Genomic DNA, 101393 nt, shown 5'->3' on the forward strand with positions numbered 1-101393 from the left:
AATCATCGCTGGGTACAATCAAAAAAGTTTGCGAATTAATCTTATTGTAGTCCCGGTACCTTAAATACCGATATTTTGAGCTGAAATTGTGGCTCCTTTGATCGGGTTTCACATACAACAAAAAAAAACGGGCGGTTATTGTTAAAAAACCAAACACCGCCCGTTCGTCACTGCGGCACAGTCGCGACTGTCTGCGTGTCGAGCGCCTGCCGACATCGAGTTGCGTAGGTATAGCTTGCGTTTCGCCCATTTGTATGAAGTTGGAATACTGTAGACATAATATTACCGTGACGTCGGGACTCATGCAACTCACTCGAAATATCGACAGTTAAGGTGGATGCGACGGGTCTGCCCGCGATATTTAAATTTTATTTGGTTTTTCGGAATTTGTAAACTAATACGACAAAGTAGGCTTATGGCATTCTATTTGCGACAATAACAGTATCCTCCCCACCTATTTATATAAAAATCTTTACTTGAAAGGGTCCAGTTTAAGAAATTAGCTCTAGTATCGATTGTAACTCACAAATTAGTCGATACTAGGCTAATTTCTTAAACTGGACCTTATGTCTATGTAAGCCTACGTGCTAATCCAGGACATTATCTATCTTCATTCCGAATTCCAGCCAAACCATCCAGTGGTTTTTGCGTGAAGGAGTAACAAACATACACACACATACACACAAACTTTCACCTTTATAATATTAGTGCTACCAGCTAGATAACAGCTTTGCAGCAGATTGAGGCCTGACACGTTCCCTGATATTGTAAGGATTAGGTTAATCCATTCAAGCCCGAAATCCGTTAAACGAAATTAATGACAGGATATTCTAATCCGTAAACAACATCTTACGAGATCTTCCAGGGTTATTGATGCTTATAATTAACTGCTACATATTTGAGAACCTTGATAGCCTAGTGGTTAGGACGTCCGCCTCCTATTTAGGAGGTTGGGGGTTCGATTCATGTACCTCTCAATCGACGCGACGTAGAGAGACCAATAAGACTTCGTCTGCTTCGTGCGGTGCTTTTTTGTAGTGTTTTTTTTTTTGTGAGAAGTGGCCGGTTTTTGTGTTCTGCTGGTGTTTATTGATGGTGGAACTGACAGGGGAGCGCTCTACAGGGGCGCTGCGTGTATGTCGGTGGGCGCCGGCACAGACGAAGTCCATACTTATACATATAGTTTCCATAACTTGTAAATAACTACAAACTCGATATTGGTTAATCAGTGTAAAGCCAGACGAGAGAAAAAAAAAGAGACCAAAAGTTTGACTGAAGATGTGCGTCATTCCACGCGACACATAATAGCGTAACACAATCAAATCAAGGTAGTAGCTGTCAAACAAAAAGACCATTTATCCATGTCCAAGCTAAATGACTCGACAATGCAAGGCCCTGAACTTGTATTAGCAAAGAGCGGTGCATTTTGCGCCGGGAAGCGCATGATTGGTCTCTGGCCATATAAATGATTGGCTTTCACTGCAAGCAAAACTATCACTGACCATGATCGACCCATCACCGAATCACTACTGTAGATCGATTCAGAAAAACCTGCATCAATCATTTTTTTTTAAATTTTGAATTGATTGATTGGGGAATTTATGCTATTCTTGTTGCAACGATAGATTGTAGCCAATAGTGAGCGAGCGTCAACCAATCAGAGGTGATTGCGATTGTGACGTAGCTGTCATTTTGCGATTGAGCTCCTCAGTTCGGGTCTCCTCTTGAAATGAGAAGGGTTCGACCATAGTCTACCATGCTGGCTAAGAGCAGATAAGCCGACTTCACACACCTTTGAGAACATTTATGTCGGTTACGCAGTATTTAATATTATTTAGAGAAGTGTAGAAATCACTATCATAAAAATTATAAAAAGGGGCAAGCTCTCAATTTCGTGTGTTATTTATTTATTTTAAGTAATTTTCATCAAAATCTTACCGGCCAGCAATAATGAATAGTTGAACTCGTATCATTGTTTTCTTTTAAATTATAATTTTTTAATTGTACATAAAGTCGAAATTAACGCTCGAGTTCGTTTTGGTTGTATTGGAAAACCATCCTAAAGTTGAAAGACGTACACAGTAGCTGACCAAATGCATACATTGTTACATAGGCAGGTACGTAGATAAGTTTGAATATAATATGCATTTCACATTTTAGAGTCAAAAAATTATCAAAAAGACTGATTTCCAAAATTACTGCAAAGTAAAAAAATATTTTTTGTTTGTACACGTGTATGTGTGCTGAAGTTTGGCGTGAAGTGTAGTTTTTCATTAATTTATTTATGCTCGTCCGACTTCATACATATTATATACACGCGTGTAAACAAAAATTGTTTTTTACTTCAACAACAAAAAAATGCCAACGGGACCCTTCACGCTATTACTAAGCCTCCGCTGTCCATCCTTCCGTCCGTCCGTCCGTCGCACCGTCCACCTGTCCGTCCGTCTGTCTGTCAGCGGGCTGTATCTCGTGAGCCATAATAGGTAGAGGAGAGGCTGCTTTGTTGGTCCGCCCCTTGAATAACTCCATGTTGTAATTTAGGGGGTACACCGTCGATGGGAGTTGATTCCACAGATTGCATGTGCGTGGAAAAAAGGATGTGGCACCAAGGAAAAGTGAGAGTGAAATTGTTTGCGGTGGCGTGTGGTGTGGTTGTAGAAAAAGGAGGGTGGAATGAGGTCAAACAGCTCTTCTTTGCCGTAGTCGCAAAAGGGTGGTTGCGGATAGTTGAAAGCGATAAAATTATGGTATCAAATGTTATATAAACAAGGCTGGTGAATGTTGCCAAGATGGCATGCTTGATGCCGGTGGCGATCGATCCGTACCAAGGACGCAGCGCATTGAAGTCATTGATAATGTCTGAAACTGAACAGGTGTGGTAACCCTTACTGAATTGTACCTATTAGGCGCTTTGCAGATGGAGCAACTTCAGTTGCAGAAACTTCCTGCCTTTCATGATCTTAGGTCAACGGAAAGTACACTTATAGGTTTTAAATCCCTTGACGATAGACAGACAGATTCCTTTTTATACAAGGAACCAAAAGCTTAATTTGCTAATAATCCGCTAAACCAGACAAATCTGTATGGGCGATCTTCTTCTTCTCTCTGGGCTGGTTTCCGCACTTAAACGTTTCCGTCTGTTGTGCGTCTGTATGGGCGATATGCACCGCCTGCCTTCCTACTGCTAAACATGCAGGAAAAGCCACAGGAGGTCTACATCTCCTGAGAATGCTCGTGTCGGGGCGAAACGTGCGTTGAGTGTTTTTGGGATTTGTGTGGTACTGCGTGGAGGTGGTGCGAATTGCTTGCTTTGTGGCTGGCTTTTCCTGCATGTTAAGCAGTGGGAGGGCGGGCGGTGCATAATGCATGCTGCACGTTGCACCATACAGATTTGTCTCATTTAGCGGATTATCGCAAATTAAGCTTTTACGTCTTTGTATATCATGGACTTCCGCAAAGTAAATGCCTGCTTCTATACAACAGATTCCTTTTTCTCTGGAGAAACGGAACCCTAAAAAATTAACACTTCAGTTTAATTTTTCAGTGTGTTTGTTGTCTGCAAATCTTCTGTAAATAATTTAATCTTTGCTCTAACCTTGGTGTACCGTGTTTACAGTGTAACTTTGTGATTGGCACTTGAATTCGCATGAAAATACCAAACAGTAAAATAATAAACTGATTCGTTCTTGATTTCTTTTAAAGTTCAAGGCAGCTGTCTGATTGAATGCTAATGCAGTTTTTCAAATTTTGTGCACGTATTCTATTCTGCAGCTACCTAAGCTTCCAGTACCTCCCACGTACCTAATACTAAGGGCTAAGCAAGCGCCATTTTCAAATGTGAAAAATTTCACTTTTCAGTCCATTTTTGGCAGCACAGTCATGTTTTTTAATTTTTTTAAATTACGATTTGTTGATAACGGCATTGGGTTAAGAGTCTCGATAGCTCAACGGTTGAGGAACGGACTGAATTCCGGAAGGTCGGCGGATCAAACCCCACCCGTACCCACTCCTAGCACAAGCATTACGTTTGATTGGAGGGGAAAGGGGAGTATTAGTCATGATAAACCATGCTAATAATTTTTTCTTAAAAAAAACAGGGTTTTAGTGTAATCCACGCTGAATACCACAACTAAAGGTAACTCCATAAATCAGGGGTTTTCAGGATGTGTCCCTTCACCGTTGAGGCGAATAATTTATTAATGCACTTAAGTATTTCCAAATAGTTAGAGGTGCGTGACCGGGATCTGACCTTGGACCTCTAAACGTAGACTATACATAAAATATCAAAATACTAAATTTTTTCATCAACACTATTACTGTTTATCGTATCTATGTTACTCAGTATCACAACTCGTTATACAGCGGTAAAGTTTATTGAAACTTTACAACCAGTACCCACTAGATTGTCCTGAAACATGAAACTATACCAATGGACTAAGAGCCAGCGCGTGCCGGAGCATCGTTATTGTATAAAAGCTGAAAGTTTCTCTGCGTATTGTCCCCCACACAGGGAAGAACGATCAGTGACTATGAGGTTTGGATCATGGCGGCTTAGGGAGATAACAGGTAATAACAGGTAACAGGGACAATACGCAGAAAAACTTTTTAATTATTTATTAATTATTTGTATAAGAAAGTTGTAATAATCAAGAGAAAAGAAAGAAAAAGTGGACAGGAAAGCACTTAACTCTATAAGAGATCTCTACCAGTGACCTTTGGCAGGCCGAAAGTTGTAAAGGGAGTAGAGTAGGTACAACAAAGATAGAAAGTACCTACTTACTTATACAAGAAGAAAAAAAACTTTCAGCTTTTATAAAATAACGAAGGTCTGGCACGCGCTGGCTCTTTGCCTATAACAGAGCATCAACCTCGACAAACAGGACTAGATAAAATGTTAAAGGCCACGTACCTCCTCGTGCCTTATAATTAAGTATTCTGAAAGAGGATTCTTATGAGGATTTCTTTACAAAAAGCTCAAATAACGTGCTATATTTACATGGGTATTCAATTACAGAAAAATGTATGAAGGCCCTAGCAACACGTCCTTTCATAGGTAACCTAGGTACCTATGCTCTTAATGACAACCGTGCCCTTTGAGTCAATTTTTAGGGTTCCGTACTTCGAAAGGAAAAAAGGAACCTTTATAGGATCACTTTGTTGTCTTTCTGTCCGGTCGTGTGTGTCAAGAAACCTGTAGGCTGCCTCTTATTGACCTAAACTCATGAAATTTAGCAGATCTATTAGTACAAGTGAAGGGAGGATTCCATGAATTAGTAGTTACATCACAAAAAAAAATTAAATGTGTTCACAAGAAAATTAATTTTCTAAATCACATAACATAGTGGCGCAGTCCGTCAATAACTTAGTACCTATAATAAAAGTCGGTATAGTAAAGTGTTAGGTATATCAAGATGTACCTTATATCGTACAAGTATGATGGTACGGAACCATCCGTGTGCAAGTCGAACTCGCACATGACCGATTTTCTTTCTTTTTCTATAAAAAGACATCTTGACTGAGTGACTGGTCTATCAAAGCGCAGCCTAATTCTGTTTGGCACGCAGTTAGCTATTATGTCGTAGGAGGAAGGATTTTGGCAAATTCAATCCCAAAGGGTGTAAAATAGGAATTTGATATTTAAGTAGTCCACGTGGATGAAGTCGCTTGCATAAGTCAGTGTTTGTACAAAAGTACGACCCATTGCCGGCCCACTACTGATCACGGGTCTCTTCTCAGAGTGAGAAGGGTGTAGGACATAGTCTGCCACGTCGTTGGCCCAATGCGGATTGGCAGACTTCACACACCTTTGAGAACATGGAGAACTCTCAGGCATGCAGGTTTCCTCATGATGTTTTCCTTTACCGTTAAAGCAAGTGATATTTAACTACTTAAAACGTATAAAACTGAAAATTTAGAGGTGCGCGCTCGGGATCGAACCCCTGACTTCCGATTAGGAGCCGGACGTCCTAACTACTAGGCTATCACACATGGGACAAGTGTAAATTAAAAATTTATAACACCCCCGACAAGTGAAGTTTACAGTAACTAGAAAAGAACTGATAACTTTCAAACGGCTGAACTGATTTTCTTGGATTATAGACACTCTCGATCAAGCCACCTTTCAAACAAAAAAACTTAATTAAAATCGGTTCATTAGTTTAGGAGCTACGATGCCACAGACAGATATACAGATACACACGTCAAACTTATACACCCCTCTTTTTGGGTCAAGGGTTAAAATTCGGTTTATAAAGTATCTCGTTAAAAGTGACGAATGCCGTCAGTGGATTTCAACATAATTAAGTACCTATTTGTTATCAGTACCCTCGTGAGTCGTGTATGCTCGTGACACTAGCAAAACAAATTAAACTACATTTTAAATACTGTGGAATTACAGAGTTAATTCCAACATTGTAAAATTAAAATAGATTATATTATTAAGTACCTGGCAAGATTCGAAATTAGTTTGTTTTTGCAAAACCCGTAATAAAAAATGTATACCTGTAGGGTTGCCAGATGGAAAAACCGGCCAAGTGCGAGTCAGGCTCGCGCACTAAGGGTTCCGTACTCGGGTATTTTTTCCAACATTTTGCACGATAAATCAAAAAATACATAAAATACCTACATAAAAATAAATAAAAATAAGTTTTAGAATGAACAGGTAAAGCCCTTTCATATGATACCCCACTTGGTATAGTTATCGTACTTTGAAAATTAAAACACATTTTAATTTTTTTTAATATTTTCAGATTTATTCCTGTACTTGTGCTATAAAACCTACCTACCTGCCATATTTCATGATTCTAGGTCAACGGGAAGTACCCTATAGGTTTCTTGACAGATAGACAGACAGACAGACAACAAAGTAATCCTATAAGGGTTCCGTTTTTCCTTTTGAGGTACGGAACCCTAAAAATGTGTACCTGCAGGGCTACCAGACGGAAAAACGGATCAAGTGCAAGTCGATCTCGGACACGAAGGGTTACGTAGGTATCACCGTAGAAGAAAAACATATTTTCAAGCAATATGATATGATAATATGAAATTCCCTTTACTTGTGTTGTGCTATAAGATATTGTGCTATATCTTCCAAATTTTATCATTCTAGGTCATCAGGAAGTACCATGTAGGTTTTGATTCCCTTGATGTATCTTGACCGACAGATAACGAAGTGATCATTAAAAGATTAATCTATACATATATTAAAATTGTAGAAAAGTGGTGTCTGTACAATGGAAAAAGTAGCAGGGGTTGTTATTATATCGATGCCGAACCCGAAATTGTAATTAATTTTTTTTTGTCTGTTTGTCTGTTTGTCTGTGTTTGTGCACGCTAATATCAGAAACGGCTTATTCGATTTAGATACGGTTTTCATTAATATATTGTAATAAGCTTCAATTAACATTTAGTGTTTATTTCATGTGAATCGGTTCATAAATAAAAAAGTTATGTCAATTTAAAGAATCACGGCAAACATTTTTAACGTACAGAGTATATGCTGCTCGAAAAGTGACTATTCCACGCGAACGAAGTCGCGGGCACAGCTAGTGTAATAAATAAATCTTTATAAGGTAAAATTTAAGTTTATACTCATACACTAAGTAAATCATGGTAATGACAAGCAAAGTTCCTGGCCCCCAAACTAGGATTTCCTGTGCTATGGAAAGCCAGTTTCCTCTTGAGCTGGGCGGAGTGGAGCGGAGCGGCCCGAGAATTCGAAACCCAACCACAGTACTCGAAATCTCCACCTTTTCTTTTTTTATTTCTTAGGAACCCTAAAAATGGAAAACGAAGCGGATTAGTACTTCGCAAAAAAGGACGATTTCAGAAATAAATCTCCATACTAAATGGCAGATTTACATAGGGTTAACCTGAAAAGTTTATTTATTTATTTATTTATTTATTAGGACACCAGAAAGTTATAATATTAATACATTCTTAAATCTATACATACACACACACATAATTAAATATCTAACTTATTAATTAGGTGTCACAACTTGTGCCAAAAGAAATAAAAAATAATTATTATTAAACAATAAAAAAGTTTACAATGTACAAAATTTATGCCTTAAAATAAAGTAAAATAAAAATACTAACTAGTTATTAATGAACAATTATTAATGGTGAAAATTGACTACAAGTATTAAGTAATGTGTAATAATAGTATGTAATATGAACCGATTTATGACCTTAACAATTCTATTATTTGTTTCTTGAATTTTGGTAGTGTGTTTTGGAAGATATCAACCTCTTTACTGATTGTGTTGTACGTTTTAGTTATTCTGGATATGGCGGAAAATTGTTTGAGGTTAGTTCTGGCTATGGGTTGGTGTAAAAGGCCGGTTGCGTGTCGGGGAATTCTGCGTGGGACTTTTAACTGGAAGGTTTGTAAAAGTGGTGGGCAATCAATTATACTTCTTAGAGTCTTATAAAGAAATGTCATGTCGAGGAGTTTTCTGCGGGTCACTAGGTTAGTCATTTTAAAATATTTCAGTTTGTCATTATAGTTAGGAAGTCGTTTGTGTAGTTTGCACGAATATGCTAGGTGTCTCAGAAATCTTTTTTGAACGCGTTCCATCCTCAACTGGTGAGTATTATAGTTAGGTGACCATACCACACTACAATATTCCAGAATGCTTCGGATATAAGTATTGTAAATTTTTATCTTTGTGCTTGGCTTGAATATCTTACTATTCCGAATTAAAAATCCCAACATTTTTGACGCTTTAGTGACGACATTCTCAATTTGCGGAATAAATGTTAGTTTGCTATCAAATATTATACCAAGATCTCTTAATTCTGATAATTCATTAAGGACTGTGCCGTTAATTTGATATTGAGATTGAATAATGTTTCGGTTTCGTGTAAATATTATAGAATTACATTTTTTAGCGTTTAAAGCCATGTTATTAATAATGCACCAATTTGTAACAGCATTTAAATCATCTTGGAGTAAAGTGCTATCTGTTAAGCTTCTAACAGTTTTAGCCAATTTAAGATCGTCTGCAAAAAGATAGGCACTACTATGGTTAATGCAAGCTATGATGTCATTAATAAATAAATTAAATAACCAGGGCCCAAGATGTGATCCTTGGGGAACTCCAGAAGTTGCTGTGTAACTGTCAGAATTAAATCCTTTTACTACTACATATTGAGTTCTGTCTTGTAAATATGACCTAAACCAATCTAGGATGGAGCCGCTTATCCCATAGACAGCTAATTTCTTAAGAAGTACCGTGTGACATACTTTGTCAAATGCTTTTGCAAAATCCATGTAAACAGCATCAACTTGGTTACCAGCGTCTACAGCATTGACTAGTTCGTTATGGTAAGTGACTAAATTTGTACTAGTGGATCTTGAGGTAATGAAGCCGTGTTGTTGCTCGATGAAGATATGTTTTGTATGATATTTTAAAACAGGGTAAATCATAGCCTCAAATATTTTAGCAAAAACCGACAAAATAGAAATTGGTCTGTAATTACTTATATCTTCAATGTTGCCACTTTTATATATAGGTATTACTTTAGCGGTCTTCCAAGCTGTGGGAAATATTCCACTAGATAATGATTTGTTAATTATAAGGAATAACGGTAGACTCAAGGATGATGAGCACTTTGAAACGAAATATGGTGGAATTCCATCTGGCCCCGGACCTTTACTAATATCAAGCTTTTTTAAATGCTTAAGAACAGTATTCTGTGAGATGTGAATATCAGATAAGATGTTTGTGTAATCAATGTCAGATGTATGGTAATCGTTTGATGTGGAATAAGAGAAGGTCGAAGAGAAAAATGACGCGAATAAATTACATATATCTGATCCATCAGATGCGTTTGTGCCATTTAAGGACATTATTTGAGGAAACTGAACAGTTTTTGAACGTTTGTTTTTCAGATAAGCCCAGAAATATTTTGGATTGTTGCTGATATTTATTTCAATTTTTCTAATATAGTTATGGTAGCAATTGGAAGTTAATGTTTTGCATCTTTTATTTAGTATTCGTAAGGATATTTCGTCTAATGGATTTTTATAAATTCTATATCTATGAAGGATTTTATTTTTCTCTTTTATCATTTTAATTAAAGATCTGTTAAACCATGGAGGATATTTTCCTTTATTCACTTTAGTTTTGGGTACATGTGTGCTAATAACATTATTTAATATGTCATGGAAAACCGTAACTGAGTCATTTACAGTATCGCATTTATTTAGTTTACTAAACCAATTTATACTATCTAAATCCGCAGTGATAACATTATAATCTGCTTTGTAAAAGTTATGCCTTATAGCTTCATTATTAATTTTAAGGGATTTTTTTCCAGTGAAAGTTAATGATATATCTATAGGTATATGTAAGGGATCGGCACTGACGAATTCATTTGTGGCTGCTGTTACACTAGTATTTGTTATATTAGTTAAAACCAAGTCCAAAACTTTGTTTTTGTTGTTAGATACATTATTATACTGATTGAAAAGAAAAGTTACTCAAGAGACGCTGTTTTTGTCGGCTTATTCCGTTTATCCACCCTAAAACAGCCACCCTAGGTTGTACACTCGAAAACTGTGTCCTTCACCCCGGATGACGAAATTTTAAATCATTTTTACTCAGGGGTGGACGAAGTTGCGGTCATCATCTACTTGGTACGGAAATAGCTTGCACCCTGGAAACGAATATAGATAGTTTTCTATCCCGGAAAATTACCATGCCATTTGAAAAAAACCTAATTAAAAAAATTGATTAGGTAGCTTAACTTTAACTTTTAGGTAGGTTAACTTTTTTGTTTCTATAGATAATATTATATTTATACGACCAGATCAGAGTCAGAGTATACCGACTAAGAATTTTTTTCTGTCATACTGACTCTTGTTATAATAATCGTTCCATATAGGTAGATAATGCTGCAGTGCCACACCAGTACATAAAATAATCCTTTCTTTGTTTTAGGCACTATAGTCAGGCAAAAATATTTCCCAAATCATTATTTGTTTCGACATTTTGACAGACGGACGAAGAAAGTTGCACCATAAGGGTTCCATTTTTACCTTGGTACGGAACCCCAAAGAAAGTCGTTTTCTGGAAATCTTGCGACAGGGACTTGGCTGTGTTTATCGCAAGGACGCAAAATTGTGGTCTCTTGATGTTTATAATGTTGAGGAAAACTTCTTATAAAAGCTTGTCGGTTTAACAACGAGAAAGTTTGCTTGAAACGATGACATTATTATATTTTCAGCGTATTTGACTTTATTAAAATGTTTTAATTGGCTCTTTATTCTCGACATTAAAATGAGTAAACTCAATCCACCTACAGAATATACTTGATAAGTGATGTACCTACCTACTAATTATATCAACGCAATTACTCTACGTCTATTCCATGACTAAGAACTTACCTACGAAATTAAAATCCAACTCCTTTTTTATGTATGAGAGCAAACCTGAAAAATGTTTTATTGACATCAACCAACGAGTTTCGAATTTTTTTTACAAAATTATAATAATAATTTAATTGAATTTCCAATTCAATATTCGGTTTTTAACCCCCGACTCAAAAAGAGGGGTGTTATAAGTTTGACGTGTGTATCTGTGCGTCTGTCAGTGGCATCGTAGCTCCTAAACTAATGAACCGATTTTAGTTTAGTTTTTTTTTTGTTTGAAAGGTGGATTGATCGAGAGTGTTCTTAGCTGTAATCCAAGAAAATCGATTCAGCCGTTTGATAGTTATCAGCTCTTTTCTAGTTTGTAACCTTCATTTGTCAGGGGTGTTATAAATTTTTAATTTACGCATGTGGTTCAATGTTTTACACCAAATACTAAAACTTCAGGTTTGTAACTCATTTTGTCTACGAGTTAGAGAATAGTAACTCGCAAACAGACAGACAGCAGAGTGACATTAATAGGGCTCCGTTTTTATTAGTCTTTGGGTACGGAATTCTAACAACTAAGAGTATCTGAAAAAGAAAATGTTTGTCGAAAGTCCACATATTGTTTCCATCCTCTTTCTAGTAACACACTATTTGAAACCTAATTCCGACTGATTTCTCTTGATCCTATTAAGCTTGAGCAACATACTGAGATATTAAGAAATGATTAACGGGAAATGAGTAGGATTTTCCTTTTCTATTTTTCTTAATAAATATCACGGGTGGGCCTTGGGTGGGCTTAATCGACCAAATACTATTTGGTGAAAGATTGTTTCGTATTTCTTTTCAGTAACTTGTATTTACTATTGAGGTCGTTGTTTTCTCAACCAAGGGGTGATACACTAAGGCCTCATTCGCACGAGAGCTTTTTTAACGTCCGTTAAGCGTTAAATAGAACAAATGCATTCTCAAGTATTTGTTCAACGTCAACGTTCTTTAACGCGCACTTTGTATTATCAACGCAACTCTGGAGTTTAAAGCAACACTTTTTAACACTCGTGCGATTTAGGGCTAGCTCAGTGATTTATAATGAGTGATAGTTACTGAGGGGTTCCAAAAGTTCTGTATAATGCGTAAAAAATGAGTTCTCGCGCACAATCTTAACTTTATGGGTCAAATTTCATGTCAAAAGTACGATTTTAATCCTTACTTTAAAGGTGAACCGTACTTTGACATTACAGTTGACCCATAGAGTTAAAATGGCGCGTGACAAGTCATTTTGCACGGACTATAATGCAAGTTCGTAATCTTTCAAGTCATGTTCAATATCAATGAAAACTGGATTTTCAGCTTCTGAAGCAGAAAGAACCACAGAGCATACCGGGTATAAAAATTGACTTTGTGTGAAAATGTCTTCGTGTTCACACTAGGTGGGCAAATGTCTCATCACAAACATTTAGTTTCGAATACGCTCATCGAATATACGCTTAGGTACACCACCTTACACGACACCCACTACTGCTACCATCGCCAAAATGTCAAAAATCAAAATGCTTCAAAAACAGCTCGGCAATCGTACGTCCAGCGTGTATTAATAGAGGTCAGAGCGTTGTGCCTAAAGAAGTTTTACTTCGAAAACATAGGTTAATAATAGACCATCACCCTAACCTTGCTAGACAATGTAATGCGTATTAACGGATACAACAAAAAAACATTCATCAATGTCCACTCGCAACCCCCTTCCACGTCGGAATTAATATAAGTAAACACCATGGGTGCCACATCCCAAGGTCGTCGGTCAATGTCGCCTCCGTCCGGCACGTAACCGAGCCGCTAGCGAGTGCCGCAGTCGAATGTCATATTAGTGAACCAACGTAACGCAAGCGTAGGCAACATTTGGTTCACTGGTTACGACCGCTGTTTACAGAGTCCTCCATAATCCATATGAACTAGAATGAGGAAAATCGGTTTTATCCTGAAATCGATGTCTGTCAAATACTAAGCTAGATGTGACATGAAATCCAATTAGATACCTAGTCGTTTCATAGCCTACCTGGCGTCAAATGTGGGTAACATTTGACATCTGCAAGTGTAGGTGAAGCGTCGACGCTTTGTTACAAGTTTCTTATCTGTCATCATTCAACTATGACGCCGGTCAATGTCGCCTCCGTCCGGCACGTAACCGAGCCGCTAGCGAGTGCCGCAGTCAAATGTCATATTAGTGAACCAACGTAACGCAAGCGTCGGCAACATTTGGTTCAGTGGTTATGACTTCTGTTTACAGCATTGTTTAAGGTTAATAGCTAGGGTTAAGGTTAAGGTTTAAGTTAAGGCTTAGACTACGTTCAGACTTTACATACATTTAAGAACTTTATCTCAGAAAAGCAGATATCCTCGCGATGTTTTCGGAATTAATATAAGTAAACACCATGGCTGCCACATCCCAAGGTCGCCGCTCAATGTCGCCTCCATCCGTCATGTAACCGAGTCGCTAGCGAGTGCCGCAGTCGAGTAATATTAGTGAACCAACGTAACGCAAGCGTTGACATTTGGTTCAGAGGTTAAAACGAAATGATATTAGCAACTTAGTATGAGTTTGGTCGTCAAGCGACAAATCAGCGGGCAAACATTATCATCATCGTCATCACAGCCAATCGTCGGTTTTCGAATAAGAAGGGTTTAAGTTTGGTTACGCTGGGCAAGTGCAGATTGGCGGACTTCACACACCTTTGAAAACATTACGAAGAACTCTATGGCAAGCAGGTATCCTCGCGATGTTTTCGGAATTAATATAAGTAAACATTTGTTTCAGTGGTTTTGGATATTGTTTTACATAAGGCGTCGTCCAAAATATACCTACTTAATGACATATGTAGCGAAAACTCAAAAACTGACATCAAGCTTCGTCTACAAATTAAAAGTCACTCGACCGAGTCATGTTGGGTAGGTACCTATCTCTCCCAGGGATAAAATCCGGAACGAGCAAATTCTGTTTGACCTTTTAGTAATAATTAAAATATAACGTAAAGGCTAAATATTTGAGCTTCTTTACCTGCTAATTACGGAAATATTTGGCTAAAACTAAATAATCCTTATGCCCGTATCTTGTTTAGGAAATAACAAAAATAATTGCTTCCTTCAATGAAAACATAATTTCTGTAAAAGGTTATTAATATTATTTCAATTTATTATCTTAAATTAAATTTCAGTTCGTAAATAACAAACATACTTAGATGGAAATATCTTTCGTCACCAAAACTCTTTAAAAAAATCAAAGTCGGGTAAAAATAAAAATAAACCACGTGGATCAATGTGAATTCACTGTTATCGATGTTATTTTTTCAGCCTAAATGTTTTTCACCACTGGCAAGGCGGCTGATGGGAGTCTACAAAGTGACATGCAAATCAAGTTCTGCCATGACTTTTCAGTCAAGACTACCCATAACACACGAGTGCTGTAAAACAAAATATCACATGAACATAAGTTCGTCTACGGAACACCGTTAATTTTTCAAAATATGGTAAAATAAAATAAAAACCAACTGGATTAATGTGAACCGGCAGTTACTGATATTAATTTTTTCAGCCTGAAATGTTGTGAACCACTGGCAAGGCGGCCGGTGGGTGTCTACAAACTGACACGCAAACCAAGTTCTGCAACGACTTTTCAGTTAAAATTACCGCGCAACCCGTCCTGGCCACCCATAACTCACAAGTGCCGTAAAATAAATAATAATATATAAACAAAAGTTATTAAATAAACTTTAATTATATGAACAAACTTATTAAAATTACCTACTGGGATAAAGAGTGTCGTGAAGTGAAGTGTTAATATGGACATGTTACTGACATGATTTGAAGGTAAGTTATGAAAAATCATAATAATGCATACTAATTATAGTAAATTACTACTATTATGATAAATTCGAAAGCGTGCCTGTCTGTTTTCTATGTTTTAACGGCCCATCTGTTTAAATGATTTCAACCAAAAGTAAAGAGATGACCACCTATCCTTGGGAGGGACATATTTTCTACTTTTTATCCCGGAAAATCAATGTTTCCACGAGATTTTAAAAAAACCTAAACGCATGCAGATGAAGTCGTGGATATCAACTATTTTGTATGTGAGTAAGTATGTTATACTCGTATTTCTTATCCATACTTCCATACTAATATTATAAATGCAAAAGTGTGTCTGTCTGTCTATGTCTGTCTGTCTGCTAGCTTTTCAGGGCCCAATAGTTTAACCGATTTTGATGAAATATGATACAGGGTTAGTTTACATCCCGGGGACGGACATAGGCTACTTTTATATACTTACTTACCGGAAAATCGAAGAGTTCTCACGGGATTTTAAAAAACCTATACCCATCTGTTTAACCGATTTATATGAATTTGATACAGAGGTAGCTTGCGTCCCAGAAATTGGTATAGCCAACTTCTTGGAAAGCAGAGTTCCCACTGGATTTTTAAAAACCTAAATTCTTGCGGACATTGTCGTGGGTATCATCTAGTATAGTAGCATATTTACTAGCTTGTACCTCGGGCCAATAAAAGATATCAGTCGCTAGGTATATTAATTATTTATCATTCTACTCGATTCACACTGTACAAATGTTTCTACTTAGTAATATTCCTTTCTTTTCTTCTTCACTTCAGGTTAATGACTCTTTGATCCGTTGCTTACCTAAATTGGAAACTTTGATATTCAGCTTGAAACCTATAAAGACCTTCGTTAGCCAAATCAATTTAAGGATTATAATATTTAAAGAAGACTTGAAAATATCAATAATATCTTTGAAGCTTATGATTTAATTACGATTCAAGTTCGACGAAGTATAAAGTGTCTTATTAGAAATATTTAATAAAAATAAAAAATGGAAATACTTATAACTAAATACTTGGTAATAAAATAAAATTGAAAATTCTCACTATAACTCTTACCTACTTCTTTTTTTAACCCCAAACCCAAAAAGAGGGGTGTTATAAGTTTGAGGTGTGTGTCTGTGGCATCGTAGCTCCTAAACTAATGAACCGATTTTAATTTAGTTTGTTTTTGTTTGAAAGGTGGCTTGATCGAGTGTTCTTAGCTATAATCCAAGAACATCGGTTCAGCCGTTTGGAAGTTATCAGCTATTTTCTAGTTACTGTAACCTTCACTTGTCGGGGGTGTTATAAATTTTTAATTTACTCTTGTATTATTTTGATAGCAGATGTAAGTTGTACATTATATCTACTCAAAAAGTATTCTTTTCAACAAATGCAAACAAGGTTTGCAATTGTTTTAAAAAATACTCTTCAAACTCGGCGTCCAGAGTGGATAGATGCACACGCTTTTCTTAGTATACTCGATAGGATGGCCATTTTAGGATGGATAAGTAGAATAAGCCGATTTGAAAATTATTTATCGGCCGGGCGTTTAAAAAAACGTTGGATATCTTGTACCGGGCCACAAACAAGGCACCGGGTTCAAAAATATTTAAATATTCAGCAGTCGGTCTTTCCCAAATAATAATTAATTAGTGGTGCCTAAATTACAATTTTAGTCTCCTGTTCTTTATTACGACATTGAATATTTTAAAGTAATTTTTGAGGGAATCAATTTTCTTAATTACAAATCGATTTTTGCCTAAAGGCAAGGCCCAGGGTTTTAAAAGCTTTAATTTTCTAATTAGTAATTTAAAACGTAATCTTACTAAATGTTTACAAAGTTTTGTAAATAGGCAATTTATAGTAAAATGTACTAATAAAATACCTCCTTAATTCTGAACGAAATTGTTGTGAAATTCTGTACCTAGTCTCAATTTCTGTCTGGGCACCCTGCCTCGTTACAGTGATTTGGATGACATTTTAGTTATATAATTTTTATATTTGCTATTTTTAAGCTGTGATAGCCTAGTGGTTAGAACGTCCGCCTCCTAACCGGAGGTCGGGGGTTCGATCCTGGGCACGCACCACTAACTTTTCAGTTATGTGCGTTTTAAGCAATTAAATATCACTTGCTTTAACGGTGAAGGAAAACATCGTGAGGAAACCTGCATGCCTGAGAGTTCTCCATGTTCTCAAAGGTGTGTGAAGTCTGCCAATCCGCATTGGGCCAGCGTGGCAGACTATGGCCTAAACCCTTCTCATTCTGAGAGGAGACCCGTACTCAGTAGTGGGGCGGAAATGGGTTGATCATGATGAATTTTTATATTTAAGTATTTATAGTATTTGTAAATATTGTTAATTATTATTATTTCATCGTTAAACAAGTGTAAATTAAAAAATAACACCCCCGACAAGTGAAGGTTACAGTAACTAGAAAAGAGCTGATAACTTTCAAACGGCTGAACCGATTTTCTTGGATTATAGCTAAGAACACTCTCGATCAAGTCACCTTTCAAACAAAAAAAAAGTAAATTAAAATCGGTTCATTAGTTTAGGAGCTACGGTGGCACAGATACACACGTCAAACTTAAAACACCCCTCTTTTTGGGTCGGGGGTTAAAAAAGTCTGTCTTTCCTTTACGTATCTTAAGATTTTAATCCGGCGTATTGTGAAGTAATCAATACATCTTTCAATTAAAGGCATGTACAGTGTTAGACCTAGACATCTAGTCTCCAGTTCAAATAACTTTTCAAGTTGTTCTTAACAACAATAGGCGATAACAAGATAAAGAAAAACATTACGTCTAGTCCGTAAACTAATTATTTATTTATTACTAAGTGGGTACTATTATCTACAGCTAAGTAATAATTTCTATTGCTAAATTAAATATTAGTTAGTTACCTAATAAATTATACATAAATAATAATAATTAGGGGGTGCTACGTGGATTCGGATCTTTTGTTTTTATGTTTAGACTATTTAGAGTTACAACTAGTTTTGTGTGCCTTTATTCAATAAAATAAAATATATACAATTCACACAAATAATGGAATGATAATAATCAAGTTATGGTCTAATGTAAACATACGGATTCAGGAACTGCTAGTGGTGAAATCACATTTTAGCCGAGCATAGACTTTAAATTATTTGGTGTTAAAATCTGACGAAGGTCACAGCTTCACACCTGTTCACGGACATCCCAATGAGCTGGTAGGTAAAGTGCCCAATTACAAAACATGAGTTATAGCCTAATGGACCATTACTCCTCTCGCGAACTTCCTCGTACGTGGGTGTCAATTGTCGGATCATGCTAAGGATATGGTGTGACCTCCGTGAACTAGGCGAGACGGTTACGAATTGATTGTACAAAATTGGTCCTACTATCGTCGAATAATCATTGATTTAGAATTAACTGTAAACCTGAAACTGTAATGCCTCGAAAGCCTTGATAGCTCAGCGGTTGAGGAGCGGACTGGATTCCGAAAGGTCGGCGGTTCAAATCCCACCCGTTGCACTATTGTCGTACCTACTCCTAGCACAAGCTTTACGCTTAATTGGAGGGGAAAGAAGAATATTAGTCATACTAATGGCTAATATGCTTTATAGAAAAATCTCTACAAAGTAAAGTATGTACCTATGTACTTAAAACATCGTCGCTTCCCGCCGTGTGCCCGTATGTACGCTTAGATCTTTTAAACTACACAACGGATTTTAACGCAGTTTTCATCAATAGATTCAAGAATAAAGTTTGTGCTTGCAGTTTATTTAATATTGTTTTGTGTTAATTTGTTGAAATATGACCGCTGTCTGTCCGTCCGTCCGTCTGCTGAAATTTTCACAGAATGTGCCGAATCTGTTGCCGCTATAACAAAAAATAATAAAAATATCAAAATGGCTGCCATGAAATTCAAAAAATAATTAATAAGTCCATCCGCTTAACCGATTTCGATAAGATAGCTTACACCCCGGGATCGGCAAATCACAGACTTTTGGGAACATATTATGCAAAACTTTCAGACATTCATTTCTGTCCCTTCAATTTGTGAAAACAGTAAAATGGAAACGATCCTTCAATTTGCATACAGATCTACGGTGCAGATTTTTTTATTATTCATTTAAATATATTGCGTATCTTCTATTCCATTAAATGAAATAAAATAAAGTCGCAATCTGCTTTATTCTGTGTATTCGCTTGCAGATAATTTCTAAACTTCATAACACACGAGTAGATATAGGAACTCGTGTGTTTCATAATACCAATGTTCTTGCAGTTTATATCCTCAATATTATGTAGAATATTTAGCAAACAAAGCTTAAAAGAGAGATGTTCATTTGAGTAAGGCTGAGCGAGTCAGTGAGAACTATAAAGTTCGAAAGCTTGTCAATTGAGTAGATCGACTGAAGTTATAATACACGTGGCTTTAAGTTTCCTGAAATCCCGTGCGAACTCTTTGAGTTTCCGGCACCAAAAGTAGTTTAAGCGGAATTTACATTACGATGTTAGTGGCACGAAATTAGTGAACGACGTACACTCGTTACGTTTGACGTTTCCACTTGCAATTGATAGTGAGTGACTCGTGACACTAATTTCATGCCAGTAACGTCGTAATGTAAATTCCGCTTTATGTCCTTCCCCGGGATGCAAGCTATCTGCACCGAATGCCAAATCGGTTGAACAAACAGACAGACAGACAGACAGACGTAATATTTTCGCATTGATGTCATTAGCAGCACAGTTTTATTGACATTAGTATGGACTAAATAAACTACTACAATGCAACACCCCCTCCTCGTCTCTTTGGTCCAAAGTCCGTTGCGCGTGCGGTGCGGCGCAACGCATCGTGTGGCATGGTACAGTGATTTCTACGTAGGATGACGCAGCGGCACCGCCAACGCAACTCTTCGTGTGGCTTCACTCTTAATCAATTCATCATTTTCGAAGCACAATAATATAATTTTCCTTTAACTTTAATCACCTATTACTTTTAATAATTAATCCAAACTAATCACTCCAGTCAGATTGAAAGACAAGTAAATAATTTACTAGGCTTTTAAGAAAGCCAATCACCAAGCACTTAAGTTTTGTGACTCAGTTTTCGTTGAAATTAGCCATTACATTTTAATGGACTAGACAAGTGCGAAATACACTCAAGTACCTAGGTACCTAGTTGTTACAAAGCTGAAGTGGCGATGTGCCCATCGCCACTTCAGCACACATAGTTCGAATAACCGATTAACGTAGGACTCCTATACTTACCTAATGGATGGACCTCCTAAAGATGGAATAGGTCTTAGTAATAGGGCTCGGTTGGCACCCTAAAAACTTCTATCATCATAATAATTCATAAATGGGCAGGTACCAGCGATAAAGTATAATAATATAATCTGTAAGGAGGAAATGGAAGGTGTCACGTTTCTACAATAAAAACGGAGAATGTACGAAGTAAGCAGTGAAGTTAAAATTGCATTTATATTTCGTGTCAAGTGCGGTCTTCGAGAGAAATATTACGACACAACTCTTACTCTCAGAAAGTAAATATGATACGTTCTCAAATGAGCTCCTTTGGGAGAGAGCTTCACATCAAATCTAATTTAATATCAGTTTGTAAGTAATGCTTACGACTTTTATCATGTTACTGGCAACTCGCCCCGGGTTCGTACGGGTGCCGTGTAGATTCACGCTATAATGTCAAAGCTAAGAGGGGTCTATCCGTCACTCGCTCCATACAAACGTAGCCCGTCTCGCATTTGAATACTAACCAATCATACTCAATCGAATTTTGTAGAAACGTTCCGGTAACTAATGTCTATGCCTATGATTTTCCAGATTTCCGTTAAAATATTCGGTTTCAAAGTTACGCGGTCTTAAAAATTCACATACAAATCTTTGAGTCCCTGTAATTTTAAAATATAGCCTAATATTTGACACATCGTCGATTCAGAATTAAACCGAGAGTTCCCTCACTCTAGTTCACTCTGCTAACGTCAGAGTGGTTATTTTGTTATATTTAAAAAGGTTAAGACAGCATTTACTTTATATTTACTTAATTAATTCTTGTTTTTTTTCTTTAGTATCTAACTATATTGTATCACTCACTCAGACAAATTATTACTATTATTATTTTCGAGAAAATCTGTAATTAGCCATATTTATCTATGTAATTAGCATTAAAGACTCTTATTATTATGACTTTGAGGTAGATTTTCCTTCTATAAATAAAATAAAATAAATAAATAAAAACGATGAAAGCTCTCAGTCAGCTTGATTTCTTCCGACATCTGGTTGCGTTCGTTGTTTAAAAGATCTTTCTTTGTACAGAGGAACAGATGGTGGGAAGCGACTTTGCTTTATACTTACTTCGCTTTATACTTAACATAGGTAGGGAAGTAGAGACCAAATATCAACTGAAGATGTCGCGAAAAAATAAAGAATATGCGGCCAAGGCTATACCAATTCTAATAAATTATTATTAGAGTTAAATGCCTGGTGAGATATCGATTTTGTCAATACAGGCGATACACCCGGTTAGTAGGACGAACGCTCTCTTTGATATCGATCTCGTTATATCGATTCTTGCATGAATTATTCAGAATCGACTCCGTTACGTTACTGGATATTGCGAATCAGTTTCTACTGTAGTTCGGTGCATAGGTAAGGGTTTCCAATATAGGTAATCCCTTATTAATTTCCTATGTGGGACGTTAATCAAATATCTACCCATAATTATAATTAATGAGAAAGTTTGTTTGTCTGTTGATTTGTCCTTCAATCACGACGCAACGGAGCAACGAATCGATATAATTTTTACTCGACTATGGCAAAACCAAAAGGCAGGGTTTTTGATTTGCAGTCTATGTACTTATGTATGTTTTGTAAGGATACAGCTACTAAGAACCTGGAATGTGACTTATACTACTTTATATCCCAGGACATCAAAGAGTTCCCATGGGATTTTTAAAATTTGTTCTCTCAAAACTACGATTTAAAGGCAAGGAAGAATTTATAAACCCCTGGCTTTGAGCATTATTAAAAGAGCGGATGAAAAAATACCAAAACCAGGTCAATAAAACTGAAGGAAACTGTATAAAGCAGATAATATTATTATTCAAGCAAGCTCGCTCAAATGTTCAATGCTTCGGAAACTAAATCGAAGCGCAAAATCCGTTCAAATCCTCTTCCAATCGGATAAAAGATAAATACTAGAAAAGAAATAAAACACCCGTCTCGTACACGAGGGTTCCCGTACTGTCGTACAATATTATGCACTTTTTTTAATTTAGGTACCTACATGGTAGCCATTTTGAAATTTTTATTATATTTTGTTGTTATTGCGGCAATAAAAATACATATTCTGTGGTTAATTCTCTACGTATTAGTGGTTATGGTTCATGAGATACGGTCGGACGGACGGACAGCGGGGGTTTAGTAATAGGGTCCCGTTGACACCCTTCCAGTACGGAACCCTAAAAAGAGCCGGTTGATTCAAACCATTGGTTTTTAGAAAAAAAAAAAACCGTGTCTGTAGATTTACTAGCGTTGCTTCATTGTACAAAAATTGTTTTTATCATCTCGAATAATCGAGTTACCTGTTTCCCTGAAAAGTATTCAATGCATAAAAGGAAAACCTGACTGACTGACTGATCTATCAACGCACAGCTCAAACTACTGGACGGATCGAGCTGTTTGTCATAGCTATCATAACGTAGACATTCGCTTAGAAAGCATTTTTGTAAATTCAACCCCTAAGTGGATAAAATAGGGGTTTGAAGTTTGTATTGTCCACGTGGATGAAGTCGCGGGAATAAACTAGTCACACTATCACACTAATATAAATAACACACTATCACACTAATATAAATATCACACTATCACACTATTATAAAGGCGAAAGTTTGTGTGTATGTATGTATGTGTGTGTGTTGGTTTGTTATCCTTTCACGCAAAAACTACTCAACGGATTTGGCTGAAATTCGGACCGAAGATAGATTATACCTTGGGTTAATACATAGGCTACTTTGTATGCTGGAAAATTAAAAAAACTAAATCCACGCGGACGAACTTTTTGAATGGAAGCATGTAGCGAAAGTTTTTGGACTTTTGATACTCATTAAAAAAATTTCGTTGGAAATTGATATTTTACAGGAAAAATTAATGTTTCAACGAAGAACTCAAACGACTGGGTCTAGAAACTTGAAATTCGCGTGTAGTTTCTCTCTTTTACGTAGAACTACAAATGACTTTTGCTAACAAACTACACATAAAGGATACACAAAAAAACCAAACAAACAAATACTCAGGATGCACATAAAAAAAAGTTGAAAACTAAAACCCGACTGCGATCATTTTAATAAACGCTGAAATATTAGGGTACAAGTGTAAATTAAAAATTTGTAACACCCCCGACAAGTGAAGGTTACATACAGTAACTAGAAAAGAGCTGATAACTTTCAAACGGCTGAACCGATTTTCTTGGATTATGGCTAAGAACACTCTCGATCCGGCCACCTTTCAAACAAAAAAAACTAAATTGAAATCGGTTCATTAGTTTAGGAGCTACGATGCCACGAGAGATACACAGATACACACGTCAAACTTATAACACCCCTATTTTTGGGTCGGAGGTAAAAAATTGTGTTTTGTCGCTTGGTATATTTTAATGTTATTATTGTACATTTACATACATGAGATCAAATTGTTTGATTTGACATCCCACGCGATACAATAGCAAAAAAAAAAACGGAGACCTCCACTTTTTTTAATGTAACATCCGTTAGGTCATTTTTTTCGTATAAAATGCAGCCCATGTCACCCGGACCTTTACGACGAATCAATTGACACCTCATTCATCAAAATCGGCCCAGTAGTTTAGGCGCTACGGTGGAACACACAGAATCTGGATACAAACATACATACATACATACATACATACATACATACATACATACATAGACTGCTAAAATCATAACCCTTCCTTTTGGCTTTGCCGCAGTCGGGTAAAAGCACAGGGCGACCTTACCACTACAGTGAATTCCAGGAAACCCATGTGTTTTATTATGTGAAATGGTCCATCTATAGTTTAAACATTTTCCTCTTTTCCAGTATCCATCGGCGCTGGAATGAGCTGCTACGACTCGTTCCACAGTTTGCCGCCGTAGAAAATGATTCCTTGCATCTGGCCAGCTACATTTTTCTTTTTAATATGGTAAGTTTAAGCTATAGGCATACTTAATTAATTTTTAACCGACTTAAAAAAAAGAGGAGGTTCTCAAATGGTCGGAATCTATTTTTAAAATATTTTGTGTATGTTCCCCGATTACTCAAAGACGCTTCGATCGATTTGGATTTTTTTTTTTTTTTTGTTTGAAAGGGTCCCATATAAATTTGAAGAAGATCTGATGAATATCTTCGGAGATGTAGAACAGAACTCTTCAATGGATAAGAGTAAATTGCTCGCGATCAGTGTAATAGCTTAGTAAACAATAGGGTTTTAACTGGGCATAGCATATTATAAGTACAGTGGGGCCACTAAAAATTGTAAAATAAAAAAAAATCAAAAGAAAAATAAAACCGACTTCAAAAACCACAAGCACTAAAAAATTTTTTTCTACACCTGTAATGTATGTATGAAATCGAGCGAGCATAATAAAAGAAACTAGAAATCCAAGTGTGAAGCTCTGCGCAATATGTGGATGCTCCAATGTCAAATAGGTACCCTTTACAGTCTATTCCTGTTGCATAATTTCAAAGTCCATCAGTCTGGGGGTCAGGTCTAGATGTGAACAGTACAATAGATAGTTATCGCCGGTCATTTATTAACCCACAAGCCACAACGTCAGTAGGTAATCGCTAAATAAGATGGGAGGTCCGATAGTGTGACCTTGAACCTCTACTACCTACCAGCAATGTAAACGGCAGGTCGTTCAGTGCCACATATGGAAAACGAAACACGATGAGAATTTCCATCGTCATTCCAACCTACATGTTGACATGAATATTTCAGCGGTCCGTAGGGAAATAGCCAGCCAAGTGCGAGTCGGATTCGCTTGCCGAGGGTTTCGTACCTTTTAATATCACGATCAATCCATCACAGGGTTTTGCCATAGTGTAACCACGCTGACTAAGTGCGGATTGGCAGACTTTACACACGGCCAAGAACATTATGGAGAACTATGAAACAAGTATATTACCTTACGATGTTTTCCTTCACCGTTAAAGAAAATCTCCCGACTAGACTCCCCGACTAGGAGGACGTCTGAACCGCTAGGCTATCACCGGTCTATTGATACCCCATAAGATCCAAAAATATAATGTAAAATAAATAATATGGTGGAATAAAGAAACTCACATAGATACATACATACATGCATACATACATACATACATACATACATAAATACATAGGTATACTAACTCCGAAAACATTACACTCTATTTTTGGCCAGTCGTATAAGTAGCCGTCCTTTTGTCATTTGTAACAATTTTTACGTTGTGTCTTTATACAAATCTTATCTAGGCCCAAAAATGCTTAACATAAGCTGCTTATCGTCAAAGACTTAGTATTTTTCTTTTCCAGTTAAAAGCTGAAAGCTCTATAATCTATTCGTTGACCTTAAGGTGTTATCTAAGCTTACCGCTTTGACTCATTGGTATTCGTTCACCTTAACCTTAGCTGTCACTGCTGTTCAGATTACTGTTCGGCTTGGAAGTTTACCTGCATTGAAAATAAAGGTTTTATATTTTGACCTTTACACTTCAGAGGCCAACTTGGAAAACTTGTATTACGTAAATCTGCCAAGTAGAGGTGTCAGCAGTGGGGTCTTCTCCGTTTGGCCTAGGCCAAGATGGGAGTACGGGCCTTGGGGCATAGGCTCCTTGTCCGGATGTGGCGCGGCCCGCGGGAAAGAACGCTTCCCCGGTACTGAATTTTATCTAAGCCTTGTGTCGGCTAAAGCGTGCCTCCGTTGCTGTGATGATGACTTACGAAATACCAAAATACCAAACATCTGCAATTTATCCATACTTATAATATTATAAATGCGAAAGTGTGTCTGTCTGTCTGCTACGTTTTCACGGCCCCACCGCTGAACCGATTTTAATGAAATATGGTCCAGACTTGTGATACACAGCCCGGAGAAGGACATATAGGCTACTTTACTTCTTTATCCCGGAAAATCAAAGAGTTCCTAAGGGATTTTGAAAAAACCGAAATCCGCGCGGGCGAAGCCGCGGGCATTCTCCAATAGCCAATAAATTTAATTTGTCATAATATAATCCACCAAACCAAATACTTATACCTAGGTATATTAATGCCCATGACTTCGTCCGCGCGGATTTCGGATTTTTGAAATCCCTTGTGTGAGTGAGTGGGAACTCTTTAATTTTCCGGGACAAAAGTCAAAGTCAAAATTATTTGTTCAAATTGTGTACTATTTATTCTGTGTAATTTCTGATTTTCAAACAATGATGTAGTGGTGATAATTAATTACGGTAACTTAAAAAGTAAGTAGCCTATGTCCGTCCCCGGGATGCAAGCTATCTCTGAAACTACCAAACTTGAGAACTGGTTAAACGGATAGGCTGTAAAAAGTTAGCAGACTTAAAAACCAGATATTGAGATATTCGTAATGTGACCAAGAGTGTACACCAATGAGCCCTAATTCACACGAGCGTTAAAAAAGCGTTCTTGCGCTGGAAATACAACATTGCGCGATAAAAAAGCGTTGTCGTGTGAACAGATATTTGGGAATGCATTTGTTCTATTTGAACGCTTTTTTAACGGATATTAAAAAAGCTCTCGTACGAATGAGGCTTAAAGGAACGTTGCATCGCATAAGTAATTTATTTGGACTAGTCTTTAACTCAATTTCATAGCAAAAAACACTTCCAAAGAATGAATAAATACCCTTCTGAAAAAAACAAATAGTACCTACCTATAGAAAAAAATATGTGAAATCTAAATATAGTATTGCGTGCTAGTAATATAGCAAATCGATGACGTTGCCTTGGCCGGGTTAAAGCTCTAACGTCATTTGTAATAATGCAATGTAGCTTTAAATAAATAAAAGTTAAAGTAGGTCTTCGTGAATTGGGACAGCTGCGCTTACTAGGTGAATCCTACGTCATTTTATAGGCTTTTGTAACGTAAGGGAGGTTTCAGTAGCGAAGCAGTCGCAAAAAATCGATCAAGTTGGAGTCGGATTCGCTCATGAAGGGTTCCGTATCATTGTACAAGAAATAGCGCTTTTTTAAACTCTAAATTTCGAAAGGTTTGATACATAACGTACCGACAAATGTGTATAACCTGTACCTAAAAGAACAAATATGTTTGCGAAAGCATGTTAGAATGATAATATAAATATGGTTGCTGGCTGTTTATTTTAAGAATAGTTAAAATTTGTGAATAATTTATTCATTGTTTATGCTAATTGTGAATATAAATAATTTATTGCACAGAACGAAAGCAGACAGCTGCTCTATGACAAGGGAAACTAGTGCTTTGTAAACACGCTATAGTTTAAAAGTTATAGCTATTGTAGGGTAACCAAGAATTTTATTTCACTAAGGATCATTCCCACGGCTAGCGGTGGCGGTAAAATTATAATTACCCAACTACAGCAAAGCCAAAAGGGATTATGATTTTAGCAGTATATGTATGTATATGTATACGTATAATATGTAGGTTGCATTTATGTGTGTTCCACCGTATCGCCTAAACTACTGAATCGATTTTGATAAATGAGGTGTCAATCGATTTGTTATTACGGTCATTCACTCGACGGATGTTACATCCAAAAAAGTAGGGGTCTCCAAAAAACTAGCGCTGCAGTCGACTCAGCGGCCCTTTCAACCAAAATAGATTAAGCTAGTTTTAAAGACTGGGTGCCTGGGTCTTGAGGAACCAGGGATCATAAACATCGGCACAAGCAACGGTCGGCTTCTCGGTTCCCAGGGGACAATGGTACCCTATCTGTTTACAATAATTATCATATTATTTTATCTGTCAACTTTTGGCTAAATAAAACGAATGTGCACCCTCAAAATAAGTACACGCTATGTTGGCGAAATAACAAATTTGTTGACGTCACAGCACAGTATAAGCTGCCAACTATTGTATAGTTGTACTAGTTGAGACCACGCCGTGCCGGGCTTTAAAACTCTCTAAGTACTTTAAGTACCTGACTACTGAGTTTGCATAGTGCATTTCATTACTATTTACTCGTACTTAATTAATAAACCTCCCTTATGACGCCCTCCTAGCGCAGTGGTAGGTAAGCGCTGTGGTCTTATTAGAGGGAGGTCCCGAGTTCGATTTCCGTCCGGCAACGCATTGATGGTTCCTCTGGTACTGCAAATGCTCATGGGCGGCGGTAATCACTTAACATCAGGTGACCCACCAGTTCGTTTGCTCGCTATTTTTACCCACCCGTAAATAATGATCAACTGAATTTGCATCATTATTAATATACTAAATAAATAATTATTATTCACATGCTGTATACTGCAACAAGTGATAAATAACTTTTCATAATATTTGCAAGTTCTAAATACAATTAACAATACGTTTAATTAAGCGTTTCATTAATTAATTAAACCTATCTTTACTTACAGGCTATGCAATGACGTCACATCTAAGAGGAATCACACGCTGAAACCAAGAGTTGTTTTGCCGGAAAATTATGTCAAAGGTATTAAACAGATTGTTTTCAACTTATATTACAGTTGTAATACCCGCCATAGACTTTCAATAAAAGTGTTGTTTTAGTTAAAGCCTTCCCATATTTTAGAGACTATATTGTCTACAATTCCAATTCTATCCTATATTAAGACAATTATGAAGGAAAATATACGAAAACCCAGCTACGATAAAGTCGTCGGAAAATCAACTTTAAACTATGATGTTAAGGATCGAAATCGTATGAACTGTGTAATTGTGCATCCGCGTGTATCCGTTTCTTAATGGAATCTCATTTAGTATCGTTTAGCTCGAATAGTTTGCCATGTTGAACCGAGAGCCGGTGGGAAATTTTAAACACGTGCTTGGAAAACCAAAGTCATAGATTTTTAGAGAAACACCAGACGACATTATCATTATTCTAAATAACCTCTCAAGTCCTTACCATCGTACAAGATGAAATAACACTTTAATATTATATATATCTATTTTTTTAATTTGCATGGCCGCCATTTTGAAATATTTTTTATGGCGGCACTAGAAATATATATCTACTCTATGAAAATTTCAGCCCTCTATGTATTACATTTCATATGATACAGCCCGCCAACAGCGGAAGCTTAGTATTAGGATCCCACTGGTACCCTTTGGGTAGGTACAGGGTACGGAACCCCAAAAACAGACGTATTTGCGCAGTGCTACAGATTAATTATTTACATTGCTCTAAGAAGTTTATTCTTTTGATTATATTTGTTCGAGTCGGCAAAAAAACAGTCAGAAACGACGACCGAATTCGCAGTCCCGATATTCAAGACGAAACGGACCATTTCTGTTACTTATACCGTTTTAAATGCAAGAAAGTGTATACGTTTGTCTAACTTCAATCGCACCACAACGGAGCAATGGATCAACGTATTTGCATGGATACAGAGAACTAGAAAGTATTTATTACTTTTTAATCACTAAACTTTTTTTATAAATTATCTACTTAGTTCTAAAACTTTCATAATTCAGGAACGTACACCGGTACCACTGATAGTCTGGTACATCTAAATTGCTAAACTCAATGAAGGTACAGTTACTTTACCAACGATCCCTTTGAATTATTTTATACTCATTAAAACTATTCGCTCCTATTTAAGCACCCTTTATAAATCCCAGTGGGCTCTTGAAACATGCACACAGACTAATCAAACGTCTAATATACCGTACACAGTAGCATGCGAGTCAACAGCTAAACTAATATTTCCTCTGTTCTAGATGGTTCTAGTTTGGTTCTAGTATATCCCTAATATTATATTAAGTTTGCCTTTAGCTTCATAATGATGTAATATATTTTAACCTGAGTTTGCTAAATAGAAGCAGTTAGCTTACATTATATCCTTGGGTTATCATCATCATCATCATCACTATCAACTCAACCTATCGCCGCGCTGCGTGCCAGCCGAATAAAGGAATTAGAGCCTCAATAGCTCAACCGGTAAAGGAGTGGACTGAAAACCGAAAGGTCGACGGTTCAAACCCCGCCCGTTGCACTATTGTCGTACCTACTCCCTAGCACAAGCCTATGACGCTTAGTTGGAGAGGAAAGGGGAATATTAGTCATTTAACATGGCTAATATTCTTTTTTATAAAAAAAAAGGTCATAGCCCACTTACACGACACCGCTGCAACACAGCTCCTGCACAACACCACCTGTACAGCTAGTAGACAACTCCCTGACCCTACGCATAAATCTAGCAGCTCTCTGCCAGTGCCTCTGCAGTGGGTGGGTGGCGGCGGCCATCCTCCCTCCACCCGCGCACATGCGCGACCGTTAGCACGCTTCAAGCGAGCAGACACCGTGCTCACAACGTGCGGGCCGCTCTCTTGATGCGTGGAAATCGCTACAAGAGACCTATGTCCAGTAGCGGACGTCTACCGGTTGATGCTGGTGATGATGATGAAAGCACAAACTACCAAGAAAAATTTCTTTGCTTTTAATGTGAATCGAGCCTAACAGCCAGTGGCGTGCAGGCCATAGAGGCATAAAAGTACTGCTTACCTTAGGAGAACTAATTCAACGTTCATTGTTTATTAATTCGTCAAGAAATAGGAACCTACCTAAATAATGCTTACCCTGGCTTCAAACTTGTGCACGCCACTGAGTAACAGCTGTTTACCGGAAGGGCTCTCCACTCGCCTCTATCAGACACGTGGATGAAATTTGTCACTCGCGAACTGATTGGATGTCTACCACATCGGAATAGCATCGCTTATTGCTCCTCGGATATCCGGAGCTGGCAATCAATCAGCTGCGATCGGGTGTATTTTACGTAGCGAACACCTCGCTCTGCAAACTGCTTCGTTGGTCTAATGTACCGTAACGACGACCCCCATGGCGCAGTGGTGAGCACTGTGGCCTTATAAGTAGGAGGTCCCAGGTTCGATTCCCGGCAGTTTGAAAATAAATATTTTCTAAATGGTCTCTGGTCTGTCTGGTCTGGTGAGCGTGGAAGTCTTTGATTTTTTCAGGATAAGAAGTAGCCTATAATTCGTATGCATTCCCAGCGAAATCGTTCAGTAGTTTTGGTGTGAAAGAGTAACAAACATACACACTGAAAATTCCCAAGACACGTATGAAGCGATTTGCTTCCTCGTTTCTAATTCGAACCACTAGGATATGGCACGCCCTTCCGGCATCAGTTTTCTCTTCCACTTTAAATATGGGTACCTTCAAGTCAAGAGTGAATAGGCAACTTCTAGGCAAGCGCGCTCGCATCACTTGCTAGCAAGTCTGATTGCAGCCAAGCGCTAGTCTGTAAATTTAAAAAAAACACACGCACACACACACACAAACTTTCGCCTAAATAATAATGTAATGTAATATTATGTAACACGTGTAAAATCACTACAATACACGTGCTAGTCATATCCGATTCCTACTCCAAGCACGTTTCAATCTAGCGAAGGAGTGTTCTCAAGAGATATTATGCCAATATTCCCTTGAAGAGTTTATTAGGTTCCAGTTTTTGAATAAATCATATGAGTAGGTAAAACTAGTTGTTATCTTTTCTTATCTATAATTTTTATTTTGCATATTGAAAATACATAGTCCTAAAATGGAACCGATTATTATTTGATCAGCCTTAACATAACAGTCCTTGTTACAACATCAACAGTCATATCCATTTAACTTGTTTTTGGGCCCCATATTATAATCATATTGTTTGAACCAGCATTGCTCCATAAAGCAACCGAATTTTCGATCACTTTCATATAATTTGCAAGGATAAAGATAGTAGGCACTTAATTATTTTTTTAACCACGTTTTGTATCATTTTAATTTTTGCATAATCTTTGAAAGGGCATAGCTCCAAAATGAAGCCGGAATATATGTATATACATCTGTCTTTGTATAATTCGCATGAGTACAACTAGTATGGACCTAGGTACTCTATAATGAGAGAGCCAGCGATTGCCAGACCTTCGTTATTTTATAAAAGCTGAAAGTTTCTCTGCGTATTGTCCCCAACACAGGAAAGAACGATCAGATACTATATTTGGATCAATTCATGATGCCTTTGGGAGATAACAGGTAACCAAGGTGTAAAAAATCTTACGTCAAAGTATAAAGTGTAATTTTTTTATGTTTTATTTAGAACTAGAGATTTAGTTTTTTTAAGATCCCGTGGGAACTGTTTAATTTTCCGGGATAAAAAGTTGCCTATGTCAATTACAGGGACGCAAGCTACCTCGGTACTTTTCATACAAATCGGTTAAGCGGAAACGTTTTTGGGAATCCCGTCGGAACTCTTTGATTTTCCGGGATAAAAAGTAGCCTATGTCCGTCCCCGGGATATAAGCTAACCCTGTACCAAATTTCGTCAGAATCGGTAAGACTGTTGGGCCGTGAAAAGGTAGCAGACAGACAGACAGACACACTTTCGCATTTATAATATTAATATGGATATTAGAAGTCACATCCTCATAACTTATTGTGTGTTTACCGTTAATTTTATCTGTTCCAGAAATGCGGCCACCTTCCCGCAAAGGACAGCCGGTGGTTGTGGAATTCAGCATCTACGTGGTGGACGTAAATTCCATTAACGTTGAAGACATGGATTTCAGGTGTTGACATGTTAATCTAAATATTTCAGAACTCATTTCGTACTTATTTAGGTATTAGTCTGTCTGAAATAAGTTTGTTTAAACAAGTGTAAATTAAAATTTATAAACACCCCCGACAAGTGAAGGTTACAGTAACTAGAAAAGAGCTGATTCGATTTTCTTGGATTATAGCTAAGAACACTCTCGATCAAGCCACCTTTCAAAAAAATCTAAATTACAATCGGTTCATTAGTTTAGGAGCTACGATGCCACAGACCGATACACAGACACTCACGTCAAACTTATAACACCCCTCGTTTTGGGTCGGGGGTTAGTAAGGAATGAAATTCTCACCTTGAGCATCACGCATAAAGACATGGAATGCTTTTACTACTAACCGATTCTTTCGCTTTTTTTTCCTTGTTTACAGTACCACAACAGGGTTACAGTACAGTTAGACCGTTGGTACGAAGTCTGTCGCCCAATAGATATAGAAATAGATTTTCGATATTATCATAACTTCATATTAGCACATCAATCTTGCCCTCCCTTCCTCTAAGATAAACATTGTCTACTTTATTTCAGAGTGGACATGTTCATCAGGCAAACGTGGGTTGAAAGCAGACTGCAACTTCCCGAGGATATTTTCGAGGAAGGTGACGACCACGTGACGTTGCCGCCTGAATTTTTCGACAATCTGTGGCATCCTGATCCTTACTTCCTTAATTCTAAAGTAACAGGTATGTTCCAGATAAATTACATTAAAAATCCGCTTTCTTCAGCGACTTTTTCCGCTTGGATTGAGGCTTTTTACCCTAAAACTCAATAGAAACTCCTAGTAAAACAATTGAAATTGAAATTAGCCTAGATCACCAGACCTTTTGTATAATTCGCAACCGTCCTGCAAATGTGGAAGTTCCAGCTACGTCTCAATTTTATACACACTGAAATTTTAACGGTCGTTTTCCCGAAGCGAAATGATTTCATCAAGGTGTACTGCAATCAATTTATAAATATAACAAAATATTAAAATCTAAAATGGCAAATTTTCAATCGAAAACAATAAAACTCGAAAGAGACCTCGAACCAATACCGAATGCGTGCAGACTAGCTTATGCCATGTCACTACGCGCGAGGGCTTATTTTGCTCTAAACATTTTCACTTTATCGGCAGCACGGTTCGAGTGGATGTACCTACCTTCTAAACTTACGTTATGTCTCGTGAATTACTACTGTTTCTCGCGCTTTCTAGTTGATGATTATGTTTTCAATTACTTATTTCTGAACAAAAACAATTTATTTACTCTATGTTTCGATAGTAGGTACTACTGAGGTCAAATCGTTCTGCTACGGGAAGACAGCAATTAAAATTTCAGCGTGTATTTGTGATCAGTCTCCCTACAAGTTGTTCAACTAAGCTGAGATAGCAAAATAGGTGATAATCTAAAGCTACGAGGGTTCCAAACGCACCCTGGTCTGAGATGAGGCTCAGAACAAACGGACAGCTTGCAATCCCCATAAAGACCATCTACGTAGACCCTGGAGTTCTAATTAAATTTTCAATTTTAGGAGGAGCGTGCCATTTCTGTCATCAATCTGCTGGTACGATAGAGCTCCTATATAAATATTTTATTCAATCACTATTTATATTTGAAGAAGCACCTTTACAAACAACTTAGCTTTCACCATTTACCGTTCTAGGTTTATTTTTGTTTTTTTTTCTATATGTATACCTACTTGAAAATATATTTGTCGACGAAAGTGTGATATCTTTTATTGGATCTTGACAATAACAATAAATAGGAGTTAGAAGATTCTTTGTGATGTTGAGAGCACGAGCCGGCCTCGGTTTTTATATTAATATTATTACATAATAATATTTTCATAGCTATCTTTTTTGCTTGATTTTGACGGCTCGTTGCGTAGATATGAGAGATTTTAGGGCAACGTTGGAATTCCTTGATTCTAACAGTCCCCCGCAAACAAAGTTCCAGAAAATATTTTGAAAATGATATAACAATAAAACCTATCCGTTTTATAAAAATAAAATACTTACTTTTTCACAACCACGTTTTGCGCACCAACTAGGTACAATAATATTTTCGCTTCACAAATACAACAATCGTTCTATTTTTAACCCCCGACCCAAAAAGAGGGGTGTTATAAGTTTGACGTGTGTATCTGTGTATCTGTCAGTGGCATCGTAGCTCCTAAACTAATGAACCGATTTTAATTTAGTTTTTTTGCTTGAAAGGCTTGATCGAGATTGTTCTTAGCTATAATCGAAGAAAATCGGTTCAGCGGTTTGAAAGTTATCAGCTCTTTTCTAGTTACTGTAACCTTCACTTATCGAGGGTGTTATAAATTTTTAATTTTTACTTGTTACTTGTCATTTATAAAAAAAAAAATTCACATGAAATCAATTTATTCACAACTTTTTCAATTCACTCAGCTTGGATGAACAATTTTTGTACTTATTCACTTGAAAAGCACATAAAGTAAGCTTGCACAGCATTTTCTAAGCAATTAATTGTAAGGTAAATTAAAGTAAGTAAGGTAGTAACTTATTGTGACTCGGCAAAAAGTTCTCTCTGAAATGGACAGTAGGTACGCTGGAAGAGTTGTGCCACGCAAAATGATAAATTATAATTGACAGTTTATAAATAATAAGAATAATATAGAATATATAAATAAAAAGAAATTATAATTGACAGTTTGTGTCAAAATATGATCCCCATGTTGACACGATGTCTTATCACTAACATTTAGTTCCCAGTACGCTCGCATGACGCTATCAGCGCCAAAATGGCAAAATTCTAATTGCTTCAAAAACAGGTCGGCAATCGAACCTCCAGCGTGCTTATATTAGTAGAGGTCAGTGAAAGTGAAATTTTTCTTTACTTGTGAGACCTACTTACATGCAAAATTTCATGATTCTAGGTCATCGGGAAGTACCTGCCCTATAGATTTTCTGACAGATGATCAGACCGACAGACAGACAGACAACAAAGTGATTCTATAAGGGTTCCGTTTTTCCTTTTGAGGTATGGAACTTTAAAAATAATGAAATACGTGTTTCAGGATTTTTAAACATTGTACCCCCTAAGGAAATCAAATATGGCGTGACAGTTTGGATTATACTTAGTCATTTTTCAAGATATATTATATGCATAAAGATCGTAAACCTCTACCATTATGTAATCAATGGTCACGACCTTCAGCAATGAGGAATACGACACAAAGAGAGATAATTCACAAAGTGAAACTGTCTAACTTATGAATATAATTTCCAGAGATCGCGGAGCTGACTCACAAGTTTTCTTCAGTGACATTGTACCGGAACCAGACTGTGCGGTACGCGGCACGGATGCACGCCATCATCGCTTGCCAGATGGAATTTCAACTCTATCCCATGGACATACAGTCGTGTCCCATTTATATCGAGAGCTGTAAGTTAGCGTTATCACAGTGTAAGAAAACTCATACAGTTGACCCACTATGTTTGTATTTGCGGAGGAGTCGATATTAATATCGTAGCACTTAGGGTTGTCAGTAAAAAAATTCATAATAATTGAAATATCGGCCCGTAATTAATCATTTTTTAATTAAGTACTAGTTGATACCCGCGATTTCGTTCGCTTTTTTAAAATCCCGTGGGAAATCTTTGTTTTTCAAGCATGAAAAGTAGCTTGTGTCATGTCAACCATACAAAAAATCACGTCAATCCGTTGCTCCGTTATGACGTGATTGAAGAACGAACCAATAAACCAACAAGGTTTTCTAAAGTAAGATAAATCAAAACAAAGGTTTTTGTTTTTTTTCAGTTTCCTACAGCAATCAAAAAGTGAGGTTTCGCTGGAGCGAAGCCGGCGTCACCATAAACCCTGAACTGAAGTTACTGCAATATCACATTGGAGAACCATTGCGGTTAGAAGAGACGAATGGCTATATGATTGACAAAGATGGTGATTATGGAATCTAATATTTAAAAAAAAAAATGGCTAGCAAACGAGCAGGCGGGCCACCTGATGTTAAGTGATCAGCGCTGTCCATGAACATTTGCAGCAGAGGAACCGCCGATGTGTTGTCGGCCTTTCAGGAATTTGTTGGTCCGCCCCTTTACTATCGGTAGCTGCCGACAGGTATCTAACCTTGGGAATAGAGAATAAAAAAAAAAAAAAAATCGACGATATAGTAGAAAAAACTGGTGTACTGGTGGTGGTGTCTTGATTAAACTAAAATGATCAAAGGGTCCCACTGGAGAACTTTCAATTATTTAATTTAGAGATTGTGTGCAATACAAGCAGCCACAATGTCTTCTATTTTCTTTTGAATCTAACTTAAAAACTTCATAAGAGAATAGTTTTGAAGTGTACGACTCCGATACGACTTCTTTCTATTTTTTACCTAACTTCAACAAATTTCTAATGGTATCTACGAAAAATACTTTCAAAGTGAGACCGAACCCAGAACATCTAAGTGAAAGCTTTTTATTTTTTATAAAAGGTCTATTTTCTTGTACCTTTTCTAACTTAGTACATAACTCTACAAAAGCATCTCTTTATTACAGTGATATGGGAGCTGGTACAATTTATAAGGTCTTATATAAAAATATCGTTAATATCGTTCTGAGAATAGCAAAAAACTCTCAAGTTTTGCTTAACTACCTGGTTCTCATAAAAAGTTAAAGTTAATCATAAATAAATCTACTTTTCTTAGGTCTTTTTATAGAACTTTTGATTTTATTACGAAATTTTCAAGATTTCTTGTAAAAAATATTCTTTTAGTATCAATATGGCGAATCAACCCGCCTGGAGGTCTTATCACCGTGCTTACGATTTGCGACATAAATAAAAAAAACCGGCCAAGTGCGAATCAGACTCGCGCACTGAGGGTTCCCCGTACTTGGGTATATTTTCCAACATTTTGCACGATAAATCAAAAACTATGACACATAAAAATAAATAAAAATCTGTTTTAGAATGTACAGGTAAAGTAAATTCTAAATTGAAACACATTCAAAATTGAAACACATTTTAATTTTTTTTAAATGATATAACCACAAATTCGCGGTTTTCAGATTAGATGCCGACGACTTAACCAATATGCAATTTTTTGCTAAGCACCTTTGAATATTTTATTTGGAAACACCCAATTTCCAGGTAACTTCTCAAGGTTGGTGGTCTACTTCAGATTTGAGCGTCAAATCGGTCACCATCTGATACAAACCTTCGCACCATCCTCCTTAGTGGTCATGCTATCCTGGTTCAGTTTTTGGCTGGATTTGGATGCGATCCCTGGTCGAGTGACTCTCCTGGTCACTTGTATGTTGACCCTGGTCACCATGTTCACGGGACTGAGAGCTGATATACCACCGGTCGCTTATGTTAAGGTATTATTCTGTGTTTATTGCGTGAAATTAGTCACCATCTGATACAAACCTTTGCGCTATCCTCCTTAGTCATGCTATTCTGGTTCAGTTTTTGGCTGTACCTGGAATCGATTTCTGGTCGAGTGACTCTCCTGGTCACTTGCATGATGACCCCTGGTCACCATGTTCGTGGGATTGAGAACTGATATTCTTTTTCGGTCCGGTCTATTTCTCAACTACTGGTGCGCTACTGGATCTCCCCTCAGAATGAGAAGAGCTTAGGCCAAAGTCCACCACGGTAACCAAGTGCGGATCAGCAGATTTCACACACCTACGAAAACATTATGGAGAACTCTTAGGCATGCCGGTTTCCTTACGGTGTTTTTCTCGTTTAAAACGCACATAACTCCGAAAAGTTAAAGTTGCGAATTGCAGCTAGGTATAAACTTTATAAAATAGTGGTATAAGGACTAAGGTAATGATAGTAATAAGGACATTCTCAAATTTTAGGCCCTAGATCTCTGGATGGCTGGATGCATGATGTTCGTCTTCGCAGCCCTCGGAGAATTCGTAGTAGTAAAAGTCCTAGACAAACAATACCAGATGAACAAATCCAAAACTCAAGAGTCTTTACCGAGAATCATACCAGTGGTAAGAATCAAGATGAATTTATTATAAAATACTACATTCCGCCCGCGTGGATAAGTGTTTTTTGAAAATCCCGTAGAAAGACTTTTGAAAAGTAGCCTATGACTAACTGATGCCCGCGACTTCGTTCGCGTGGATGTAGGTTTTTTATAAATCCCGTAGGAACCTTTAATTTTCCGGGATAAAAAGTAACCTATGTGCTAATCCAGGGTATAATCTATCTCCAATCTTAATTTCAGCCCAATCTGTGCAGTAGTTTTTGCGTGAAGGAGTAACAAACATACACACACACATACATACACACATATACACAGACTTTCCCCTTTATATTAGTGTGATACTGTCCAGCTGGTCTTTACGTATATCCTCGCGAAAAATCACGTCAATCCGTTTGCCCGTTGCTGCGTGATTGTAGGAACAAGTACAACGTGCGAAAAATGTTTTTTTTCTTCTTTAAATCTGGCTTTACTCTGATTAGCCAATGTCAAGTTTGTGATATTTTCAAGTTATTGAATTTATACAAGTATGGACGTCTGCGCCGGCGCCCGCCGACATACGCGCGGCGCCCCTTTAGGGCGCTTCCCAGTCAGTTCCACCACCAAAAAATACCAACTAACACAAAAACCAGCCACTCTTAACAAAAAAAACACTCCAAACAAGCACAGCACGCGCGCCAGCAAACGCCATCACAGACAAAGTCCGCGAAAAATGTTTTCCCAAGATAAAGTTTTTTTTCAGATCTAAACCATGAGAAAAATCACTTCAATTCGTTGCTACGTTGCGACGTGATTAATGAGGGCAAGCCAACTAACTTTTGCATTCATAATAATATTTAGAAGGGATTCATAACAAAGGATATTCAATTAAAAACAATTTGTGGTTTTGACGCTTATATTTTAATGGGATTGCTCGTGACATGAGTTAATTGTAGGCACATTATTCAAGGATCATTGTTGCAGTATTATTAATTAACTTCATTAAGTAATTGTGGTAATAGTTACAGCTTGTCATTAATGTTATCTAATTTAATTAACGGCTGAAATTAATCTATCTATAATCTATCAGTCTATAAATCAGTCTATCTATAATCTGTCGTTGTTACTTAGCAACGTTGTTATTGACGACAGATTACAGCTATAGTACGCGACAGGTCGAGAAGGCAATCGGGGTGGGGATTCTCTGCACACCCGCACAGCCCCCGTGCTAACCCGGTGCGGGATAGCGCGGGTGACATGCGGGTGTGCGGGGCGTCCCCCCGCCTCATACCCCGATTGCCATCTCGACATCGATATATCTCGAGTCTCGACCTGTCGCGTATTTCAATACAGCCAGGCTAGCATGGGCAGTAGATAAAAATTATATCCCCGATTATATCCACCGATGTCATAGAAATCAGTGGATATAATCGGGGATATAATTTTTATCTACTGCCCATGCTAGCCGGGCAGGTAGATTATTAATTTTGGTCATTATAGAACAGTCAAAGCTTGGGCGCACAAAGCTTTATAAAGATAATGTGGGTACCAGGGGCTCTACTACCACCGCTTAAAGTAATAATGTTTTAATATTGTTTTGAGAGTTTCATATAAGTTTTATATGAAAATGTCAAAACAATAGTAAGACATTACTACTTTAAGAGGGCTCTCTCTGTCACTCGTTTCATACAATCGCAGTTCCAATTTTATTTGAATATTAAGCAACCAAAGTCCATGTTTTGCAGACATATTCTAGAAACTAATATATATGTCTGTGGTTTTCCAGATTTCTGTTAAAATATTCGGTTTCAAAGTTACGCGGTCTTAAAAATTTTCATACAAATCTTTGAGCCCCTGTAATTTTAAAACTGCATATTTTTAGAAAAATCTAAAACACCACAGACACAGATATTAGTTTCTAGAATATGTCTGCAAAATTGCATGGACTTTGGTTGCTTAATATTCAAATGAAATTGGAACTACGATTGTATGAAAAGAGTGACGGAGAGAGCCCTGTTAAGCGATGGTAGTAAGGCCCCAGACCAGAAACACGAACATAGGACGTCAGTGTGAGAAGTCCCATGAAACCAATTCTATAGAAGTAATTCAACTATTATTATACTACCTACCTACTACCTCTGTTTCGACACGATTACCTTCGCAGAATTAAATGCGATAGTAAAGCTAAATATACATTTTAAAAACAGCAGAGGAAGACTTAGGTGTAACGCACACCGACAGAGTAGAGTGGAGTCTAGGAACGACTTTTTTACTAACGGCATTTCAAACTAAAGTCTGCAATAATAAGTGAACTTGCAGGAATTAGCTGTAATTCTCAAATCAATATACATTTTTGCAAGATTCAGCAATTCAACTTCCAAAAACTGACTTGCTGCGAGTTTTATACAGTGCGAGTAATGTATAGTAAGTAAGTGACTTGCAGGTGCACTACTACCAGTTTTATCTTGGCAGCTTTATTTACTTAGGCAAAATATCGGCGGTGCGCGGACCGGCACAACGCGTCCAAGGGCGCCTCGCCTCCTTGTTTTTCTCAGAATAACCATATACTTATACATATTATTTTGTCAGAGTTATATAAAACTGAGTTGAGTTTAAGTTATAATCAAAAAGATTTGCGTCCACTCCACTCCCCCTGTGTGCACCAGCCCTTAGAAAGCCACTTAACCTTATAACGTTAAGCTTGTGAAGCTTGAAAGGCTGTCATATTGAATTTCTTAAACTGTTGCGAAACTCGAAATGCCGTTAAAAATGTTGGAACTTTTAAAAGGATCTTCAAAGTCTAACAAGATTCCTCGTTTTTGACAATCTCCCCAGCGCAGTACTGAGCGCTGTGGTTTGGTTCTGGGTTCGATTCCCGACCGGGGAAATGAGATAATAATATTTGAATTGACTCAGTTCTGATCTGGTGGGAGACTTTAGCCTTGGCTATCACCTGTACAACCGATTACGGTACAAATTTTAAAAACTAATAACATTAGCACGTCGCTTGTACGCGACTTTTAAAGTTTTTAGCCATCCTAAAAACGCCTAACGCGCTCTCAAAACAATGTCACATCGATAAGAGTCATATTGAAGTTTTTGAATGAATAGTTTCCAGACTGAAACTAATAAAATGTTAATAATACTTAATAAAAAAAAAATAGCTTTTTGCTTATTATAACTTGAAGCTTTTATAATAAGTCAAGACTACCACCGGTTTTGAAAGGAAATTTTATTGCGAAGAACTGGCAAGAAACTTAGCCGTTACTCTTTTCGAAACGCAGTATTTATCAATTTTGCAAAACTGTGAAATTGCTAAACAGTTGAATGCTAAACTGATTGCAGCCATGCATTTTGGTCAAGAAGGAGTTCATCAACAATTCATCATTTGACATCATCTTTCCTGAAGTTACCCCTTCCTTTTGTAGCGTCTAAACGGCGAAAAAGGTTCCTGTGGCACAGTAGCCGCCTGGGAGGGAAGTGGGGTACGGTGTAGAAAAGTTGACCTCACCTCGCCCACGTCTCCCCCTGCGACGACGCCTGTGGTCCATCCGGCCCCAGGAGCCCCTCCGTCACACATGGTCGGTGTTGAGAGGCGACAGAGCATATTACAGGTAAGGATTTTATCAAGTGATGCCTTCTAATTCTCTAATAGCATGAACAATTAAAAAGTGGGTAGGTATCACTTCGTTTGCGCCTGTCCCTGGACCAACGTTGAAGATTCATCCAGCCTCAGGTATCCCTTCGTCAAATATCGTTGATGAGAGGCGACAGAGTATATATTACAATTTTATTAAACACTCTGTTCTGATTGTCCATCCATTGTATGCTCTTAGGGCAGATCGTTCATGTTGGACTATTGATTAAACCAAGTCAGTAAAATGGTTATCTTGTTTTATTATTAAAACTAGCTGTGCCCGCGACTTCGTTCGCGTGGAATAGTGACTTTTCGCGCTTTATATAGCCACGGACGCTCAGGCGCGAGGCGCCGTGATTCTTTAAATTGACATAACTTTTTTATTTATGAACCGATTGACATGAAATAAACACTAAATCCTAAGTGAAGCTTACTACAATATATTAGTGAAAACCGTATCTAAATCGAATAAGCCGTTTCTGAGATTAGCGTGCACAAACACACAGACAAACAGACAAACAGACAAAAAAAATAATAATTACAATTTCGGGTTCGGCATCGATATAATAACAACCCCTGCTACTTTTTTTTTATATATTTCCATTGTACAGACACCACTTTTCTACAATTTTATTATATGTATAGATTAATCACACTTAATCACACTTAATATTATAAAGGCGAAAGTTTGTATGTGTGTGTGTGTGTATGTTTGTTACTCCTACACGCAAAAACTATTGAACGGATTTGGCTGAAATTTGGAATTGAGATAGATAATATCCTGGATTAGCACATAGGCTACTTTTTATCCCGGAAAATCAAAGAGTTCCCACGGGATTTCAAAAAACCTAAATCTACGCGGGCGAAGTCGCGGGCATCGGCTAGTCTAATATATTATGGCGCAGCCGGTAGGATTTTTGAAGGTGAGAGCATTAGAGTAGCTACTAAAATATAACAGGAAGTTATACGTAATTGAAATCGAGTGCTACTTCAATTTGTATGACAGTGAAGTGTGTAGAATAGAATTGTATTAAGTACCTTGTTCGTTTTGAAACACGTGTTTGCCCTTAGGTATCCGATTTAACATCTCGTAAGCTTTAATTTAATTATCTCATACTACAATCTCTCCCTTGGCTGAGACACATGCTAGCTAAAAGTATTCTAATTTGAAAACAATGTTATTGTTCCTAGAATGTTCCTGGAGTTCTTAAGTTCTGTTAACTATGTTTATCTACGTTGAAAGAAGAGAGAAAGTAAAATATTTTTGTAATCTAAGCACACATCTAAATAATGCTTATTTGTTACTTAATCAGTCCATTTTGTAGCGTGTAAAAATAGACTACTTAAGTCACGAATAAGTGTTACGCTGCTAGTTTAGGTCACACGAGCTTTTAAATATTATGTTATATGATACACGTGAATAGAGCAAGCCTAAGTCTATAATTACTATAGAACTAAGCGCCCCAAGCTTGCACTTATTCGTGACTTAACTGCGGGTTTAAGTCACATAAACTGTACAAAGTGTAACCAGAACGCTGGCAAAAACGAAAATAGGTGATAGTACCGATGAGAAAAAACGCGATAATAATAATAAAAAAAGTATTTTTAAAAGTTCACAACATATTGCGAATAAAACATCTGACTGACGCTAGAGGTCAACGAACGTTACGTAAATAAATAGGCCACTCGGGGTCAATGCCACGTTGTAGGCGGGGCATTGACCCGAGTTTTGCACGCTATACATTGCGGGTTTGAAAAATACTAAATCACTAAAACTATAAAATACGACAAATGGTTATTGGCATTGGATTGTGTTTAGGCAGCATATAATCGTAAGTTTTTGCTAGCTTTCACCTAGCATAAATGCTCTCTTCTCAGAATTTATATTTTACAACTGGATTTTTTGTTCATTTTAGGTAGCTTGGGTCGATGCGGACACCGGGCAAGAGAGAGTGCTATGGCGGGAAATCGATAAATTATCCAGGGTGGTATTCCCTGCACTTTTTCTTCTCTTCGTCACCATGTACTGGCCTGTACTGTTGTTGAAGACAAAAGCGTCTTCATAACAATGCGTAGCATCAGCCTATTAATGCCCCAATACTAGGCAAAGGCCATTATTGACATAGAAGAGGAATATGAAACTTTAAATTACTATTCTACTCCAGTGTAGGGACGTGGATAATAAAATCGCGAGGATACACGGAGAATAAGGGTGTAAATGGCTGATGGACTTCTACTTCTCTAGAGAGAGGATTATAAAGCATAGATCAATAATAATGGTGGTGGTCCAGAATTTACTGAAGTATTTTACGAGGATACATCGGAAAATTTGAGGATATAGTTATAAAATATGAGTAATGGAGGTTGGGCAATAACATCCTCTCTCTTTAGGGAAAGACCTAGCTATTTTGATGCAGTGTGGGTTGCGGGACAGCAAAGAATGTCACAAGGAAACAGAAGTTTGATGATACATTAAAATAATCTGGCTGTTGGGTAAAAGTCATATCTCTTAGAAAAGAGAGATATAGATCTTAAACCAGGCATTTTTTTACAGTGCGGGTTGATAACAAAGTGGTTCACGAGGATACAAGGCTAATTTTGAGGATATAGCTATAAATAATGAGTGAGTGATGTACAAACTGGTAAAAGACGGTTAGATATTATTTTAGAATAAATTACAGAAGAAGAGTGTAGAGACTATTTTCAACATTAATTGAATAGCTATGAAGTAATATTATGTAGTTAGATCGATGATAAATATTCTGGTAAAAAGAAGAGAAGGCTTAGAAGATATAACTAATGACTTAATAAATAATAATAATGTTATGTTTTTAAATGAGGATTAGATGAAATAGATTGATGCAATAGTGGGTAACAGATGAAATTATTAATTATATATTCAAAGATTATTATTTCAAAACTTAAATTATTTGTAAATAAGTTTAATTAATAATAATTAATAGAATTTATAAAACAACAAATTGATAACGCATTCATTAAAAATTTGCGTTTTTTAAACTTCGAAATGAATTAGCAAAAACGAAGCAAAGCGAATTAGCGAGCGATATGATGTACATAACGATCGAATTCGAAGTTAGATGTTAAAAGTTAGAAGAATAATTTTATATTTAACATTTAACAATTTATATATTTTTTTCTTTTCCTGAAAATTATTTTAAACGAGAACGCTCAACATACAAAAATAAGGATTAGAGCTACCGCAGACGTCGTTTTTTAACCCCCGACCCAAAAAGAGGGGTGTTATAAGTTTGACGTGTGTATCTTGTGTATCTGTTTGTGGCATCGTAGTGCCTAAACGAATGAACCGATATTTAATTAGTTTTTTTTTTTTATTGAAAGGTGGCTTGATCGAGAGTGTTCTTAGCTATAATGCAAAAAATTGGTTCAGCCGTTTAAAAGTTATCATATCACAAATGGATCTTAATAATTAATCTGTTAAAGCGAAACGGCGGGACTAATTATGACCTACAGCGTTTGCAATTGATGGACGTTTCAATTTTTGGATAAAAATACTTATTGTGTTATTAAAATTTTATTAACAGTGTTATGGTTTTATTGCATTTGCATTATCGGGACTATTTCAATTAAATGCAAAATACAATATTGCTGTTGCTGAAATGCATTAAAATTTTTGTCATTTATACGCGCGGTGAGTATATTTCTATAATAATAATGCCGAAAAAGATCTTTACTTTTTAAGTACTGAGTCAGAAGCTACCTTTTATAGTGTATATCTACTCGTACATATTCTATATTTCTTTCAAATATAGAACTTAAGAGACTGGTGAGTGTTGACCAAGCTTCACTCCGATTTTTATTGACCAATGTTTTTTTGGGGCGTCTGTGTTGTTTCAAGTAATTTAGTTATTGTGTTCTGTTTTCGCTAACTTTTATTACCGACTAATTTTGAGGTCGAGGTGATGGTCGAGATAGACAGAATTTGGTTTAAGTTTACTTAAACCAAACTTTTACGGGCTTTTTAGTTATAGTTTTAGTTATAGAATTAGTTGTTAAGCTAGAAATAAGTACCTACTAACATAGTTTAAGTGATTTGTCATACTAACAAAATTATGGGTCTAATGGCCTGAAATAAAAGTTTATTTATTTATTTATTTTTATTTACTTAATAAGTGGAGTTTTTTTTGTTTTATTAAAATATTACAATAAAATTTAAAGCTAGCCTTATTTAATTACTATACAAATTATGCCCGCATGGAATGGTGCCAAGAATACTGGCTGCATTTCCGCGCTAGACAGCCAGGCTGATTCGTTGCGCAAAAAATGAGCCAGCCCTTCTGTCACCCGTTGAGTCTATTAAACGCGGAGAAATGTCTCATAAATTTTTTTTAGCACTAAGACTCCATGGCCATAAATGGAGTTGATTACGATAAAGTGACGTTTAGAAACTATTTTGCATTGCAACGATCACAATGATTCCTGATTGGTCAACACTCTCTCACTATTGGATAAAAAGCATTGCTGCAGCAAAAATGCCAATGATACAGCAATCATAAAAGAATTATTGACACAGCTTTTCTATATTCGACCAGACTGTTTCACAAGAAGTTTTTCAGAAAATTTTTATTTGCGGACTTTAATTAAATTGCCATAATAAGTAAGAAGGTATCTAATAACTAAGTAACGTGATATATGATAAAGAGATAATCCTGTTAGAGCTCTTGCAGTTAATTAATAGTTCATTTTATGTCTTATTTTGTTAGCAAACTAGTAAAATATGATTAGGGTATGAATAAGACCTAAATTAACGTCGTACATTATGTTAATACTTAGGTACTTTGATGTAATACCTTATTTTCATTTTGTCAATTTGTTTGGCTAGACATAAACCATAATATTAGGCAATTACACAGCCTGTTTAGTATATTAATGAGAAGATAAAAAGTATAATTGTGGTTCTTCTATGACCTGTAATTTTTTTTCATTTGTACATTTTGTGTTTTTTTTTTTTGCTTTATTGCATTCTCAAAATAATGCTTTGCAGTGGCTGCAACGTAACGCGCTGTTCTTAGTTTCACGTACTTTTTTTAGATTGCGTTGATATTTGCACGTCAATGTCAATTCATTTATTCGAATTGATTGTCAGTTGTTGAATTTGTGAGATAGGTTGGGAGTTTCGTGATAATTAAGTTAATCTAAAACGAAAGCTACGAGGGTTCCAAATGCGCTCAGGTCTGAGAAGAGCCCACAACAAACTTAGCTGAGTATTTTTTTACTATCACCACTTTATAAATTCATTTAAACTTATTCATGACTATTTGTCATCAGAAGTATTTCTTCTCCATCCATAATGATTGAGGTAACTGACTGACGAAAAACCCATCGTCTAGTAGACGCCATAGAATCCATCTTGAAAGGACAAAGGAAGGTTAACTTTACGGAGGTAAAATGAATTTTCCACTTCTAAGAATCAGCCCTCAGGGTAGATTACGCCATATTATATTCATAAAGCGTTCAAAGGTTCCCCTTTTTGTATAAATTCTATGTAAGTTTAAGCGAAATAATGATATAATATAATGAGTTTTATACAAAAAGGTGAACCAAAACGGCTTAATTGTTTGTTAGTGCCGTGCGTAAAATACTAGTAAGTATATAAGTGGCTTTTAGCAGCTTTAAGCTGAAAATGTTTGTAATTTTGTATGTTACCGTCAATGTGAGCATAAGCGCCCATGCAAAAGCATAATATATGTACATTTAAATATCAACTATGTCCAATTCTAAAAGAGTTGTTATTTGTATATCTATAATATAAGGCAATGTGATTGATGCCTAAAGTACATGGTGTATATTTAAAAGGTTATTAATTTATGGTTGAATAATACGTAAGTTATTTAGGACGGCTAATATTTATGAGCAAAAAAATAGGGCAAAATTTGTTTACTTTTTATTTGACTTAGTATCTAATGTATTTATAAATAATTTCATTAAAAAAATTATTTTCACACAATAATAATTAATTATTTATTAAAAATAAGTAAAACAATATAATTTAATAATGCGGAAAAACAATGTTAATTTTATTGTTATTAAGAACGGTTTATTTTTATGAGCAAAAAATAGCACACAATTTGTTTAGCTAATGACTTAGTATATTTATAAATAATTTAGTAAAAAATGTTATTTGCACACAATAATATTAATTATTTAAAACTAAGGATTACTTAAATATTATCATTATACTACCCAGAAAAGAAATTTAATTTAGCATTATAATATTATTTATCTACTTAAAAATGTATCATGCACAAAACAACGTGCTTAGTATGAGATTTACATCTCACCAACGTTGGCAGAATTCGATAATCGAAATACTTTTTTTTTTCTCTCGTCTGGCTTTTACAATGATTAGCCAATGTCAAGTTTGTAGTTATTTGTAACAAGTTAGCTAAACTATACAAGTGTGGACCCCGTCTGTACCGGCGCTCGCCGATATACGCACGGCACCCCCTTAGAGCGCTTTCCAGTCAGTTTTAACAAAAAAAACACTCCAAAAAGTCACAACACGCGCGCCAGCAAACGCCACCACAGACGAAGTCCATCGAAATACTTTAGAGTTAAAGTAAAATGGATCATAATATTCTTGCTTTAAAGCTCAAGTTCACCCATACGTCTACAGCCAGCGCTCCAAGCGGAAACCTTGCGAAATTAAAATAAGTGGTAAAGAATTGTTTGCTTTCAATCAAGGACATTAAGGCCCATTTTACTCTGACGTTATCTTTTTCGACACTCGAATTCTTACAACGATGGAAGAGATTTTTAATCGATGAGTTCTTGCTGGTTCTCGGTGGGAAAGGCATTCCGAACCATTGGTAGATGCTTTTGACGATTCAAAAGTACTTGTAAAAGTTTAATTGAATAAAACATATTTTTTTCATTTTATTTTATTTATAATCTCATTCTAAGCACACAGAATAATATAATAATAAGGAAGCCACATTACGTGACTGAAATTCTGAAATAACGATCGGTGGTATTCGACGCACAATTTAAATGACGTACTTTATTTAGTAACGTCAAAATGGTGCAGAATTATTTTAGTGGTGCACGCAATATCATCTGTATTTTTTTTACAAGTTGTTATTTAAAAATTAAAAAAAAACGACTGTTTATCCAGAAAACGCCATACAGACTTTTCTTTAAAAATATATATACATACTTAATATTATAGTGTCATTCGGGATGATGTAGGTAAGGATTCTCAATAGACCATACATCCCAATCTATTAAGGCATTTAGAAGTTATGGTGGAGTAAAGAAATTTACGTACTACATGAACCCTGAAAACATTACACTCCTTTTTTTGGGCAGTCGTGTAATAAGTGTCGAGCTTTAGAAAGAGATGACCAGCTACTTCAGATTCGTAGAGCGTCATCTCTGACACTGATATCTACTTAAGTATATCAAGTTTTGTCGCTGTTTTGTCTCAACAACAGAGTCGACGCTCTAAAAACTACCGATTATCTCTTTTAAAATTTCAGTGTGTCTTATTTGCTGGCAGGTAAGGTACGTAAAATTGGACTTCATAATGATATTATTATAATCTCCGTACTAAATGAGGACTAACAGCTTCATAGGACACGAATTTTGTTTGACATAAGCCTATATGTACTAATTTAGTTCAATGGCCTCTAGGGTCTTCTATTTCAATTAATCAAGCTTTGCGTACAACCTCACGGCATTAACTTACATAAATAATTAATTATTATCAAACTTTGCGGAAAGTTATTAGCGCTAAGCCATTTTGTCATGTTCCGGAACTATCCATTTAAAGTCTAACAATACAATTTAGAAATACAGAAGCTTCTATGGCATATTAATTACAAAAGTTTTTATCATTTGAATAAATAAGGGTTTATTGGTACCCTGCTCTAAACAAACGTATGTATGTGTGTAGGTATGTATGTATATACTTTATTGCACTACAAAACAAATTACAGGTTACAAAAACATACCTAGCTAGTTTCGTTATTTGAATACTAACCAATCCGTTTTTAAACTGAAGAACCAACTCCCCGACGATCACTTTCTGATGGATTAATGTGTGCTGTTACATTTATACGTGAGCTTTATTGCCATCTCTTTCTCGGTATACAACAGTAAATTATATTACCTATTTTTACATTTTTGCGAATAATCAATTTGGTTGATACTGGAAATACGTTACTTCTTGTTATTAAAAGTCAAATCACGCTCCAAAAACTGACAGAGAAAATCTAAATGAAACATTCATGAAATGTTTATTAAAATAAAAATACGAAGTCAAAGAAAATTTGATGAAATATCAATGAAATAACTGCGGAATTTTGATGGAATGATTATGGAATTTAAATAAAGCTTGGAGTTAGGTAGGTGTGCGTTTGAAGACATTGAACTAAATTAGTATCTATTTGATAGAGAGAGAGCCAGTGCGTGCCAAAACTTTGTTATTTTATAAAAGCTGAAAGTTTCTCTGCATATTGTCCCCAGCACAGGGAAGAACGATCAGCGACTACGAAGTTTGGATCATGGTGTCTTTGGAAGATAACAGGTAATAAAGGTGTAACAAATCTTAAGTCAAAGTATAAAGTCGATTTTTTAAATATTTCTTTCGGAATAGTATTAGAAATAACGTCACGTAAAGTTTAACAATAAATTAAAGTTTAAGGGTGTTACGACACAGTGTCTATCTGGTAAATCTATCACATAATTTCTAACACTATTTCAAAGAAAATTTAAAAAAATTGAGTTTATTCTTTAACGTAAGATTTTAAATGTCTTTGTTACCAATTTGCCAAAGCCACCATGATCCAAATTTCATAGTCGCTCCTCTTTCTCTCTGTGTTGGGGACAATACGCAGAGAAACTTTCAGTTTTTATAAAATAATGAAGGTCTGACCCTCGCGGACTCTACGACTCTCATAAGTCCAGTAGTTTTAGTGATTTAGTATTTCTTGAACCCGCAATGTATAGCGTGCAAAACTCAGGGTCAATACCCCGCCTACGTCGCAGCATTGACCACGCAGTACCTATTTACGCAACATTAGTTGGCCTCTAACGTCAGTCAGATGTTTTATTTGTTGTTTTATATTACATTATTACAAACTTTAAAAAATACAGATTTTAAATTTTTCGTGGTAAGTATACCATTATTAATCATTAGTACTATCGCCTGTTTTCGTTTTTGCTAGCGCCCTATTTACACCCTGTATATGGCATTATTTCAAGGCATTCAGCTTTAATTGATTGTGATAGTTTATTCGTAGCTTATAATATAATATTGTATATTTGTATAGTATTGTTATAATATATTTGTAATAAATTATTTACTTAATTGTTATTTTGTCCTAGGTAAATAGGAAAAAAAATGTTTGTAATTCCGATAAACAGTATAGAGTTTTTTTTTGTATTATGGAATGTAAAAAAAATTAATAAAAAATTATATAAATATTTTGTTGAGTAGATAGAGCATCATTGTTAAATAAAAATTAGATTAAAATTGGTCCATAAATTATGTTATATTATTCTGTATTTTATAAAATATGTTTAGAAGATAAAATTAAATAAAAAATTGTTAAAATTTCCGTCCTGCCAGGGATAATAAATTGATAGATAATAATAATATGTATTAATATTTTTGTTAAAGCAAAGAATGTGTATAATAATAATAATGTTAAATATAATAACATTGCTTTTATAAAAATAAAGATAATAATTTATTATAACCTTTGTTCATTTGTAAATAAAAAAATTACGAAATGATCATTCGAATTTCGAACCAAAATTTGTTTTTTTAAGTTGTTCGTTTTTCAAATATTGTTTTCTACAGTTATTTATAATAGACTTAATTTAAATATATATTTTTTAATTAAAATTGTTATAATATAAAAATAAAATTCAATGATAAAATTAGAAAAATAAAAATTAAATAATAGGTACCTAGTTGTATTATTTTCATTTTTATTTTTAACTATCTAATGCCCACTAATTGCGACTCGCGTGCCTCCTCTTATGCGCGTATGACGATGGTAGGACCTACGATATCAAAAACTTTCCCGGAAGTCTCAACAACAACTTTAACAAAGTTTTAATTCAATCGAATAAACTATGCTAGAACAAAAAAAGAAAAGACAGAAATATTTTCTACCAGATGTAAAGACATACTTAATTTGAGAAAGGAATACTAAGCCACTCTAGCTTCTACACGGTATCGTACCGGAACGCTGAACCACTTGGCAGCACGACTTTGTCGGGCTTTGTAGGGTGGTAACCAGCCACGGCCGAAGCCTCCCACCGGACCAGATCAGAAATTTACAAATTATAAAATTCCAAACCTTTCGTCGACTTTTCAAACATAGCAATGTAAGTAAACAAGTGTAAATTAAAAATTTTAAACACCCCCGACAAGTGAAGGTTACAGTAATTAGAAATGAGCTGATAACTTTCAAACGGCTGAACCGATTTTCTTGGATTATAGCTAAGAACACTCTCGATCAAGCCACCTTTCAAACAAAAAAAACTAAATTAAAATCGGTTCATTAGTTTAGGCGCTACGGTGCCACAGACAGATACACAGACACACAGACACACAGATACACAGATACACACGTCAAACTTATAACACCCCTCTTTTTGGGTCGGGGGTTAAAAATGAATAAAAATAGAAATAAAAACATTATTGTCCTCCGCAGACAATAAGGTAATACGTCATCTGCGCAGGTCGTAAGTATTCGGTGCCTCTAGAGTACTTATATAGGTAAGTACCTACAAACGTACAAACTGCTTCAATTTTCCGCTACATGGACAATCACATAGCATTAAGTGTGTCACGGCTGCTTGACACAATACCTCCACGGTTCGCACTCGAATAACTCTGTACCCTTAGTATGAGTTTTTCTTCTCACCAATTTTGATAGTATTCAAGAGTCGAAACAAAATAACCTCAAAGTAAAATGGACCTAAACAGCCTTTATTTAAAGACAAAAATTCAATACCATTGATTTTAATTTCGCAATGTTTCCGTTTGGAGCGCTGGCTGTAAATATATCTACAAACTTGAGCATTAAAACAAGGCTGTTGAGGGGCATTTTACTTTAACGCTAAAGTGTTTCGACTCTCAAATACTATCAGCGTTACGTTGGTGACAAATAAAATCTTGTACTGAGGGTACTGTATTCGATGTGACTATATTTTTAAGCAAATAAATTACTTATCTGCAACAAAATAAAGTTAATTTTTCTATCCACTACTGAATTGCATCTGTTATGATCTCAAGTGTTCATAATATGCAGTGGTCTTCGTAATGGACGAACCAATTTTGACGGCAATTTCACGCGTATTACTACTTAGTGCAGAACTTTGTCACTTTTACCGAAGTTTTGCTATATTTTTTATACTTTGTAGAGTTCCGTACCTCAAAAGGAAAAACAGAACCCTTATAGTATCACTTTGTTCTCTGTCTGTCTGTCCGTCTGTCCGTCTGTCCATCTGTCCGTCTGTCGTGTCTGATAGGGTACTTCCCGTTGACCTAGAATCGAGAAAATTGGGAGGTAGGTCGGAGGTCTTATAGCACAAGTAGAGAAAAAATCGGAAAACTGTGAATTTATAATTACGTCACAAAAAATATTATAATTTTTTGTGACGTAATTATAAAATATATAATATTAAATATAAATATAATATAATGTTTTATGAAAAAAATAATTTTTTAAGTACATCTTATGTGCTACATAAAAGAATTAGATAGGCATACCTTATACGACGGTACGGAACCCTTCGTATGCGAGTCCGACTCGCACTTGACAGTCTGTTCTTGTTCTGGGCTCACTATAAATATTTGTTTGGGCTATGTCAGTGACCTTGGTCCTCCAGCAGAAAATAAGTCAATAGAATAGAACTTAGTATTCCATCGGGAATGCGGTCGTGATCACACGCTGCAGTAACGGGCACTGCCATAACAATTGTTAGCCCATAAACCGTGACCTGGATTGACACTGCCAGAGAATCTATAGGTATAAATAAAACTAACTAATGCCGCGACTTTACCCGCGTGGACGGTGGGTCCCACCCCGAAGGGTGCCAACGATACCCTATTAATAAGCCTCCAACTGCCCGTCCGTCCATCTGTTTATCAGCAAGTTGTATCTCATGAACCGAAGTCAAAATTTTCACAGAATGTGTATTTTTAGTCCGTTCGTCCGTCCGTCCGAGATGGAAGCATATTATTAATCTTGAAGTGGTGGCAATTTTATTATATTATATTTTTAGGCAGCATGGGACGGCTATTTTCCACCCTTACAGCTTTGTCAGTAGGGTGGTCTTTTTATTCAGATACATTAACCCTTGACTGCAATCTCACCTGGTGGTAGTCATGATGCAGTCTATGGAAGCGGGCTAACCTGGACGAGGTATGGCAGTTTATATTAAACCCATACGCCTTTGGTTTCTATACGACATCGTACTGGAACGCTATAAAATGCTTGGCGGCACGGATTTGCCGGTAGGGTGGTAACTTTTTATTAATATCCAAAGTAACAAAAAAAAACTTATGAATTTGGTAGTGATTCTCTCAAAATGTTGTAGTTTTAGGTTTAACTAGTTTAATTTTAATGTGCCTAGTTTAATGTAGGTTCGCATAATAGGGCACCTATAAAAGCCCCAAAAATATTAGAATTAAAAACCCCTTACAATCGTTGCTAGCCACGGCCGAAGCCTCCCACCCATAGACGTATACACCAGACAAAAACAGTGGTACATAGTCGCAGCCGAATTCCCCTACCAGACCAGACTTAAACCAAACTACTCAACTAGGTCACATTACTCAAACTCTAGTGTCGTTGAACTCTCTGAGACATCACTCAAGAAGGTAAAGAAATACTAGAGATAATCTACCACAAACAAATCAAGACCAGATACGTTGAACTGCCACCTCCTCAGTCCTAAGGCTACTGTAAATTCTAACCTACTAAGTGCTATAATTATAGACTAAAACCGGCCTAGTGCGAGTCAGACTCGCGCGCCGAGGGTTCCGCACCCGGGTATTTTTTTTCGACATTTTGCAGGATAAACCAAAAACTATTATCTATAAAAAAAACTGTTTTAGAATATGCAGGCTCAGAATAATAATATAATAGTACTATGCAGGTAAAGCCCTTTTCTTAATAATTATGATACCCCACTTGATATATTATGTAGTTATCTTACTTTGAAAATTGAAAATACTAATTATTTATTCATGAACACATTTTAATTTTTGTTTTGTGATGTAACCGCAAATTCTCGGTTTTCGGATTTTTTCCTTTACTTGTGCTATAAACGTAACTACCTGCCCATGATTCTAGGTCAATGGGAAGTAGGTACCCTATAGGTTTTCTTGACAGACAGGACAGATGGACAGATGGACAGACAAACAGACAACAACGTAATCCTATAAGGGTTCTATTTTGCCTTATGAGGTACGGACCCCCAAATAATGTTGGTTATTGAGTTTTCCACGACAAGCGACGAAACTAACTGTTGGCTCAGTTTGGGGGTCTGTTATGAATGGTTTATTACAAGGTCCTGCGTATGCGCAATTTTGCTAACCGGTGCAGTGCGCCGATACCTATCGCGTCGGTAGCACGTCGTTACGCGATACTATCGAGATATCGATACATCGAGGGTTGTATCGTAAGTGATGTGCGAGTGGCTTTATTTGGACTATCGATTTTGAAATTTAAGGTAAGTGTTATATTCACATACTAGCTGATGCCCGCGACATATGTTTTTAAATATCCCATGGGAGCTCTTCGATTTTCTGGGATAAAAGTAGCCTATGTCACTCTCCAGGTATTTAACTATGCCCATGCAAAAAATCCGTTGCTCCGTTGCGACGTGATTGAAAGACAAACCAATAAACCAACAGACAAACACACTTTCGCATTAAGAAAAGAATGACATTGACTTTAAAAAAACTAGACCTGTGCAGGTTTTTTTATTGTAGGTACACTTAGCTTATAGTAATAATAAACTACTTAAAAAAGCTAACAAAAATCAAAACTTCTTTAAGTAAACTGTTATTTCAGGGTTTGGCTTCTAAAGCTTTAAAGCTCAAAAGAATAGTTGTAGAAATTTATTACCGCTACAATAAATATAAGAGTGACCTTAAAATATATAAAGAAATAAGTTTTTTCAGAGTTGCTCCCGAACATGAAAACTGAAAAGTCGAAAATCGTTTAATAAAGAATCAAGGCTAATATCTCGAGACACGTTTCCCTGTCACCAACTCCTCTTTAAAGAACGTTGGCACATACTTGCCTACGTCCTTAGTAAATAATAAGAAGGAAAATGATTGCGATTTTCGAAGGTTATTAACTTCTTAGATACCTATAATACTGAGACCACTATAGAACTCGTCCGCAAAAATAAGTTTGGTCATAATACTTCTTTCTTCTTGTCCACGCTATGTGGGGTCGGCACAACATGTCTTTTTTAACCCCCGACCCAAAAAGAGGGGTGTTATAAGTTTGACGTGTGTATCTGACATCTGTGTATCTGTGTGTCTGTCTGTGGTATCGCAGCTCCTAAACTAATGAACCGATTTTAATTTACTTATTTTTTTTTTGTTTAAAAGGTGGCTTGATCAAGAGTGTTCTTAGCTATAATCCAAGAAAATCGGTTCAGCCGTTTGAAAGTCATCAGCTCTTTTCTAGTTACTGTAACCTTCACTCGTCGGGGGTGTTATAAATTTTTAATTTACAGTTGTATTCCACTCACCTCTGTCATACGTTAACGCATTTTCAACCCCATTTACATACATATCCTTTTCTTTGGTCTTCTTCTCCTCTTTTCTCCTTTCACGTGCATATTTTAACATTCTTCTAGTGACATCATTTTCTTCCCTCCACAGATGCCCATACCATGCCAATATAGGTACCTATTACACCTGAGTTTGTTTATAATTATAAAAAATCTATAATTATAAACAAACTTACATTAAGTTTATTTATAAATATTTAAATTTATGGTAAGGACCTTCTTTTCTTACGGAAAACTTGTAATAAACAACTCCCAATTGTCGGATTCAATTCAGTTTATTTAATAAAGAATCATCTATTTACTACTTTGAATTCAATATCGATAGCTGTATCGTTTTTAAATGACCCATTGTTCAGTGATTTGATCATAAAATATGTATGATAAAATATGTAAAAAAAATATTATTTATGATCAAATCCCTATCATAAAATAGTATTTAGTTTTTATCATCATCATCATCATCATCATCATCATCATCAGCCTGTGGACGTCCACTGTTGGACATAGGCCTTCCCTATAGAGCGCCACCACACCCGGTCCTCAGCCTTCCTCATCCAGCCACTTCCCGCCCGCCGCTTTATATCGTCGGTCCATCGTGCTGGAGGGCGTCCCACACTACGTTTGCTTAAACGCGGTCTCCACTCAAGGACTTTCCGGCTCCAACGGCCATCGCCTCTACGACAGGCATGGCCTGCCCACTGCCACTTCAGCTTGCTAATAGTTTGGGCTATGTCAGTGACCTTGGTTCTCCTGCGGATCTCCTCATTTCGGATCTTATCCCTCAGGGAAACTCCTAACATAGCCCTCTCCATAGCTCGCTGAGCAACTTTGAATTTGTGAACAAGGCCATTTGTCAGTGTCCACGTTTCAGCACCATAGGTGAGGACGGGAAGGACACACTGGTTGAAGACTTTTGTTTTCAGGCATTGAGGAATTGACGATGAGAAGACTTGACTTAACTTTCCAAAAGCTGCCCAGCCTAGCCGAATTCTTCTGTTGGCTTCCTCATCGAAATTGCTTCTGCCTAGTTGAATTATTTGGCCAAGGTAGTTGTATTGTGAAACAATTTCGATGCCAACATTTTCGACGCGAACCGGTGTCGGGACAACGTGCTGATTGAGCATTATCTTTGTTTTGTCCATGTTTATCCCGAGACCGACACGTCTGGAAGAGCGGCTTAGGCATCGATCAGCATCTCCTCGAGATCTTGCGGAGATTCTGCTAAGATAACCACGTCGTCAGCGAACCGTAGGTGTGAGATGTACTCGCCATTTATGTTTAGTCCTCGTCCTTTCCAGTCCAGCGTTTTGAAGAGGTCTTCCAGTGCACTGTTAAACAGTTTTGGAGATATTACGTCCCCCTGTCTAACACCCCTTCGCAAGCTGATAGGTTTTGTCTGCTGAGACTGTATTTGGACGGTCATTGACGCAGAATCGTAAATACATCGCAGCACCTCGATATACCGCCAATCGACCTGGCATCTTTGCAAAGATTCCAAAACAGCCCAAGTTTCGATAGAGTCGAAGGCTTTCTCGTAGTCCACAAAGGCAAGACAGAGTGGGAGATTATATTCTTCTGTCTTCTGTATAATCTGCCTTAAGGTGTGTATGTGGTCTACGGTACTATAGCCTTTTCGAAACCCAGCCTGTTCTGGAGGTTGGAACTCGTCAAGTCTTCGGGCGAGGCGATTTGTAAGAACCCTCGAAAACAACTTATAAACATGGCTCAGGAGGGAAATCGGCCGGTAGTTCTTCAACAGCTCCTTGTCTCCTTTTTTAAAGAAGAGGATTACTACACTCCTGCTCCATGCTTTCGGCGTTGTTCCATTCATGATGACGTCATTAAATAACTCCTTAAGCTCTGTGAGTACAGGGGTACCTCCTGCACGTAGGAGTTCTGATGTGATGCCGTCATCACCCGGCGCCTTGTTGTTATTGAGTTGTTTGAGGGCTATTCGCATCTCACCAATGTCAATTTCTGGTATGTCAGTTTTTATCATAATACTAGCTAATGCCTGCGACTAGGTCTGCGTTTATTTAGGTTTATGAAAACCCCGTGGGAACTCTATGATTTTCCGGTATAAAAGTAGCCTATGTCATTCTTCAGAACTTTAACTATATCTACCCATGCAATAAAACACGTTCGATACGTTGCTTTGTTGCGGCGAGATTGGAGAACAAATCAACAAACAAAAACACGTTCGCATCACTACTCATAAAAACTACGAAAGGGTCTGTTTGTTGGTTTGATGGTTTGCCCTTCAATTACGTCGCAATAGAGCAAGGGATTTTGCATGGGTATAGAGACCTGGAGAATGAAATAGGCTGCTTTATCTCGGAAAATCAAGAAGTCCCCACGGGATTTTTAAAAACCTAAATCCACGCGGACGAAGTCGCGGCATCAGCTAATTTATAATATTATGTGTAGGTAGTGATTAAAAACAAATTATTGTGTTTCTTAAACGATCTGTGGTTTTCTATCGTATTTCGAGGAAAATTTTAATTATTTACCTAGTAATAAATTGGTTGGAAGGCCGTGGCGTGTTACCACTCTACCGGCAAAGCCAGGCCGCCAAGTGATTTAGCCTCTCCGTATGATGTCTTCAGACATGGGCGCGTTTGGAACCCTCGTAGCTTTAGTTTTAAGTTACGTAATTAATTATCACCACTATATCGTACAAATTTAACAATTTCGACCATCAAAAAGAGTACAATTGTACCTACTTTGAATAAATGATTTTGACTTTGACTTTGCCGCCTAGAAACCAATAAAGAGTATGAGTTTGATAAAACTGCTATACTCCTTCCGAATATGCTTTCATCTTAGACTGCATCAACACTTACCATCAGGCGAGATTGCAGTCAAGGCTAACTGGTAATGAATAAAACGGACAGACAGACAACGAAGTGATCCGATTAAGGCTCCTTTTTTCCTTTTGAGGTACGGAACCCTAAACAATGGTCTATAGTAAGTATTTACTGTTATATCTATCAAGAAACCAGGAAATTCATCGGAAAACTTGCTTACTTATCTTGCTTATTAGTTTTTACAAAGGATTCTTTGTCTTAGATTTTTTAAGCCCGCTCTACACTCGCGCTGTGAAACAATACTGTTGATGGTTTTATGGCTTTGCGTTTGCTTTCTAACAAGAGAGTAACTTAATATGAACTTATTGATTAAAAATGATATTTTATGTACTTATTGAAAATGTATGTAAAGATAGTAAATTTTGCACGCCATGTCATGGCAGATTGTGATACGTACCTACTTAAAATTTATGTAACATCTTTTTTACTTACAATCTTGCAATAAATGAAATACTAATACTAAAGAAACTCTCTTTCTTTGAGTCTTTCTAAGTGTTGACGCGGTAGAAGGAGAGGTGTTTCATCAAACAGTTCGCAGCGCAATACGAGCTGAATTGCACTAAATTAGTCGTAACAAAACACCTCGAACAATATTTTTTAAACGTCTGCAGTCTGATTCTTTTGGACCTGGAAGGTTCTATTAAATATTTTGTAGTATATTATTGGCGTCACTCAGAAAAGCAGGTATTATTTTTATGGAATTATTGGAATGTCCTCCCATAACCAACACAAAAAACACAAGTTCAGTGTGTAGAGGTTATCCGAGAGTTTTAATCTAAACAAACTAATGCCAAAATAAATAATTTAATTAGAGCGTGATTGCTATCACAACATCTAATTATTCAGTTCACAATCCAAATACCGAAAATATGCGATATCGCTCCGAATCTCAGAAGGAGACTAAACTAAAACGTTCAAAACACCCGTATTTATGCAAGTTCAATCTTGTCGGCCTCCTAGTAACAGATTGTATGACATCGAATGAGCCAAATATCGATTTTATCAAACTACCTTCATCAGATAAATTAATAATTTTATATAATTTTTGACAACTCGAATCAATTTTTAAAAATAACCTTACAGTTGGGATATCATCTTCAATCACGGCCGTGGTAACATATAGGCACAGTTTTACGATATACTATATCGTAAATCTGTGATATAGCCACGTGTGCAGAGTGGGCATAACAGGAATGTCTGATGCCTTTCACAATCATTTCAAGGCCGACTAGGCTAAATAATCAAAATATTTTTTTTTAAACTACAATAATATGGTGAATGACAATAAAAAATCGATCAAGTGCAAGTCGGAATCACATACGAAGGGTTCCGTAGCATCGTAGATACAAGAAATAACACTTTCATGGAGGCCATTTTGAAAGTTTTTATTGTTCACTGTTATCGCGGCACACATTCTGTGAAAATTTCAACTCTCTTCAACGAGAATCATGAGATACATACCGCTGACAAACAGACGGATGGACGGACAGACGAACAGCGGAGGCTGAGTAATAGAATCGCGTTTGGCAGCCTTCGTATGGTACGGAAAAATAAGAATGAGAACAATTTTAATTGATCATTCATTTATTGGTGGATAAAGCCAATAGTAATTAGTTCAATTAGATAAATAAATTATTATTATTGATATAGGTAAGTAGGTACCATGTAGTTCGATGAAGATAATATTTAATAAACTTTTAAAAGGTAGCGTACCTAAATATTTTTTCTCAAAGACGTGTTTTTAACCCCTGACCCAAAAAGAAGGGTGTTATAAGTTTGACGTGTGTATCTGTGTATCTATCTGTGGCATCGTTGCTCCTAAACTAATGAACCGATTTTAATTTAGTTTTCTTTTGTTTGAAAGGTGAGATCGATCTCAGTCATCGAGTGTTCTTATCTATAAATCCAAGAAAATCTGTTCAGCCGTTTGAAAATTATCAGCTCTTTTCAAGTCACTGTAACCTTCACTTGTCGGAGGTGTTATAAATTTTTAATTTACACTTGTAAAAGGTAGCGTACCTAAATATTTTTTCTTAGAGACGTGTTTTAACTATGTACCTACCTTATCAAGGTAGGTACACTAAACTTGGAAAGTAAAACATTATTAAAAACAAAATTTTTATTCACGAGGATTTCTATCTATCTCCCTCGAGGATCTATTATAATTATTATGAAGATCTTTGATTTGCATTTAAGAGGATCATTGTCAACGATCCCCCGTCGATTTCCTACGTATGATATTATTGTTCTCATCTCTATCTGCCCTGGTTCGTGTATTCTCGGTTCCTAGATCGGTGCATTTGTGATAACCAATTCTAATTGCTGTGATTGGCTGAATTTACCATGTTCTTGCTGCGACAGTGAGTTTGAGCCACTAGCGGAACAATGTTAGCCGGTCAGAAATGATTGCAATTAGTCAACCTGTATGACGTCCGTGTTCTGTTTTTGATTACAAAAAAGAAAAAATTGTTGTTGCAATCATCAATTTTAGCAAATAGTGAAAGAGAGTCGACCAATCAGAGGTCACAACTACCGTCACACTTTCTGTGAAACTATGGCAGTAGGCTTACCGAGTAATGAAAACAATTTTTCATTCTGTAATGTCATGTGGCAAGTAGGGTTGCCACCTGCCTCTTTTTGATTTACAGGCTACCACCATCAAAAATACGGGGTTTAGATTTGAAGAAATTTAAAAATTTGAAGTATTTGAAGAAATAGGCGGTGGTTCTCTCTGAAATGCATGGAAAGCCTATTTAGATATTTCAGTTTATTTGTAAGTTTTGTATTTTTTCTCTGTATGTTGCCGTGTCTTGATTGGTGAACTGTGTTTGCAATGTGATTTTAAATAAAAGATTTATTTATTTAAATAGCTTTTAAAAACTCTAGTTTTGTAAAGCAAAATGTTATACATTTCATGCATACAATCTTTGCATTTTAACTTAAATTTACATTTAACTTGTAATTCCACCTTCACAGTATCAATACTATGGCCGTAGCCAGGAATCGATTTCGGGAGAGGTTTTATCAGGGCCGGAACTGAATCCTGTCATGAGGAAAATAACATTCGCTCAACTTTATGGGCTAATTACCTGGTTAGTGGAATTTCGCCTTTCAATTTGACAGTGAGATAAAATACAACAATAAAAAAGCGCGAGCGCAGTGAGCGTAAGTGTTTTTGGTTCAATTACAGAAAGAATTAAAGTGAAAGGGAAACGAGTTTAGCCATAGCAAGATTTTATTTTTAAAGCTCCCTATCCATACTAATATTACAAATACGACAGTATATCTATTTGCCTATCTATTTGTTACCCTTTCACGGCCCATCTTCTTTACCAAAATTTTGGTACTTACTATTCAGAGGTAACTTGCATCCCAGACATAAACTTTTTAGCCCGGAAAATCCCCCACGGAATTTTTAAAACTCTAAATTCATGCAAACGAAATTGCGGGGCTTACACCAAGTAATACAAATTCAAAGCGCGAGTGAAGTGAGCGCGAAATGTTTGATATATTTCCAAAAAAAAATTGGTAAGCAAATGCAAGAAATAGTGTAAGTATTATTTTAGGCTTAGGTTTTTGACGGCTTCCCAGGCGCAGTCGCCATTTCTAAATTTCTGGTCTGGTGGGAGGCTTCGGTTATGGCTAGTTATATGGTTAGTATGGCCCTAACGGCCAAGAAATTAGACTGCATCATCACTTACCACTAGAAAAGATTAAAGTCACGGGCTAACTTGTATAAAAAAAGGCTAACATCCTCAAACCAAGCCCCGCCGCCTTGGCTACGACCATGATCAATATCGAGTGGGTTTCGGCTACGCATTGCCGCAAAAGGAAAATATTCTTTCTACTGGACATAACGTCAGTGTTCGGTTTCGCCAGCCAAGTGCGAGTCAGACTCACGCACCGAGGGTTCCGATTCGGGTATTTTTTTCGACATTTTACACGAGAAATCAAAAACTGTTATGCATTAAAAAAAATATGCATAAAAATAAATAAAAATCTGTTTTAGAATGAACAGGTAAAGCCCTTTCATATGATAACCCACTTGATATATGTAGTTATCTTACTTTGAAAATTGAAAATACTAATATTTGTTCATGAACACATGACAGACGGATAGAAGGACAGATGGACAGACGGACAGACGGAAAGACAGACAGACTGATAGACAACGAAGTGATCCTATAAGAGTTCTTTTTGCTTTTGAGTTACGGAACCCTAAAAATATTTAGTTTTATTTGCCCCGTATTTTATTTTCATAATTACCGGTTTCTCTATCCTGACATACGGGGTAACCAGTAAAATACGGGGCCTCTGGCAACCCTATTCGGAAAACACTGTCACATTCAAGTTAATGTCAAATATTTTGTTTTCAATTACAGATAGCTGCATCAATCATTATTACAATATTTTCTTTGTTGTGATTGGCTGAATTTTTGAGTTTCAGCCAATAAACAGACTGTTTGCCAATTAAACGTCATAACAATATAAATGCCAGAAAGTTTAACCAAATAAAACAAACTTAATGAGAACCTAGTGAGAATGCAAACGGCACACAATTTATAATACATATTATGTTAGTCGTATATAATAGATATTATAGTAGTCGTTCACTTTGGTAATAGTCAGATTGTCATCAGTAAAATTGATATTGGTCGATGTATCGTAAATTATTGTTTCGGTGACAAATATTTTTATTATCTATTTATCTTTGAACAGAATGGAATAGAATGAAATGGAATGGAATACAATGATAAATTTTTATTCCTGTAAACTTTTAGGTAAACTTCAAAGTGTTTTTGGATGGTCAGAAAAATTTACCACTGGTTCGGAATGCCGTTCCTACGTTTTCTAGGGTTTCGTACCTCAAAATGAAAAACGGAACTCTTATAGGATCACTTTGTTGTCTATCTCTCCGTCTGTCGTGTGTGTCAAGAAAACCTCTAGGGTACTTCCCGTTGACTCAAAACCATGAAATTTGGCAGGGTAACCTAACTGCGTAATTTTGGGTAGTTTTTTTAATCGATAAAGAAAGTTTGCGACATTGTTCAGTAAAAAATTTGGATTCCAACTCCTCAATCCTGATGTTGCAGGGGACCTGACTACTAAAGCTAATGGGATTTAAAAAGTGTCGATTATTAATTGATATTGAAGGTATCTATACCAAGTAAACACTTTGTCGTTGACCTCAACCCTGATGCTGTAAGAAATTGCATTCCTAAATCCTGGTGATCCCTCGGGATTTGAAAAGGATAATCCGTTTAAATATTCTTACGTGATACAGAAACAAGTTGCATCCCGGGGACGGGCTATTACGGAGAGGCAACTTTTGTTCTGGGAAATGAAAGGATCGGGATTTTTTAAAAACCTAAATCCACGCGAGCGAAGCTGCGGGCATTAGCTAGTTGTAAATATATTTAGAAGCTACTATAAGATAATAGATAAGGTACTTATTTCCTTATATTTTTATTGTATGGCAGCGCGCGGTTTTAAATTATAAATTGCACGTCCTGTCCTTTTCTGTAATACATTTTTTTCTCAATATCTACCGCTTTATCTCATAGCAAGAGTCCGTAAGACATAATACAGTGAAAATAGGCAAAATATACAATTTTTGCAGTTTCCACGTCAGTACCTGTCGAATTTTTCTAACAGTGTAAGCAGCAGAGCTGAGTTTACCATCAAGTGTTGATATGTGGGTGTTCCATAGAAGCTTTGCATCTAACATTATACCGAGAAACACGGGGTTCTCCTTTATTTTCAACATATGATTATTTATTGTTGTAAAAGAATGCAACCCTATGTCTGTATTTCATTATCTGTATGAAATGTCAAACGTCAATGTCTATTATAGCATCTATGTTTCCGCCCTCTTGGTTAAAAAATTACGTGTCCAATTAATTTGTCTCAAAAACAATCTTTGTACTAAATTAGTAAAATTAGTCTCAATAATATTCAGTTTGTGAAGTTAATGTGTTTTATTACTCCAACCACGACCACGTTAAAATCTTTCATGGTAGCAGAGCGTGGTTGGTTGAGTTGCGGAAAAGTAATAGACACATCGGAACTTTGAGGTTACATGTACTTACAACGTGGCCGGCACGACACCGAAAATGAATAGTTACAGCAATAATAATATGTTCAACATACAGAAATTGACGGGGCGCGACAATTTTGCCACGTGGAAGTTTAGTGTCCGCACATACCTCGAGCACGAAGACTTATGGCACTGTATTGACGCGACGAAACCGTTCGATGCCGACAAAGATATCAAAGCCAGAGCAAAATTGATATTGCTACTAGATCCTCAGAACTATATACATGTGCAAGATTGTAAGACAGCGAGGGAAGTGTGGCTAAGCTTAGAAAAGGCCTTTGATGACAATGGTTTGACACGGAGAGTGGGCCTCTTAAGGGATTTAATTAATACAAATCTGGAATCAAGCAGTAGTGTAGAAGATTATGTAAGTAAAATAATGACTACAGCGCATAAGCTCAGAAACATTGGATTTGAAGTCAACGATGAATGGCTGGGTACCTTAATGTTAGCCGGCCTGCCTGAAATGTATAAACCAATGATTATGGGACTGGAAAATTCAGGTGCTATCATTAGTGCTGACCTTGTTAAAACCAAGCTTATGCAAGAGATAAAGTCATCCGAGCCCAACGGCAACACTAATGCTTTTTATTCAAATTCAAAGACTTACAAGCCTCCGTTGAAGACAAAGGGACCCAGGTGTTATAATTGTAATAAACAGGGCCATCTAGCCAGATTTTGTACAGCCCCTAAGAAGCAGCATAAACAGCAGAAGAAAGAAGATAATTCAGGTTTTATTGCAGCTTTTTCAGCAACCATCGGTGAGAATAGCAGCAAGTGGTACATAGACTCTGGTGCATCCATGCATATGACGAACAGGAAGGATTGGTTGTACAACGTCACCGAACCACCTATGGACAGCATAACAGCAGCCAACAAGAAGCCGATGGCAGTCAAAGCTATGGGAGATGTAAACATTAGTTTACCCGGTAATAAAAACATTCAGGTGAGAAATGTTCTGTATGTACCTGGTCTGGCAGCTAATTTACTCTCAGTGAGCACTATTGTTAACAATGGGTTTAAAATAACCTTTAATAAAAAAGGCTGTGAAATATATGACTGCAGCGGGAAGTATATATGTTCAGCGACACTTTCAAACAATTTATACAGTCTAAATGTAGAAGAACTCTCTGTCCACCTAACCTCCACAGATGAAGCCGCTAATGATAATTGTATTCTATGGCATACTCGAATGGGTCATCTTAATTTTCCAGATGTAAATAAGTTGCCCGATTGCACCGAAGGTGTGACTCTGGCTCAGAAGAAAAGCAATGTCACTACCATCTGCCCCAGTTGCCTGGAAGGAAAACAGACAAGACAGCCCTTTAGCAATGTTGGTACTAGAGCATCGAAGCCATTAGAACTGATACATTCTGATCTGTGCGGCCCAATGGAGAATCTCTCTTATGGAGGTATGAAATACTTTATAACTTTTATTGATGACTTCACACGAAAGGTGTATGTATACTTCATGAAGGATAAGATGAGTGTGCTTGAGATTTTTAAAGATTTTAAAATGAAGGTGGAAAATGAGATAAACTATAAGATAAAAATAATTCGGACCGATAATGGCAAAGAATACTGTAACAGTTCATTACAAAAGTATTTGTCCAACTGTGGGATAACTCATCAAACAAGTACTCCTTACACTCCTCAGCAAAACGGCCTGGCTGAAAGGATGAACCGTACATTGGTAGAAAGAGCGAGAAGTATGCTCTTCTATGCAAATTTGGATAAACGGTATTGGGCCGAGAGTGTTGCCACAGCTGCATATATTGTGAACCGTTCACCAACACGGTCATTAGGTGATAAAACACCATATGAAATGTGGAGTGGTAAAAAGCCGAACCTGTCTCATGTAAGAATATTTGGTTGTGAGGCCATGGTCCATGTCCCTAAGGAAAGGCGCCTCAAGTGGGACAGCAAGTCACATAAAATGATATTTGTAGGCTATTGTGAGAATTCGAAGGGTTACCGCTTAATGGACCCTAAGACACATAAAGTAATTAAAAGTAGAGATGTTGTATTTTTAGAAAAATTAAATGAATGTCACACTATGCCTCTGTGTGAAAGGGTTAAGTCTGGGAATAATGAGAAGAGCACATGTAGCACAGGTAATGTGTTACAGGATAATCTGTCAGAGAAATCCATAGAGAAACAGGTTCCTAATATTTCAGACTCACCAACTACATCAGTAGAAAAGGATGGTCCAGACTCGAGTGAGTATGAAACAGACACAGGTGACCACGATGAAACGTTTTACCCTTCATCTTCTGTTGGATCAGAGTCCTACAGAAATATCACTTTAAGGCCAAGAAATAGGCCTAACAATGAAAAAGATAAAACTAGCCTTTTGTGTCTTATGACAAACCTGACTGATCCGCAGACTGTCGAAGAGGCCTTATCTTCAGTGAATGCGTCCAAGTGGAAAAAGGCCATGGATGAAGAGTATGAATCGTTGATAGAGAATAATACATGGAGCTTGGCAGATCTTCCAGACAATAAGAAAGCATTACCATGTAAGTGGGTGTTTAAATCAAAAACTGATCAACAAGGCAATATTATAAAATTTAAAGCTAGACTTGTAATTAAAGGCTATGCTCAAAAATCAGGAATAGATTATGGAGAAATATATTCTCCAGTTGTGAAATATTCTTCAGTACGTTACCTATTCGCTTTAGCAGTTAAACTCAATCTTCATATTGATCAAATGGATGCCGTCTCAGCATTTTTGCAGGGAGAGATTGATGCTGAGATCTACATGACACAGCCACAGCTGTATGAAGAGGGCTCACAGGTATGCCTCTTACATAAGTCGCTATATGGGCTCAAACAGGCCAGCAGGCTGTGGAACATTAAATTGGATAAATCTCTAAAGGATATAGGATTGCAACGTTCACAGACTGATCCCTGCATTTACTATGATTGTGTTAAAAGGATATACATTGCTGTTTATGTGGACGATTTGATTTTGTTCACATCTCAAAAAGAAGACAAAGACATGATAAAAGAAAAATTAAAATTACATTTCAAAATGAAAGATCTCGGTGAAGTGAGTCAATGTATTGGGCTTAATGTTACTAGAGCTGATGGCAAAATAATGTTAGACCAACAAAAATATATAAAAGAAACATTAAATAAGTTTGGGATGTTAGAGTGTAAACCTGTCAGAACACCTATAGAAGTGTCTGCAAAATTTGAAACAATTTCTGAAGGTGAAACCGAAACAGATTTTCCCTATCAGCAAGCTATTGGCTGTCTACTTTACATTGCTCAAGGAACTCGTCCAGATATATCATATGCAGTGAATACACTGAGTAGATTTAATAAAAATCCCAAATTAGAGCACTGGGTGGCAGTAAAAAGGGTGCTAAGATACTTACAAGGTACCAAGGATTTAAAGCTGACATATTCTAGAGATTGCGAAAACAGAATCTCCGGCTACTGTGATGCTGACTGGGCCAGCGACATCCATGACAGGAAGTCGTGCACTGGCTATGTTTTTATGTTACAGGGAGGTGCTATTTCATGGTGCTCACGGAAACAGCAAACTGTAGCCTTGTCCACCGCCGAGGCTGAATATATGGCCATGGCTTCGGCTGCACAGGAGGCCCTATGGCTGAGGCAGCTACAGAAAGAACTGGGCCAGGCGCAAGAAGGTGCTCTACCAATCTACAGTGATAACCAGAGTGCTATAAGACTAACTACCAGTGATTGTTATTTGCCTCGGACAAAACATATAGATATAAGATTTCATTTTTTGAAGAACCATGTTAATGATAATGCTATAACGTTTTGCTATGTTAAAGGAACCCTAATGATTGCTGATATACTAACAAAAGGGACTTTATGTAATAAACATTTGTTTTGTACTGAAGGTATGGGCTTGCATTCAGGGCGGGTGTTGTAAAAGAATGCAACCCTATGTCTGTATTTCATTATCTGTATGAAATGTCAAACGTCAATGTCTATTATAGCATCTATGTTTCCGCCCTCTTGGTTAAAAAATTACGTGTCCAATTAATTTGTCTCAAAAACAATCTTTGTACTAAATTAGTAAAATTAGTCTCAATAATATTCAGTTTGTGAAGTTAATGTGTTTTATTACTCCAACCACGACCACGTTAAAATCTTTCATTTATCAATGAATTTATGTCATTTAAGGTCCTGGTATTGGGCAGTGTGAATTCAACACACTTAGATTTCTTTGCATTTGGAAGTAAATTGTTAGCAATAAATCAGAGAGTGACCTGTGATATGGCATTACATATAGTATACATTGTCAAAAATTATAATATTAAAGCTGTGCGTATTGCGTGAGGAATAGGTTGCAAGAGAGTTGCAACTTGCAGGGTTTGATGCATGCGCTATTGCCAGCAAACATGAGACATATTTTTATCTACAGGCAACGTCTGAGTAGGTAACGCATACGTCTAACGCAAGTTGAAATGTATTTAGTTAGACCTATCGACAAGTTTGGAGTCGGGTGCAGTCTAAATGTGGCCCGTGTGTTTAGACTGTCCGTTTCTGTCAGTTTCACGTGTCGTCCCCCGCACTTCACCACCCCGCTTGCACAAATCGAGACAGCACGAAATTTTCAAGATTTCTGGGTGTAATTTCTGGTTTTCGTAGTTCCCACATAATTATAACAATATAAAATATATAACGATAATTTTTTTACTACATAATATTCATTAAATTTTCTAGGTCTGTGGTTTTTCCAAATTTCATTAAATTGCTTCGTTGTCTAGAAAAACGAGCACAAAGTTGGGCCTTTTTTTAAAGAAAAATACAAATCTTTGAGCCCCTGTAATTTTAAAACTACATATTTTTAGAAAAATCTAAAACACCACAGACACAGATATTAGTTTCTAGACTATGTCTGCAAAATTTCATGGACTTTGGTTGCTTAATATTCAAATGAAATGGGAACTACGATTGTATGGAGTAAGTGACGGAGAGAGCTCTGTTAAATATGAATATTTACTACCTACTTAGAATACAAATACCCAAAATCATAGCGTGACAAATGTTATTTACCACACAGAATGTTATTCATACTAAAAGATTCGATTGTTGTGCAAATGGCAAATAAAACGGTATAATCGCGCATAACGTTTTACAGGAGGACCAAAAAACTGAATGAAAGCTGTTAATAGGGGTCTCTCCGTCACTCGCTTCATACAAACGTAGTTCCAATTTCATTTGGATATTAAGCAACCAAAGTCCATGAAATTTTGCAGACATATTCTAGAAACTAATATCTGTGCCTGTGGTGTTTTAGATTTTTCTAAAAATATGTAGTTTTAAAATTACAGGGGCTCAAAGATTTGTATGTAAATTTTTAAGACCGCGTAACTTTGAAATTGAATATTTTAACAGAAATCTGGAATACCACAAACATAGATATTAGTTTCTAGAATATGTCTGCAAAATTTCATGGACTTTAGTTGCTTAATATTCAAATGAAATTGGAACTACGTTTGTATGAAGCGAGTGACGGAGAGACCCCTCTTAAAATTAAAACTTTACTTACTCTATTTTTGTAAATTTCCTTTAATCACTAAAAAAATCTTTATCATTAATGTTAACGTCGTAATTGACCTGAGGCAATTAAGCTAATAACTCTTTAGTAGTTTTAATGGTTCGCCTCTCGATACCTATTCCAAATTGAGCTAAAATCACTAGCTATGACCATTTTCATTAGTGCACCTTGATCTAAATTCTAAATAAACCTACCTACAACAGTTTACTCATTTGAATATAGCTTACTAGAGGATGCCCGCGACTTCGTCCGTATGGGTTTAGGTTTTTCAAAAAACACCGTGGGAACTCTGCTTTTCCGGCATGAAAAGTTGCCAATGTCAATTTACGCGACGCGACGCAAGCTATCTCTGTACCTTTCATATAAGTAAATCGGTTAAACGGATGGGCCTATAAGAATCTCGTGGAAACTCTTTAATTTTCCGGGATAAAAAGCCTAGCCTAGGGATAGATATATAATAGGGATAGATAGCCTATGACCGTCCCCGGGATGTAAGCTAACTGTGTAGGTACCAATTTTCATCAGAATTGGTTAAATTGGTGGGTAGTGAAAAAGCTAGCAGACAGACGGACAGACAGACAGACATAAACACTTTCGCATTTATAGTAAGTAGTATGGATGGTTTTATTTTTCTTTTGAAACTTTTTCATCAGTACTAAAAGCGACCGGTAATTCTTTTCATCTCAGACTTGCTGCCTTTATAAATATTTACTATTTCTCTGGTTCATCGGTGATCTGTACCTTTGACATATGCAAAAGGTATCAGATGCAAAAGAGAATCTATTCGCTTTCTTTTACTATTACGTTGAAACTGCATATTTTTGCAGAAATCTGACAAACTATAAGTACAGATTATATAATGCATACAGTAAATGCACATACTACTTAGCATTTTAAGCAAATAAATATCTCACTCTTTAACGGTCAAGGAGACCCGTGGTCCAGTGAGCCAGAGACCAGCAATGGGCTAAGATTCGTAAACAATTATGTAAAATGTATTATGTAAATAATAATAAATTATTATGATTAATATTGTATTTATGTATTACTTATTGTACTGTAATGATAGCCTCGAATAAAGATTTTTCTTTCTTTATATTATAGGTATAATGCAATCGTTATTAGACCACAATACTGTCTTATGTAAGGAAACAAAAAGACTTTTCCTTTTATTGAGTAGGTACCAACTACCTAACCTAATGGTCGTAAATGTGGCCACATTGCCCATTTCGAAATAGCCTTGGTTAAACAAGTGAAAGTAAATCATTCCAAGAACGTGGAAGTACACGCTTTGTAATACTAGTGCATGCATACCTAAGTCCACTCATCGTCTAATGGCCAGCTACGTCCTAAAATACCGGCCAAGTGCGAGTCAGGCTCGCGCACTGAGGGTTCCGTACTCGGGTCATATTTCCGACATTTTGCACGATAAATCATAAACTATTAGGCCTAAAAATAAATAAAAATCTGTTTTAGAATATACAGATAAAGCCCTTTCATATGATACCCCACTTGGTTTAGTTATCTTACTTTGAAAATTGAAACACATTTTAATTTTTATTTTAACGATGTAATCGCAAATTCACGGTTTTCAGATTTATTCCTTTACTTGTGCTATAAGATTATTTGATCTCTAACTAACAGGCAACCACATTATGATAAAAAAAAGAAACAGAGAAAATGAGAACATTAGGTTATTATGTTATGAAGGAAACCTACAAGCAAAATCTCAAGTTTCTGAACCGTTTCAAATAGTTCTTCATTTTATAATCTGAATAATATAATAATAATTAATAATGATATAGTAGATTATCAATTAAACATGTGTACAATACAGGTCACTGAGTTATATTAATAAGTACCTAATGATAAAGATCCAAAAGGTGTTAGCTTTGTTCTTTCTCTGCAAAACGATGACTTACCTATCTATAATACAAGTGTACCTAATTTAAAAATTTATAACACCCCCGACAAATAAAGGTTACAGTAACTAGAAAAGAGCTGATAACTTTCAAACGGCTGCACCGATTTTCTTGGATTATAGCTAAGAACACTCTCGATGAAGCCACCTTTCAAACAAAAAAAAACTAAATCGGTTCATTAGATTAGGAGCTACGATGCCACAGACAGATACACAGATACACACGTCAAACTTATAACACCCCTCTTTTTGGGTCGGGGGTTAAAAATAACTATAAGCCAACAAAATACTGTAAGAATTTGTCAGAAAATTAAGGGGAAAAAATACCTAGTGTTCTTAAACACATAAAAAAGTTTATTTGTCTTAAAAATGTGAAGGTTGCATAGTGAACACTTGAATCAGCGGTTATTGCGTCATGAAACGCCGGATGTGGGTGCTGCGAGAGGATAACTGTCAAGGCAGAGTGAACTCATAGATTAAGGAACTATGTGCAACTGAACTAGAGGTAGTTAGCTGTTCGGTTTGATCCTGACTCAACATCAGCTGTCAAATATTAAGTAATTGAGCACCAAATATTAGGTATTTGAGCACCAAATATTAGGTATTTAAGCACCAAATATTAGGTATTTGAGCACCAAATATTAGGTATTTGAGCACTAGGGGAGACATTTGAGCCCTAGGGGTTTATATAATCGACATGAAATCGTCAACTATATAAGCGTCAACGTATCAACGTCAAATATTTAAAAACATTATTACACTAGTATTATAATGGCAAAAAGTTCTCTTCAAAAAGGCCTCTCTAGTGCACAGAGATCGTTGATCCAAGCCTACGTCCATGTTTATCATTAATTAGTCCATTTGTATGGATGCCATTTGACCATCCAAATATCGACATCTCCTAAAACAAACTACGATGACGCGTTTACAATGCTTTGATGACATCTATACATGTAGGCTTTCACTATAACTAAGTCTACAAAAATTTTTTTGTCTGATTTGAGACTTCCGCCGTGGTTAGTTGCCATCCTTACAGCCCGTTCCCACTTGTCGGCTTTTTGACACAAAATCAGTTTCATATAAGTATGAATAGTTCCATATAAAATGTTCTGCCACGGGAACATCCGATTAAAATCCGGGTCCGACAGACTACGAGTGGGAACTGGCTCTATCGGCAAAACGGTGTCGCCTAACGATTTAGCGTTCCGGTACGATGCCGTGTAGAAATCAAAGCAGTGTGGGTATAATGAAAACTGCCATACTCCTTCCAGGATATTCCGCTTCCATCTTGAACTGCATCATCACTTACCACCAGGTGAGATTGCAGGCAAGAGATAAAGCTGCTTAAAAAAATTAAGTAAGTAAGTACATTAAAAATGTTTTTCTTTAAAAAGTTTTTTTAAACATTCAACTTATTGGTTCTCGCCTTTTAAGAAACAAAATGTCAAGGGTAATTCTCAATAGTTTCTTAATACCGATAACAAGTGACCTGGATCAATACGCGTTATCAGTTCTTTTAGATTGCATTAAGTATCTCTAAGAATATTTTACTCTGTATTCTAAGCATTATCTCAAATCACTCTATTTTCCTTTACTTATTATCATCTACTTGACGGTTAGAAATAAATATAATCTTTATACCTAATCTAGAAATTAAACTATAAACAAATAGTTGTTACCTATTGAGATTAAAAAATTAGGACGATGTGGCCTCTTATTTTAATTTATCATGTACTAGAGGATGCCCGCGACTTTGTCCGCGTGGATTAAGGTTTTTAAAGATCCCGTGGGAACTGTTTGATTTTCCGTGATAAAAAGTTGCCTATGTCGATTACAGCCCGGCTGCATGGGCAATAGATAAAAATTATATCCCCGATTATATCTACTGATCTCTATGAAATCAGTGGATATAATCGGGGATATAATTTTTATCTACTGCCCATGCTAGCCCGGCAGGGACGCAAGCTACCTCGGTACCAAATTTCATACAAATCGGTTAAGCAAATGGTTTTTGGGAATCCCGTGGGAACTCTTTAATTTTCCGGGATAAAAAGTAGCCTATGCCCGTCCCCGGGATATAAGCTAACCTGTACCAAATTTCGTCAGAATCGGTTAAACTGTTGGACCGTGAAAAGGTAGAAGACAGACAGACAGACACACTTTCGCATTTATAATATTAAGTATGGATTTAAATTTGTTTAGAATAAACAACCGGTCAAGTGTGAGTCGCGCCTCGCTCTTTTAGGGTTCCGTACACAATAATTGAAATATTTCTTTTCGCAACATCGCAATAAACCGTGAGAGAAAAACTCAAAAAATATTCGTTTGTTTGATTACAGCTTGTGATTGATGATTTGCAATAACTGTAGATTGGTCCTCAGCTATTAGTATTCAGGTATAAAATATATAAATCATTATTTGGTAAACTAATGGTATGGAGAGAGCTATAATAATATTAATTATTATTATTGTGTCTCTAGGTTCACTGGCTACCAGTGATGCAAATTGATGTTACTGACAACATTAGGTATTTTGATTTCCCATAATTATTATTGTAATGTTAACAGGGCTCACTCCGTCACTTGCTCCATACAATCGTAGTTCCAATTTCATTTGAATATTAAGCAACCAAAGGTAACCAAAGTCCATACAATTTTGCAGACATATTCTAGAAACTAATATCTATGCCTGTGGTTTTCCAGATTTCTGTTAAAATATTCGGTTTCAAAGTTACGCGGTCTTAAAAATTCACATACAAATCTTTGAGCCCCTGTAATTTTAAAACTACTATTTTTAGAAAAATCTAAAACACCACAGGCACAGATATTAGTTTCAAGAATATGTCTGCAAAATTTCGTGGACTTTGGTTGCTTAATATTCAAATGAAATTGGAACTACGATTGTATGGAGTAAGTGACGGAGAGAGCCCTGTTGAACGCGTCGGTTCAAATGGCTAAACGTGGGAAAAACCTTTACCATCTGTGCCTGTATTAAATGTCAGCAAAACTAGGTTCTGTAGTAACGTTTTCGAAAAATAAACTCAACTTACAAAGCTTGAAAGTTTAAACTTGCATGCATTTCCGCGATGTTAACCTTAAAAGGCGAAGGCCACGTCTGGTAGGGTTGCCACACCCATTGAAATATATAAGGTGACTTTACATAAATACGGTGTGGCAAATAATAATGTTTTAAATATGAGTTTGTATAAAAAAAGCCGCTGGACCGATGACCTGAAGAAGGTGGCGGGGAACGGGTGGATGAGGAAGGCGGAGGACCGTGTTTGGTGGCGCGCTCTTGGAAAGGCCTATGTCCAGCCGTGAACGCATACAGGCTGATGGATGGATGGATGGATAAAAAAAAGCGTTGCCGCGTCGTCGCGTCGCGTGGTGCAGTGCAGTGTAAATGCCTTTGTACTTTTAGTATCCATAGTTAAAACGTGACAATTGATTTGCAACAATCATATTTTGTTCTGCGCATTAATCTTCTAATGTGAAAGCCATTTAGCCGTTCATACTAAATGACAGATTTACCTCAACGTTGACCACCACCACCACATAACCACCAGTTGTTATTGAAGTTATAATAATGACTATTAGTCAAATCAGTGCCTTTTTACCCGACTGCGGCAAAGCCAAAAGGAACGGTTATGATTTTAGCAGTCTATGTATGTATGAGTATGTATGAATGTGTGTACGTATGTTTGTATCCAGGTTTTGTATGTTCCACCTTAGTGCCTAAACTACTGGGCCGATTTTGATGAATGAGGTGTCAATTGATTCGTTGTAAAGGTCCGGGTGACATAGGCTACATTTTATACGAAAAACATTAATCTAACTGATGTTACATCAAAAAAAGTGGGGGGTGTCCAAAATTGGCGGACGTGGATTTTACGAATTTTGAAAGACCCTATTCAAAAATTCTTAAGAAATAATTTGTTTTTACATCATAGACATTATACCAATTGTATTTTCCGTGCTTAAAAATGCACTTTTTACTGCTTCGGCAACTCTTGTGTATTTTGCGGTTACTGAAATTTTTTTAGGTTAAAAAAGAAATGTGTAGTTAGCCCTAGCTCCCATTTTTATATGGGTTGACAACTTGGCAAGAAATCAGGTCTGCAGTTTTTGCGCAAATTTAGGCTCAAGCCACATTGCGGGAAAGTCGAATCTACACGCTGTGTCTTTTTGATTTTGCAAAGAGCACTAGACCTCTATGTAATGAAGCTATAGCTTGACTAATCTGACAAGCTATACTTAAATAAAATTTTTAGGAAAAAAAAATCAATAATCCAACAACGAATCGATTCCAAAACTCCAGCAAAAATATAGTACACTTATAACAGCATTTAATTAATATAGAGCCATTTAATATAAAATTATTTATTTATCGTTTAAACTTTATTTAAGTAAGTTTATTAAAGCTTTGATAAAGTGAGGTCCGTTGGCACACTTCAGGTACGGAACTCAAATTCCCCGCTGTCAAAGTTGCCACTACTGCTTTTACATAACGGTAGATTCACATAAAGATTTAAAAGCATTTTTAAAGTTTTTTTTACGTACAAGTTAGCTCTTGACTGCAATCTTACCTGGTGGTAAGTGATTATGCAGTCTAAGATAGTACCAGGCTGACCTGGAAGGTGTATGGCAGTTTTTATAACACATAATACCCCTTTGGTTTCAACGCTAATTCGCATCTAATCGAATTTAAAAAAGAAATATATATATTTAAATTTAAATATAAATATATATATACATATATTTGTATTTTATTACATTTTCTGATGAAAATATTAAATTTTATATTCATGTGGGGTATTAAAGTAATGATTTAGCATATCAGTAAAAGAGAAGTATGGGTAGGCATCTATTGTTATTTCTTTCTTATTGTATCGATAAAATTGCAATTCATACAATGAGAGGAGCCTTTAACAGAATCAGGTTTATGTGCGTACGTACACTTTTTTCTCAATTTCGTAAGCTGCATTCTGTCAAAATTTTTTGGATGGCATTTCAATTTTATTTCATCATCACCATGATCAACCAATCACCGGCCCACTGCTGAGCCAGTTCGCCACGCTGCCCAAGTGTGGACTTCACATACCTTACATTTAGGAGAATTCTCAAGCACACAGGTTTCCTCACGATGTTTTCCTTCACCGTTAAAGCAAGTGAAGGTACCTCCGAAAAGTTAGAAGTGCGTGCCCGGGATGCGTATTTACGTTTCCGTGTACTTACAGTAGGGGAAGTATTGCCTTGAAACACGCAAGGGTTAGTTTCATTAACTCCCTTTCCAAACCCGTGTTCAATTGAAGGCACGCGTCCTCTAATTGCGCACGGATTTGCAACGCAATTTTCCTAACACGTGTTCAAGGCTTAGGTATTATTATACCTACGTGTGTGACTTATTATACGTGTTATTCAGATACAAGTTAGCCCTTGACTGCAATCTCACCTGGTGGTAAGTGATGATGCAGTCTAAGATGGAAACGGGTTAATCCGAAATAGTTTTCATTAAACCCATATAGGTACTCCTTTGATTTCTACACGGCATCGCAGCGAAGTAAGTTGCTTGGGTAACTAGCCACGGCCGAAGCCTCCCACCGGACCAGACCAGAAATTTACAAATTATAAAATTCTAAACCCCTGTCGGGAATCGAACTCGGCACCTCCCACTAATAAAACCACAGCGCTTACCACTGCGCCAGGGTGACCGTCACTATTTTACCTTCTGTATTACTATGGTTGGTATATTATACTAGGGGAGTATATTATACTACTATAATAATATTATGTAGGTACTTAAACTTGTGGTGACAGAAGGGCTGGCTCATTTTTTGCGCAACGGATCAGCCTGGCTGTCCAACGCGGAAATGCAACCAGTATTCTTGGCACCATTCCACGCGGGCATGATTTGTATAGTAATTAGATAAGGCTAGCTTTAAGTTTTATTGTAATATTTTCACCCTATAATAGTATAAGGTACTTAAATGTTATATCGTTATTATAAAGTTTCCACGTGACAGTATTCAAAACTATGTATAATGAAGGTTGCACTGAAACCTAGAAGTTTACAAGTTGTAAGCGTGTGGCTTGCAACTTTGTTTAACCTAATTAATATATAAGTAAGTAAATGGCTGCTATTGTGGAGCTAAGGTAGAATTGAACGCAATCCAGTTCACATAGGTAAATAATTACTATTAGTGCAGAGTTACTCGCGAAACTTCGATACTATTACTGTGATTGTGCTAATGCATAATTATTAAGTAGGTACATGAACAATTGTCATTCCAAGTGAAAAAATTTTTTTTCAAAAAATAAATAAAACCAACTTCAATAACCACAAACACTAGAGAGTAAAAAATAATTTTTGTTTCTACACGTGTAATGTATGTATGTACCTATGAAGTCGAGCGAACATAATAAAAGAAACTAGAAATCTAAGTGCGAAGCTCACCCGACTTCATACATATTATTATGTATATTACACGTGTAGAAACAAAAAATATGTTTTTCCTTTTTTTTTAGTATTTGTGGTTATGGAAATAGGTTTTTTTTCGAATTTTTTTATTTCACAATTTTTAGTTAAAAAATCAAAATCACTTAAAAATAAATAAGTAAACAAAAATATTTTTTATACAATTAAACTTTTACAAGTACATACTTTTGAATCGTCTAAACCTTCTAAAAAAACTTGGCAACCCTTCTCAAGGCACGAAGATAATAATGATTTAATTTGAGATTGATAGGGCCAACTTTTTATACCGTGCTATAGAAAACTAATCAAGGCTTTAAGCTATTAATAGTGGATAAACTAACTACATAGTTAAATGTTTCTGCCAATGAATACAATCGATGGTTCTAATCATACTCTAATCATAGTAAGTAATTATTCAAATTCAAGTAACTATACGCCATTATGTATTCGCAATTTATTCTCAATTTGTGATTCACTAGTAACAGTTATTATGTAGGTAGTTGATGAGTCATGAACTCATGAAGTTTTCATTTTTACTTAAATAACGACCAAATACGACTTATCTTACTTGAAAGCATCACAAAAAGTAAATAAACGTTTTTTGAAATTTTGCTAGTAAATATGCGTAGGTAAGTTAAAAGTACATACTAGCACTACTAAATCTACTCGCATGATAACGTTAACTGGATGGTATGAATATAAATATATATAACTATGCAGGCGGTAAGTTTGCGTTAAAATTAAATTCAAAGTCACCTAAATATCGTGATTTACTTATGGTCCAAGATCCTACTGCCACCAGACGTTCCTTATTTTCTGGCAAAATGTGTGGATCCACACATTTACATAAGGAACTGTTCTAAACATGTGCATAATAATTATGACAAGATTAGATTAGGTTACCTAACTACCTAGGTACCTACCTAGAAATTGTATGAAAAACATTTACTCAGATTTAACCAACTTCTGCAGTCAAAAAAAATTGTTTTTTTCGATACAATGAAATGATCCTTACATGAAACTGAGTCGATTGGCATTAAAAAAAAAATTGACCAATTTCATTGATTTTTATGGACAGCTCACGCTTGACGCTTGGGTTTCTTCATATTATTATCCTAGTTAAAAAAACGCACTGTACCCTATATATTTATATTTATACCACCCATTTAACGTTACTATGCAAGTAGGTAGATATAAGAGTTTCTTTCATATACTTGATTGCCAAGCTAAATAGTATCAACAAAGTATTTTTTATTTCACAATCGTGATTTCTTAGCAAGCTATTCTCACGTCTTACTGTGGATTTAATCTGATTACCTCATAAATACGATTTGAAAATCGCATCCGTGTCTGAAGAAAACAAGATGGTCTTGAAGTGTGAGAAGATAAAGGAAAAACCGGCCAAGTGCGAGTCAGACTCGCACACCGAGGGTTCCGTACTCGGATATTTTTCCGACATTTTGCACGATAAATTAAAAACTATTAGGTATGCATAAAATAAATAAAAATTTGTTTTAGAATGTACGGCCCTTTCATACTATGATCCCAATTTGATATACCTAGTTATCTTACTTTGAAAATTGAAAATACTAATTATTTTTTCATGAACATATTTTAATTTTTTTTTTTGTGATATAACCACAAATTCACAGTTTTCGGATTTTTCCCTTTACTTGTGCTATAAGACCTAGTTACCTACCTGTCAAATGTAATGATTCTAGGTCTACGGGAAGTACCCAATAGGTTTTCTTGACAGACACGACAGACAGACGGAATAGATAGACTATATGAGAAATAATAGAGATAATATAAGGGTTCCATTTTTTCTTTTTAAGGTACGGAAACCTAAAAAGTGTATACTTATCTGTTTCTTACCTTTTTAAAAGAACGCTGAATAACTAAAAGATTTTCCGCATTTGACGAAGAGATAGTATGTATCCAGAGGAAAGAATTCATCATACTTTTTATACTTTACTAAAACTATATCAGTACTCAAGCTTTTTAATTTTTCAGGTTTTTTGTAGTTCAACTAGAAATCTAGATGATGCCGGTGAACTCGTCAGCCTGGGTCTGGGTTTAGGTTTTTTAAATATCCAGTGGGAATGCTTTCATTATCCGAGATAAAAAGTAACATGATGAGAGCTATCCCTGTTAATTTGTCAAAATTGATTAGATGCTAGCATACATACAGACTTACAGACGATTTCTCATTCATAATATTGGTATGGATTATAATTAATATTAGTATAGGAGTATAACTGGCAAATACTGCTGACGAACAAGCAAAATCGACCCTGATGATGGTCGCATTTAAATAATGTTATTCGTGAAGCGTAAAGGTCGCCGAGTAGGATCTCGGCTCTCAAGGCAAACCGAGCTTTGATTTCTTGTGCGATTCTTTTGTTGTTCCGCGAAGTATTAGATCATCAAGTCCGTTAGCTGGTATATGTTTGACTGTGATGATGTGTAAATATATCATACTTAACAGGGCTCTCTCCGTCACTTACTCCATACAATCGTAGTTCCAATTTCATTTGAATATTAAGCAACCAAAGTCCATGAAATTTTGCAGACATATTCTAGAAACTAATTTCTATCTATTTTAATTTAGTTTTTTTTTTGTTTGAAAGGTGGCTTGGTCGAGAGTTTTCTTAGCTATAATCCAAGAAAATCGGTTCAGCCGTTTGAAAGTTATCAGCTCTTTTCGAGGGTGTTATAAATTTTTAATTTACACTTGTTATTGACGGGTAAAACGTCTATTCAATGTGAGCAAACCTGTTTCTAGTTTTATTGTAAATTGATACTAAGAATTTTCCTGTACGATTCACAATCGGAGAAACCATAAGAAAGGGAATCCCTAACGCGGTGCTGTTTCTCTTTAATACTCCGCTCTGAACTTACCAGAGAATTGTTTTGATGTTTCAAATGTTTGCACGCTATACGATAAAAGAAAACATAGTGAGGAAATTGAATAACGTATAAGTCCGGAGATATTCTTGGTTATGAGCAATTTCATTTACCTAGAGGATACGAAAGCGTTGCACGTGTAACCTTTGTTATTTTACACGAAGTACTTAACCTCATTGCGACACGTTTGATGTCGCCTGTCCGCCTAGTGGGGGGTGAGTCCCAACCCTCTGCTGAATTCAGGCGGCACAAGACCGTAGAGTGTGGAGACCTAGGTCCAGCAGTGGACGTCTATCGGTTGATAATGGTGCTGATTATGACGATGATGAAAAAACCGCCCAAGTGCGAGTGAACTCGCGCACTGAGGGTTCCGTACTCGGATATTTTTTCCAACATTTTGCACAATAAATCAAAAACTATTATCCATAAAAATAAATAAATATCTGTTTTAGAATGTACAGGTAAAGCCCTTTCATATGATACCCCACTTGGTACAATTATCTCACTTTGAAAATTGAAACACATTTTTTTTTTTTTAAATGATGTAACCACAAATTCGCGATTTTAAGATTTATTCCTGTACTTGTGCTACAAGACCTACCTACCTACCAAACATGATTCTAGGTCAACGGGAATTACCCTATAGGTTTCTTGACAGACACGACGGACGGACAGACGGACAGACAGACAGACAGACAGACAACCAAGTGATCCTAAAAGGGTTCCGTTTTTCCTTTTGAGGTACGGAACCCTAAAAAGGAAGGTAATTGGAGTTGAAAGCGAGTAACTTAAATTTAAAAAAAAAGTTTTATATCAAAGCTCCTTTTTATGTGCCTACTAAAAAGGATTAAAACTTAGGTACTTACTCTAAATACTAAAAGCCCTACGAAATGGTATTAAGTAGGTAATCATAGTTCGACAACTTTCATTGGTTTGTAAGAAATTTGAAAACAATCATTTATAACAAGTGTAAATTAAAAATTTATAACAAATGAAGGTTACAGTAACTAGAAAAAAGCTGATAACTTTTAAACGGCTGAACTGATTTTCTTGGATTATAGCTAAGAACACTCTCGATCAAGCCACCTTTCAAACAAAAGAAAAACTAAATTAAAATCGGTTCATTAGTTAAGGAGCAACGATGCCACGGACATATACACAGATACACAGATACACACATCAAACTTATAACACCCCTCTTTTTAGGTCGGGGGTTGAAAATATTTTTCGTTTAATTCCATGTAAAAGAAATAAAAGAGATAAAAGATATACGAAGTGGTAGATAAGTAATAGCACAGTAATAGTAGTTGTATCCGATTTTCATTAGTTTTCAAGAATGTACGGTATTTGAAATGGAAAGCAGACACCCTTGTAAGCTAGTGAACGCCAAACATACCTTGCGACCAAGTTCCTTTGTAATGAGAATTCAGCTCGCACAGACATAGCTTTTAGGGTTCCGTACCTCAAAAGGAAAAACAGAACCCTTATAGGATCACTTTGTTGCCTGTCTGTCTGTCTGTCTGTAGGGACTTCCCGTTGACCTAGAATCATCAAAGGCAGGTAGGTAGGTATTATAGCACGAATACAGGAATAAATCTGAAAACCGCAAATTTGTGGCTATATCATTAAAAAAAATTAAAATGTGTTTCAATTTTCAAAGTAAGATAACTAAACCAAGTGGGGTATCATATGAAAAGGCTTTATCTGTATATTCTAAAACAGATTTTTATTTATTTTTATGTATAGTATTTATGTTTTTGATTTATCGTGCATAATGTTGGAAAAAATACCCGAGTACGGAACCCTCAGTGCGCGAGTCTGACTCGCACTTGGCCGGTTTTCTCAGGTTGAAATCTATAGAGCGCACTAGGACTTTGCTTAGACTTAAGTTTAAGTATCTGTATGAACGACTACGGAAAAGCTCAGCAGTGCAGAAAAAAGTAAAGGGTTATAAGTTACAGCCAAGTTGAAGCTAGACTCAATTTAAAAGTCACAAGAAGTTAATAGGTAAGTACTTCGAGAAAGTTAGGAAGTTCTAACGAAGCAATTGATTCAAGTTAGAAGTTTACGTTAATTGACATAGTTGCAACTTGCATTCCGAATCATTGGAACCAATATGCTCTATTGGACCGCTTGAGATTATAGAGAGAGATCCAGCGAGGTGTAGACCTTCGTTATTTTATAAAAGCTAAAAGTTTCTCTGCGTATTGTCCCCAACACAGGGACGAACGATCAGCGATTATGAAGTTTGGATCATGGTGGCTTTGGGAGACAGGCAAAAAAGGTGTTAAAAACTCTTACGTTAAAGTATAAAGTGTATTTTTTTTTACATTTTCTTCGAAATAGTATTAGAAATCACGTCATGCATTGCCAGATACTTAGCATCGTACTAACCCCCTGCCATATTATGTAACTCACCATCCCGAATAGAAGATCGACGTCTTAACCATGAGGCAATTACCGCTTCAGCATTTAATTAGATTAAAATACCTGCTACTCTACCTGCATACTACTAGAGAAAAAGATTTCATTTAAATCCGTCAATCTCCTAATTTTTTTTTAATAAAGTGAGATTTCTTGAAATTGAAATTACAGCTCGAGTGAATAAATATAACTTTCGTATGAAATATTAAGGTCATAACACACAAAGGAGACTTAATTAGTGAAATCATGTTAAATGTACAAATTGGACTTTTGATGATTCGTCGTACCGCGTCAACGTACTTTGGTCGCGAATTTTCGAAATCGTGTCTTGGACCGGTTTTGTCAGAAAACGCCACGGTATCTTCTTGAACGAGAAGGGTTTCATTTCATCAACGTTTTGCTCAGCCACAGTACCGGACCACTGGGTCAAAAACTAAGAGGTTTACAAACTTAAATTGTAGATTTTTATAATCAAATCGAAATGACACGATTTAAAAATTTACTAGGGATGTTTTGGCAAAAGTTTGTCTTTCTTATCTGCAAGTTCAGTTGTACAATACTTAAGTTAAGTACAGTGGTAGTGTAGGTCCAATGCAAGTATTTGATACCACTCTCCATCTTAGATTATGACACTAAAATACGTGTTTAAATATTTTGTGATATATGTACGTATGATTTATTGCCCTTTCCCCCTATAAGAATTATTGAACTACTTGCTTATTCACGCGAATTCGTGGGCGTGGGCATCACAAATCATTTCTAACCCCCATGACACTGGTTACGACTGGAGTGTGGTGGCTAGCCAGCCGGATTTGAGACAGAATCCTACCACGAAGCAAACATGACATACCTTTGAGATTATGCCATGCATTATTAAACACAGCGATCTATAAATGGGACTGGGGTAGCGAAGTCTATGACATCTATAAAATAGGTACCGGAACAGGAAGAGGCCGGCATGTCCTCCCCTCGGCGAGTTACTCGATGAGCGGTGCAGTAAAAAACACGGCTCACGAATCACGAAGGCTGTCGAAACGTTTTCCAAACATGGCATCCCATTTATCATCTGTGCATCAGCACTGAATTTTTGATAACTTCTTTTGCAATATAGTCACTAGATGTGGCACGTTTTAGTTAAATCCATACTATTAATATTATAAATGAGAAAGTATGTCTGTCTGTTTGTCTGTCTGTCTATCTGTCTGCTAGTTTTTCACGGCCCAACAGTTTAACTGATTTGGATGAAATTTGGTACAGTGTTAGCTTACATCCCAGGGACGAACATATGCTACTTTTATCCCGGAAAATCGAATTGTTCCCATGGAATTCTCAAAGACCCGCCTGTTTAACCGATTTACATGAATTTTGGTACGGAGGTAGCTTGCGTCCCGGAAATTGACATAGGCAACTTTTATCCCGAAAAGCACAGTTCCCACGGGATTTTAAAAACCTAAATCTACGCAGAAGAAGTCGCGGGTATCATCTAGTTACAAATTAATGTCAAATACACATAACTATCTGCCCAAATAGAACCATACCTACTAAAGTAGGATTATTCATGGTAACCTCATTAATTTAGGTATTTCTGTATTAAACTACTGACAATTTTTTTTCCTTAAATGACACATTTTGTGACAATAGGTCCATATCAAACAAACCACGTTTTCATTACTCACGGCAAACTTTGTATCGAGTAGCCATGTGGTTACTTTTAACTTTTTTAAGCAAATAGGAGTGGAGAAGTAACTTAAACTCAACTTTTTGCAGTTTAAACAAGTTTGCCGATTAATACGTAACATCAAGCGAAATGTAAATCAAAACCATTTAATTGTAAAGCTGTAATAAATTATGTCAGTTCTATTACGATTATTAATAGACGCGAATATTGTCAACAATCACAATGTACCTGACCGATTACGCTTATCTTTTCGTCTCTAGGTCTTGAATAGCTGTTGAAATTCCTTAGCTATTGTGTAATGTAATATAAATCACTAACGACCGTCCCGACTTCGCACGGATAACTTATTCAAAGAGATCCACTTTTTGAAAATAAAATATAACCTGTTTCTCATGAATAATGTAGCTTCCTACTGGTGAAAGAATTTTCGAAATCGGTGCAGTAGTTTCAGAGATTACCCCCTGCAAACAAACTTACAAACTTTAAGAAAAGAGATAAACCGTTTTTTGATAGATAAGTAGTGACACAAAGTAGGTTTTATATCAAATAGGTCTGTATAATAAACTAGCAGATGCACGCATAATCATTTAGGTTTTTAAAAATCCTGTTGAAATTTCTCGAAATCCTTTCTTTGTGGGATCTAGGTACGTTATAAAGAAAATTTACGCGCACAATCTCAAGTTTCTAAACACAGAAGTTTGATATTGTATATGTTCATATGTCGGACAGTAAGTTTCTAATTTACAGATAGATTAATGTAGTTTTCGGCTTTACGCTGTGAAAATTTCCTAATTTCAGTAGTGATAAGGATCTGACAGTTACACAGATGGACGAATGGATGCTAGGCCAATTATTATTATTATACCCTGAGACTTGCTTCGCTTGGTTAAATATTTAACGAAATATATTTGTTTCAGATACTTACCTACAGCCTGCAAAATGGGGCAAGACGAGAAAAAAGGTTCTATAATCTTGGACAATTTTAATTCTACGTAAGCATTACCTTTATTACTGACTAGCGACGCGCCCCGGTTTCGCACGGGTAGCGTATTACAATTCTCATAGGGATCTCAATTTTTTTGAAAATAAAATGTAGCCTATGTTACTCAGAAATAATGTAGCTTGCTACTGCTAAAAGAATTTTCAATATCGGTTCAGTAGTTCCAGAGATTAGCCCTACAAACAAACTTACGAACTTTATCTCTTTATAATATTAGTATAGATTTTCAATTTATAAACCAAATTAGTAGATGTATTATGTGTACACATCGATCCGGCCGCTCCAAAACAATATACCCACCTACTAATTTTGTTTATAAATTGAAAATCAGTAATGAAGGCTTTGTATTAAGAGGGGTCTCTCCATCACTCGCTCCATACAAACGTAGTTTCAATTTCATTTGAATATTAAGCAACCAAAATCTATGAAAATTTGCAGACATATTCTAGAAACTTATATCTATGCCTGTAGTTTTCCAGATCTTTGTTAAAATATTCGGTTTCAAAGTTACGCGGTCTTAAAAATTTACATACAAATCTTTGAGCATCTATAATTTTAAAACTACATATATTTAGAAAAATTTAAAACACCACAGGCATAGTATTTAGTCATCTGCCGAGTTTATTTATTTAATAAATAAATATGTATTCATGTGCATTGGTAGTCATAAAATAAATAAATGTATACTTACTACTATCTTTTTTTAACCATCATTTTGGGATACATTGAAGATAAGACCTTAGAAACGTGTGGTTTATTTCATGTCAGAATCAATTTCATTTCGGATAGTTTGGAAAGCGATTTCAGTTAGAAACTTTTCCAATTTGATAAATACACAGTATTTGTAGATAGACACACAGTAGATTAGACAGTATTTAATGTGTGATGTGTACTTACACAAATATATTATAGGTACTTATTTAAGTAGGTATCTCTTGTTAAAATTCAATATAAGAAATTTTCAAAAAAAAAAACTTCAAAAAAGGGCATCAATACCAGCGAACACTAAAAATTAAAAATAATTGAATTTATTACCGTATATAATTATGTATACAGGAGTTAATGTACTATACTAACATTTTTTGGAGCCTTTTACTCTTCATATTGTTTATGATCATATTGTTACTCCACATTGGCACCTCATTGGCACTGAGTCCAAAAAATGTTAGTGTCAGAACTACATTAACAGGGCTCTCTCCGTCACTTACTCCATACAATCGTAGTCCCAATTTCATTTGAATATTTAGCAACCAAAGTCCATGAAATTTTGCAGACATATACTAAAAACAAATATCTATGTCTGTGGTGTTTTAGATTTTTCTAAAAATATGTAGTTTTAAAATTACAGGGGCTCAAAGATGTATGTGAATTTTTAAGACCGCGGAACTTTGAAACCGAATATTGTAACGGAAATCTGGAAAACCACAGGCATAGATATTAGTTCCCGGAACGTTTCTACAAAATTCCATTGAGTATGATTGGTTATTACCTATTCCAATGAGAGACGAACTACGTTTGTATGGAGCGAGTGACGGAGAGGCCCCTCTTAACTCGTCTAAGTACTTATACATAATATATTCGGCAATAAATTAAATTATTTTTTACTTCCTTCCTAAATAGAATTTTTCATACTAACATTTCATATCATAATTTCAGAGCAAACTTGGCATCGAACCCCGGCTTCCAATCAACTCTCAGCCTCGGCTCTAAGGATGTCATCAACGAAAAGGCGTACGACCCCTTCGAACACCGGAGGGTGGAGCACCCTAACTCGTAAGTGCCTGCCTTTGGGACCATTTTCAATTAATCTTCACCTATGTTCCGGATTCCTTATTCTGATGAGAGCGTAGAGTCGATATCACAGTGATATCGAATTCACTCATTCCAGGCGTCTGTCTGTATAATAATCACATCCCCAGCTCTTCATACAAGCGTTTTGAATTAAAATTTACGAAACATATTGGAAAAGTAAGCATTAATGTATTTATCTTAATACAGCGAATTGAGACATTTTTAGCAGACGCCGTAATAAACTCTTTGCGAATGTTACGTTATAAGTACCGAATTTTAGATAGCGTGGTAATATTTTGAATGGCAATGTGAATGAGGCCCTTTTTCCGTTTACGCACCCTAAAACAGCCACCCTAGGGTGTAAACTCGGAGACGTATATACATCCTAAATATAGATGGTTATCCACCTAAAAATACGTAGTATAAATAAATTCCGTGTTTGGGTGGATAGATGGACACGCGTTTACGAGTATACACCCTAGCGTGGCTACTTTAGGGTGGATAAACGCAATAATCCGAATAAGGCAGCTAGTTCGAAAATAAATGGCACAGATCAATTTGCTGAAATAATACCTACCTGCCTTAAGGCTGGATCCTATTCTGTTTTTTGTAAGAGAATAACTGAGCCGGAGGGCGTAATCCAATCAACTCGATTTTGCAAAAACCCGAGACTTTCTTGTCAATCGTACCTCAGAGATCAAGTGTGGGTGGCATTTCGGCTAGTAACATTGAATCACTATGTACTTGCCAAAGGTTATAAAGTAATATTACGATTATGCTAGAGTTCTGAATTCACATGAAATGGCAAGGTCTATGTGACCGCATTAAATAGTAATTTTGAAAATTTCAAAAGTAGGTACCTAAATAGGTGTTGTATTTAATCGTTTGCTCGTGCCTAGTCATTATTTTGATACGAATAATTCAAAACAAGTAATTAATCATGAGACCTTCGCCAATATCAACTTTAACGCGCAAGATAATGATTGAATTTTTTCTGTTATTATTATCTGCCTTATTGATTACACTTTGTTACACTTACACTTGTTACTTACACTTGTTAGTTTTACTCACGTAATTAATTTTTCATCTCGCTTGTTTTTTTAAGTGCTAACTTCTAATGAAATAAAAAATATCTCTGATTTTTAAATTGCTTAATTTATCGTAAGTTACGTGAGTAAAACTTACAGGTGCAATCGTGCCAATGGGTCAGGTAAATTATTTTCTCAAACCTTGTAGAAATTACATGTCAAGATGATTGGAAAACAATCTCAATTATCTCCACCCAATCCTTGAAGAGTAGATACGTAATTAATGAAATTATGCCTGTGACCTTAATTTTCTTTTAATTTTACAAAAGAGTTTCCTTAAATCTTTCTATTACTCTCTAGGTTTCTATACCTATTATAACAATAAATGGATTATGACTGATCATTGGCTTAGGAATATACCTAAGTAAATTTTTATAAAAGGAAATATTCCATTTTTGCTCGTTTTCTTATTATTAACCATGTACCTAGCTGATATAATAATATTTCCTTTGCGTAAAATTTTTGAAATGTGTTATCAAAATAAGATTTTTGTTGAATATATAAACTTAAATTCACATTTATAATTTCAAATATTAGGATAAGGATTTATTCAATGCAAAAATATATGTTGCGCATAATATTCTAGGATAGATTAACATTAAACTGTTAAATTACTGTAAAATTACCATGTTTTATACGATGTCAAGGGTTACCGCTTGAATTAAACGAGGTTGGATATTTGCAATTAAAACACAATCTGGTTTTATGTAACTAGCTCTTCTTCGCGACTTCGTCCACGCTGTGCATTATGTCTCCCAATTTCCCTGACACTTTGGAATGTCTCACAGTCCTCTCAAAACCTTGCGACTTACGCTCCGGCCTTTAAAAGTCGTTTGTGAGAATGAGTATAATTTCTTCATAATTTTTTATAACGTAGTGCACAAACAATCAGAATTTTTTTTCTTATTTCCTGAACAGAACCTCGTCTTCTTACAAATATTAATTAACATAAAAGAACAGCTTTATTTTATTTTTCACAGAACAATCGGTTCCTTGGTACATCTACTGAAGTCCTCGCTTGGCTCCGGTATCCTGGCTATGCCTGCCGCCTTCAAGAACGCAGGATTAGCTATCGGCGCCTTCGGTACTATCATAGTGGGCTTTATCTGCACGCATTGCGTTTATGTTTTGGTAAGTAACTAAGTATGAACTGAGTTCATTGGGCTCTTCTCAGACTGGGCGCGTTTGGAACCGTAGCTTTAGTTTTAAGTTTACGTAATTAATTATCACCACTATATCTTCTTACAAATACAACTATTTTGACTATCAAAAGGTGTACAATAGAACCTACTTTGAATTTGATTTTGATTTCGTTATCAGGTGAGGACATCGCAACAGGTGTGCGTGGAAGCAAAAAAGCCTTCGATGGGATTCGCCGAGACCTGCGGAGCCGCGTTTGAGTTTGGACCGAAGAGATTACGGCCTTGGGCCAACTTTGCAAGGTAAAATGCCTTTTACGGACCACAAAAATACTCGTTATAAGCCTACCCACGAATTTTTACATTTTGAGTGAATTCGGTGCGGCGGCGCGGCAATACAAATTACTACCCATATGAGAAAGTCTGTTTGTTTGTTGGTTTGTTCTTCAAAGTTCAAACACATCGCAACCGAGCAACGAGTCAACCTAACTTTTAGCATGGATATAGGTAATTTTTTATCCGGGAAATTCAAAGAGTACCCACGATATTTTTAAAAAGCTTAACACACGCCGACGATGTTGTGGACATCAGTGAATCTAAATTATATTTTTTTAAAAGTCCCAAGACACTCACTAACTGACTTATCATCGCCCATCGCAATCTTTTGGACCTAGAAAGCTGAAATTTCGCATTCGGTTCCCTTTATAATGTACACAAGGAATAAAGGTCTAATTTTTCGAAATTGTCGAGGAGATTGTTGCACCACTAATTGTCCCGTACTAGAATGCTAAATCTACTCAAATTGCCCCACAGTCGACATAGACCTTGCTGTCGTTCTTGCCATTTTGAAGTTAGTAAATATTATATTGGCGTCTTCTAAGCAAACGCGCTCCAACTTGGGTCTCATCACTATTTGATTGACATCAAGCGTAAGTCTATCCTGCAAACTTAAATAACCTTATTTCTTTTAATTTCAGAACATTCATAGATTACATATTAACAGCGACATATTTGGCTGCGCTCTGCGTCTACGTCGTATTCATCGCAGAAAATTTCAAAGAGGTATTTTTTATTTTATTCATCTTCTGACATAGTAATCAATAGAAATAAAGGATCATCTGACTGGTTGACAAAATGGTACATTTTTAACCCTCGACCCAAGAAGAGGGATATTATAAATTTGACGTGTGTATCTGTCTGTGGCACCGTAGCTCCTAAACGAATGAACCGATTTTAATTTAATTTTTTTTCGTTTGAAAGGTGGCTTGATTGAGAGTGTTCTTAGCTATGATCGAAGAAAATCAGTTCAGCCGTTTGAAAGTTATCAGCTCTTTTCTAGTTTTTATAGAAGTTTTTGTGTCGCTGGTTTTTTGTTTTAAAATTTTGAGTTATAATATTTAAGAGTTGTTACGGGCTATGAAAAAAGGGCAAGTACGGTGTCCTGAGACGTGACTGAAGCGACGCTACTTACGCAGTGTGTATAAAATCTTTGCCGATAGTATGGCAACTAGCCATGCCAGAAGCCTCCCATCAAACTACCATAATACCACAGCCCTCGCCATTGCCACAGTCAAAAATCACTTCATTAGTTCTACTTCACGGAGACTGGTTGGCTATGTTTGAGTAAGTGCTCACGTACACATTGTTCTAGCGTGCGCGTGCGTGGTACTTAGTTTAGCTTTCGCACACTCACTACTACAACCAAAGCTTGGCGGCCTTCCTGAAATAGAACCTACTACCTATACCATTATTAATATTATAAATAATCTTTTTATATATCCACAGGTGCTAGACGAATACTACCCCCACTATAAGCTCTCTGTAGAAGCCTACTGCGCCTTAACCCTCGTACCCCTCGTCCTCATCTGTCAGATACGGAACCTCAAATGGCTGGTGCCGTTCTCAGCGATTGCCAACGTGTTCCTGGTTATATGCTTCGCGATCACCATGTATTACATATTCCATGACATGCCGAACCCTAATGAACGGGAGATGGTGGCTAGTGTCACCCAATGGCCTCTGTTTATCAGGTACCTACAGCATATTCTATTCTAAACATCTCTTTCTCTGCATCGTGTTCCTATATTTCTCAGCCTCACTAATGGGTGTTCCTCAAGGCTCCATTCTAGGTCCTTTCATGTTCTCGGTATATATAAAAGATTAACCATATTTCGTCCAAAATATTTGCGATATTGTACTATTTGCTGATGATACGTCTGTGATTTTTAGAGTCGGTAGTATTAAGGACAATTTTGACGATATAAGTAGTATCATAGGCTCGTTGGTTCACTGTAAATAATTTTTTCTAAGTGAATTGTAATCGCACTGACCAATACCAAAACCACAAGTAACATTAACTTAATGATAAATAATAATCACATTGAAAATAGAAGAGAGTACCGTATTTCTGCTGATAACTTTATTAACACGTGTATTCGTCCTCTTTCAGTACAGTTATCTTCGCAATGGAAGGCATAGGAGTCGTCATGCCAGTTGAGAACGAGATGGCCAAACCGGAGCAGTTCTTGGGCTGTCCTGGCGTATTGAACATTGCCATGACTATAGTCATCTCCTTGTACGGTCTTGTGGGCTTTTTTGGATACATCAAATATGGAGACGCCGTTCGAGGAAGTATCACTTTGAATCTTCCTCAGGATGAACTGTAAGTGTTTACTTGTCCAAGTACCTATCTAAGCTCATACGACATAGCTCAAAGGATTAGCAAGCTGAAGTGGCAATGGGCAGGTCATGTCTGAACTGACGGTCGATGGGGCAGCCGTGGTCTGGAGTGGAGACCGCGTACCGGTAAGCGCAGTTTGGGATGACCTCCAGCTCGCTGGACCGATGACCTGAAGAAAGTGGCAAGGAGCGGGTGGATGAGGAACGCGGAGAACCGTGTTTGGCAGCGTGCTCTTGGAAGGCTTATGTCCAGCAGTGGACGCATACAGGCTGATGGAATGGATCTATCTAAGAGCAGTCATAGTCTAGTTATTAAGACATCGACTTCCTATTCGGGGGGTCGGGAATTCGCTCCTGGGCACGCACCTCTTTTTTTTGGAGTCATATGCGCTTTGAGCAATTAGAATATTAACTTGCTTTAAAGGTGAAGAAAAACATCGTGAAGAAACTTGCATGCCTGAAAATTCTAGCATGCTTATTGCTATACGGTGGACTACGGCCAAACCTTTCTCATTTTTCAATAGTGAGCCAGTGATAATGATGATGACGTGCCTACAATTACAGTTCGCGCCAGGTTGACATGGCAATCGGGGTGGGGACGTGCGGGTGTGCGGGGCGTCTCCCCGTCTCATACCCCGATTGCCATATCAACCTGTCTTGTACTACAGTTTTGCTTGCAGTCTGCGTAGATATTTGATTTTCCAGAACAACAAGCAGACTAGATTAATAAGTGAAATCTCTCCTTCATCTTTTTACTGTCTAACTGCTTGCGAAAGCCTGTTGTAGGTGCCCAATTGAATTCAATTCTACATTATTGATATGGTTAACTACGAGAATAATTGGTATATAATTTTATCAATCTTTAGCTTAATCACATAAATATTTATCAATTTATCACATGCGTACCAATTATGTACACCTGCATACATAACTTTACATAAATATAAGTATGTATGTATGTCAAACCAATTAACAACTCTACTTTGTAACAAATGTAGATTTCCAGATTTAATTAGATTCAGTGCGTATAATGCGTACAAAATGAGATCTCATTCACCATTTTAACTTTATATGTCAAAAGTACGATCGTAGACTTTATTTTAAGCCCTAATTCGCACGAGCGTTAAAAAAGCGTTGCGTTAAAACCCGGCGTTGCGCTGAATATAAAAACAGATACTTGGGAATGCATTTGTTCTATTTGAAATGGCCTCATTCGCACGAGAGCTTTTTTAACGTCCGTTAAAAAAGCTCTCGTGCGAATGAGGCCTAAAGAGCGAATCATTCTTTTGACATGACAATTGACACGTAAGTATAGTTAAAATGGCCAGTTATACAAGCATACTTGTTTATTCAAAAAAAAAGAAACAAAATTCAAAATATTTTGATTCAATAATTAGACTTTTACAAGTTCTTTTAAATCGTCAAAAGCATCTACCATTATAATCGTAAAATTTATTGAAAAAATACAAAAATTTGCATAAAGCTTTGTATTTTTCTTTTCAATAACATAGTACTTAAAAAAAATCTGCCTTTGATATGCTAAAACGAGAAAGCTGCTGTCGAAAGTATTTTGGAAATCTGTAAGTTTTCGATTGTTTCTTTTCAGATTAGCGCAAAGTGCAAAGATCTTGATGGCTCTCGCGATCCTCTTCACGTACAGCCTCCAGTTCTACGTGCCCATGGAGATGATCTGGAGACAGGTCCACCACAAGATCGCTGTGAAGTACCACAACGTCACGCAGATCGGCATCAGGACCCTCGCTGTAGTTGGATCAGGTAAAACAATTGTAGCAGCCATGCAGCGTATGATAGATAACTTGATAAATAAAAATACCACTACATATTATTACTTGTATTACTTGGGCTGTATTTACAATATGTGCTTTGGTTACAATTAAAACTGTGGTAGAAAAACGAGGTCCGGAACTTGATGCTAGACCGAGGTGTTTCGGTCTTGATGATCTGAAGTGAATTCGTTGAATGCGCTGCCCGGGGTTCGTCCAGGCCAGCAAGATATTTTGAATCGCTCCGAATTCAAATTGTGTTCTCTAAGTGACAGCTGCAAAGTGTGTTGCTTTCTTCGCAGCTGCCGGTCTTAAAAGAGGCTGCATGCCTCTACACAATCAATCAAACAAATCATTTAAATTTTTCAAAAAAAATCTAAAATCTATGCCAATATTATGTTAGAGTATGTTGAGGTTAAAATTCCTCGAACACGTACGAAGCGATTTGCTTCCTCTTTTCTTATCCGAACCGCTGGAATATGGAACGCTCTCCGGCATCAGTCTTCCCTTCCACCTATAATATGGGTACCTTCAAGTCAAGAGTGAATAGGCGACTTCTAGGCAAGCGCGCTCCATCTTAGGCTGCATCATCACTTGCTAGCAGGTCTGATTGCAGCCAAGTGCTAGGCTATATAATTAAAAAAAAAGGTGTTACAACACCTCTTTGCATCCAACAAAATGAATCAATTAAAATGAATAGATATCTTTTTAAATAAACAGTGAAATTAATTTCAGTACTGTTTAACTATTAAAAAATATGATAACTGCGGTAGGTACTTATTTTAACGACGATAAACGAAATAGCTGACTTAAAATAATCCTCCGCTTTCAAACATAATATTATTTTATTGCTATCTTTTACTGGCCTATTATTCAAATAGGTCTTTTCAAGGGCTCTTGAATCATAAAGCCTGTAATGTACCTCTAGTAGGTACCTGTCCTGTTTTCCTTAAACGGAATGTCTGTCTATATAGTTAGGCCTCTAATCGACACTATCACACTAATATTATAAAGGCGAAAGTTTGTGTGTATGTGTGTGTATGTTTGTTACTCCTTCACGCAAAAACCACTGGACGGATTTGGCTGAAATTCGGAATGGAGATAGATAATATCCTGCACATAGGATAATTTTTACTGGAAAACCAAAGAGTTCCTACGGGATTTCGAAAAACCTACATCCACGTGAACGAAGTCGCGGGCATCAGCTAGTCCTCAATAAAACCTAATATTATTACCCTAATTCTAAGTTAGCCAGTATGCTAATACTTTGAGTAGGTTGCTAGATTTTGAGATACTAACTCCCAAGATAAAGCCTCGATAGCTCAACGGTTGAGGAGCGGACTGAATTCCGAAAGGTCGGCGGTTCAAACCCCACCCGTTTCACTATTGTCGTACCCACTCCTGGCACCAGCTTTACGGTTAATTGGAGGGGAAAGGGGGGGGGGGGGGGTAAAGTGTTAGTCATGATTAGCATGGCTAATATTCTTTTTTTTTTTAAAAAGGGCCTCCTAGTTTGGAAGTCAGGGATGGGTAAGAATGTAAGAACTAAATTGGCATATTGTTTTATTGACTTGGTATAAGATTTTTACAAATGTGCCGATTACGAAATGTGTATTTTGTATAGTTTATAATAAACTAGCCGATGCCCGCGACATCGCCCGCGAGGATTTAGGTTTTCCGAAATCTCGTGGGAACTCTTTGATTTTCCGGGATAAAAAGTAGTCTATGTGCTAATCCAGAATATTATCTATCTTTATTCCAAATTTCAGCCAAATCCGTCTAGTAGTTTTTGCGTGAAGGAGTAACAAACACACACACACACATACACACAAACTTTTGCCTTTATAATATTAGTGTGATGTGATTCTATACTTTGTTGATTTGTTTGAGTCCGAGTTAACACACAAATCTGTGTTCCGCACTAAAGGGTGACGAAGTGCTGGTTAACGGTATTCTACGGGATATATTTCGGAGAGTGTGCCCAAGAACTTTTTAACTTGGATCATATCTCATTTTTTTACCACCACCACCACAAGGTTTTATTAAGATCTGCACCCATACATATTCGAAATTTGTAGCGGTTTGCTTCTTCGTGTCCAGTTCTAACTGCTACCCTGTCTTTGGGCTTTAGTTTTCCTCTCCACAATGTAATCGGCCCTTTTTTTCCGCAGTTGCTTTAGCCGCAGCATTCCCTGATCTGGAGCTCTTCATCAACCTCTGTGGCGCCATCTTCCTCTCAAGCCTCGGTCTCCTCACACCAGCCATCGTAGACACCGTCCACAACTGGGACCGAGGGTTGGGAACTTTCAACTGGATCCTGTGGAAGAACATCTTCATATCCATCCTATCCTTCATCGCTCTTTTCGCTGGATCATACGTATCTATAATAAGTATGGTAGAGAAGTATAACTCAACGCCTGTTTTAGAAGCAGCTGGTAATATTACAATTGTTAGTACATAGTAGTAATGGATAGAAGTAAAATTGTATATAAGTGACCACAACAGTGAATAATGTATAAAAATAAATGTTTGTGTGTTAGTTCGTTGGTAAGGGTCAGCCCGCAGCGCACGGCGTGAAATTTTGCAGTGGGGGTTTACCCTAAGATTCAGTACGCACATTAATACTGCCAGAAAAAAAATTGTACGGAATTACCTGTCTAGTACGTAGTACATAAAATTTGTTGAATGTACACGAATAATAATATTGTATTTATCAACACTATAATGCTGAAAAAGTTTCATTATTAAGTACCTTTATGTGTTAAGTACAAAAATATACTTATAAAAAGTATTAGGGATAAGAGTATCGAATAATCTAATAAAATTATACTTAATAATTAATAGTTAAAATAAATTATAAACCTATACTTTTATTTTGTTAAAAAATGTACCATCAGAGATAAAAATACTGTTGAAGTTAGAAATAATCTAAGCAATAGTTACTTATCAGTCTTTTGACTATAAACTTAGGTAGGTATTTAAGACTAATTAATAAGACTAACATAATGTATCTAGCCATTGTATTATGTGCTTAACAGGGCTCTCTCTGTCACTCGTTTCATACAATCGTAGTTCCAATTTCATTTGAATATTAAGCAACCAAAGTCCATGAAATTTTGCAGACATATTCTAGAAACTAATATCTGTGTCTGTGGTGTTTTAGATTTTTCTAAAAATATGTAGTTTTTAAATTACAGGGGCTCAAAGATTTGTATGAAATTTTTTAAGACCGCGTAACTTTGAAACCGAATATTATAACAGAAATCTGGAAAACCACAGACATAGGTAGATATTAGTTTTTAGAATATGTCTGCAAAATTTCATGGACTTTGGTTGCTTAATATTCAAATGAAATTGGAACTACGATTGTATGAAACGAGTGACGGAGAGAGCCCTCTTAATAGTCATAGATGTTATTTTAAGAATTTTGCCACAAAAATTTTATAACTGCCACATATTTTTATTTGATTTATTTATCAAAGAAAAGTAATACAGTAAGTCAAAAGCTTAAATAAATATTAGGATATTAGCTTATCAAAGGAAATCGAAAATGTATAAAGTATTACCGTATCAATTCAAAGTTTAATATAAAACTATCTCGAAGCTATATCTTCAAACAAATCAATATAAAGGCTCTAGCACATTGACCCAATTCATTCGGAGAATACTGCAGGCCAATGTATAGTACTGGCGCTGCTTACGAATTGCGCTAATATCTATGTTACAAAACTCTATGATTTTTTTTTTTTTTAAATAATAATAAGGATACTAGCCATGTTAAATGACTAATATTCCCCTTTCCTCTCCAACTAAGCGTCAGGCTTGTGCTAGGAGTAGGTACGACAGTAGTGCAACGGGCGGGGTTTGAACCGTCGACCTTTCGGTTTTCAGTCCACTCCTTTACCGGTTGAGCTATTGAGGCTCTAAAGCCTGAGGCTCTAAATTAATCGGCAAGCTGGCTAATGTGTAAGAGACTTCTCAGTAGCTCCAAGTCATGCGTTAGATGCTGTTTCAATCCTCATTTGAAGTCGGATTATACTCAAGAGCGAGATGGCAACGCATGTCAAATAATAACGTACAGTATTACCACTTTTGTAATAACGCCGATATACCTGCGCAGAAATCGAATTTTTAAATGGTGCGAAAATGTATCAGCCAATCAGCACGCGTCCGTCCGCTATTGGCTAATTGTCTAGTGCAGTGTTTTATACGCACGAATTATGAAGTATTATCATGTAAAGTATGCCTTGTCTTTGTAAGTATTAAATTTGTTTGTATGAAGTGAGTATGGGCCTTAACAAGCCGAAAGAAAGATATTTCAAAGACTAATATAAAAGAAATGTCGTTGTATTTTCAAGAGAAAAGAAACAATTTCATTTCATTTTGTCTGCAATGTTTATCTTTCAGAAGTCTGCTGATCTTTTAGGCTCAAGGCACATTGCGGCGGAGCAATAAAATAAAAAATTGGTCAAGTGCGGGTTGGACTCGCACACGAAGGGTTCCGTACCATTGTACAAGAAATAGCAATTGTTTAATTTTCATAGCAGCCATTTTGA

General features: G+C 36.4%; 2 protein-coding genes across 3 annotated transcripts; both read left to right on the top strand.

Moving 5' to 3' along the window:
- Window positions 1-15015: 15015 nt before the first annotated feature.
- On the top strand, window positions 15016-45870 carry LOC123865938 (glycine receptor subunit alpha-1). 2 transcript variants are annotated; one of them, XM_045907159.1, is made up of 11 exons: window positions 15016-15229; window positions 24338-24442; window positions 28849-28925; window positions 32923-33022; window positions 33587-33741; window positions 36295-36450; window positions 36826-36966; window positions 38164-38393; window positions 38883-39023; window positions 42424-42609; window positions 44549-45870. In XM_045907159.1, exons 2-11 carry the CDS (start codon window positions 24399-24401, stop codon window positions 44696-44698), a joined length of 1380 nt encoding a protein of 459 aa, XP_045763115.1. In that variant the 5' UTR covers window positions 15016-15229; window positions 24338-24398; the 3' UTR covers window positions 44699-45870. The 2 variants fall into 2 exon arrangements, with proteins under 2 accessions (XP_045763115.1, XP_045763116.1); XM_045907160.1 differs by lacking the exon at window positions 36295-36450.
- Window positions 45871-56243: 10373 nt separating this feature from the next.
- Window positions 56244-99903, top strand: LOC123865937 (proton-coupled amino acid transporter-like protein pathetic). Its single transcript, XM_045907158.1, has 10 exons — window positions 56244-56366; window positions 88274-88348; window positions 90013-90129; window positions 92216-92366; window positions 92556-92677; window positions 93352-93436; window positions 94160-94404; window positions 94824-95036; window positions 96660-96829; window positions 99009-99903. Exons 2-10 carry the CDS (start codon window positions 88296-88298, stop codon window positions 99296-99298), a joined length of 1446 nt encoding a protein of 481 aa, XP_045763114.1. The 5' UTR covers window positions 56244-56366; window positions 88274-88295; the 3' UTR covers window positions 99299-99903.
- Window positions 99904-101393: the final 1490 nt, after the last annotated feature.

The sequence above is a fragment of the Maniola jurtina genome, chromosome 6 (assembly GCF_905333055.1).
Source record: "Maniola jurtina chromosome 6, ilManJurt1.1, whole genome shotgun sequence".
Classification (NCBI taxonomy): Eukaryota; Metazoa; Arthropoda; class Insecta; order Lepidoptera; family Nymphalidae; genus Maniola; species Maniola jurtina.

Bases quoted from the DNA above. Each gene is read 5' to 3' on its own strand.
- LOC123865938 (XM_045907159.1), top strand. From the start codon at position 24,399: ATGATTCCTTGCATCTGGCCAGCTACATTTTTCTTTTTAATATG. The intron at 33,023-33,586 runs GTGTTGACATGT...ACTTTATTTCAG, and splicing joins GTTGAAGACATGGATTTCAG to AGTGGACATGTTCATCAGGC. The intron at 42,610-44,548 runs GTAAGGATTTTA...TGTTCATTTTAG, and splicing joins GGCGACAGAGCATATTACAG to GTAGCTTGGGTCGATGCGGA.
- LOC123865937 (XM_045907158.1), top strand. From the start codon at position 88,296: ATGGGGCAAGACGAGAAAAAAGGTTCTATAATCTTGGACAATTTTAAT. The intron at 93,437-94,159 runs GTATTTTTTATT...ATATATCCACAG, and splicing joins TCGCAGAAAATTTCAAAGAG to GTGCTAGACGAATACTACCC. The intron at 94,405-94,823 runs GTACCTACAGCA...GTCCTCTTTCAG, and splicing joins CAATGGCCTCTGTTTATCAG to TACAGTTATCTTCGCAATGG.